Raw genomic sequence first — 117,316 nt, forward strand, 5'->3', positions numbered from 1 at the left:
TGGACATGGAACAACAGACTGGTTCCAAATAGGAAAAGGAGTACGTCAAGGCTGTATGTTGTCACCCTGCTTATTTAACTTCTATGAGAGTACATAATGAGAAACACTGGGCTGGAGGAAGCACAAGCTGGAATCAAGATTGCTGGGAGAAATATCAGTAACCTCAGATATGCAGGTGACACCACCCTTATGGCAGAAAGGGAAGAAGAACTAAAGAGCCTCTTGATGAAAGTGAAAGAGGAGAGTGAAAAAGTTGGCTTAAAGCTCAACATTCAGAAAACTAAGATCATGGCATCCGGTCCCATCACTTCATGGCAAATAGATGGGGAAACATTGGAAACAGTGTCAGACTTTATTTTTCTGGGCTCCAAAATCACTGCTGATAGTGATTACAGCCATGAAATTAAAAGACACTTACTCCTTGGAAGGAAAGTTATGACCAACCTAGATAGCATATTAAAAAGCAGAGACATTACTTTGCCAACAAAAGTCCATCTAGTCAAGGCTATGGTTTTTCCAGTGGTCATGTATGGATGTGAGAGTTGGACTATAAAGAAAGCTGAGAGCCGAAGAATTGATGCTTTTGAACTGCGGTGTGGGAGAAGACTCTTGAGAGTCCCTTGGACTGCAAGGAGATCCAACCAGTCCATCCTAAAGGAGATCAGTCCTGGGTGTTCATTGGAAGGACTGATGTTGAAGCTGAAACTCCAATCCTTTGGCCACCTGATGGGAAGAGCTGACTCCTTGGAAAAGACCCTGATGCTGGGAAGAATTGGGGGCAGCAGGAGAAGGAGGCGACAGAGGATGAGATGGTTGGATGGCATCATCGACTCGATGGACATGGGTTTGGGTGGACTCAGGGAGTTGGTGATGGACTGGGAGGCCTGGCGTGCTGCGGTTCATGGGGTTGCAAATAGTCGGACACAACTGAGCGACTGAACTGAACTGAACTGATGTACTACAATGTTTATCAGGAAGAAATCTCCTTAACATTCTAGGCCGCAGTCACTCAGTTCTCATCCTTGGAGGCCACCAATATTACCAGTTTGTCTCTCTTCCAGAGACATTTCATGCATGTCCAAGCAGATAGACATTTGTATTATAAATTCTTTCCCACCTCCCTCACTTTTATACAAGTAGTAGCATATTACACAAAGCGTTCTGCACAGTTTTATTGCCTTTACAATATCTTGTAAAGACATTATTTAGATAGAGATTTCTCTCTCTCTCTCTCTTTTTTTTTTTGGCAGCTGCAGAGTGTTCCATTGTAGAAACATATAAATGTTTTTAACCCAGTCTACTTTTGAGGCTACTTCCAATCAGTTGCCACTATATACATGATGTTATGAATTACCATGTTCTTAACTTATTTTGTGCCCAAGCACCCCTTTGACAGTCTGGTGAAGCCTATAAATTTCTTCTCACCATGATATTTTCAAGTATATAAAATAAAATCCTTAAGATCAAACTAATTATATGCATGCTAAGTCGCTTCAGTTATATTTGTCTCTTTGTGACCCCACGGACTGTAGCCTGCCAAACTCCTCTACCCATGGGATTCTCCAGTCAAGAATACTGGAGTGGGTTGCCATGCCCCCCTCCAGGGGATCTTCTTGACCTAGGGATCGAACCCATGTCTCTTAAGTCTCTTGCATTTGCAGGAGGGTTCTTTACCACTGATACCACCTGGGAATAATTATCAAAATATTTTTTTTATTTAGAAATATATGTCTTTATTAATTAATGAATTAAATAATAAGATCTAATACTGGGTCTAACTACTCTAATTTCAAGGTATGGATGAACATAAATGATACTTCAAAATATCAGCAGTAACTGTAATATGACATAAAATATCTGACTTCTGTTGGTAACAAAGGCACAGACTGATACATTATGGCTTCCTGCCTACTTTCATAACTAAAGGAAATGATAAATTTCAGTTAGAGTTTAGTGAAACCCAAAACACAAAAATTATTTTTTCCATTCAAGTTGATAAATTCCCTAAATTTTTCTGTGGAGCTCTTGTTAAGAAGTTCTGCCTTGCACACACATTGTTTTCTAAACATTCAGGCATGCTTGTATATACTTGTAAATACCCAGAAGTACTTTCAGTTAGCAATTGCTAATAAATTTTAAATGATTGCATATTGTCAAACATGACTGTCAAACAGTCATTCCTAAAGTATTGAATGAGGATGTGCTAGTAAGCATTTTAATCTTTGCCAAGCTGAAAGGTGAAAAATGGTAGCTTGGTGTAGATTTATTTTGAATTTGCCTTCTTAAAAGCCAATCTGAGCATATTTTCATATATTCAAGAACCATTTTCTCTATGTTCTGTCCTTTGCTTATCTTCCTATTGGTTTGTCAGCAGGTTCGTTGTGTGCTGCAATTCCAGAAGAAATCAGTCACGGAGTCTGTGTTGTAAACAGCACCCCCTGGAGTTAGCAACACAGGAGGCCTAGCTATTGATCCCTAGTGGCTCAGTGGTAAAGAATCTGCGTGCCAATGCAGGAGATGCAGGAGACACAGGTTCAATCCCTAGGTTGAGAGGATCCCCTGGAGGAGGAAATGGCATCCCACTCCAATATTTTTACCTGGGAAATCACACGAACAGAAGAGCCTGGCAGGCTACAGTCCATGGGGTCGCCAAGAGTTGGACATTACTTAGTGACTAAACAACGACAATGAAAGAGTTTAATTGCTATCCTTTGAAATTTTACCTTAGATAACTTTCTTTGCATCATCTGAGTGGAGTAAAATAGAATCTGGAACCCTTAAGTCAGGAGCCTTATTTAGGTAACAATGCTGCTAAGACAAAATCTGGAAGAATTCATGACAAATTGATGACTAAAGTTATCTCTTGCAGGGAAGTGGTACCAGAAGTGTGAGAAAGATTTTTTTTACTTTTTCTAAAAAATATATTATGTATTATCATATGGCATAAATAAATGAAAAGAATGAATACACATGATGAAAATTCAAATAATACAGAGGACTATAAAAGAATCCTTTTATCCAACTTCTTCCCAACCTAAGAATTAAAAAAAAAAAAAAAAGACTGGTTGGTTTCTTGAGCCCATATTGTGGTTTTGAAATAACTTTTCCACTACAGGGAACCAAAGCTTCTTGGGGAAATAACTGATTTCATGTCTAGGGCAGGAAATGTACAAGATGAGTCTGGTACATCTTGTTATATCAGATAGCAAGGAAGTTACCAAAGATGACTAGGGCCATGGAAAAGGACACAGGATTCAACTAGAGGAAGCTGCCAGTGACCAGAGAGAGAGCAATTTGAGTATCAGTAAAGATAATAACACAATGGCTTGAAGTACATCATGAACTCCAGGAGTTCATCATGGTATTAGAGAAAATAAAAGTTAATTGATCATTCTATGAGGATGATGGGGAACCCACTTACTATTCTGAAAGCTGGTAAATCAGGACAGAATCTATCATTTACTCTTTCTTGTCCAAACTGTGTCATTGAGTCGCCAAATAATGGACAAGGGAAAGGTTCTTTTTTTTTAAAAGTAGGCCAGCTGGAACTTCCCTGGTGTCCAGTGATATCCAGTGGCTAAGACTCTGCGCTCCCAACGTAGGGAGCTCAGGCTTGATCCCTAGTCAGGGAACTAGATCCCATATGCTGCAACTAAGAGTTTGCATGTTGCAGCTAAAGATTCCACATGCTGCAATGAAGATGGAAGTTCCATCATGCCACAACTAGGACCTAGAGCAGCCAAATAAATAAATAAGTTTTAAAAATAAAATAAAAGTAGACCAGCTAAGAAATGAAAATGCAACAACAGTATATACCATTTTGTAACTTCTAATGAATATTTATCTAGACATTGATCATTCACAGTGTAGAGCATCACCAAATAGGTGGTTCCTAATGAAAGAATACAATCCCACCTAAAAAGTTGTCTTGTCAAAACAGGGAAAAAAAAGATCTTGCATCTGATGAAGCCTCCAGGTCCAACTACCAATTTGTAGGAAATGTAGTGCATGCTCAGTCATGTCCAACTCTTTGTGACTCCATGGACTGTAGCCCACCAGGCTCCTCTGTCCATGGGATTTTCCGGGCAAGAATACTGGAGTGGGTTGCTGTTTTCCCCTCTAGGGGATCTTCCTGACCCAGGGATCAAACTCGTGTCTCCTGTGTCTCCTGCACTGGCAGGTGTATTCTTTACCACTGCGCCAGCTGGGATGCCCATGCCATGGCTAACTGTTGAAGCTGGCTGAAGGAATCTGCATGGGCCTTATTTTATATTATTCTGTCTTATTTTGTTATGTTTAAAGTAAACAAAATTATTAGAGATCAATTTTTCCTGAATGACAACATTGTGACATGAAAGACTGGAAAATAGCTCATTTCTGTTAGGTTCTATTGCCACATTGTTTAAAAAGAAGAACCTGAATTTTAAAATTCAGATTTGTTATGGATCAGAAATATTCCTATCAGCAGTCCATAGGAGAGAGCAGCTATGTAGCCAGGCAGCCTAGCTATGTGATCAGGAGGCAGCTCTGTGGGCTTGAAGAAGCACCTGCTGAAGATCAGCTTACCTGGAAAACAGACTTGGGGTGGAGATTACCTTGGAGAAGGTTTCTTAGGGAGGGCTTTAGGGAAGTAGCAAGCCACTCCAGTATTCTTGCCTGAAGAATCCCAGGGACAGAGGAGCCTGGCGGGCTACAGTCCATAGGGTTGCAAACAGTCAGACCCAACTGAGTGGCTGAGTACACTGGGATTGTCGCTTATGAGGTTAGTGGAGGACTGGGGAACAGGAGAAACTGAACTATGATGCTGCTCCTGCAGGAACGTCAGCTAATCCCACTGGGAGCCCTCCAAGTAGAATGGCCCTTCTAAGTTGCCTTTATTGAAGCAAGGGTCTATTCCTCCTCCTCAGTCATCAGAAGTGGGTTCCCTCAGGCAGGGCCTTTCCTCAGCCGAGGCAGCTTTGTTAGGCTGGGAGCAATGCCCACAGACATCCTTAGCTGGGGATGGCTGACACGCCTGGCACAGTCTCAGCAGACAGGGAACCAGGGTCTCAGGCCCAAAGAGAATCTGGGCAATGCCCCTAGTGAGTTCATTACATGTCACCACCCTAACTTTCCCGCACACCAACCCCAGGACCATTGCTCTTAAGTGAATAATGTGTAAGACTTAGTCCCAAAGGGCAAGTCTCTACGTCAAATTCCTGATAACAGGCGCCAAACCCATACAACGTGATCAAAGGTTCTGTATTATTCACATTCTTTATATCTATGTAATTCGGTAGTGAGTATCTTACATGACATAGTCCCTAAGTCCCCTGAATTTTCCAAAGTGGCAATAGAGCTGGAATTATTTCCAGTACCATTTTGAAATGAAATCTAACATTAAAAAAATTTTAATTCTTTTCATTTTGAAATAATTTCAGGTTTACTGAAAAGTTGCAAAGATAATGCCAAATACTCGTGTGTAGGCTTTATCTAGATTCACCAATAGTTAACATTTTGCTATCTTCCTTTATTATTTTCTTATATAACTGCCACACAATGTTTAAAATCAAGAAATTCAATATTCATAAGATGTTATTATCTAATCCACAGTCCATATTCAAATTTCGTAATAATGTTCTCAATAACAAGAATTTTCCCCCAGGTCCCAATCCAAGATTGTCCTTTGCGTTTAGTTGCTGTGTGTCCTTAGTTTCCTTCAATCCAGCTTCTTTCATCATTCTTTCCTTACCTTCACTATCTTGACACATTTTAATATTGCAGGCATCTTTGGCAGGAATATTGTAGAAGCGACTGTACTCACTTTCTATCTGGCACAATAAATTACCATAAATTGAGCAGATTAAAACAGCGCACATTTATTATCTCACAGTTTCTATGGGCCAGGACCTTGGGCTCAGTGTAGCTGAGTGCTCTGTGAGGCTGTTTCAAAGTGCAGTCGAGGGCTGAGTTGTCATCTTCTGGTTCTCCTGGGGAAGAACCTGCCTTTGATGTGCAAACTAATCAATCCAAGGCCAGATGTCCCTTATCTGGCCCTGGAGGGCCCAGGAGGCATTTTTCCTCCATCTTCATCATCCCAGGGCCAGGTGCCAGGCAACTAGGGAATACCCTATAGCTTAGAGCCTGCTGATATTATTCAAGCTAGCCAATCCTAGCTTGCTTACCCTGCCTGCCTTGCCTCAACCTTGACTTTCCACCATTGGTGGCCTAGGCCTCTCGCCTCACTCCTGCCTCTTTTGGCTCCTGACCACCCTGGTGTCTCTTTCATGTGCCACTGTATGGTATCTTGTTTCCAGGACTGTGAGTGTAATATATTTTGTTTTCCCAAGCTTCTCTTGTGCCTCCTCTTGTGGCCACACCTGACTGATCATTAAATGCAAGAATACAGAACACAGACCACAAGATAGTCCAGAATCATCTCATATTTTGCTGCTTCAGCCCTGGAATCAGCCATTTCTCCAAAGGGTCTTGGTTCCTTTGATCAGAGAATGGTATTTAGAAACCAATAGGGTTCTTCCCTGATGGCTCAACTGGTAAAGAATCTGCCTGCAATGCAGGAGACCTGGGTTCAGTTCATGGGTCAAGAAGGTCCCCTGGAGAAGGAAATGGCAACCCACCCCAGTATTCTTGCCTGGGAAATCCCATGGACAGAGGAGCCTGATGGGCTACAGTCCATGGGGTTGCAAAAAGTGGGAAATGACTGAGTGATTAACACTCATGCCACCAAGTGGATGTACTGTATAATGTACATCTGGGCTCTAGGTATATTTAACTTAAAATGGTATTAACATTTGTGGCAATACCTTTTATCATCTGAGCAAGCAACCTGGGTTGGAGGCATTGTAGTTGTTAAAAGAGTGGGCTCTGGTTCCAGACTGCCTGAACCCAAATTTTGCCTCTGTGACAAACCGCGATACCTTGGGAGGGTCCCTTGTAAGTGATCGCCTGTGTGATGGTGTTTATAACAGTGCCTACTTTGAAAGATTGCTATGAGAATTCAGTGAGATGTACACGTAAAGCTCTCAGGCTCATGCATGTCACTGCATTACTCAGTAAATATTTATTGAATGAAGGATCCTCATGTTGCTCAGAAACTCTGAGGGAAGAATGAAAATGAGGGGAAAACTCTTATCTACATCCCTTTAGAACCAGATATCCTGGAACGTAAAGTCAAGTGGGCCTTAGGAAGCATCATTATGAACAAAGCTAGTGGAGGTGATGGAATTCCAGTTGAGCTATTTCAAATCCTAAAAGATGATGCTGTGAAAGTGCTGCACTCAATATGCCAGCAAATTTGGAAAACTTAGCAGTGGCCACAGGACTGGAAAATGTCAGTTTTCATTCCAATCCCAAAGAAAGGCAATGCCAAAGAATGCTCAAACTACTGTGCAATTGTACTCATCTCACACGGTAGTAAAGTAATGCTCAAATTTCTCCAAGCCAGGATTTAACAATATGTGAACCGTGAAATTCCAGATGTTCAAGCTGGATTTAGAAAAGGTAGAGGAACCAGAGATCAAATTGTCAACATCCGCTGGATCATCGAAAAAGCAAACGAGTTCCAGAAAACACCTATTTCTGCTTTACTGACCATGCCAAAGCCTTGACTGTGTGGATCACAATAAACTGTGGAAAATTCTGAAAGAGATGAGAATTCCAGAGCACCTGACCTGCCTCTTGAGAAACCTATATGCAGGTCAGGAAGCAACAGTTAGAACTGGACATGGAACAACAGACTGGTTCCAAATAGGAAAAGGAGTACATCAAGGCTGTATATTGTCACCTTGCTTCTTTAACTTACATGCAGAGTACATCATGAGAAACGCTGGGCTGGGTGAAGCACAAGCTGGAATCAACATTGCCAGGAGAAATATCAATAACTTCAGATATGCAGATGACACCACCCTTATGGCAGGAAGTGAAGAAGAACTAAAGAGCCTCTTGATGAAAGTGAAAGAGGAGAGTGAAGAAGTTGGCTTAAAGCTCAACATTCAGAAAACTAAGATCATGGCATCTGGTTCCATCACTTCATGGCAGATACATGTGGAAACAGTGTCAGACTTTATTTTGGGGGGCTCCAAAATCACTGCTGATGGTGATTGCAGCCATGAAATTAAAAGACGTTTACTCCATGGAAGGAAAGTTACAACCAACCTAGACAGCATATTAAAAAGCAGAGACATTACTTTGCCAACAAAGGTCTGTCTAGTCAAGGCTATGGTTTTCCCAATAGTCATGTATGGATGTGAGAGTTGGACTATAAAGAAAGCTGAGCACTGAAGAATTGATGCTTTTGAGCTGTGGTGTTGGAGAAGACTCTTGACAGTCCCTTGGACTGCAAGGAAATCTAACCAGTCCATCCTAAAGGAGATCAGTCCTGAGTGTTCATTGGAAGGACTGATGTTGAAGCTGAAACTCCAATCCTTTGGCCACCTGATGTGAAGAGCTGACTCATTTGAAAAGATCCTGATGCTGGGAAAGACTGAAGGCGGGAGGAGAAGGGGAAGACAGAGGATGAGATGACTGGATGGCATCACTGACTCAATGGACATGGGTTTGGGTGGACTCAGGGAGTTTGTGATGGACAGGGAGGCTTGGTGTGCTGCGATTCATGGAGTCACAAAGAGTTGGACACGACTGAGCGACTGAACTGAACTGAACATCCTTTTTAGAAAATAAATAAAAAGTGAATTTGTCAGGGATCTTCATCCTCTTATGTAAATCTTTTTCTTTAAGAATTCCCCACCATACATTTTATTTATTTATTTATATTTATTTTAGCTGTGCTGGGTCTTGGTTGCTGAGAGCGGGCGTTCTCTAGTTGCGGTTATTGTCGGCTACTCTTTGTTGAGGTTCGTGAGCTTCTTATTGCGGTTCCTACTCCTGGCGCAGAGCATAGGCTCTAGGTGCACAGGCTTCAGTTACTTGCAGCACACGGGCTCAGCAGTCGTGGGGAACGAGCTTAGTTGCTCTGCTGCATGTGAAATCTTCCCAGACCAGAAATTGAACCTGTGTCCCCTCCATTGTCATGAGAATTCTTATCCACTTCACCACTGGGGAAGTCCCCCAGTATAACATTTTTTTTTCTGGTTTTATGCACTTTTAATATTATTTTTTCCTATCCTCTGTGTTCACTAAACAAGATTTAAAATTTTTTATAAAGGTACTTTTCATAACTTTTTGCTTTCCCTTCATATTTATCATGTTTTTGATTTCTTCTCTAGAGGGGAATTCTCTGAACCTGTATCTTCCAATTTGATCCAGTGCCTTTTGAAGCCACTGTGGCCACGAAGAGCCCTGCTGCTGTCTGTGTCTGGGGGTCAGTGAGGTCCTCTTTCCATTCCAGCACTGGGGGGGCGGTGTCTCAAAGGCCACTTCAGATCCACAGCAATCTTTGTGTAGGAGTGTTCCCATCAGGGACAAGTTATCATGGTCAGTGTCTGCGTGTCCTGTAGAAGGGCAGGCCGCTGCCTTCAGCTCCCCAAACTTCTGCCCGTTGTTGTGTGGGAAAGGGGGGCAGGGGTACAAGCGTCCATTGTTATGGTTTGCATAGATGGTTTTGAGGCTCCTCTCTTCACTGACAGTTGTCAGACCTGATGCTGAGAAACACCATAACTTTCAAATTGGTTTTACTACATAGTAAGAAGCTAGAAGTGTGTGTGTTAGTCACTCAGTCACGTCTGACTCTTTGCAACCCCACGAACTGTAAGCCTACCAGGCTCCTCTGTCCATGGAATTCTCCAAGTAAGAATACTGGAGTGGGTTGCCATCCCCTTCTGCATGAAATCTTCCTGACACAAGATCAAACCCTGGTCTTCTGATTGCAGGTGGATTGTTTACTGCTAGAAGAAGCTAGAAGACCACCTATGAAATGTCATATATATGATTCAAAGAAAAAATACTTTCCACTTATTTGCATACATGTTCTTCCTCCTTTGTTTAAAAAAAAAAAGTCAGAAAGGAGCTCACACAAACCTCATGCCAAACCTGTGCTTGAGACTGATTCTTAAAAACATCTAGTCATCACAGAAGACACCAAGACCATTGAGAAGACAGTCAGGGAATTGGAGGAGGAGGCAGTCAAGAAAGACAAGGTCCTGTAATCATGCACCCCTGTGTTCTCATGAGGGGGAGGAGAACAGCCAGACCACTTCTGCAAAGGCAGATGCAAGGAGAGCAGGAATCCCACATCCTGAGCCAGCTTTTAATAACGTCTTCTTGACAACTGGCATCTCTAGCCCAAATTCCTGATTTAATTACTTGGAGAGTCAGCTATCTTGAAGGCTCTCACAAAGGAGCTTATTTGGTTTTTATTAGGCAAGGAGCAAATGCATTAAAAATACTCTAGATGAGGGGGACTTCCCTGATGGTCCAAGGGTTAAGACTTCACCTTTCAGTGCAGGACTTTACAGGTTCAATCCTTGGTCATGAAACTAAAATTCCACATGCTTCATGCCCAAAAAACAAAACATAAACAACAGAAGCAATATCATGACAAATTTAATAAATACATTAAAAATGGTCCACATCAAAAAAAAAATTTTTTTTTAATCTTAAAAAAAGAACTATTCTGGATGATTTTTATCTTTCAATTTGGTATTTCAGTCGCTTTGCAATTCTTACTCAAGTTCTCTTCACCGTTTAAATCTGAAAAAGTAATTTCTGAATCACTGTGAAGGCCTTGTTGAAAAACCATGACTCTATAAAGAATCTTTTAGTCATTTGAAATAGGTCAGGCTAACGGTTTAACTTGAAAATGGAATGAATTTCCCAGCAGGGTTCCCGTGGTACGTGACTGCGTTTTTGTAACGTAAGACAATGAAGGGAGTTGTTACTAGGTGATTCAGCTAATTTAGAATCTCAGCTCCCTTTCTGGGGAGGAAACCTGAGGCGTGGTGTTTGTACTAGATGCTGGGGTAGTGCTAACTCAGACTTCAGTTCTCCTGCACTGGGCCAGATGGAGACTATGAACAGGGAGTTAGAAAGTAAGGTCAGCATTCACTTTGGCCAGAACTGAGCTTTGGATCCAGTGAAGTCTGTCAGGTTTCTTTGAGTCTGTCTGTCTCTCTCTCTCATACACACACACACACACACACCAAGTCTTAACTTATCCCCCTTCTGTATTTCTGTATTGTTGTTCTGAGTAAAATTCCCTAGGGCAAAATCAACAGTAACCCAAGTTTTCAGCTCATTGAGTATCAGTGGGAATTGTGCCATGCTGGCATTTGACTGACTGACAGCTTCAAAACCAGTTTGACTGAGAGTGAAGGCTGTGAGGGTTAGGTGGAGGATTAACTCACCAACTTGGAAAAGTTACTTGGAGAAAGTTCACATTGCCTCTTATTTATGCTCCAGTCTGTCTCAGAGAGTGCTGAAGTCGCAAAAATGACTAAAAACTGAACAACAGGAGGAGTGTTTTTAATTCAGAGTTCAACGACACACACTTACAAGCTCTGCTATCATCAGGGACCCCTGGAAAGTGATGCCTAAAAATCAGCTCAGAGCCAACCTCTCCCTTGGCTTCTCTTGTGTGGTCTTCTATTGCTACCTGACAGAAGCCCCACTGGGCTGAATGTTAAATGACAGGAAAGGAGGGGAGAGAGTTCCACCCCAACCTTTCTGGAAAAGTGAAAGGCAAATATGTAATTTTTTTTTTAATATAAGCTCAAAGGGCCAGTGGGGAAATCCTTTACACGTTAGACCAGGGTTAAGGAAATGAAAACAGGTTTTATTACTTCTCTCCTATATTGAATCTAGAAAAATAAATAAATTATTCTTATTTTTAACTACTGTTATTGCTGTTAAGTAGCTAAGTCGTATCCAACTTTACGACCTCATGAACTGCAGCATGCCAGGCTTTCGGGTCATTCACGGTCTCCTGGAGGTTGCTGAAATTCATGTCCATTGAGTAGATGATGTTATCTAACCATCTCATCCTATGCCACCCTCTTCTCCTTTTTCCTTAAATCTTTCCCAGCATAAGGGTCTTTTCCAGTGAGTCAGCTCTTTGACATCAAGTGGCCAAAGTATTAGAGCTTCAGCTTCAGCATCTGTCCTTCCAGTGAATATTCAGGGTTGATTTCCTTTAGGATTGATTAGCTTGATCTCCTTGCAGTCCAAGGGACTCCTAAGAGTCACCTCCAGCACTACAGTTCAAAAGCATCAATTCTTTGGTGCTCAGCCTTCTTTACGGTCTAACTCTCACATCCATACATGACTACTGGAAAAACCATGGCTTTGACTATATGGACCTTTGTCAGCAAGGTGATGTCTTTGCCTTTAATACATCGTTGAGGTTTGTCACAGGTTTCCTTCCAAGGAGCAAGTATCTTTTAATTTCGTTGTTCACAGAGGTTTTGGAGTACAAGAAAATAAAATCTGTCACTGCTTCTACTTTTCTGCCTTCTTCATGATATGTGCACCACTAATTTTAAACTATTAATGGTCCACATACCTTGATTGTTGATAAACAAAGCCAAGTTCATGAAATACTGGCTGTAACCTTCATTCTATGCTGTCCACCGGGGTTCTGCCCAATGAATCCACATTGGTGGAAAGTCCTCTCATTTGAAAACACCAAGTTAACTTAATTTTAAAATTTTATTTATTTTTAAATTAAGGTCTAATTGATTTACAATGTTGGATTAGTTTCAAATGTATAGCAAAGTGATTTAGCTATACATATATATGTATATGGGTTTCCCAGGTGGCTCTAGTGATATAGAACCCACCTGCCAATGTAGGAGACATAAGAGATGTGGGTTTGATCCCTGGGTTGGGAAGATCCCCTGGAGGAGGGCATGGCAACCCACTCCAGTACTCTTGCCTGGAGAATCCCGTGGACAGAGGAGTCTGATGGGCTACAGTCCATGGGTTCACAAAGAGTCGGCTACGACTGAAATAACTTAACACACACTCATGTATATATGTATATAGCTATATTCTTTTTAAAAATTCTTTTCCATTATAGGTTCTTAAAAGATACCGGATATAGTTCCCTGTGCTATAATCCTTATTGTTTAACTATTTTATATATAGTAGTATGTATCTGTTAATCCCATACTCCTAATTTATTCCCCTTCCAAGTGAACTTTAAAATCATTTATTTAATTCAAGTAGAACCCAAACAATTAATGTCTGGGAATTATGTTATTCAGAAACGCCAAGTAAAAAGCTCTTAAATCTGGTCAACATTTTTCACTGGAAAGGGTGTGGTGAAATAATAGAAAAAAGCCAAGCATGTGGAGGAAAGAGCATGAATGTCTGAGTCATAAACTCCTGAGTAGGAGGAGTCCAGAGTGTGTCACTCACCAGCCTTGTGACCTCAGGCTGCATAGCAACCCTCATGAGTCTCAGTCCTTCCCCTGGACTTAGCTCCCTACTGACTGCTGTAAAGTTCAATTACAGCCTGAGAAGGTGGGCATATGTCTATGTGATATTTAATTGTCCCTCCCTCCTTCCTCTAATGCACAGTAACTGGATAATAGTTTCTGTCATCCTCCCCAAAGGCAACTGGGATCTGGGGAAGAAAAAAAAACCCACAAAGGGAACCGCCTGTTGACCAGGTGCAAAACGAATTCATTCATGTACAAACAGATGAATTCATCACTTTTCACTGTTTAGGGTTTGTTTTTGTTTTAATTATCTATGGCTTTTCTTCTGAACTGAAATTAAACCTTCCGGATCTCGATGGCCTCATTTCTAAAATGACTAGAAAGTTGGGTTGCTTGCATCAGTGGATTTAAACTCGGGCTGTGCGTTAGAATCACTTGGGGAGCTTTCTTACAATGCAGAGTTCTGGCCCCACCTTAAGAGAGTCCTTGTTCTCTTTGGGCTAAATCAGAGTGTTTGGTTTTAGATACCCACAGCCCATTGAGACCCAGATGGTCTTTGAAGTCCCTTACCATCTCACATGGCAGGCTCTATTACAAACCACAAGAAATGACACTCAAATCAGAAAACAAGAGCCCTTTTCCCTAAAAGTTTTTGTGCTCTGGTTTCACAGGCATGCTCTGAACCTTCGGCTCACTCATCCCTCTTCGGAGCAGCCAGCCTCCAAGAAGGAAGAGCCAGATCCACATCTTGGACTTCAGAACATGGATGAGGCATCCCAGGAGGTGTCTTATCTGAAAATGTCTGTGAGGCCAAGGAGATTCCCTGGCTCAATAAGGGGGTAAGATGATGGCTGTGAGATGTTGAACTAAAACTACCAGATGAGCAAGAGGTATTGAGGAGGAAATGGATGAGGGTAAAGGTAAATTCTAGTTTAATCCTGGGCCAAGAAGCTTATTTTTTTTTGCTTGCATTTCCATTTGTTTTATATTTAGATTTCCACAGTGATAACATAGAGTATTTGTCTTTCTGTTTGACTTTTTTCACCAAGTATATTACTCTCTAGGTCCATCCACATCATTGAAAATGGCAGAATTTCACTCTTTTTTACGGCTGAGTTATATTCATATATATATACACATATATATATATATATACATATGTATACATGTGTGTCTGTGTGTGTGTGAATACATCTTTATCCATTCATCTATTGATGAACACTTAGACTGCTTCCATATCTTGGCAATTTTAAATAATGCTGCTATAAACATGGGGTGCATGGATCTTTTTTAATTAGTGTTTTCATTTTCTTCAGATATATACCTAGGAGTGGAATTGTTGGATCATATAGTAATTCCACTTTTAATTTTTTGAGGGACTGCCATACAGTTTTCCATAGTTTATAATCCCATCAGGGTACAAAGGTTCCCTTTTCTCCACATCCTCGTCCAAGATGGCTTACCACTGCTCCCTCTCTCTGCCTTCCTCTTATTGTGGTTGTATACCCTGATTACAGTTTCAAGTAGAGAACAGCTCCTGGCTTCTCCACCTGCTCCAATGCTCACCTTTTCCTGAGGATGCCTGCTCCTCCATCAACATGATTGCAGAGATGGCTCCTGGCAGCCACATTATTCAGGCCCTCCAGCCGTGGGCACGTGTCCCAGTCCAGTCTTGTCCAATGCAGCTGCTCCCTTCCCTTAGAACCTGGGGTTGGGAGAGGTATCTTGAACAGAGGAAAAAATGTAAACTTGTGCATTGTCAGTAGCCATACTTTTTCATGTGACAGAGAAAAAAATTCTTTTCTTTCATTACAAAGAATAAACTTATAAACAGAAGAGTCAAAGACATAAGATGGAGAGTAAGAAGGACATTCTGGATTTGGTTTGGTTCTCCTTGTCCATAGTTTCATCATCCTAGCTGCATCCCTACCTTTGAATTCACAACTGATGTCCCTTTAGTTAAAGAAGCTGGAACTGGCTTCTGTTACTCATTATCAAAAAAGCTCTAGAGACTTCCCTGGTGGTGCAGTGGCTAAGACTCTGTGCTCCCAATGCAGAGATTCTAGGTTTGACCCCTAACCCAGGGAACTAGCTTCCACATACTGCAACTAAAGATCCCACATGCTGCAATGAAGATCAAATATCCCACATGCTGCAACTAAGACCCAGAGCAGGTCAAATAAATAAATATTAAAAAAAAAAAAGTGGCAGGGGAGGCAAAACCCTCAGAAATAAAACAACTCTGAGTATGGTTACTATGTATGAATGGCTATGTTTCTCAAGTATCAAATGAGTGAGAAACCAGTGCTTTCCCAACAAGAAAGGCAAAATACATGTGGCAGAAAGCAACCAAGAGGTAAAAGATCTGAGTTCAAATCTTCCTCTTAGAATCCCATAACCACATAGAATCACAGACCACTGACATTAGCTCTTAAACATAACTCCTTTCTATTGCCCACTAGTTGGATGACATTGGGAAGAATCTTGTGGATTTAATTATAAAATTTAACCTTTGTGGATTTAATTATAAAATGACCATAAAGATTCGGTGACAGGGTGGAAGTTGAACCATTCACTCTATCGAGACTTCTTCCAACATTACAACCTATGCTTCCATTGCTATTATCTTGATATAATCAAAAGCCATTTTCCCTGGAATTATTCTTGAAGGCACATTACACACATCAAATGGTTAGGAGAGCTCACTGTAAGAGGCACATGACAACTGCTCATGTGCATGACGGGCAAAAAAGAAATTTGAGAAGTTTAAATATAACAAATGCCAATTTTGCCCAACTTTTCATATGACCTTTGGGCATTGCTTAAAAGCAAATCATCTTAGAACTGAGTGTATGCAACTTGTCTGTGTACTTGAACAAAATTCAGCAAATCTTTATTGGGACCCAACTAAATACCTGACTGTGCTAGCTGTTGTGCCCTCAAAGAAGAAAAGATAGCCTGCTCTCTGGGACCCCAGTGAAGCTAGGCAGGCTGGTGACAATGTGCATTAGTGTACTGTGGTCTGATTGGTACTCAATGGGGGTGTGTTCAAGGACAAAGTAGGAGTGATGAGCCGGTCTGGGAGGCAGGCAGGGATGTGATGGGAGGTGTCACGGAAAAGTGATGACTTCACTAGCTTTGTCTAGGGAACAAAGCTGAGGGGGATGGACCGGGGCAGGATGCAGAACAGGGCCTTTCTGGCAGTACATAAGACGTGAGGTTGAGAACCAGTTCCAGTGTTTGGACACCGGCAGTCCTTGTAGTGCAGTAAAGAAACACTCTTTCCAAAGGTATTCATGGGATGGAGTTGATTCCTGAGGGAATGAGGGAGATAAAAGTGAGCTTTTAATTACTATGGGAACTCTAGTATTTAAAAATTAGTCACAAAAAATAATAAAGGGATCTAGTATATACTGGAGTGATGGAATCCCAGGGACGGAAATATAATGAATCATAAATGGAGTAAAGACATCCTGCCCAGGAGAGTGCATGCATGAGAAGAGTAATAATAAGTAACATTTATGGAGTGGTTGTTAAATGCCAGGTGCTTTGTGCCTTAAACACATTGACTCACTTCACATATGGCAACTCTGTGATGTAGGTTCTCTTATTAACCAGTCTCAGAGGCCCTCTTCCTCACCCAGTCATTCCCCTTGCCTGCACTCATCACCAGAACACAATACATTTTTTTAAGCACTATTTTTTAAATTTGTGTCTCTCCTTCTGATAGATTGCACTCTCCTTAAGAGCAGGAAGTTTTGTTTATTGCCACATCCCCAGCACTTAGAAGACATAGTAATAGCTCAATAAACTCTGGTGAACGAATGAATGACAGAAGATGAGGCACTGAATTGTTGATAACTCACCCCAAATCAAATAGCCAGGCAATGGCAGGCTCAAGGAGCAGTACCGCGGACTCTAAAACTCTGGAGTGAGACTGTGTGCTCAAAGGGAGGCAAAACAGAGTTGAGGGTGGAGGGACTGGAGCACCAGCCTGCTAAGAATAGGCTTGAGAGATCACTGGTTCATTACTTTATTCATTCAGCTTGCAGTAAAAATTTATGGAGCACCTACTGTGCACCAGGCACCGGGGAAGCAATAGTGGACAAGGCAGAAGGGGTTTCACAGTCAGAGGGGACGAGAGGGGAAGAAACAGAAAAGGAAACAAGTGAATACATAGAATAATTTCAAGGGTGACAACAGAACAGGCGTATGTGATATATGCATACATCTGGCCTCTTTGAGGCGATGTATGAGCAGAATCCTACAGCTTGAAGCTCCAAAAGAAGATAAGGCTCAGAACAAGGAAGACAGGAAGGCAGTGGTGGTGGGAGAGCTATGGATAGGGGTTGGAGAGTGGAAAGAAACCCATGACGATAGCAGTTCTGTACAGGAAGCTGAGAGTTCACAGCCAGGAGGAAGGCCAGGGTCATCTCTTGGGCAATGTCTGGCTGGGACCAGAGCCAAGTAGTTGAAGGAATGGTCAAAAAACCATATCTGGTCTTAAACCAAAAATCCAAACCAGAAAAGACCCTGCTTTAGGTTACCCACAGGGGGATAGAAACAGAGGGTGGGCAAGGGAAAGGGACTCCATATTACAAGATAACTTTGTCAGCTTGAGCCTGAAAGTGCCTATAATGAATTGTGACATGTCCCCACAATTCATAAAGGCACTGTCTGGTAGAGCTGAGAAGCCGTTGGAGGTGACAGTGGCCTTAAAAAAAAAAAAAAGTATTGTTGTTCAGTCATGTCTGACTCTCTGTGACCCATGGACTGTAGCCCGCCAGGCTTCTCTGTGGATGGCATTCTCCAGGCAAAAATACTGGTGTGGGTTGCCATGCCCTCCTCCATGGGTTCTTCCCGACACAGGTTAACATTTAACACAAATGATACTTAACCTGGGCTATGGACCGGAGCAGTGATCCTCAAATCTTATGGAGTGAACATAAGTTCCACTTGAAATGTTTGTAAAACATGCAGATGACTGGCCCCAACCCTTGTTGTTATTCAGTTGCTAAGTTGTGGACTCTTTGAACCCCATGGATTGCAGCACATCAGGCTTCCCTGTCTTTCACCATCTCCCGGAGTTTACTCAAACTCATGTCTGTTGAGTCGGTGATGCCATCCAACCATCTCATCCTCTGTCGCCCCCTTCTCCTCCTGTTCTCAATTTTTCCCAGCATCAGGGTCTTTTTCAACAAGTTGGCTCTTTGCACCAGGTGGCCAAAGAATTGGAACTTCAACTTCAGCATCGGTCCTTTGACCCTCACACTGATAAATTACTGTTCAGTATGTCCATCAAGGGACCGGAATATGTGTCTGACATGCAGGTGATCTCTGAACAGGCTACATCTTGAGAAACGTGGGGCAGGAATCCCCAGGAATGGAGTGAAAAATGTGTGTGTGTTAGTCACTCAGTCATGTCTGACTCTTTGCAACCCTTTGTGAAAAATGTGTGTGTTTACATAAATGTATATTTCTTTTTCTGGGGAGAGGTCTTATCATTACAAGACTCAAAAACTTAAGAACCACCAGTTGAGTTCTGCCCTTTATCTTAGAGCACAGGAAACACAGAATCCCAGGAGTATAAGTGACTCTCGTCTGATCCTCAAAGCTGGCAGAGAGCAGAGTTGGGTTGTCACCCCAGATTTTCTCTTTCCAAGCCCCCTGCTCTCCTCTCCTTGCTCTGCTGACTGTAGGGGTTGGGGGAGAAGGAGGAAGGGAATCCAAGCACATGGAGGCAAAGTTATCTAAGGATCGCTCACCTCCTTTGTGGCCACAGATGGGATAGATCTGCAGAGTGGAGAGTTAGAACGATGATGCCTCAGCAAAGGACCCAGTCACTCACCTGTACTACCACCCCATATTCTGACCCCTGTGGAATTCATCCCCAATAGGACCTAGAGCCATGACAGAGGGCATCCATGCCTGGTTGTTGGATACATGGTGGTGATGGAGTGATGTTCTTTTTTTTTTTTTTAATGCTCCTTCTGCTTTATTCATTTATTTAATTTAATTTGGCTGTGCTGGGTTTTCGTTGTGGCATGCAGGCTTCTCTAGCCATCCCGCAGGCTTCATTGCCCCACAACATATGGTATCTTAGTTCCCCGACTGGAGCTCAAACCTGCATCTTCTGCATTGGAAGGTGGATTCTTTAGCCCTGGACCACCAGGGAAGTCCTGTGATGGTCTTATAAAGACCTGCCTCCCTATTCCTGAGCAGGTGGGTGATTCTGGGCTTCCCTGTCTGCACTTGGTTTTCCATCCATCTATTTCTTAGGCCAATCTGAATATTCACCCTTTCTAGTATGCTCAGGCCATGCTTCCTCTTGGATCCTTCTCCCGTCTGGATCCTATGTCATTAACACCAGCTGGCTCCTCAATTTTGACATGTGTTCTGCCCTCTAGATCTGGTCCAAATCCTTTAAACCCTGGCCTCAGCCTGAGCTTCTAGATTCATCAGCTGGGTTCACCTTCCTTTTTTTTATTTAAAAAAAATTATTTATTTGGCTGTACCAGGTCTTAGCTGCAACATGAAGGATCTTTGGTTGCAGCATGTGGGATCCAATTCCCTGACCAGGGATTGAACCGAGGCCCCCTACATTGGGAACATGGAGTCTTAGCCACTGGACCCCCAGGGAAGTTCCTCACTTTCCTCTTTTGAACTAACAAACCCTCATCTTGGCCTTTGGCCTCTATTTTGTATTCGCTATTTTGTCCTGGTGATGGCATCCCTCCAGTCCCGGCCCCACTTAGCCAATCAGTCCTCCCCTTACCTACCTGGCCAGTGCCACCTGCTATTCAACAGCTAGACTTATTCAGAATCCAGTCCCTCCTTCTGTAAGATAATCAGACCAGAAAGTTAGTCTAACATGCTTTCAGGGCTGCAAAAGCTCATCTTGGGATCTGGCTGGCAGACCACCACTTGCCCTGTGCCCTCTTCAACTGGGTACATTTCTCTCAGTAACCCCAGACTCTCTCAATCTTGCTTCCCCACTCCGCTTGCCAAGTCCCTTTCTCTTCTGTTCCTTTGTTTTTCTTTCTTTCTTTCTTCTTCTTTTTTTAAAATTCTTTTCCCAGGCTTTAGGTCTCCCTTGGCCCATGCTGGCATCGCTCTGCCTGACAGCAATACTCAGGAATAAAAAGGTGTCTGAGTCCCTTGTGTTGACTAATGCCACCTTTGTGTTGTTGCCAGATTTGTTTTGGAGGCAGATGTCCAGGAAGGCTGGACAGTAGGCGCGGTCCTGCTGAGCACACCAGAGGCAGAGGAAAGAAGGCAGCCCTGTCATTTTCCCACAGCCTCCTTCAATCTGTGAATCTGGCTCCTACACCCTGTTACAGTCAGGGACGGGAGCTTACAACTCCGGAGACCGCTTCAGGTCTCAGATTAAATCAGCGCAGAGGTGGCCGTGAACACAAAGCCCTCAGCCTGGAAGCCGTCCAGAGGGCTGCGTGGAGCAGACTCGCAGCCTCCCCCAGGGCTGTCACAAGGTGGACGCTTGGCATTTACTGGAAAGTTGAATTAGACTTTCCTGTGGATTTTTTTTTAATCCTGTGAAGGAGTTACACAGTGAATTCCTGTGGAGGATTAATCATCTTCTCTCTTGCCTATAACAGAGGCTGTTTCTCAGGTCCTGCCCCCGGTTTCGTGTCCCAGGGATTTCATTTGGAGGGCAGGACATTCTCTCCGCCCCCCACCCCGAGCCTGCAATCGGGACCAATGAAAACCAAGTACCTCATCCACCGGTGGTGACTAAGAACTCAGAGTATTTAAGAGGTTGCAGGAATGGGCTGAGAACTGTTTTTGCTTTCTCCCGCAGACGGGGCACGCTCTCATCTGATCAGGGCCGTCACCGAGCCAAGCCGACGAGTAAAGGGGGGGAAAATCAACTCCATCACCATGTGTTACGGAAGATGCGCGCGATGCATCGGACATTCGCTGGTGTGGCTCGCCACCCTCTGTATTGTGGCTAATATTTTGCTTTACTTTCCTAATGGGGAAACCAAGTATGCTTCTGATAACCATCTCAGCCGCTTTGTGTGGTTCTTCTCCGGTATCCTGGGAGGGGGCTTGCTGGTAAGTCGTTCGGAAATCATTACAGCCTTGAAAAAAAAATTCTTTCCTGTTAGATGAGATGTTTTCATGAAAAGTTTTCTATAAGGCATGTATGTTTCCAAATCCAGGATTTTTGTTCATTCTTATTTTGAAAACTTATCAAGGAACGTTGAGATAGGTATAGGGTATTCATTTTACTAGAGGTTGGTTTACAAAATCCCATTTCAACTACCTTTTTGCTAAATTCTCTTACTTTACAGCTAGAAACAGAGACTAGCTTTTCAATCAGATTTGAGAACCTCTAGAGTTTCTAGTCCTGGAGCCGGTACTCATTTCACATCCGCTCTGGGAAACGGGGAGGAGTCCTATAGTTCTGTCTAAATCAACAGAGTTTTGGATACAAATTCTTTGCTGTTCTCAAGCATCTGTGACAGCGAAAAATAATGAATTGTGAGAGTGCTGCTATTTAGAAAGGGCTATAAATTTTCTCCTTTATGTAAGCCTGGGGTGTGGCGTTTAGGGAAAATCTTTCGGTTAGCAGCAAACCACGGTCTGAAGCTAATAGTGGAATGTGTTGTTTTTTCCAAGGTTTGTTTTTAAGTGAAGTGAGAGGAATTTGCCTGCCAACCTGGGAGCTGAAAGTATTAGCTTCGACCATAGCCTGGAAAGAATGTGGACAAACTTGGGTTTGCCACTTTGAAATGCTGGGATTGTGAATTTTGAAGAGAAGTTTTATGAAACTGCTAATACCATACAGAATAGTTTTCTTAGTCAAATAAAGGATATTTAAACTTAATACACTAACTCTGGTATGGCAAATCTGCTTTGGATTTAAGCATTACTATCATGCTAACATAATCACTTGTTTTTCTTTCTCCCACTAGTTCTCAGGTCAGTTTTTGTCTTGTTTTGTTTCATTGAGGTATAGTTAATTTCATAATCATTTGTCTTTAATACAATACCTTGCTTGTTTAAACTTCTTTTGATCTTGAACTCAAAGGATTTCAAACTCATTTTAAGAGCTTTATTGTGATGTTACAACCGTGCAATGGTGTCTTCAATGAAGCAGTGCACCTTTACTGAGTTTTCCTCTCTCTTGTTTATAAAAAAATTTTAGTTATTCTCTAAAAGTTTTGTTGTTATCTTCCATGCTTTACAAGGGTAAACCAACCAACCAACCAACAGATTTAAAGACAGGGTTTAATATTTTCAAAACAGTTTGCATCTGGAACTATGTTATGAACTCTTATGGAATTAACACATTTATGGGTTATTATTTCACCCCTCCCATGCTACATCCTGACCCTACCTAACGTGACACACTACATAAAAATAATCAGATATTACACTTTGAAGGTTTTTCTCTTCTCCTCAGAGTTTATGTTCTCTGAGATATTTGGTCAGCCTAACCCAAAGACATTCAGCAATATCAGAAAGAAAAATGTTTTACCAAAAGATGCTTAGATTGATTGACCCTTACGGATCAGGGGAAAGTCAATGATTTCAATTTGCATGCTTTCTAACCAGATGTTCCTGCCAGCATTCACCTTCATTGGGCTGGACCAGGAAGACTGCTGCGGCTGCTGTGGCCATGAAAACTGTGGCAAAAGATGCGCGGTAGGTCTTCCCGCTCTGGTGGAGAAATGGTCCCTAAGGGATAGCTGTGATGTTCTGTGCCTCACTTCTGGTGGTCCTCCCTTCCCTAGATGCTGTCTTCTATACTGGCTGCACTCATTGGAATGGCAGGCTCTGGCTACTGTGTCATTGTGGCTGCGCTGGGCTTAGAGGAAGGACCAAGATGCATGGATGCCAGTGGCCAGTGGAACTATACCTTTGCCAACACAGAGGGAGAGTAAGTGATGGTACCCTATAAGGCTGCAAATTCTTATCCACCATGTGTGTATAGTGGTAAACCCATCAGATTAAAAAAGCATCAACCATTCGTTCATCTATCCTCTTGCCAGATTTATTCTCACTGACTCGGGGACAATTCAGGCAATGGGTATCAGAGGATGGATTCCCAGTCTCTGACCCAGAGAAGCTTTTTAATGGATTCACTGGCTCAGTCCTCTTGATGACATGTGAGTGGACTTCCACTATTGCTCCCATTTTACAGATGAGGGTATGGAGGTCCAGGGAGATCAAGTAACTTATCCAAAGTCACATTACTAAGATGTGACAGTCAGGATTTGAACTCAGGCAGCCTAGGTATAGAGTCTGTGCGTGTATAGTGTGTATACTATACCACAGCAATTGTCTGATTCTACTATTTTATAAGAAAGTTTTATGGAATCCTATATAGCACTGGTGAAAACCATATGCATTTAACCAAAGCCCAGGGTCAATCATACTACCAGCACACACACACTCACATATAACATAGCAATTATGTATAATACACCCTTTATTCAAAGTGGTCAGACTGTATAAGACAGCTCTTATTCATGACTTTAACATTGGGAAAATCCAAGTGGCTCCACTGGTTTATGCTGATACTGTATTTCTTATCTATTATTGAGAAAAGGACAGAAATAGCTGACAGAAATAGATGTACATAATGATAAATGAATGATCTACTGAATTTTGAAAGGTTTAGTCATGAGATTCATGAGTGAAAATAATATGAATCATGAATTTGAATTGCCCGTATACTTTCAAGAATGTTTGTCTCTCATGAATTTTGTGGCATGGAGTGATATCTCAAGATCATGAATACGAAATTAGATAGATCCTGAGTTCAATTCTAGCTCTGTATTTACTGTCTCAGTAACTAGGAGAAGGTGAACTGAGCTCTCTGCGTCTCAGTTATTTTATCTGTAAAATAAAACCAATGGCAGTTGTCAGGAAGATTAGTAAGTTACTATATGTAAAATATTTGTCACAAAAACTGACAGAATGAGCACTGCCATCGTATTACACCTTGCAACAGGTACAGCCCAATGGTAGCCTCTGAAGGAAAACAGTGCTCACTGGAATTTGAAATTTTGGTATTCAAAATTATTGATCATGATTTTTCAGATCACACTTTTCATGCTTTGTTCTGAATATATTGAATGTACTAGTAGAAACTGGTTACTCCTGTATTAAAAAACATGTGATCTACCACACAAACCTACCTCTAAAAACATTATGATTCATCCAAGGAGAGGTGATTCATCAGCTATAAACTTACAAGAAAGTTGATAGCTGATTATTTTATCTCCCCTCTCATGGATCCTATCAACTTCTGCAAGAAATCTCCAGTTTCTGTGTCATTCCTCATTTCAACTTCTTCAGAGATTTCAGTATGGGAAATAACAAACTGAGGTTAGTTGTTTAATAGCCAAGTGGAGCCAAAGAATTTTTTTCCATTGTGTCCTGAAATTATGGATTTTTGTTAAATACAGGGTCAGAAGAACAGAATTTTTTTCATAATCAATCATAATTCCATCAGTCATATTGAATTTCTGATTGGCTCCACTAACCATTCCAAAATGAGGTCTCTAATCCCCAGTCCCTTTGTTCTGTTGTGGTAGGAAGACATTACAAGGAAAGAATTATTCCAGATCTCTCAATGGAATTAAGTCAATCCTAGATTTCCTCATATGATTGAATCCTATTTTATTAAGAATATATATATTCAGATAATGACTCCAGTATGGTTTGCTGAGGCTTCCCTGGTGGCTCAGTGGTAAAGAATCTGCCTACAATGCAGGAGATGTGGGTTGGATCCCCTGGAGAAGAAAATGGCAACCCACTCCAGTATTCTTGCCTGGAGAATCCCATGGACAGAGGAGCCTGGCGGGTTACAGTCCATGGGGTTGAAAAAGAGCTGGACACAACTTAGCGACTAAACAACAACAGCAAATGGTTAGCTAACATTTCACAAAATGACTTCAGATTGCTATTTGTCATTCAGTTCCTTTTCCAATGTGTTGAATACTTACTATGGGCCAGATACTGGTCTAGGGGTTGAATAGACAAGGATGAATAGTTTTAGTTCCTACTTTCATGGAGCTCAGACTTGTGGACTAGATACATAAGCAACTCTTCTCCCTTGCCTAAGTTATGTGTCCTTTCTCTGTGACCCTTTGACACTTAGTTTACCTTATCAGGGTACTGGTTGCATTGAGATTGCCTATCATTTCTTCTCTTAAGAAATGCTTTTCCAGGACAGAGTTCAGGCTATTCTATCCCTAGACTTGACTTGTCTAGATGTCTAACTCACACTGAGTGCTCAACAATTTTTGCTGAATTTTCTATCTATTATTGCAACAAGATCTGGACTAAAATTCCTTATTCTGTGGAAAGACTTGGATTGGAAGCATCTGATATAAGGCATTGAATTAATCTTTTTTTTTTCCTAAATGAAAAAAACATGGCATGAGAAGTATGTTTATGAAACATCCCACTGGGTGTGGCTGTGTGTCAGAAGTTTCTCTTTTTATCCACAGTTACCTTCTGGATAGCTCCACATGGTCCCAATGCATCGAACCCAAGCATATAGTGGAATGGAATGTCTCTCTGTTTTCGATCCTCTTGGCACTTGGTGGGATTGAATTCATCTTGTGTCTCATTCAAGTAATAAACGGAATGCTTGGAGGTGTCTGTGGTTATTGTTCCTCTCGCCAACAGGTAAGAACCTGTGTAAAAATGCACCATTGTTTTCAATCTACTAGTGTTTATTCCATTTTTGTGGAAAAGCATTTGCAGCAGTGGGTTTTTTCTTTAACTTTTTATTTTATACTGGGGGTAGAGCCAATTTACAGTGTTGTGATGGTTTCAGGTGGACAGCAAAGGGACTCAGTCATACATATACATGTATCTATTCTCCGCCAAACTCCCCTCCCACCCAGGTTGCCATATAACACTGAGCAGAGTTCCTTGTGCTATACAGTAGGACCTTGTTGGTTATCCATTTTAAATATAACAGTATGTACATATCGATCCCATACTCCCTAACTATCCCTTCCCCTATTGGGTTTTGCTCTCAATGGTAAGCTTCCTTGAGAGTCACAGTTACTGGGTTATCTTGGTTCTTTGTAGTTGGCTCTGTGTAAATAAGACAATGTCACCCATAGACAAGGTGCTTCTTCAGGATCTAACCCACTCCCCCTTTCGCTACCCCTGCTCTGGCTGCAGAGACACAAAAGAAATGTCCTCTCTCTGCCTGCTCTCACATTCCCAACTAGTATACACAAGTAACTGCTATCACCCATTGCCCTAGGCATCGCGTTAAACCCCTATTCCAGAAGAGCCTATGATACAGAGATTAAGCAATGTTTCTAAGATCACCTAGTCAGGAAGCAACAGGCTTCAAATGCCACAGCTCCTGCTCTTAACCTGTATGCAGGACTTGCTGTTCTGTTGGGTTTTCTACAGTTCCTTCCTAATAAGGAGTCACAAAAATGCCCAAATAGCTAAGCATAGAGAATCACTAGTAGCCTTTGAATAGCAGCTTATTAAAAACCTTTCACTGTGAAAGAAAACCAGGAAGTGCTTGTTTCCTGGGGATGTGATTTGGAAAAGAAATATGCATTTGTTAGTAGCGGGGAAAGTTCTTGTTTCTATATTTTCCTAAAAAAACATATATTACTGAACTGATGGAAGTCCAGCTTTGGTCAAATTTGGGGGAAGGGGAGGGTTGTTTTACATCTTGTTCTGTAAAGCAGGATTAGGAAAACTGAAACTTATTTAATTTGTATTTTCCTAACCATTTACTTCTCTGGTTCAAGGTTTCCTAACTTTCTTTGAAAGTAAGACAAAACCTAATAAAAAATGAAAATCCCATGGCTATCATGAAGATCTTTGCTGTAAATAGATGGAAACTTTCTATAATTTTTGAGGGGAAGTTAAAATAAAAATCTAGATGTCCTTATCAGGCAAATACAGCAAGATTAATAATTGCTTTGGGAGCCTGCCAAATTTCCGAGAAAACAGCAAAGTGGAAAACTTTCAATATGGAATTGTTTCCAGGCAATTTGGTTGGGCAGAGGCAAAGAAGGCTCTTGGGATTACTATAATATAACCTATCTTTAGCCTTGAGTTTCCTACAAGGCAAGAGTTTAAATTGGGTGAGACCCCATTGTACTTCAGCACTGGTGCATTTTAGGGACAGGTATCCACCTGCCAAAGCAGGATCCCTGGCTCAGAAAGATCCCCAGGAGAAGGAAATGGTAACCCACTCTGCTATTCTTGGAGAAGCAAATGGCAACCCACTCTAGTATTCTTGCCTGGAAAATCCCATGGACGGAGAAGCCTGGTAGGCTACAGTCCATGGGGTCGCAAAGAGTCGGACACGACTGAGTGACTTCACTTTCTTCTATTCTTGCCTGGAGAATCCCATGGACAGAGGAGCCTGGCGGGCTACAGTCCCTGGGGTCGCAAAGGGTCAAATACTACTTAGTGATTAAACAACAATATAATGTGTCAGTGACTAAAATTGCTGCAGTGGTTTGGCAGAATGACACTCGTTTCTGGGTTAAGGGAGCCAAGAGTCCTACTGGGTTTCCCAGTCGCTATAGGGGTGGCTTCTTTCCCGACCCTGCAGGTCAGATCTGTTATGTTTGTTTGCAAGACAAAAGACAGTTTCAAAGAGCAAGGTTTTTAGTATAGACTGGTCAACTCTGTATGTAGCATTTAATTCAAAAGTTGCCCACATTGAGTTGTCATCAATGTAAAACTCCCATGACATTATCTCTTAAATCCTTGAGGTTAAAAACTCACCCTGAGCATATAAAAGCCAACCAGGCCTTGTAACCTGCACTTTCCATGGCCTCTTTCTTCAGCTTTTACTTGGGAAGGACAATGGTCCGGTTTGTTTAGGAAACATTTTGTGAGCATTGTCTAAGCTCTTATTGTTTTTGGCCCAACCTCTGCTGAAGCTGAGACTGGTCTGCTTTATGTTTGCTTAAAACAGATTTAAAGCACCGAAATGTCATCATTGTTTGTTTAGCCTGATCAGAACCTGATACTTATTTCATTTTCTTTACAGCAATATGACTGCTAGAAGAATTACCCCAAGACAAACCCGAAATCTTCCTCAATGTCACTGTAATTTATATATTTTACTTGTATTAATTTGTAAAACTGTGTACTAGTGTATCATACACCACATGTTCTACGTTTATAAGTGTGTATAAAGACTGGCATCTTCTCCGGATATCGATGTTTGAACTTAGCAGAGAAGTTCTGTTTTTTTTTTTAAGAGTAAGAAAATAAACCACACTCTGGAGTTAATTTAACAGACTGACAGTTCTCAGCCTACCTGAGATACACTCTGGCTGAAATCATGTTTTTGAGAAACATTACAAGGATAAATATCACATTCCAGTTACTATTCTATATATTTATATGTACATGCATTTATTAAATGAAAGATTTCTAGTTGTTTTTTTTAAGACCATTAAGGAGAAAATCCAACAACCTGAAAAGATATATTTTTTCACTGTTTATATGGTGTTTCCCATTTGTATGCAAACCTCTAACAAGGGGCCTTTTGAACTGATTCATGTTATGAAAGAGACATGTAATTCCCCAGGTTGGGGGTTGGGGGGCAGATTGAGAATACTTGAATCTAAATGAATGAGTCAAAATAGGCAAAGCAGTGAGTTATTAAAAGGACTACCAAATTCTGAATTTTTCTGACACGTGGAAATCTTTTTGGCCTTCCAAGACAAGACTGAGGATCATGGATGTAAAAGGAGAAAGGCATGGACAAGAAGAAAGATGGGAAATGGAATAAAGCAGTTGATCATCATGGGAATATGGGGAAGGAGGGGCGGGGAGGACCATGTGGAAATACCCCCAAATTTACTTGTTTCAATACAACAAATAAAGTATTCACTACCATTTTGTTGTTTGGTTTCATCGCCCTTTATTTCATGTTCCTCCTTTTTTCTTCCTTTTTTTTTCAGTCTGCAGATTGTACGGCCTCCATTGCTAGGGGCTTTGATCACTTTGATCACTTTGATCACTTTCTCTTCTTCATCCTCTTTCTCCTTTTCTATATTCCTCTGCTATCCATGCCTTTGGGCCATCCACCTCATCAGGCAACTTTCCTTTGCCTTGAGTGCTCCAGACAGCAGGCTCCTCCGGAAGGTAACAGACATTTTCTCTTTTGACATCTTGCATCTGTTATATTGTTAGGTTCTTTCAAGTGACAGAGTCCCCTGCCCTACTGGGAACTGTATACAGAAACTGTCTGCATTTGGTGTTTACTGGCCTAGGCAACAGACTAACTAGTTAGTTAATAAAGAAGCCTCACTGGCTGTTAGACAGCAGAGCTCCTCCTGAGACCAAGGTCTCCTGCCTGAAGGGTTCTAATCTTTCTTGTGCCTTGGTCTTTCAGGCTGTCTAGTGAAGGTTATGGACTCATTTGAAGAATACTGTTTAAAATGCAAAAAACAAAGACATAGGATGAGAAAGTCAACCCAGATATTGACTATTTTAACAAAACAATTTTTAAAATCATAAGATAGTTGTCTTGAAAGGCAGCTCCAGCACCTGTAGACAGGAAAGCAATAATCAAGTGTGATCTAGCAGTGGGCTAAAGAGGGGGTCTCTAAGAACTACTGCACTTCTTTTTATTTGTTTATTTGGCTGCATGGGGTCTTCATTTCGGCATGTAGGATCTTTAGTACTGGCATGTAGGATTTTTAGTTGTGACATATAAACCCTTAGTTGAAACATGTGGGACCTAGTTCCCTGATGAGGGAGCAAACCTGGGTCACCCACATTGGGAGCATGGATTCTTAGCCACTGGACTACCAGGGAAGTCCCAGAACTACCGTACTTTTGAAATACAATTCCAGTTGAAATGATATTTTGAGATATATCCAACAATTTTGATGTGATACAAAAAGATGTGTAGTTTTGTATTGTTGTTCAAAGTAGTCAGTATCCTGATTCTGCTGTGACTTCTTCCATGCAGTCACAATAAAAGATATATTAATATTAAATTTTCACTAGAGGTTAATAAAAACAATGATAAAATTTTTTTCCATCCAAGTTTAACAACTTCCCTCACCACAGATAGCAATCTATGGGCCTCTTAGGAGTCCTTAGACACTAGGTTACCCAGGTGACACTAGCAGTAAAGAACCCGCAGACATAAGAGACACAGGTTCGATCACTGGGTTAGGAAGATTCCCCTGGAGGAGAGCATGGCAACCCACTCCAGTATTCTTGCTTGGAGAATCCCTTGGACAGAGGAAACTGACAGGTTACAGCACATAGGGTCGCAAAGAGTTGGACATGATTGAAGCGACTTAGCATGCACACACATAAGAACTCATGCAACAGAAAGAGAAAAACAAGTATCATATATTAACATATGTATATGAAATCTTAAAAAGTGGTAAGATGATCCTATTTGCAAGACAGGAATAGAGATACAGACATAGAGAATGAACATGTGGACACAGAAGGGGAAGGAGAAAGTAGGACAAATTGAGAAAGTAGCATTGACATATATAAACTACCATGTGTAAAACAGATTTATAAAGCAATTATACTCCAACTGAAAAAGATAAATAAATACTTTAAAAAAAGAACCCCTGCAACAGAGGATCCAAAAAAGAGGCAAAATGATCCACTGATTAAGCACTTTTTCCCCCTAAATCTATCCTCAAAGGAAATGACAATAATGATTATTAATCATGATAGTAATAATAGCAGCTCAGCTGAGTTCCTTCAATGTGTTCATTAGTCTACTTAGTTTCTACACGTGTTATTTCACTGAAATCTCTTAACAGAACTCTGAGGTGGCGCATGTCTCCACTTTATAGAGTCGAAGATCAGAGAGGTTGACCAGTCTGCCCCAAGCCACATTTTGCAAGTGAAGAAACTATGCTTAAATCCAGGTCAGTTTAACATGAAAACCCACTCTTTTCCTTGGCCCCCTCCTCTTTCTCTGCTGTCGCTGCCCAGATGCTGGAGTCTTGTCTCTAGAACTCGGACTTTTCCCCACCAAAGGGGGCTTTGGCAGGCTCCTGTGACCCTTTGGCAAAGGGTCTCACTGGAAAATGAAACTCATTGGAAAAGACTCTGATGCTGCAAAAGACTGAAGGTAGAGGAGAAGAGGGCAACAGAGGATGAGATGGTTGGATGGCATTACAGTTCAACGGACATGAACTTGGGAACTTGGGGCAAACTCTGGGAGATGGTAAGGGACAGGGAATCCTGGCATGCTACCATCCATGGGGTCTCGAAGAGTCGGACGCTACTTGGCAACTGAACAACAAAAGTGACCCTTTAGTCATCCCCATCAGAGCCCAGATTTGAGTGAGTCAAAGTTTCTCCTAGCTTGTAGATCCTTTAACAGAAATTGTCCAGAGGAAATAGCTTACACAAATTCCCTTCTACCCTAGTTTATTTCTATTCATAGCTCATATTCTGCATCTGTCATATTCTAAACCCCTCAGTTTGGCTGGGAATTCCCCCAGGAAACGTACTGAAACAGCTTATTATCATCTGGCAACATGAAAACAAAAATTTCTGTAGAAACTGAGTCACCTGAATAGCACATGTGGCTTCAAGGTTAGATGGTTTCCTCTGAAGATCATTTCACTGTTGTTACCAAATTTACGAGCAAACACTTGCATCAAGGAAACCTCTTGAACTGAAATCTAAGGAAATTGATGGGATGTACCTTCACTACAATTTGGTTTTTGTAGGTGTGTGAGAGCTCTTCGATTATGTTTTCTCTGACACTTAATGCTAGTGGGAACGGGTATGGGACTTGGTGCAATTTTTCAGAAAGGTGACAATCTGGAAAGTCTGCCCATCGTTTTTAACCCAATATTTTTGCTTTTAGAAATTCAAGAGGATCATCAAAGATGTTCAGTTTCCAGGGATAATTTTGGGAATATTTATACCTAGAAAACTGACAAGAGCCTTAGTGTCTGACAACAAGGAACTGATTTGATAAAACATAGTCAGCACAGTAAAATATTATGCATATTTATATTTATAGTATATATGTATACATACTAAAAAGTATTTTGGATCAGATTCTCGGTGACTTTTGTTTTGATTCATTTTGCTTATCTATACTTACTGAAATGTCTTCCATAAACACATATCACTTTCAGAAAGAAAACAAAAGAGAAAAGAAAGATTCAGTCCTAAAATTTGGGGAGCAGTCCACAGTCTTTAAAGGACACTCCCCAAGTGTATGAGAAAACCATTGTTCTTGTGGGTGAACAGAGGAGTCACTCCATGGTAAATACTGGAGAAGAATTGTGCCTGCAATTAAGTAGAGGGATGGGCCAGGTGAGACAGCAGTAACCACAGGCTAAAAATATTACAGGGAAGCCGTAATTCCCACTCTGTGTTTGGGAAACGTAAGCATATGGTATCTACTTAGTCTAGCTACTAAATGAGATTTTTCTAATAAATATCAAACATATACCTTTTTTGTTGTTGTTCATTTTAAAAATGAAAGTATTGAAAAAACTCTACTTTGAGCATTTTATCAGGACATTTTGTTGTAGCACAGCCTGAGTTTTTCTCATTTCACTTCTCTGAGATGAGAGGAGGATTAACAACAGCCTAGGTTTAAAGAACTTGGCCCAGCCTGGTTTGTGAAAATGATCCAACATGTCTTAACAAGTAGAGGAGTTGACTCATCTACCCAAGGCTAGTACACCTTGTTCTCCCTTCTCTTTTCGCATGGAATATTTTTGCGTGTATGTATCTTTGTTAATTTAGATACTTATTTCGATTATTGCAGTTACAGAAGTCTACTGGGCCTTTCTGGAGCTGGGTTTCATGTGAACTCTTGGAATTGATTAACCAGTCTCTCTCTCACACTCTTCCTCTCTCTCTCTCTGACACACACACACACACACTTGCCACATACTTGCATATGTTTTCTGGAACTCTGGTGAAGCTTATGGACTCACTTGCATGAAACAAGGACATAGGATGGCAAAATAAACCCTGATATCTGACTATCTTATCAAAATATTTTTTTAAAATTATAAGATAGTTGTCTTTGATAGACAGCTCCTTCACAGCCAATTAGAAGGAACAGACTACTGCTGATGAGACACCGTGGGTGAATCTCATAAATAATGAGAGCAGAAACTTTCTGCACTATCCCCTTACCAAATTTTGTCTACAAGATTCTGGATGTAATCTCTCCTGATGTAGCCAAATCTTTAAAATAGAGGGAGAGGTGGTGAGTCCCCTCATACACTATGTCACATATTAGGTTTTTATAGGAACAACTCTATTAAGTCCCCAAGAGGGGCTGTTTCAAGATGTCAATATCCACAAGTTGCATCCTAGAAGTGGAAGACTCTGTGTCAAGTGTTCCACTTGCTAATTTTCACCACAATCCCCTTTGTAACATGTGTACAAATATCACTAATTCGTGTGCAGGGTTTAGGGTCAATTGCAGTGATCTTTTCTGTCTCAGCTGTAGACAATGCTAGAAGGGTTTGAGAGTAAAACTGAGGTCACCAGGCTGAGATCTCTCTCATACCTGACTCCATGTCATTTAGGGCAAACCTTTGACTAAAGCAATAGCTTTATTTTTTAAATTTTATTTATTTATTTTTAAAATTTATTTTTTTTTTAATTGGAGGATAATTGCTTTACAATATTGTGTTGGTTTCTGTTATACAGAATGGCCATTATCAAAAAATCTACAAGCAATAAATGCTGGAGATGGTGTGGAGAAAAGGGAACCCTCTTGCATTGTTGGTGGAAACGTAAATTGACACAGCCACTATGGAGAACAGCATAGTGCTTAGTTGCTCAGTCATGTCCAACACTTTGAGATCCTTTGGATTGTAACCAGCCAGGCTCCTCTGTCCATGGGATTTTCCCAGCAAGAATACTGGAGTGGGTTGCCATTTCCTCCTCCTGGGGATTCTCCCAGCCCAGGGGATCAAACCAGCATCTCCTGTGTCTCCTGAATTAGCAGGCGCATTTTACCTGCTGAGAACAGTATGGTAAAATTCCTTAGAAAACCTAGGAATAAAACTATCATATTTAAAAAAAAAATTTTTTTGATGTTGACCATTTTTAAAGTCTTTATTGGATTTGTTACAATATTGCTTCTGTTTCACATTTCGGATCTTGGCCCCAAGGCATATGGGATCCTAGCTCCCTGACCAGGGATTGAGCATGCGCCTCCTGCAATGGAAAGCAAAGTCTTAACCACTGGATTACCTAGGAAATCCCCTGAAACAACAGTTTTAAACCTACAGTCAGCTCTCCCCATAATCTCTAACATTTATTATATTTTGAACCTTAAATTTTTTTTATCTTTTTGTTACATGCAGTAAAATAAATGCAAAAATGTACAGCTCAACAAAGTTTTACATGTGTTTATTTATACTCATGTAACCACCAACTATATCAAGATACAGGACATTTCCAGCACCCAGAAAACTCTTTCATGTCCTCTCCCAGGCAATAAGCACTCCTGGAGTAACTACAGCTCTGATTTCCATCAGCATAGATTAGTTTTGCCTGTTCTTGAACTCAGTATAAATTGATTCGTAAAGCATGTTTTTCTGTGTCTGGTTTTCGTCACTAAACGTTATGTTGTTGATTGCTGACTCCCCAAATATTACGAGAACAATCTGTTCATAAGACAAAGCTGTGTGTGTTACTCACTGCCATCAGGGAGAACATCACCTTGAAAGAGCTTTGGTTGGAGCCGGAAGGAAAAAGTTGAATTTGAGATTTTAAATCTGGTTTAAGGTGAGTCTTTTGATGGGAAGGCTTGACTAGGATTAATAAGAATTATGATACCTTTTTAGGATTGATGAGAAGAGCAAGGCAAGGATTTTGAGGTGAGAGGTTCAAAGACTCTTTGAGATGGAAATTGCTGTCATTCACTATTGAAGAGATAATGGGTCTTTCAGGAAGTTCCTGTAATGAATAAAGTTATTTGTCTAGGCAAGAGTAGCCTGGAATAGGGACCTCCATTGTACTCCAGTGGCCAAAACTCTGTGCTCCCAATGCAGGGAGCCTGGGGTTTGATCCCTGGCCAGGGGTCTAGATCCTGCATGCCACAACTAAAGGCCCTGAATGCTGCAACTAAGACCTAGTGAGATCAAATAAATACAAATAAATTTTTTTAAAAAAAGAGTATCTTGGAAGAGTTCAGTTCAGTTCAGTCGCTCAGTCCTGTCCAACTCTTTGAGACCCCATGAACCACAGCATGCCAGGCCTCCCTGTCCATCACCAACTCCCTGAGTCCACCCAAACCCATGTCCATCCAGTCGATGATGCCATCCAGTCATTTCATCCTCTGTCATCCCCTTCTCCTCCTACCCTCAATCTTTCCCAGTATCAGGGTCTTTTCCAATGAGTCAGCTCTTCATATCCGGTGGCCAAAGTATTGGAGTTTCAGCTTCAGCATCAGTCCTTCCAATGAACATCCAGGACTGATCTCCTTTAGAATGGACTGGTTGGATCTCCTTGCAGTCCAAGGGACTCTCAAGAGTCTTCTCCAGCACCACAGTTCAAAAGCATCAATTCTTCGGCACTCAGCTTTCTTTATAGTCCAACTCTCACATCCATACACGACCACTGGAAAAACCATAGCCTTGACTAGACAGACCTTTGTTGGCAAAATAATGTCTCTGCTTTTTAATATGCTATCTAGGTTAGTCATAACTTTCCTTCCAAGGAGTAAGCGTCTTTTAATTTCATGGCTGCAGTCACCATCAGCAGTGATTTTGGAGCCCAGAAAAATAAAGTCTGCCACTGTTTCCACTGTTTCCCCATCTGTCTGCCATGAAGTGATTGGACCGGATGCCATGATCTTAGTTTTCTGAATGTTGAGCTTTAAGCCAACTTTTTCACTCTCCTCTTTCACTTTCATCAAGAGGCTCTTTAGTTCTTCTTCACTTTCTGCCATAAGGGTGGTGTCATCTGCATATCTGAGGTTACTGATATTTCTCCTGGCAGTGTTGATTCCAGCTTGTGCTTCATCCAGCCCAGCGTTTCTCATGATGTACTCTGCATAGAAGTTAAATAAGCAGAGTGACAATATACAGCCTTGATGGACTCCTTTTCCTATTTGGAACCAGTCTGTTGTTCCATGTCCAGTTCTAACTGTTGCTTCCTGATCTGCATACAGGTTTCTCAAGAGGCAGGTCAGGTGGTCTGGTATTCCCATCTCTTTCAGGATTTTCCACAGTTTATTGTGATCCACACAGTCAAAGGCTTTGGCATAATCAATAAAGCAGAAATAGATGTTTTTCTGGTACTCTCTTGCTTTTTCAATGATCCATCGGATGTTGGCAATTTGATCTCTGGTTCCTCTGCCTTTTCTAAAACCAGCTTGAACATCTGGAACTTCACGGTTCACATATTGCTGAAGCCTTGCTTGGAGAATTTTAAGCATTACCTTACTAGCGTGTGAGATGAGTGCAATTGTGCGGTAGTTCGAGCATTCTTTGGCATTGCCTTTCTTTGGGATTGGAATGAAAACTGACCTTTTCCAGTCCTGTGGCCACTGCTGAGTTTTCCATATTTGCTGGCATAGTAAAGCTATGCTAACTAAGACTGTGTGTGTGTGCTTAGTCGCTCAGTCATGTCTGACTTTGTGACCCCATGGACTATAGCCAGCTAGGCTCCTCTGTCCATGGGAATTCTCCAGGCAAGAATACTGGTGTGATTCATGTCAATGTATGCCAAAAACTACTACAATATTGTAAAGTAATTAGCCCCCAACTAAAATAAATAAATTTATTAAAAAAAAAAAAAGAATACTGGTGTGGGTTGTCATGCTCTCTTCCAGGGGATCTTCCCAACTCAGGGATTGAACCCGGGTCTCCTACGTTGCAGTCAGATTCTTTACCACCTGAGCCACCAGGGAAGCCCATGCTAACAAAGACTATGGAATAATAAACTGTGAAGTGGTTTATAATTTCAGTCCTTAGTATCCAAGTTCAGAGTTGGGGATAGATGGTTTGAGTTTGTGATATTTTTGAGATTCATCTGTGTCATCTCACGTAGCAGTAGTTTGTTCATTTCCTTTGTTGTCTAGTACTCCATTGTTTGAATATACTACAGTTCATTTACCCATAAGGAAATATGTTGCTATAATCATTCTTGTACATGTTTTCTGGTGAATATAAGTACTTGTTGATGTAAGTTTATTTTTGTCTTGTTAAGGAGTCAAACTGTCAATGGAGATTCTTTTGTTGGGCTTTAGTTGGCATCTCAGGGGACCCAGAGATTCCCCTTGGCCCAGCAATCCCACAGCTTGCTTCATATCTTCCTGCCAGGGGACTGTCAATCACTTACTGGTTCAATATTTATGGATTGTACACTGTGGGCTCTGTACTGCACAAGGTGCTGAAGACGCAGCTTGGAGATTTTCCAAGCTCTAGGAGACAGAGTCTTTGACTATGTTGCTCACTATTGTATCCCCAGCTCCTAAAACAGTTCACAGCATGCACTAAATGCTTGATGATCAGAGGTCAGCAAGCCATGGCTCATGGGCCAAATCTGGTCTGCTGTCTGTTTCCGTAAATAGTCATGGGGACACAGCCATGCTTCTTTGTTTACATGTTGTCTATGGCTGCTTTCCTGCCACAATGGCAGAATTTAGTAGTTCTGACAGTGAACACATGTCCCAAGAGGCCTGAGATATGTCCTCTAGCCCTTTACAGAAAGAGTTTGTTGATCTCTAGCCTAGCTGCCCATTTGTCTAGCTAGAAGTTGATACTTCTACCCCATGGACTGTAGCCCACAAGGCTCCTCTGTCCATGGAATTCTCCAGGCAAGAATACTGGATTGAGTTGCCATCCCTGTCTCCAGGTAAACTTCCTGACCCAGGGACTGAACCCATGTTTCCCGCATTGCAGGTGGATTCTTTATCATATGAGCCACCTGGGAAGTCCCATTACAATGGAAGTGGAGCACAGTGAGGATTGTTACTTGTAAGCTTATTATAAAATTTCTCAAAAAGTTTACAAAAAGAAGTAGAGAGAGAAAAAAAATGAACCCAATTTACCTGCCATCTAGCTATAAGGATGGATATTAAGGGATGTATTAGTCCCCTGGTGGCTCAGCAGTAAAGAATCTGCCTGCCAAGAAAGAGAGGCGGGTTCAACCCCTGGGTCAGGAAGATCCCCTGGGGAAGGAAATGGCACCCCACTCCAGTATTCTTGCCTGAGAAATCCCACGGACAGAGGAGCCTGGAGGGCTACAGTCCATGGGGTCGCAAAAGAGTTGGACATGGCTTAGAAAATAAACAAAAACTAAACAACAACAATAGTTTCCTAGTTTCCTAGCTGTAACAAACTACCACAACTGGATAGCTTAGAACAACAGGAATTTATTGTCTCACTGTCTGGAGGCCAGAAATCTGATATCAAGGTGTCAGCAAGACCTCAGTCCCTCTGAAGATGCTGTTTCAAGCTTCTCTTAGCTTCTGGTAGCCTCAGGGATTTCTTGGCTTGTAGATAATCATCTTCTCCCTGTGTCTATTCACATCGTCTTTCTTCTCTGTATGTCTATCTCTGTGTCCAAATTTACAAGGACACCAGTTGTGTTGCCTTAGGGCTCACTCTAACCATCTAGTTTCAACTAGATTACCTCTACTAAGACCGTATTTCCATATAAGGTCACACTCTGAGGTGCTGGGTAGTATGACTTCAACATATCTTTTTTGAAGGGGACACAATTCAACCCAGAACAGAGGAAAGGATAGCAGTCTCTGACTGAGACTTTATCAGCATCTTCTAAACCAAACTGATGTCCTATGACATGTCCTTGAAAAGTCTGGGAGGAAAAAAGACAAAAGAAAAAGTCTGGGAAAGAGTGCATACAATATCCAGCTTCCTGAAGATTAATCACATACATTTCCTAAGCACTGAGAAGTCTTATTGAAAAACCTGTTTAACTCAAAACTTCCCAAATTACTTAACTATCAAACCCTACAATTGCAGCTTTGGAAAGAAGTAAATGACAGATGAAAAGAAAAGCACAGATCTGGAAACATGAGAAAATCATTAAGTGATGATAGAGGATACAGATTAGAGGAGTCCTTCCCTGCTGGCTCAGAAGGTAAAGAATCTGCCTACAATGCAGGAGACCTGGGTTCAATCCCTGGTCAGGAAGATGCCCTGTAGAAGGGAATGGCTTCCCACTCCAGTATTCTTGCCTGGTGAATTCCATGGACAGAAGAGTCTGGCAGGCTACACTTCATGGGATCTCAAAGAGTTGCACATGACTGAGCAATAACACACTCAATGACAACAAGGAGTTTAGAATGAAAAGAAAATTTCATATAATTAGCTGCTGCCTGTTCAATGGACAGGAACTCTGATATGTACTCTGTCCATTTCTTCTACTCTTGAATAGATGTGCAGGGTACCACCTTTGCAGATCTTGCTCCAATTCTATAGGAAAATATTATGTGCCCTCTAAGCAATATAGCTCCCTAGGTTTGGGAGGAATCCTGACTCCCAATTTTCTCCAAAAATTGTCACAATTTTGGAGAAAAATTTCTATTGTAGCTATCTTGGTCTCCAAGATGGAGACCTCTTTGAGTGGGAAAGGCAAGAGAATTTCAGAGATGTAATAATCCAGTTGTCAGACATTCCATCCCTCCATAGTTTGGGGTCAAGTCAGTTCTCCTGCGAATTCCATTTCTGAGTCCATATGTTTATCACAAGGTATTCTTGTATTGGGTTGGCCAAAAAGTTCATTTTGGTTTTTCCATACGATGTTACAGAAAAATCCAGATGAATTTTTGCCCAATCCAATATGTGTATAAGGGCAGTGGTATATGTAATCTACAAAGCCCTGCAAAGGTTGAAAAACAACTTCCATCTGCATTTGCCAGTAGTTCCCATTGGGCACTAGTGCAGAGGTATGGGGTTGGGGGGGGGCAGGTATGCGAGAAGGACATTCCAAAGGTGTGTGACAGACAAAACTGGAGGTTTGAAAGAGGCAGAAATGAAATGACATATTAGTAACCAGTTTCTGCAAAGGCAATCTTGGTGATTCAGTCTTCAGCGTCCATGGCCAGAGGGTCAGGGAGCCATGAGTCAGGTAACCTGTGAACTACTGTGTGTTTCTTTGGCTCAGGGAAGCGTCATCCTAGAGGCAATGATGAGTCTCATGCTGTATAATGAGAGAAATATTCATGTCCACATCCTCAGGTTTCCCTCTGTAGGTGAAGACATCAGAGTTTGATGGTTTGTGGAGCTGGCCCAGATGGAAGAATGGGGCTCAGGTATATGTTGAAGCTGAAACTCCAATACTTTTGCCACCTCATGCAAAGAGTTGACTCATTAGAAAAGACCCTGATGCTGGGAAGGATTGGGGGCAGGAGGAGAAGGGGACGACAGAGGATGAGATGGCTGGATGGCATCATTGACTCGATGGACATGAGTTCGGGTAAACTCCGGGAGTTGGTGATGGACAGGGAGGCCTGGCGTGCTGTGATTCATGGGGTCACAAAGAGTCGGACATGACTGAGCGACTGAACTGAACTGAACTGATAGCATGTATAACACCAACAGTGAACCCTAACATAACCAATGGACTTTGAATGATTATAATGTGTCATTGTAGATTCGTCAATTGTAACAAAAGTACACTCCAGTGGAGGAAGTTAATAATGGGGGAGGTTGTATCTTCATAGGGGCACAGGGTATATGGGAACCCGCCATACTTTCTATTCAGTTTTCCTAAAATTGAACCTAAAACTACTCTAAAAAATAAAGTCTGTAGAAAAAAAATTGCTGTAGCTTTTGAGATTTCCAATGTCTAGGCCACACCCCAGATCAATTAAATCAGAGCATACAGGATTGCAATCTAGACATCAATAAAGTTTTCATACAAATTTACATACAATTTTTCATACAACCCGTGTAATCCCAAAGTATGGTCAAGACTGAGATTTACTGCCCTAGGAAGTGATAATCTCACAGCAGTGAATCTCAGATCTGGATGCCTATTAGACTCACCAGCACTTTAAAAATATGTAGATATACTCACTCCCTGAAATTCTGATTCAGTTGGTCTAGGATGAGTCCTGGGCACTACTGTTTTTTAAAAAGCTCTTCAATTGATTCCAATATGCAGCCAAGGTTGATCTGCAGCAAGAAGGGCAACTTCCTGGAACATATGCTTTAAACTCTCCAGTCTCGTCCCCAAGGGAGACATCACCAATCAGTGCCAGTGAGCCCAGACATGGCCTTAGCATCCTTCTCTACTCAGCTCATCAGGCAGTCACCAACGATGGATCAGAATAACCAATGGAATCCCTTTTGGCAGCTCTGTGTGAAAGATTTACTCCCTCTCCAAGGCAGAGTCAACAAGCCATCTCTGGTTTGGAGATCAGAGATGGCTTTGTTGGCTCTGCCTCCCTCAATTCCACCTCCATCTCCATGACTTGGAAAGTCTGACACTTTCATAAAAGAACTCGCTAAGGCTGTGACTCCATGACAGCTGTTTGGGCTTTAGAACAATGTTGTACTTTCTTCATACTGTGCCTATGGTCTTCAGATCTCAAGGACTTTTCTGCAAACATTAACTCATTTGTTTGAAAAGCAGTGGTGCTGTAAAGACTAATGAGATAATGTGTATGAAACACTCCTGTGTTCCCAAGATGAAAGGCAGCATGCTATTCATGTAAAAGACAGATTCAAAGGCCACTGAAAACTCTCCCAGGAATCGGCAGCTTTTTTGCTTTGCTGTGAATATCGTTTAAGGCCAGGAGAGGGGCCACACCACTGTTGTTTGGAGAAGGCTCAGTGATGTGGGAGGGATAACAGCAAGAAGAGCTTGGAAGAATCCTAGGCTTTGTCACCTTCTAGTTTTGTTACCTTAAGCAAGTTTCTTAATGTCTCTTCCCTCATACGTCCAGTGGGAGTGATGATGCCTAATATGTGTGAGAATGCTGGCTTGGACCCTCATGTTAGCTCTTATAAGGAGCTTAGAAGCCTCCTTGGGCTGGTGTGAAAGAGCCGTATGTGCAGTACATTTTCTCATCACAAAGAGGAAATGTACAGGACAGTGCTGAATAAGAATCCAGAGAAAAGGGACTTCCCTGGTGTTCCAGTAGCTAAGACTCCGTGCTCCCAATGCAGAGGGCGTGGGTTCAGTCCCTGGTCAGGGAACGAGATCCCACATGATGTAACTAAGGGTTCCCATGCTACAACTAAAGACCCCATATGCCACAACTAAGATCCAGCATAGCCAAATAAGTAAATGAGAAAGTGAAGGTGTTAGTCACTCAGTCGTGTCTGACTCCTTGTGATCCCATGGACCAGCCCACCAGGCTCCTCTATCCATGGGATTCTCCAGGCAGGAATACTGGAGTGTGGTGCCACTCCCTTCTACAGGGGATCTTCTGGACCCAAGGATCGAATCCATGTCTCCTGCATTGGAGGCAGATTCTTTACTGTCTGAGCCACCAGGGAAGCTCAAATACATAAATATTTTTTTAAAAATCAGAAAAAAACTTTCCCTTGACTAACATGAGAATTGTGAGAATTTATGTCTTTTAGAATTTTCCCATGTAGATCTATAATTAAGAACAAAATCTATGCTGAGCCCAGCTTGGCCCTAGCAATCATACTGATCTCTCTAGTGAAAATAAAACCTCTCAACGGGTGTATACTAAGTAGCTACTCCACAGAAGGCTGAATAATGGGAATGAATAAAAAAGCTTTCATTTCACCAATATATTCAGAGAAACTCCTGCCTTAAAAAAAAGCAGATAACATGTTTTATCAGTTCTAAGATGCACATTTGATTATACTATAACATACCTGAGCTTGAGGCCTATCTTACAAGCGAAGGTAAATCATAATCTAACAGCTATTCTTTCCTTTTCTTCTTTTTTTTTTAAAGAAAATTTTTTTTTTGATGTGGACCATTTTTAAAGTCGTTATTGATTTTGTTACAATACTGCTTCTGTATTATGTTTTGGTTTTTTGGCTGCGAGGTGTGTGGAATCTTAGCTCCCCAACCAGAGATTAAACCCACACCTCCTGCACTGGAAGGCTAAGTCTTAACCACTGGAAGTCCCTCCTTCCTTTCTTAATGGTTCATTGAATAAATGTGGCATCATGAAATCAATCTTAGAACCTAAGATTGAATCACCTAAGGTCAGTGAAATATGACAGTAATAATCCCTCAGGGCTGTTAGAGGCTTAAGTGGGGGTATTATTGGAAAACTCCTGTATTTATTATTAACTGCTGCATTACAGATTACCCCCAAATTTAGTAGCTTAAAGACATAAATATTTTCTTTTCTTCATGGGGGTCAAGAATCCAGGAGCGGGTTAGCTCCAGTTCTAGCTCAGGATCCTTCTTGAGGCTGGGGTTACAATGTCATCTGGGTCCGCTGTCATCCAAGGCTCCAATGGGGGTGGAGAATCCACTTTAGGGATCACATGGCCCTGGGCAGGAAGCTTCAGTCTCTTGCGATGTGGCCCTCTCCACTGAGCTGTTTGCACCAAGGCAACTGGTTTCTCCTAGAATGAGTTATCCGAGAGAAAGAGAGAGCGAGCCCAGGATGGAAAGATGGGAACTGCAGAAGTTACATGCCATCTCTTCTGCCGTATTCTATTGGTCACAGGCCCTCTCTGGTATAAGATACTAGGGGAGAGCATGGAAGGCAGGGATCCCTGGAGCCATCTTGGAGACTGGCTACCACAACAGCCAACACATGAGTGATGAAAAGGAAATAAGAAAAAAATAAGTTAGTTTTTCTCCCTTGTTCAGCATTTTCCTTTTTACTTCATATGAATTTTGTTGGAAGAGATTGAGTCTTCCAATCTCTTGATTGATTGGTACTACTTTAGGTTGTACCACCATCAAACTTATAGTTTCAATTTATTCAGCAGTATAGCTATAGTGGCAAATGGGATGAAGGTGGAAAGATGTTGAAAAGAACATTTTGTGTTTGGTTATTTGGTATAGCTGGAGGTGAGAATCTTTCCTTCTGGCTTCCAGGTGCAAAACGGAGACTCTTAGGATTTCAGTAATCTCTCTTTTGAAAGAAATGTGTCCCACCTCTAGGGGCTAGTCACCCAAGAGAACTTGGCCACCCTAGTTCTTCTGACCTTTGTAGAGCAGTGATTTGACACCAGATGGGAGCTTTAAATACAGTAAGAGCTCACAGGACCTCAGATCGAGGCTCTTCTGGTTGAGCGCAAAGGGATCAGCTAAGCAAATCACCATCCATTGGCATAGTGCAAAGAATAAATATGTGCATTATAAAATTCTGGAGCCATTGAACCCTGATTTTCATAGTATTCTTAGAAAAAAGAAACCTGGTTATTATAAGATGAATTTATGACATCCTTGGATATTACCCCACATATCCTGAGTATATGATTCTCAAAGTGTGGTACTAACCCAGGATCATCAGCATCACTTGGAAATTGGTTTGAAATGCAAAGTCTCAGTCCTCACTCCAGATCTAGTGAACCACAGCCCACATGGAAATGGAGCCCAGTGAACCATCTGTGTTCTACTGAACCCTCTAGGTGATTCTGCTGATGCTCATTTAAGCTTGAGAACCATGCCCTGAAAAGTTTGAAAAGCACTGCCCACTGTAAAACCCTCTTCCTTGGTGTAAGACATATTCTTTCTTCAATACCCCACCCTACTTGCCAAACACACACACACAAAGGCAAAACTAAATTTTAGTATATGGGGATGCACTTGGGTGATAAAACTATAAAGAAAACTAAGAACATGATTACTATAAAGTCAGGATAATGGCTATTTTTAGAGAAGAGGGAAGGACAAGTGGGCTGTGCAGGAAAAGGCACAGGGAGGGCTCCTGATGCGGTGTTACCCATTTGAAGGAGCATGGGAGCACCCATGATGTGTCTAGCTGGGCTTCAGGAAGGCAGACAACACAAACATGATGGCTGGGGATTTGATACACACACATACCTGTTTCCAGCACAGACTAGCTAGGCAGCTCTCCTCATATAACTAGCGTCTCCAGCAAATGAAACCCAGTACATTTTGACAAAATATGGGGTGTTTTTCAACACCAACAATTGGTTTTCCAATTCTCTGGACACCAATTGGGCGTCAAACAATTAAATACAATTCTGATACTAACTCCCTGGAGTTAATTCCACAGATTTAAGGGTTTGGTCTCCTAAGACTGCCCCTACTTCAGATGCCAGGTGCAAGTTCTGGCCACTCACATTTCTGACCAAATGGCTATAGGTTGGAGGTTCTCACCACCCCCTTCTTAAGCTTGATAATTTGTTAAAATAACTCAGAGAACTTGAGGAAACACAGTGTTTGCTAATTTACTATTAAGATATAACTCAGCAACAGCCAAATGAGAGAGATGCTTAGGGCAAGGCCCAGGAAGATGGACACAGAATTTCACTCCATCTCCGGCTGGACCACCCTCCCCAGCACCTTGATGTGCTCACCAGCCTAGAAGCTCGTCACATCTATTGTTCTAGACTTTTTACAAAGCTGCCTCTCCAGCCTTCCTTCCACTTTCCAGAGGCTAGTGGGTGGGGTGGGGCTAAACCTTCTAACCTTCTAATCACTGGGTTTTTCTGGTGACCAGCCCCACCCTGAGGCTCTCTGGGGGAGTCACCCTAAGTCACTGCATCAGCACAAACTCAGGTCTGACCAAAAGGGGTTTAATTATGAATAACAAAAACATTCCTATTACTCAGGAAATTCCAAGGGTTTTAGGAGCTCTGTGCCAGAAACTGGACACAAAGGCCAAATATATTTCTTATTATACAGCACAGAGGAAAAATCCGAAAGGGAAAATATGTTAAATGTGACAGAAACTGGACTGGGTTGTCAATGAGTTCAAGAGACTCCAGGCCTCACCCCGGGCTGTCTACACATGGCGTTCTCTTCCTCTCTTGCATCTTCCATCTCTCCATCACCTGCCGTGCTGCCTTCATTTCTCTTATTGCAGATGACCCTCCTCCATGTGGCAGTGTGAGGGCAGAATGCATAGTGTCACATAAATCCTGAATTAAATGATTTATCATCCCAGCTTAGGGATGCCAGAGGAAAGCATCATCTCTTGCAGTGTCCATAAATAAAATTCCAGGGATGGGCCATATTTGCCTTGCTTGGGCCCCAAAACCAACTTGCTGTGGCCCTGGAGCTTGGGTATTTTGACTGTCTGGTGTAGAAGGAAAATAAAAATGAAGTGAATATTACTAAGAGAACACTCTAAAATAGAGCCAGGAGGCCGTTGAAAAAGTGTGACGTGTACCTGTCTCAGCCTGGATGGAATTTGACCTTTTGACTACGCATTGTCCGACTCCAGATACTTATCAGACACTTACTCTAACATAACTTATGGTAGCCTATCTACTTATCAAACTCCTACCCTAAAATTATTTTCTGACGTGAGTCAGAGTGGATCACAATCTTCACTGGGCAACTATAACCACCTTGTGGGTTTTGTCTTTTTAAGCGTTTGAACTTTTCTTTTTCCCAAAACACTCTTTTGATTTACTTGAATCTGTGTCTTCTGAATTATAATTCTTAAGGCCTCATATAAGGCTCTCTATTCTTTGTGGTCTCAGTACTGGGCATGGATCATACAAGTGGGTGACTAGGGGTGGTTGGGACTAGCCAAACCCACAAGGATCACACGGAATGCTAGAGGGTAGTTCCCCAAGGAAAGAGAAGAGGAATTCCAGGTGGCCAAGACAATCATACATGTTTGCTGTAAGTTTTGATGGAAACCCCACATGGGGGTATTTTGTGCCTGGGAAAGGGAGAGGGACAAAGTAGGGAGGAGAGTCAGGCTATTCTGAAGATAGGCTATAGTTTGAACACATCAGTCCCTGGAAAAAGACATGTGTGTTCAGTGGAGGGATGCAAAAAACTTGAACAGATGCCTTGGGGTCTGCCTTGCCCATCTATCTTGAGTCATTTCCATCTCTCATCAAACATGTAAGAAAATGCTTGGCCTTCCCAGCCTGGGAGTATTCTCCAGAGATGGAGATGTAGTGTTGTGTGGCAGAAAGAGCACTGGACTAGAAGTCAGGGCCCTCAGTCCCTGACTTGAACAAGTTCACTCCCTAATCAATAAACATGTCATTAGACCAGATCAGACTGCATGCTGCAATCCATGGGGTCGCAAAGAGTTGGACACGACTTAGCGACTGAACAACAACAATAAGACCAGATCATAGTTAAGCAGAGTATTGTGAAAACAGGGACAGGTCTGGGACTGGGGAGAAATAGAAGGATGAAACACCACCAAGGGGTTGGATACACTGACTATCACAATGTTATTATATTACAAATCTATAACTTCATTGAAAAATAAAAATGATAGGTAGAAATGTATTTTGTATTATTTTATTTTAGTCCCATTAAAGGAAATGATCTTCTCTTGTATCTCTTCACTTTAGTGAGAAAAGTACAAGCTACTTTTCCCTATGCACCAGGATGAAAAATACCTTGTGGACTCCTGAGGAGAGCTTTCCTTTAAGAGAATACATATTATTTATGCCATAGGAGACACGTAAATGAAGGTGAATAGCCCGGACTGCCTAGGGAAAGGCAATATTGAGAAAGCCTTTATGTTTGGGAAGTTGGGAGTCAGGAGGATGGGTGGAAGAAAATATGCTGCCACCTTCTCCCTTGGCCATCACTGAAGAAAGGTTGGGAGGGAGCTCTGTGAACAATAGAATCTATTTCGACTCAGAGCTTCAGGAGCCAACTCCCGGTGCACAGAAGCTAAAAGAACTTGGTTGAAAGGGCAGCCACGTTGGGGTCCACAGCGGAACTGAGTGCTGAGGGAGGTCACTGACCTCTGTGAAGAGCCCCCGTGGCGCCTTTAGGGACCAGCATCCTAAGGGCTCCTCACAGAGAGGAAGGAGTTTAAGGTGAACCAACTTGTCCTCGACAGCGACACCGTGTGGCCGAGAGAAGTAAAGACAGCACTGGATCAAATGCCTCTTCTCTGAGGTCGAGGCTGCCTGGCCAACCTGGGTCCAAACTTCAATAATTGGAGAGGGTGCGCTTCAAAAGGGAGACAATGACCTCATTTCTAGGCCACAGGGAGCTACAGCGATTTTTTCAGAATTGCTATTTGGAGTTGTTGGAGCAATTCATTTTGGTTGCATATATTCTGAAACAAATGTTATAAATAGACTAACATTTCTGAAAATCTATAACCACATCATTTGACTTTTGCAGGTTCTGCTGGAGTCCTGAGCATCACGCTCCAGGCCACTGGACACAAGCTTTGTTTCACTTCCTCTTTCACCAAATGATATGCTTACTTGTTTTCTGAAAAGGAGGAGCAGGGAAGAGGGGTAGGACTCAGTTTTTTGACTTTCAAATGGGACTCCTCTGGGGTCATTACATTTTCCTCTAAGGTAACTTTAGCTCAAGGGTCTACATACTTAAATGGAACTGTTTAATATTTTAAGAATTTCCTGGGAAAGTTACTCATGCTACTCACTGTAGATTTCCTGTTGAAGAAATGTTTCATTTTTTTTTTTTCTAGCTGAACACCACAGCATTGATTTCTCAAATCACTTATAGATTTATCAGGAATATGTGTTTGTGCTCAGTTGCTTCAGTCATCTCCAGCTCTTTGTGACCCTGTGAACTGTAGCTCGCCAAACTCCTCTGTCCATGGGATTCTCCAGGCAAGAATACTGGAGTGGGTCGCCATGCCTTCCTCCAGGGGGTCTTCCCAACCCAGGGATGGATCCTGTGACTCCTTTATTGCAGGCGGATTCTTTACCCACTGAGTCACCTGGGAAGCCCCCTTATTAGGAATAGGACTGTGTAAATTAGTCAACTGGGTATAGACCACGTGGCTTGGAGTGTCATACATTCGAACAATAGGGAGTGTATGAGCCCCACCATCTATCAGGTGGGGCTGGGCATTGAAGCCCCAAATTGGTACCGAACAAAGCATAGCCTCTCTTGGCTGGAGACAAGCACAGGAAGAGGAGAGAGGAGGAAGATCCCAGTCAGTCTCAGCTGCCACTACTGATTCTGAGAGACAGAGAGAGATGCCAATAACCAAACACAGAACCAGCCCATGAAATCAGTCATTCACATGGTGGGCAGTGTTGTTCTGAAGTTAGGTGTGTCAAGTGCTAGATTTGAATCTCTCAGTTCCACCACTTAGCAGCTGTGTGATCCCGGGCATGTCACTGAGCCCTAAGTACCTCAGTTTCCTCATCTGAGAATTGGAGAAAATACCCACATCTTAGGAGGTTTTAGTCAGATAATACTGGCAAAGTGCAATGCTGAGCAGAAGTGCTCTGTAAATTGAGCTTGATTGTAATAATGATAGTGACTCAAAAATTTGTAGACCAATCAGATCACCCATGTATTTTTGTTGTGTTCAAATCAAGAGTTGATCCATTTAATAAAGAGTTGTGGGTTTAAACCAGATTAGATTCACCATGTTTGTCTAACTCTTCGGATCTTGACCAAATAGAGACTACATATCAGACTCAGTAGGGGAGTTTTGAAACTACAGATGCCCAGATTCCAACTCAGAGTCTGATACTGTTAGTCTGGACTGTGCATTGGGTTTCAGGATTTTCAATCATGAATTAACGTGCAGCCAAACTTGGAACCCACTGGTCTAACTGAATATGAAGAGTGAGCAAATTTGAGTATGAAGAGTGAGCAGATTAGTCCTTTGGTCCCAGGCAACCAGGGAAGTTGCTGATGGTTTTCTCCTTATATATCCACATTTGTGCTAGAAGTTGTCTTGGAAACAAGCAGTGGGAGAAAGCGCTAAAATCTGTCACTAAAAATTGACTGAGGGACCAATAATTCTAACTTCCTGAGACATTCGTGAGTTCTTTCAGTAGTCAGGCATGTGTCTCAGCCAGCAGTTCTGGGATGCCTGGAACAGCTGGAGTTAGAAAGATGGATACCAGGGGCAGCTCTGCTGCAACTCAGCCAAGGGAGAGTGCATGCAAGTCCATCTGCCTATGCCATCTCAGCTTGGTGATCTGTGTGTGTTCATGGAGGTGAAAATGTTCTTCCTGCAAACCTCACAGAGCTGTTCTTAGGTCACCGAAATTATGTCGAGAAAACATTTTGCAAACTGTAAAATGCTATATGAATGAAATCCAATACCCAATAGAGATTAGACATTGCATTTTTTAAACAACAACAAAAAACCCTGCAAATTATGGTTTTTGCTATTTAGAGCTAAGTTTTCCACCGCCTTGTAGCAAAGTTGTGATAGAGACCATTTTACATAGCAAGTCTATATGCAAGGTTTCAAAAAAGCAATACTGCAGTGCACTTTATTTTCTATTCTAATCAGTAACTTGTCATGATAAACCTTCTGCAAAACACTATCTAGGAGGTGGGGGCTTCCCTAATGGCTCAGCTGCAAAGAATCAGTCTGACAATGCAAAAGATGCGGGTTTGATTCCAGGGAGAAGGAAGGATCCCCTTGAGAAGGAAACGGCAAAACACTCCAGTATTCTTGCCTGGGAAATCCCATGGACAGAGGAGCCTGATGGGGTGGCAAAGATTTGGACATGACTGAGTGATTGATCAGGAACATCATTAGGAATTAGGCCTACCTAGTAAAAATGGCTCCCTTTTTTTGCAGAAAAATAATTACTGTAATGAGTTTTTATTATGCAAATATAAAGCACAAAGGTCCATGCAATTTTACTGAGGATGAAAAGTCGCCGGCATTCAAATGAAGGGTTTTAATTTGTTATGTAAATCTAGGGGTTTTTTTGTTTGTTTCGTTTGGGATTTGGGTCTGTTTGTTTGTTTTAGCAGAATTATTTCTGTCCAGGTTATGGTGACTCTTGAAAGCATTTCTTTTGTTAAACAAAATGTAGTGGAATAAATTTTAAAGATCTTATTGGTTCATCAATTCATGAATCTGGCAGTATCCTATCTAGCAGATAGAAAGGAGCTCCAATTAGTTGTACAATTCAAGGTGGGGGTGGTTACAGACCAACATGAGCTGGAACAAGAAAGTTACACTAGGCAAAAGCAGATTGGTTATTGCAAGGCTATTTCCTTACACAGGCAAAGAGAAGCCTTGCTTGGAGCCAGGTCAGGTACCTTGTGCTGAGCAGAACACTGATAAGTTGATGTAAACCTTCCTTTTCTGGGAGACCCCAGCCTAGAAACCTAGGTGAAAGTCCTAATTTCCTGACATGGAAGCAAGCTTCAATGAGGGCCCAATCTGGTTACTTTAACACTTTCCTAAATCTGATTCAGACTGCCTGGCATGTGTACATTATTGTGTATTCTTAAGGGGTTATGTGTGTTGTGTTATGAACATCTAGATGCAGAGGTGGAGCTTGTCTGTAGGGATCATGGAAGACACCTGCTAGCTGATTTCTTTATCTCACACTGCAGAAGAAGGGTTATATGGAAAAGGCAACTGCCCATCTAAGGAAAAGTTAAAGGTATATTGAGAAGCCGGCTAGAGCACAGACTCCATCTAGAGTCGCATTGCCTTGTTTGAATCTCAGTTTCAATTCTTACCAACTGTGTGACTTCAGTCTAAAAATTAACCTCTCTGTGCCTCAGTTTTATTTTTCATTAACTAGAGGTAATGCTGCTGCTGCTAAGTCACTTCAGTCGTGTCCGACTCTGTGCGACCCCATAGACGGCAGCCCACCAGGTTCCGCCGTCCCTGGGATTCTCCAGGCAAGAATACTGGAGTGGGTTGCCATTTCCTTCTCCAGTGCATGAAAGGGAAAAGTGAAAGTGAAGTCGCTCAGTCATGTCCGACTCTTAGAGACCCCATGGGCTGCAGCCTACCAGGCTCCTCCGTCCGTGGGATTTTCCAGGCAAGAGTACTGGAGTGGGGTGCCATTGCCTTCTCCGAACTAGAGATAATAAAAGTACATAAAAGTCATTAACTTGTTATAAGAATTACATTAATTAATATTTATAAAATGCTTAAAACAGCCAGAACATTGTAAGTACCTTATAAGTGTTAAATAAAATTTTTCATAAGAGAAATTTTTTATTTGGGAAATTAACAATGAAATAACCAGTTAGAGAGTCCACATTCCACAGAAGGCTAGAGCTGAGTTTTGTTATGTAAATGTGTACCAGAAGGTGAGCTGTTTGATTTATTGGTAAGAGGAAAATATAGCAAATGATAACAATAAAAAACAAGCAACTTATTGGATAATGGACTTTGCACAATGTCATTTAATTAATACATTCATTCATTCATTTAAAAAAATTTATTAAGAATCAGCTATGCGCCAAGCATAGTGAAAGGCACTAGATATATTACATTTGTCTAGGATGGGTGTGAAGCCTGCCCTGTGGGCTCCAAGAGGAGATGTGACGGATGAGATGGTGCCAGGGAGCCAGGACAGGTAAGGACAGAGCTCCAGCAAAGATAGGACTGGGAGCAGGACACACTTTAGTTTTTATTAGCAGCTGAGAGGCAATTTGGGTGGTTGGATAGTGGAGGCAAGAAGATGGCCAACAGTGGATGATTCTCTGGGCATGTTTCACTTGATGTCTCCAAGGCACTAGATCTATTGAATCTTGACATTGACTCCCCTTGATTTTCATGTTGCTTCTACCTCCTTGGTTTTTTCCCTTCTTATACTGGATTGAATAGTGTCCCCCTTCACCACTGCAAATTAATATTTACCTAGAACCTTAGACTGTGACCTTATTTGGAAATACGATCTTTGCAGATGTGATTGGTTAAGATGGTTAGTTAGATGGATTAGGATAAACCTTAATCCAATGACTAGTGTTCTTATGGGCTTCCCTGATAGCTCAGTTGGTAAAGAATCTGCCCGTAATGCGAGAGACTTGGGTTTGATCCCTGGGTTGGGAAGATCCTCTGGAGAAGGGAAAAGCTACCCACTCCAGTATTCTGGCCTGGAGAACCCTATGGACTGTATAGTCTATGGTGTCACAAAGAGTTGGACGCGATTGATCAACTTTCACTTTCACTTTTCAGTGTTCTTATAAGAAGTCCATGTGAAGACAGACAGAGAGATGAAGGCCATGTGATGACAGAAGCAGAGACTGAAGGGATTCAGCTCAAGCCAAGGAATGCCAGTGATCGCCAGCAACCACCAAAGCTGGGTGATTCAGCATAGAATAGATTCGGCTTCAGAAACTCCAAGAAACCAAACCTGCTGGCACTTTGATTTTGGACCTCTAGCCTCCTAAACTGTAAGACAATAAATTTCTGCTGTTTTAAGCCACCAGTTTGTGGTAATTTGTTATGGCAGCCTTAGGAGACTCATATGCATCTCTTTAACTGTACATTCTCAGTCCTTTTCCTGTTTTCCTCTTCCTGTGCATACTCTTGGTGTGATCCAGGGTTTCCATTCTTTGTTGATCTGCTTTCTTTACACCCTTTCCTTGGCTCTTGTTGACCAACAGCTTTACTACCAACTCATGGTAAATAGGAAAGAAGTCTGGGAGTCAGCTTGGATACTTTCCTCTATTTCAACTCCCACGTTCTGTTGCAGGAAGGGGACAACTCCTTCCAGGGCCTGAAAGTGGGCTCTTGTCTAACACTCAGAAATGAATTGTCCGAGGAGACACATGTGCTGACAGAGCAAGAGATTTTATTGGGAAAGGGTGCCCGGGTGGAGAGCAGTAGGGCAAGGGAACCCAGGAGAACTGCTTTGCCATGTGGCTCGCAGTCTCGGGTTTTATGGTGATGGGATTAGTTTCCGGGTTGTCTTTGGCCAATCACTGTAATTCAGAGTACTTCCTGGTGGTGCACACATTACTCAGCCAAGATGGACGCCAACAAGAAGGATTCTGGGAAGTGGTTGGACACGTGGTGTCACCCTTTGACCTTTCCTGAACTCTTCCAGTTGGTGGTTCCATGTTCCTTACCAGGACCTCCTGTCGTAAAACAACTCATGCAAATGGTAACTATGGTGCCTGGCCAGGATGAACAGTTTCAGTCAGTGTGCTCCCCCTAACAATTCCATTAGTCGTCAAGTACATGTACACTGAACTTTTACAAAAAATTATTTTCAAGAGTAATGGGGAATAACATTTGCATATGATTTTTTAGAATATATGATGAATAGATGATATCTGTTAATCTCATACCCCTAATTTGTCCCACTCTCTGTTCTTCTCCCCTTTGATAACCACAAATTTGCTTTCCCTATATTAGTTTTGTAAATCAACTAGACTTCAATTAAAAGATATATGACTAGATAGACATACAGACCAATGGAACAGGCTAGACATCTCAAAATAAACTCAAGTATATATGGAAATTTAGTAAATTATTAAGGCAGTCACTAGGGAAAGTATTAATATTAACCTTAAAAAATGGTGTAGGCACAACTGAACTACCATTTCAAAAATGATAAAACTAGATATCTATCTTACATCATGAAACTGTGAAAGTGTTAGTTGCTCAGTTCAGTTCAGTTCAGTTGCTCAGTCGTGTCTGACTCTTTGCGACCCCATGGACTGCAGCATGCCAAGCTTCCCTATCCATCACCAACTCCCAGAGCTTACTCAAACTCATGTCCATTGAGTCGGTGATGCCATCCAACCATCTCATCCTCTGTCATCGCCTTCTCCTCCCACCTTCAATCTTTCCCAGCATCAGGGGTTTTTTTTGTATCAGGTGGCCCAAGTATTGGAGCTTCAGCTTCAACATCAGTCCTTCCATTGATCTCCTTTAGGATGGACTGGTTGGATCTCCTTGCAGTCCAAGGAACTCTCAAGAGTCTTCTCCAACACCACAGTTCAAAAGCATCAGTTCTTTGGCACTCAGCTTTCTCTATAGTCTAACTCACATCCATACATGACCTCTGGAAAAACCGTAGCTTTGACTAGATGGACCTTTGTTGGCAAAGTAATGTTTCTGCTTTTAATATGCTGTCTAAGTAGGTCATAACTTTTCTTCCAAGGAGCAAGTATCTTTTAATTTCATGGCTGCAGTCACCAAGACAAATTGACAGCTAATCTTGGACAAATTCCTTAGCCTCTTTGTGCCTCAGTTTTTTCCAGTATAAAAACTGGGTCTAATAAGAGTAACTGCTCTGGGGAAAGATTAGCTGATTTAGTATAGTTAAAGCATTTGGAATGATGACTGGCATACTACTATCATCAACAGCATTATTATTTTACAATATGAAACTCAGTATAATGCATTAAAGAAATTTTGCAATGCCCCTCTGCCAAATCAAACACTAGCAAGACGTGCATTGAAATGTAAATTTCTATTTCACATCTGAGCCTGATCAACCAGTTTTCCTTCCCAGGTACAATTGTTACCAGCTGTGGCATTTATGAATTTATTACCTTTTAGTCCCAAATCCTCCCTTCATTTCTTTGCTTGTGATAATGAAACATCTTTCCCTTGCCAGCTGACACAGAGTTAAACTTTGCCAGTAGAGGACGCTGAGAGACTCTGGAGGACAAATAGCCTTCTTTTCCTGGTTCTAGTGGGCTTTCTGGTCTTGCTCCTGTGGTGTTGAGTTGGTCCCAACAATGGATCTCACCCAGCAAGTTCCGTGGGTACCCCAGCCGGCTTCCCCTGGGCCAGCTCAGAGACACTTCTATAAAACAGCTCCTGGCAGCTTTCCAGTGAGTCTAGTCATGGCCCAGTCAGTTCCCCACCAAGCTCCACAGCTGTTTCCACAAGGCAGTTTCCCATTTAATTTCATCAGCTCTCCCACCCCACCCCCTGGCAAGTGATTTCTTTCCCTCCAGCCTCAGCCTCCAGGTTTCCCAGTTGAGGAATTCCCTGTCAGCCTGGCCTGTGACCTGACCTTGTCAGCCTGGCCTGTGACCTGAAGTTTATCAACTGTGAACCAGTTCAAGCAATCCAGCAATCCAGCAAAATACTCCACCATCAGTGGGGCTGCCCCTTCTCCAAGGAGGTCTGTGTCCAATGTTGAGGAGCTCACTCTTCCAAGTTCATCCCTTTCTTGGGTATCCTTTCTCAGTCCTAGTGTGTGTTAGTGGCACAGTCATGTCTTACTCTTTGTGATCCTATGGACTGTAGCCTGCCAGGCTCCTCTGTCCATGAAATTCTCCAGGCAAGAATACTGGAGTGGGTAGCCATTTCCTTCTCCAGGGGTTCAAACCTGGGTCTCCCGCATTGCAGGCAGATTTTTTCCATCTGAGCCATGTTTTTTTGTTGTTGTTGTTATTAAAGTATAGTTTATTTACAATGTTATATTAGTTTCAGGTATACAACACAGTAACTCCATATTTTTATGGATTATATTCCATTTAAAGTTATTATGGGGACTTCCCTGGTAGTCCAGTGGTTAAGACTTCATGCTCCCAATGCAGGGGGCACAGGTTCAATCCCTGGTTAGGGAACTAAGATCCCACAGGCCACATGGCATGCCCCCCCAAAAAAGTTTTAAAAAGTTATTTTAAAATAATGGTTATATTCCCTGTGCTGTTCATTAATCCTTGTATCTTATTTATTTTATACATAATAGTTTGTGCTTCTTCATCACTTCTGTCTATCTTGCCCCTCCCCAGCTTGTAATCACTAGTTTGTTCTCTACACCCATGGGTCTGTCTGTTTATTACTTGTTATATCCATTTGTTTCTTTTATTTTTTATATTTCACATGTAAGTGAAATATAAAATATTTGTCTTTTTCTGACTTACTTAACTATGCATAATAACTTCCAGATCCATCCATATTTCTGCAAACATCAAAATTTCATTCTTTTTTATAACTGCATAATATTTCACTAATATTTCATGTATATATATATATATATATATATCACATCTTGTCTCTTCATCTGCTGATGGACACTTAGGTTGCTTACATAGTCTGACAGTTGCATATAATGCTGCTATGAACATTGGGGTATATACATTTTTTCAAATTAGTGTTTTCATTTTCTTTGGACATCAACCAAGGAATGGAATTGCTGAATCAAATGGTAGATGAGTTTTTCAGTTTTTTAGGAACTTCTATACTGTTTCATGGTGGCTACACCAATCTACATTCCCACCAACAGTGAACTAGGGTTCCCTTTTCTTCACATCCTCATCAACATTTGTTACTTGTGACCTTTGTAATGATAGCCATTACAACAGAGATGATATCTGATTGTAGATCTGATTTGCATTTCTCTGATCATTAGTGATGTTGAGCATTTTTTCATGTGCCTGCTGGCCATCAGTATGTCTTTTTTTTCACTTTTTATACAGTTCAACCTCATATATATGAGGTTGTCACAGCAAGTATACTGGAGTGGTTTGCCATTTCCTCCAGTGGATCACATTTTGTCAGAACTCTCTGTTATGACCCCTCTGTCTTGGGTGGCCCTCCATGGCTTGGCTCATAGCTTCATTGAGTTATGCAAGCCCCTTCACCCCAACAAGGCAGTGATCCTTGAAGGGGACTAAATATTAAAAAAAAACAAAAACCTAAAATCATGGCATCTGGCCCCATTAATGCATGGCAAATAGAAGGGGAAAATGTGGAAGTAGTGACATATTTCCTCTTCTTGGGCTCCAAAATCACTGCAGATGGTGACTGCAGCCATGAAATCAGATGGTTGCTTCTTGGCCAGAAAGCAATGACAAACCTAGACAATATGCTAAAAAGCAGAGACATTACTCTGCTGACAAAGGTCTGTATAGTCAAAGCTATGGTCTTCCCAGTGGTCACGTATGGTTGTGAGAGCTGAACCATAAAGAAGGCAGAATGCCAAAGAATTGATGCCTTTGAACTGTGGTGCTGAAGAAGACTCCTGAAAGACCCTTGTTGGACAGCTAGGAGATCAAACCAGTCAATCTTAAGGGAGATCAACCCTGAATATTCACTAGACGGACTGATGCTGAAGCTGAAGCTACAGTATTTTGGTCATCTGATGTGAACAGATGATTCACTGGAAAAGCCCCTGATGCTGGGAAAGATTGAGGGCATAAGGAAAAGAGAGTGTCAGAGGATGAGATGGTTGGACGGCATCAGCAATGCAATGAACATGAACTTGGGCAAACTCTGGGAGATGCTGGATGCCATCCAGCTATCTTGTCCTCTGTCGTCCCCTTCTCCTCCTCCCTTCAGTCTTTCCCAGCATCAGGGTCTTTTTCAATGAGTCAGTTCTTCACATCAGGTAGTTTATATATTAACCTCTTATCAGACATATCATTGGCAAATATCTCTTCCAATTCAGTAGGTTGTCTTTCTATTTTGTTTGCAGTTTCCTCAACTCTTGAGAAAGCTTTTAAATTTAATTAAGTCCCATTTGCTTTTCTTTGCTTTTGTTTCCCTTGCCTGAGGTGACAGATCAAAAAACAAACAAACAAAAAAAACATTGCTGCCGTGATCCTAGAGAGTGAAGCCAGCACACCAGGTAGTTTTCCATCTGCTACCGCCATGCTATGAGCACACTTTTCAAGAGTGGAGTCTTGGTTTCTTACAGCCGTAAGGTAAGCTCCACAGCTGTCTTCTCAGTGTTGGAAGCCCTAGAGTTTTCTTCAGAATTCTCTTACATTTAGTAAGTTATTCATCATTTTCCACACTGAAGCTTCACTACTCAAATTATTGTATAATTTCTGTCTCCTGAATGGATCCTGACAGATAAAACAGCTCCTTGTCATGGTCTTCCAGAGATATGCTACACCTATATGGTATATGCAGGTAGATAGGTATCTAGATAGATAGATCATACCTTTTTGTTATATAAATAGTAATGTAACGTACTGTTTTTCTAACTCAGACGTCATTGGATATCAGCACATATAGATTTATCTCACTTTAACAGTTGTATAGTATTCCGTGATTATATAGACTGCCATTATATGGCTTGAATTATGCCATAATTTATTTAACCAGTTTCCTACTAGTAGGGAGTGAGATCATTTCCAGTCCTTTCTCTTTACAAATAGTGTTCTTACTTGATTGGTCCATATGCCCATGTGCAAGCATATCTCACCTGAAAAATCACTCCTTGGAAAAGATCCTACCTTCTTAAATTCTCTCCAAATTATCTCCATGCCCACTTCTGTCACTGTGTTATAGGCATTTTTCTTTTACAAATTAATATTTAGTACTTTTTATTAATTAGACCTAAGAAAGCATTTTGATACATTTTAATTGTTTAAAGAACATAAAATCAGTGAAAAACATATTCCAAGGAAAAGTATCATCAGATGCTTTGAGATAGGCATGGGCTTGCATATTTATACACACAGAAACTTCCTCTGTGTGTTCCCAGAACATAAACTTCTCAAGAATCCATTACATGCTTTTAAAAGTTAGTAACACTTTCCTCAGACTTGTGCCAAATTGGCCACTAAAGTAATAACATAAGAATGGATGAAATTAGTTTAATACATTCTGAAATACTCCTCACTGTAACTCAGTTTAGCATTTCATTCTTGCAGCAGTTAACTGGCTGTATCAGGTGCTGCTTCTTTTATTAGTATTTATGTTTTCTTGACCATTGAAATATATCTTGCTTTTCTTTCCTTTATTCTCTATCCAGTCATTCCTCAAGTCTTATTATTCTTTTTCTCTTTTTTCTTAAAGTGAAGTATGTTGAGATATGATTTCTATATAATGTAGTTCACACTTTATAGGTACACAGCTTTGATAAATGTATTACAACTGTGTAATCTCCACCACAATGAAAATGCTATATAAAGTATTTCTATCACCCAGAAAGTTCTATGTGCCTCTTTATAATCAACTCTTCCTTCCACACCAGCCCCTTTAAAACAATGATCTTATTTCTATACCAATAGCTTTGTATTTTTCAGGATGTCCTATCAATGGAATCATCCAGCATGTAATCTGGCTTCTTTCATCTAACATAATGCTTTTAAGAGTCATCCACGTTGCTGTAGTATCAGTAGTTCACTCCATCTTTATTGTATAGTATTCATTCATGAATGCAAAATTTATTTATTATCTGTTCACCAGCTGATGCTTCCAGGTTTTGGTGGTTATGAAAAAAGCTGCTCTAAACATTCCTAAACATATTTTCACTTTTCTTGAGTAAATATCTCAGAGTGAGATTGTTGGGGTTATATGGCATGTGTACATTTAATTTTGTAAGACACTGCCAAACTGTTTTCCAAAGTGGTTGTACCATTTTGCATTCCCACCAGCAACAAATGAGAATTTCTGCTGCTCTGCATCCTCACCAACATTTGGCCTTCTTTATTTCTGATGAAATTACTGCAGTAGTTTCTGGAATGATCTCTTGGTTCCATGCCTTCCAAACTCTGATCTATCCTTCAAATTGAAACCAGAACCAGTCTCTAAAATGTCCTCCACTCTTTGGTGACTTTGACTTTCTCAGGATGAGTCAAAGGCAGACTGACAACTTTCTCAGGCTCTCCAGACTGACATACAGCTCAGACTTTTCTAGCTCTGAGTTCCTTCTCACCAACCCCCTCCACCAACAACATCCCTTGCGTCCTACCTGGGCAGCTGGACACACCCAAGCTCTACTGACTCCAAGTCACAGTGTGGACCATGCTCTGTCCCGATTCAGTGCTTCTGTGCAGCCTAAGGCAATTGTCTGGGCAGAGCATTTATTCTCTACTTTGTATTCCCAAGATGAAAGTACCCTCTGAATTTTGGGTAGTGTTGGTATTTACTCAACTGTCTACCAGGGAACTATTTTTTCCAACTATTTTTCATGAAAGCTTTCACAAATTCGGAAGGGTTAAAAACCAGTACAATGAACATCTAAATTCAGTTCAACAATTGTCATTTTGTTACATTTGCTTCATTTGTCTGTCTGCATTGCATCCATTCTTCTCCTCCCCCTTCTTCTGCAAAGCCATTTCAGATTTCAGATTTTTGCTAAACCAGTTGCTAAGTATGTTTCAGGTATATCTGTCTCCTAAAAATTAGAACAACCTACTTTATAACTATACCACCACTATCTCCCAAAAAAGCTTAAAACCACTTCTAATATTGTCTAACATTATTTATACTGATATTTTCCCAATTGTCCCCAAAATGTATTTCATCACGTTTGTTTTCCAAACCAAGATCCCATCGAGCTTTGTACACAGCATTTATCCACCAGTGAACATTTATCTTGGACTGGGTCTCGGTTTGCCCTGCTACCTGCTTCTGTTAAGCTAGATGACTCAGTTCTGTCCCTGCCCTTCCAAGGAATCTTCTGTGAACTTCCAGCTCCATTCAGGAAGGTTCCTGTGAATTTTTGTACTTTCCAGAAGCTTATGCTTAAATCTATTGGAGAGCCAAGATTTTGTATTACAAAGGTTTTGTCGAACTTTTCTATTTCTTTTACCAGACTCTGGGCAGAGCATCTTGAGGGCGAGGACTAGTGTACTTTGCCTTGGTAGTCTCCCGGCTGTGTAGTAGTTGCTCAAAACCTATTCAAAGAATAAATGATGGCCTGGGACTTCCCTGGCTGTCCAGTGGTTAAGACTTCACCTTCCAAAACAGAGGACAGGGGTTTGATCCTTGATTGGGGAGCTAAGATCCCACATACCTCACAGCCAAAAAATCAAAACATAAAACAGAAGCAACAAATTGTAACAAATTCGATAAAGACTTTTAAAATGGTCCATTTTTAAAATGGTCTTTAAAAAAGACTTTTTAAAATCTTAAAAAAAAAAAAAAGAACAAATGACAGAGTATGGTTTCTCTTCACTGTGAAGAGCTGGGATAAATAAATGGACTCAGGGCTGGGAGCCAGGGAGAAGAGGGTAAAGGGAAGTACAACAAGGTTCTGAGAGGTCATTCCAAATACAGAATATTGCTTGGGGAGCTGTGGATAAAAATTGTATTAATATATACCTTCCTGTCTCTCAGGAGGCAATATGCTAGATATTTATCATTAGTTGGTGATAAACCTAGAATCTAGCAGCCCTATAGACATTTTGGGTCAGATAATTCTAGAGAAAGAATTATAAACACCAAAATCAAGGGGACTGCATCCCAGTGGTCCATATCTGTTTACACAGCTATTCAACTGCTGCTTTCCTGCTGTGTTTTTAAGGAAATATCCATTCCCAATGGGTCCCTATACTGGACTGGGACCAGAACTTTGTGCCCACGGTGAGTGAGGGAAATCCCAACGCATCTACTCTGAACTCCCAGAATGAACTTTCTTTCTGAATATTAGCTTTTTCTGCAGTTCAGCTTTTACCTTGGTGGCAGATTTTTCTCTATGATAAACTTCTTTCAGATACTTCCTTCTTCTCCACTTCCCACCACCTGTGGGATTAATTCCAGGATCATATATTAACTCTAATTCCAGAGTGACTCAGAGACTGCACACCAAGACTATTTTAGGTGGAGTGTTTCCTCCTGAGTCACCCCATCCCTTCACAGCAGACATCCTGCGGATTTCCTCAGCTCCACTGTTGAGAACAGGAAGCCAAAGCCAAAAGTAGCCAGTAAGCACAGCAAACCAGTGATTCTTCCTGGTTCCTGGAGGACCAGCAAGAAAATCTTGATTTAGGAAGAATTCCTTGGCAAGAAAATTGGGATTTTGAATGAGACACATGGCTTCAGGAAGGTTTTTTGTTTTTTTTTTAAATAAGTCCAGATATTTTTTTTAGGAGACAGGTTAAGAATGAGCTCTCTTAGGAATGAAATTAAATAACTTTTTTAATTGTCCAGGGAGACTTCATTAGATGCTCTCATTAATGAGATAATCAAAGACAAGGAGCATGCTCATCTCCCCTTTCACAATTTTATCAAGTTTTTCGTACCCTCTTCATTCACTTCTGTCACCTTTACTAAACAGTCTTCCAAATGGTGAGGGATCCTTCACCCCCCCCAAAAAATATCTATAGCTATCTGTGACATGGAAGCATCATTAGAGACATCTTTTGGGGCTTGACTAAGACTGGGAAATAGTAGCCAAGCACATTGCTTTTCCCTGACCCCATATCCACAGCAGACATCAGTAATCTATCTAGCCAAACTATCTGGTCTGTATGTTTCTCCCACTGAAACCAATGTGTCTTCAAAATAGCAATGTAGGCAGCCATTATCGAGGAATCCAAATATCCAAACTTGAAACTTATTTGTAGGACTTCCCCGGTGGTTAAGAATCTGCCTGCCAACACAAGGGACATGGATTCCATCCCTGGTCTGGGAAGATTCGACATGCTGTGGGGCAACTAAGCCCTTGCTCCACAACTAATCAGCCCACGTGCCTAGAGCCTGTGCTCTGCAACAAGAAAAACTATCGCAATGAGAAGTTGGCACACCACAACTGGAGAAAGGCTGCACACAGCAACAAAGACCCAGTGCAGCCAAAAATAAATAAATAAACTTAAATAAAATCATTTTTTAAAAAGAAGAAAATAATTTGCAATGAAGAAGTTCAGTTCAGTTCAGTCGCTCAGTCATGTCCGATTCTTTGCGACCCCATGAATCACAGCACACCAGGCCTCCCGGTCCATCACCAACTCCCGGAGTTTATCCAAACCCATGTCCATCGAGTCAGTGATGCCATCCAACCATCTCATCCTCTGTTGTCCCCTTCTCCTCCTGCTCCCAATCCTTCCCAGCATTAGGGTCTTTTCCAATGGGTCAACTCTTCGCATGAGGTGGCCAAAGTATTGGAGTTTCAGCTTCAACATCAGTCCTTCCAATGAACACCCAGGACTGATCTCCTTTAGGATGGACTGATTGGATCTCCTTACAGTCCAAGGGACTCTCAAGAGTCTTCTCCAACACCACAGTTCAAAAGCATCAATTCTTCGGTGCTCAGCTTTCTTCACCGTCCAACTCTCACATCCATACATGACCACTGGAAAAACCATAGCCTTGACTAGATGGACTTTTGTTAGCAAAGTAATGTCTCTGCTTTTAAATATGCTATCTAGGTTGGCCATAACCTTCCTTTCAAGAAGTAAGTGTCTTTTAATTTCATGGCTGCAATCACCATCTGCAGTGATTTTGGAGCCCCCCCAAAAAAGTCTGACATTGTTTCCAATGTTTCCCCATCTATTTCCCATGAAGTGATGGGACCAGATGCCGTGATCTTAGTTTTCTGAACGTTGAGCTTTAAGCCAACTTTTTCACTCTCCTCTTTCACTTTCATCAAGAGGCTCTTTAGTTCTTCTTCACTTTCTGCCATCAGGGCGGTGTCATCTGCATATCTGAGGTTATTGATATTTCTCCTGGCAATCTTGATTCCAGCTTATGTTTCTTCCAGCCCAGCGTTCCTCATGATGTACTCTGCATATAAGTTAAATAAGCAGGGTGACAATATACAGCCTTGATGTACTCCTTTTCCTATTTGGAACCAGTCTGTTATTCCATGTCCAGTTCTAACTGTTGCTTTCTGATCTGCATACAGGTTTCTCAAGAGACAGGTCAGATGGTCTGGTATTCCCATCTCTTTCAGAATTTCCCACAGTTTATTGTGATCCACATAGTCAAAGGCTTTGGCATAGTCAATAAAGCAGAAATAGATGTTTTTCTGGAACTCTCTTGCTTTTTCGATGATCCAGTGGATATTGGCAATTTGATCTCTGGTTCCTCCGCCTTTTTCTAAAACTAGCTTGAACATCTGGAAGTTCATGGTTCACGTATTGCCGAAGCCTGGCTTGGAGAATTTTGAGCATTACTTTACTAGCGTGTGAGATGAGTGTAATTGTGCGGTAGTTTGAGCATTTTTGACATTGCCTTTCTTTGGGATTGGGATGAAAACTGACCTTTTCCAATCCTGTGGCCACTGCTGAGATTTCCAGATTTGCTGGCATATCGAGTGCGGCACTTTCACAGCATCATCCTTTCTTCAATGAAGAAAAGGAGGTTTAATATAAAAAAGTGTATCAGGTCAGGGTGAACATAGTGGAAGAGTCCAAAGATTATGTCTTAAGTCTTGGGCTTAACTTCTAGCTCCTGGGCAAAGTTTTAAAAATTGTTTTTAGAGCCATTGTTTTGCATGCAAAATGGAGTTAAGGCCTTCTCCTTAGTATAAGTGTGAGAATTCATTTTGTGATTGTTTTTAATGTATGTGAAAGTTTTTAGCACAGTGCCTAGGACAAAGATACTCAATGGATGTCAATTTATTATGATAATTTTGATGGGGACTCTGATTGGGAGCTCACTTTGCTGGCACTAAAAATTCCTGGAAGCCACAGCACTGATACAAGGTAGGAACTGCTCAAGGATTCCACTCTCCATAAATTTTATTGAAAGGTCTTCTTAGTCACTCCTCTCCAGTGCAAAATATTGGCAATAAGAACTTTTATGAAGTCTCAACTAAGCCCTCTTAGAGCCTCGCAAATAAGTATGGTAAAACACCATTCTTTCTGGATTTCTTGGTAACCAATTACCCTCCTTAGAGATTATCCTGTTCTCCCCTTCGTGTTCACTGTATTTCAGAGCCTGTTAGAATCTCTATGGCAGAAGTCTCAGGATGAGAAAAACTAAAAACCAAATCAAGCATTTTCAGATTTTTTTAAACATTTTTGCTTAAAAGTTGATGGGAGAGAGACGGTTGACTATTGGCTGGAGAGACTGTAAATTTCAATGCCGGATGATACTGCAGTCTTCTGCCCCACCTCAGTTCACTTCCCATCAAAGTTACTTTCTTTTGTTCCTTGAAGATTTTAGTACCTGGCTCTCCAAGGGCAGTCATTCTCTCCCGGACTGCCGTTGCCATAATCGTTGATTTTAACATTCATTTCAAGGCATTGCTGCAATATCCAACCTTCTCCACTGCTTTCTTCCAATTCTCTTGCTTTGGGTAAAGTAGCCATCCTACTTCAGCTACTCACTCCCATGGTCACACCTTGTATTAGTCTGCTAGAGATGCCATGACAAAATACTACAGAATAGGTGGCTTAAAAAACAGAAGTGTATTTTCTCACAGTAATGGAGACTAGAAGTCCAAGATCAAGATGTGGGCAGGCTTGGTTTCTCCTGAGACCTCACTCCTTGGCTTGCAGATGACTATCCTCTTGCTGAGTCCTCCTATGGTCTTTTCTCTCTGCATAGGCACTTGTGGTATCTCTCTGTGTGTTCAAATTTCTTCTTACAAGGACATTAGTCAGATTGGATTAAGGTCCACCCTACCAGCCTCATTCTAACTAATGCCTTCTCTCCAAATATAGTCACATTTTAAGGTTATGGGGCACCAACATATGAATTTCAAGGGAACACAATTCAACCCAAAATACACCTCTAGACTTTGTCTTCACCAATTACTGAAACATCTTTTTTTTTAATCTTTTTTTTTTTTATGGTAAAAGTCACATAATATAAAACATGCTATTTTAACCATGTCTAGCTATATAATTCAGTAGTAATAAATACATTCCTATTGTTGAATACTGAAACATCTTAATTTCAAATTCCAGCATCTCTTCATCTCAATCACTGCCTTCTGTCTTTTCAGCTCTTTATCTCTTTGCTACCCCAAACCAATAATTCTTCAACTCCACCAGGACACACAAATCCAGCCCTCTTTTTTTTTTTTTTAACTGTTGCTCAGATTCTTTCATGTCCTTACTTCCCTCCTTCCTTGGATTAGATTTCATAGTTGATCACTATAATCACTCTTATATATTTTCTTGATTCCTTTCCCCTGTTTCTCTCTCTCTTTATGATGTTTGCCTGGCAAAGTCCCAATCCTGGCTGATTCCAGCTTTCTGACTACCCTCTGCCCATGCCTTTGCAGTTGCACTGCCCTGGGAAAGGCACTTGACCATGCTTCTAGTCTCACTATAAACTCTTGACCTTAAGTGGGCCCTCCGTGCCTGCTGGCATCTCCCACGTCTCTCTAGACCTTTCACCATCTTGCTTTCCTAAGCGACAGTTTCATATCTTATCCTCTCTCTGAAAACCTGTAATACCCTCGCCCCATCTTCATTCTCAGCCAATAAACCTGCTTCCAGTTTCACTGAAAAATAACAGGAACCCTCAGAAGTTCCCACACTTCCATTCCATGTGCTCTGTCTTCCTTTGGTTACTAAGAAGGAACTACCCGGGCTGCTAGCTAAGGCCAGTTCCTCCATTTGTGCACATAATCCTGCTGCTTCCCATTGACTCAAGAACACTGCTCCAGGGACTTCCCTGGTGGTCTAGTGATGACAAATCTGTCTTGCAGTGCAGGGGACACAGTTCAATCCCTAGTTGGGGAACTAAGATCCTACATGCCGAGGAACAGCTAAGCCCATGCGCCTCAACTACTGAGTCCACTCGCCACATCTGGAGACTCTACACACCTCAGCGAAAGATCTCGCATCAGGCAATGAAGAGCCTGTCTTACATGACTAAGACCTGATGCAGCCAAATAAATAAATTAAAAAAAAATAAACGCCACTCTATAAATTCTCCCATTTTTTCTCTTGCACTTCCCTCCCCTCCACCACTCCCAACAAAAAATTCCTATCAGTATACAAATGTGCTATAATTTTTCCCTTAAAACTTTTCCCCTTGACTCCCACTTTCCCTTTAGCTAAACTCACCAAAAAGTGTTACCTCTTCTCTCTGTTTCCAATTCCTCCTTTCTTATTCCCTCATGAACCCATTCCATTTGGACTCAACGTCTGTCCTACACCGATAAGCTCCTCTTATCAAGCTCATTGATGACCTCCATATTGCTAAATCCAATATCCATTTCTCAGTCCTCCCACATTACTTGCTCTATAGACAGTCTTAACTCTAATTGACTACTTCTTTCTCAACTTAGGAATTCAACTTCCAGGATAAGTTCCTGGTTCTTTTAACTCACTGGCCACTTCTCAGTCTCCTTTGCTGACTCCCCCTTCAGATCCCCAAACTCAATTTTCTGGACTCCCCAGGACCTAGTCCTTGAACCTCTTTTCTAATATACATTCACCCCCAGAGTTTTGTGCCTTTAGATACTATCCATACACTGACAACTCTCATACTCCACCCCCGATCTATTCCTTGAACTTCATGTTTGTGTATCCAACAGCCTGATTGGCATCTTCACTTGGATTCTAAGAAGTGTCTCAAAACTTGAGAAGTCTGAAACTAACCATCTTCTCTTCCACTCTCAAACCTGCTCAACCTGCTGTTTTGCTCATTTCAGTAAATGACAGCTTCATTCTTCCCGTTTCTCTGGCCCCAAACCACATAGTTATCTTTGGCTCTTCTCTCTTCCAGCCTGTGTGTCACCAAGTACTGTTGGATCTATCTTCTAAATATAGAAAGAACCCAGCCTTTTATCACCATCTCTGCTACTACTATCATTGTTTGAGCCACGGTTATTGGTGGGAACACTGGATTGGTGAAATGACTTCAGAATTCATCTCTTTCTTTCACCCACACCCTTTATAACCTAATCACGATGCAACAGCTAGAGTGAACCTTTTAACATGTCAAGCTATTTTTCTATTCAGAACTAATCTCAGAGACCTGGTTAGAGGGTCAGAAATTTCAACTCCACCCTGCAACCTCTGGGGAAGGGAAAGGGGCTGGAGACTGACACATCAAATAATTGCCAATGATTTAATAATGTCTATAGAATAAACATTATTAAATGTTGAAAATCGACAGAGGAGCCTGGTGGGTTACAGTCCATAGGGTTGCAAAGAGTTGGACAAAACTGAAGCAACTTAGCATGGATGCAATTTTGATACTGGGGGCTTCCCTGGTGGCTCAGTGGTAAAGAATCTGCCTGCCAAGCAGGAGACTTGAGTTCTATCCCTGGGTTGGGAAGATCCCCTGGAGAAGGAAATGGAAACTCACTCCAGTATTCTTGCCTGGGAAATCCCATGGACAGAGGAGCCTGGTGGGCTACAGTCCATGGGGTCGTAAAAGAATCAGACATGTTTAGGGAAACAAGAACAACATTATAATTTAAGACAACTAGTTTCTGGGTTTGTTTTGTTTGAATCCAAATGTGGCTCCACGTAGCTCGTTTTTTTTTTTTTAAAGTATAAGTACAGTACAATTGAAAATATTTATATGAACTAAGTTTTTTTCTCTTGAATTAAAAGCAAATATGTTATAGTGTTCAGTTCAGTTCAGTTCAGTTCAGTTGCTCAGTCGTGTCCGACTCTTTGTGGCCCCATGAATCGTAGCATGCCAGGTCTCCCTGTCCATCACCAACTCCCAGAGTTTACCCAAACCCATGTCCATCGAGTCAGTGATGCCATCCAACCATCTCATCCTCTGTCGTCCCCTTCTACTCCTGCCCCCAATCCTTCCCAGCATTAGGGTCTTTTCCAATGAGGCAACTCTTCGCATGAGGTGGCCAAAGTATTGGAGTTTCAGCTTCAACATCAGTCCTTCCAATGAACACCCAGGACTGATCTCCTTTAGGATGGACTGGTTGGATCTCCTTGTAGTCCAAGGGACTCTCAAGAGTCTTCTCCAATACCACAGTCCAAAAGCATCAATTCTTCAGCGCTCAGCTTTCTTTATAGTCCAACTCTCACATCCATACATGACCACTGGAAAAACCATAGCCTTGACTAGACGGACTTTTGTTGGCAAAGTAATGTCTCTGCTTTTAAATATGCTATCTAGGTTGATCATAACCTTCCTTCCAAGGAGTAAGTGTCTTTTAATTTCATGGCTGCAATCACCATCAGCAGCGATTTTGGAGCCCAAAAAAAAAAGTCTGACACTGTTTCCGCTGTTTTCCCATCTACTTCTCATGAAGTGATGGGACCAGATGCCATGATCTTAGTTTTCTGAACGTTGAGCTTTAAGCCAACTTTTTCACTCTCCTCTTTCACTTTCATCAAGAGGCTCTTTAGTTCTTCTTCACTTTCTGCCATCAGGGCGGTGTCATCTGCATATCTGAGGTTATTGATATTTCTCCCAGCAATCTTGATTCCAGCTTGTGTTTCTTCCAGCCCAGCGTTCCTCATGATGTACTCTGCATATAAGTTAAATAAGCAGGGTGACAATATACAGCCTTGATGTACTCCTTTTCCTATTTGGAACCAGTCTGTTGTTCCATGTCCAGTTCTACCTGTTGCTTCCTGACCTGCATACAGGTTTCTCAAGAGACAGGTCAGATGGTCTGGTATTCCCATCTCTTTCAGAATTTCCCACAGTTTATTGTGATCCACACAGTCAAAGGCTTTGGCATAGTCAATAAAGCAGAAATAGATGTTTTTCTGGAACTCTCTTGCTTTTTCAATGATCCAGCAGATATTGGCAATTTGATCTCTGGTTCCTCTGCCTGTTCTAAAATCAGCTTGAACATCTGGAAGTTCACAGTTCATGTATTGCTGAAGCCTGGCTTGGAGAATTTTGAGCATTACTTTACTAGCATGTGAGATGAGTGCAATTGTGCGGTAGTTTGAGCATTCTTTGGCATTGCCTTTCTTTGGGATTGGGATGAAGACTGACCTTTTCCAGTCCTGTGGCCATTGCTGAGTTTTCCAAATTTGCTGGCATATTGAGTACAGCACTTTCACAGCATCATCTTTCAGGATTTGAAATAGCTCACCTGGAATTCCATCACCTCCACTAGCTTTGTTCATAGTGATGCTTTCTAAGGCCCACTTGACTTCACATTCCAGGATGTCTGGCTCTAGGTGAGTGATCACACCATTGTGATTATCTGGGTCATGAAGATCTTTTTTGTACAGTTCTTCTGTGTATTCTTGCCACCTCTTAATATCTTCTGCTTCTGTTAGGTCCATACCATTTCTGTCCTTTATTGAGCCCATCTTTGCATGAAATGTTCCCTTGGTATTGTATAAAGTGTTAATACTTTCCAAAAGATAATAAATTAAACATAATTACTTCTGGGATCAACATTTTAAGGTTTCATGGTACAAGACTCTTTGGGTATCAAGAGAAATAAATAAACAGACTTTACTTCTGATTTCTGTACCATTTTTCCCGTTATGTTGCTGTAACTGCTGTTTTTATTATTAACAATAACTTGCATTTATTGTTTGCTGCCTCTCTATCATCTGACACTGTTTTGCACACATAATCTTATTTAATCCACACATTTATCTTTGTGGGAAAGGTACCATTTTTTAATTCCCATCTCACACATTAGGAAGTTGAGGCTTAAGAAAGTTGTCAAGCAGTGTTCTGAGGTTACCAGTAGAAACAGTGGCCATGAGATCAGGCAACCCTTGAGTTCTTTTGTTTCATTTTGTTTGACTGCACCATGCAGCCTGTGAAATCTTAGTTCCTCAACCAGGGATTGAACCCAAGCCCTTGGCAGAGTCCTAACAATTGGACCACTGGGGAATTCCCAAACCTTGAATTGTATAAACCACTGCCTACATTATATTTAACATATTAGTGCCAAGGTTCCGTCCCATAACCTTCTCCTTATGTCATCAGAATTAGAGGGGTCTGTGGCTCTTTAAATTTAGGGCAATAATTTGGGAGGGAGTATTCCTCAATTCACTTCAGACTTATTACTCATAAAATGATAATCAAATCACCTAACTTTTTTTTACCTCCTTTTCCTAAACAGTAAGAGATATGAATTTATTCCTGTTATTATTTCTCAGAGAAGTAGAGATAAAGATGTGAACTCTTAAGAGGAAAGCTGTTCCAGTCTTCTACCGATAAACTCATCAACTGTGATATCTTGTTTTTTCAGCCACCAGTTTGCCCCCTTCTTTGTCCTTTTTGTGTCCCTGTAGTTTAAACAATGCTTGGTGAATAGTGGGCATAGAGAAACAAAAAGAATACTAAATAAAAGACAGATACATAGAGTCAGAATATTTGAGCAAATTGCACATCCCATGCCAGTATAAGATCCCTTGGTCATTTCCTCGTTAAGCCCTGTCCTTTACTTGGTATGAAACTTGCCAGACTCTATTCCAACCCCCACCCCAACTTCCTTCTGCAAACACACTCCGGGTTCCGTCTTGAGTGCTCTAACTCAGAGGAAAATGACTTATTTTAAAAAGCGGTAAAAGCACTGCATTCCTTTGGCACAGGATGAAGACCAGCTCAGCTCTTCAGGCAGTCGATCTTTGTCTATTGTTCTCCAAACAGTAAACCACTATTTCCACATCGACAAGATCCTGGGCTGCATTTCTGTCCGAGTCCTGGCTCCTCATGAATATGAACTGAAGGGCTCTGACCCAGAAAGTGGTAGGTAATCTTGGGAAAAAAAAAAAAAAAAGACAGGTAGGGGGGAAAACAAAACAGGCTTGATGTAATTCTACACTCTTGAAATCTCCTGCAGGTTCTGAGCAGGGTAAAATGGGGTCTCGGAAATGTGGAAGCTGCCTGAGTAGTTTGCTGATTCCTCTTGCACTTTGGAGTATAATTGTGAACATATTATTGTATTTCCCCAATGGGCAAGCTTCCTATGCATCCAGCAATAAACTCACCAACTACGTCTGGTATTTTGAAGGAATCTGTTTCTCAGGTATCATGGTAAGTGTAACTTTGGAGAACTTGGGATTGCCGAAGGGGAGCTTTTACTAAGAATTAACTTGTTCTAGTGAAAATGATGAATCATGGAAAAATCATTCTACGAGTCCTAGGTTTGGGATTTGGAAGATGGATGGGGATAAAAAGGCAGGAAGTCTGTGAGGACTTGGAGGGTAGCTTTGTTTTCAATAAACCGCTTATTTATATAGCTTCAGCAATGCAGGAAGTTAGTCCTATTAAAAGTTGGTGGGACGTAGAAATAGTATGTCCTCATGAAAGTGGTGGACATAATATTATGTCCTCATGAAAGTTGTATGTGAACTTATGCTATTTAATCTCCAGTAGCATTGCCCTTTTCTAGAATCGATTTTCTATTTACACTCATGATTTCTCTAGCTTGAAGGGGTATTAAGGCAATGGAAAAGGCATAAACTTGAAGATTCAGACAAACTTGAGTTCCAGCATAAGCTCTGTCATTTGTGTCATGAGACTTTAAAGCAAGCTACTCAGTGTCTTTGGGCCTCTGTGTCCGCATTTGAAGAATGTGAATGATGACATTTACTTTTCAGGGAAATTGTGGGGGTTAAATAAAATCTCATGTACGAAGTGGCCAGGATAGAGACTGACATGTTGTAGGTAGCCAGTGACTATTGTGATTATTAATACTGACTGAAGGATGGGCCATACCATCATTAAATTGTCTGACATTATACCCGTAATGACAGTGGGTGTTTTTGAAAACTAAATCAAGGTATCTACAGTAAGAATCCATGAACATTTTCCTGATGACTTTGTGCTGTTTAAAAACAAACATAATAAATCATGTTGGCAATTCAGAGGAAAAGACATTTTTCCTGGTCATATCATTTCTAAAAACTCCCACATTGTCCGCTGTAACTTTCCTATACTAATAATAACAGAAAAGAAAATACATTGTAGTCTATCTCTGCAACTTTGTGGGGGTTTAATTTTGTAATATTTGAATAGATATGTTGAAAAATGGTTTCATTTGGTTACCGCTTTCACATTAAATTAATAAATTTGGAATTATTAATACCCAGTGCTACTGCAGGTGCTATATGCTAGGTATGTAATCGATGTTGATAGTGATACTATAAATAAATGTAAGCCTTTGGGAGAAATTTTTGATATGATATATTAAGATTTATGGAAATGCTTATGTCTTTTGACTCGGTGATCCTAAATCTGAGAATTCATTATGAGGAAATAATCCAAAATAAGGAAAGAAATGTATACAAAGATGTTTGTAGCAGCACTATTTGCATGCGTGTGCTCAGTCACCTCAGTTGTGTCCGACTCTTCAAGACCCCACGCACTGTAGCCTGTCAGCATTATTTATAATAGCAGAAAGCTAGAAGCATCCATAGTATAGACATGGCCAAATAAATTATGGTCTATTAACTTGATAACTGATGAAAGTTATCATGATGAACATGTAACAACATGGACAATGCATATTATTTTGTGTTAAGGAAAACAGATATAACAAAATTGTGAATTATGGCTACAGCTCTGTAAAATACACACATGTGGGAGTGAATAGTTAAAACATGAGAAAGTAGTGGAATTTTTGGTAATTTTCCTCCATTATTCTTGAGCCCTCAGTACTGCAGTTATACTTTACAACAAAAAGAAAAAACAGTTTCTCTTTCAACACAGAACATGCCTGTGTTTCTCCTTGGACACAGGACTCTAGGGTCTAGGTTTAATTATTTCTAACAGTATTGTAATGAAGCTGATTTTGGCACCTAGTTTACTATGTCTTATCTTGCCATTCTTTCTCTCAATATATGATTGTAATAAACAGGAGATTTGCAAGGCATTATTAAAGTTAAACCAGAATCTCTTTGAAACTGTCATAACTAATGGTATTGAAAGGAGGGGAATGTAGGACTAACTTTTGCTTATAGTCTATGTAAAATTTAAAACTGTGAAAAGAACCTATTCTCTATTTTTCACTGTTTAGGACATCTTGAAAAATACTCTTTCAAGAGCAAATCCTTTTAGGAGAAAAGAGAGGAATATAGATAAATAGTTAAATGCATAGGTAAATAAATGATGGGCTGAAGGAATTTGGAAACTGGGAATGCTCACTCCAAGCAGTAAAATAACAATGGGCTAACTCCACTGCAAGATTCAGTACTGAACAGTAGGAGAAAAATACAGGTGGAGAATTTGCCAGAAGCAATTCATGACTCATACTTGGCCAAACCAACAACTGTAATGTAAAGAAATCCACGTTCTTTCTAGAACTTAAATCTTTTGCCTGAGATATCAAGAGAGGGAAGTAGAATACACTGAATTCTCCCAGTTTGTTGATACAGGCAAAACACGTTGGAAAATTTGAATCTGAGATGATCTGAATGTACTTTCCTTTGGATTAAGAAATTTAGTTTCAGATTAACCATACCTTTCACCTGCCTTCTCAGAGGGCAGAAAGTGGAAAGAGGATGGAAAATGCTGAGGTCTGGAGGATGGTTTTCCTTTGTTCTACAACCAAGTCAGTAAGAAGTGTAGGTTTGCTACAGAGAATGGTAATCTCATGTCCATACTATTTATTCCTACTTAATCATTATTTCTTTAAAGTTTTGTTAATTTATTTTTTAAATTTTAGTTATTTATGTTTTACTGTGCTGGATCTTCCTTGCTACGTGCATGCTTTCTCTACTTGTGGCAAGTGGGGGATACTCTCTTGTTGCAGAGCATAGGCTTCTCATAGTAATGGCTTCTCACGTTGACATCCATGGCCTTAGTTGTCCTGGGCCATGTGGAATCTTCCCAGAGCCAGGATAAAACCCATTGGCAGACAGATTCCCAACCATTAGACATCATTAGCCTTTCATAGTTGATAACCGTGATAATAATAGCTAATATTTATCAGTCACTTGTTATAAATCAAGCACTCTATTCAAAATTTTACATGCAATACCTTATAATAGTGGACGTGAGATTTGGACTCTAAAGAAAGCTGAGTGCCAAAGAATTGATGCTTTTGAACTGTGGTGTTGGAGAAGACTCTTGAGAATCCCTTGGACTGCAAGGAGATCCAACCAGTCCATCCTAAAGGAGATCAGTCCTGGGTGTTCATTGGAAGGAATGATGTTGAAGCTGAGACTCCAATACTTTGGCCACCTAATGCGAAGAGCTGACTCACTGGAAAAGATCCTGATGCTGGGAAAGATTGAGGGCAGGAGGAGAAGGGGACGACAGAGGATGAGATAGTTGGATGGCATCACCGACTCAATGGACATGGGTTTAGGTGGACTCCAGGAGTTGGTGATGGACAGGGAGGCCTGGCGTGCTGTGGTTCATGGGGTTGCAAAGAGTCGGACACGACTGAGTGACTGAACTGAACTGAACCTTATAATAATCTAAAGAGGTGAGTTCTCAGTACCATTTTATAAGAAAGGACTCTCGAGTTTACACAGCTATTAAGTGGAAGAGCTGGGATTTGAACCCAGATCTACCAGATCCCAGAATCTATGCTCTGAAACACCGAGTTCTGGTTATGAGTTTGAACGCAAACTAGTATTCCATTTCTTATATTTTTTCTCTTCCTTACTATAGATGCTTGTAGTAGCAACAGTTCTTCTTGTATTGGAGAATGACAACAACTATAAATGTTGCCAGAGTGAAAACTGCAGCAAAAAATACATGGTAAGAACTAATAGTATTTTGAGAATGGTTGAGTGGGCTCTGACTTTCTTTCCTCTCACTCAGAAACACGAAAATACTGACACTATTGTACCCTTTCCATGATCCTTTCATTTCAGAGTCCAAGAGTTTACTTCCACAAAAATTATCTTCCACTTTGCATACAGTTTTCCTCCTCTTTTGTTCTGCTTATATTCTTCTAGAAATTCAAGATTTAAAGATACATGAAATTAGAATATAATACTACCTCTTCCTAACTGGGTTTCTGTGAGTCTATTTTTTCCCTTATCAAGTTTACAGAGGCTAATTTACAAACAGTAAATGGCTTCAATTAAAAGTGCAAAATTCCATGAGTTTTGACAGTTAACTCCACCCATGAAACTACCATCATAGTCAAGAAATGGAACATTTCCATCATCCCCAAAAGATTAATCTTTGATCTGCTTTTTATCATTATAGATTAGTTTGTATTCTATATAAGTGGAATCACAGAGTATTCATCTTCTGTGTCTGGTTCCTTCCAAGCAGCGTGAGATTTATCCCTGTATATATTATGTACATTTTTAAATTGGAACTTTAAAAATAATTAAAATAGAATCAAGAGAGAATAACACAACCACATTTTCTAAGCTTATGCTCAACAAGCAGGTGCTGGGCTCCTGTATTTCCACCATTATCAAACCTCCCCTCCTCATGATCATAATCATTTATTCATATTTGCATAACACCTCACAGTTTGTTCACATTTACTCAGTGAATTATATTATTGCTATTTCTGTTTTATAGATGAGTCACTTGTGACTCAAAGAGAATATGATTCATTAACTAGGAGGAGCTTTACCAGACGTCTTGGAGGCATTCTTTGCAACAGTGGTTCTACACAATGGCTGTACACTGCAATGATCTGAGAGCTTGGTGTTAGAATCCCACCTCCAGAGACCCTGACTTAGTTGGTCCCAGGTGCAATCAAATTTAAATGTGCAGCCAAGATTGTGTAGCTTGCTTTCCTTGTTGCTTTTGAAAGATTGAATTAGTTGTTTAATTTACCACTGTGCCTCTTGTGGGGGACGAGTTAGAAGATTGAAATATGTTCCCTCTGTGTGTCTATTTTCTTAACTAATTGACTCAAACAACCCTCAGTAATTGCTGGTATGATACTGCAGAAAAGTTTTCAAAACTGTTTAGGTGAAGCAATGGATTCAAGTAAATTTTAACTTATGATACTCAGGAAATTTCTAGAAAATAAATGTCTGTACCATTAAGTATCTAATAAAAATCCATGTGTTCAGTTTGCCTTGACTCACTACTAGCATCTCCAGCACAAACTGATCCTAGAAATAGTGTAGAGTTTTGATACTGTCTTATAATTGATATTGCATGAGACGACTGGCATCTCAGTGAGAAGAGCAGTAGGAAGGGAGAAAGAATCCCTTGGATTCCCTGCTTGGTCCTTTCAAAGTATGATCTAGAATAAAGATCCCAACTGATGTACTCCCAGATGTTAAATATTTGATAGCAATGAAATATGTGAGGCTGTAGGCATTACAGCAAATTTTCTATTTAAGGAGGAGAGGGAATTGCTCAGATCCAACCCGTGGCTACCACTACAATATTGGGTAATAAGTCTCAGCTTTCAATAGGAAGTGGAAATACGGAGTTTTTAAGTAACACTTTACAATTATAAAATGTTGGCAATTAATCCTCATTTAATCTTGCAGGCCAAATTTGGGTCTGTACCAGTTTGTAACTTCTGAAGCTCTAGGGTGGAAATTTAGGTCAGCCAAGATCTATTTTGTAGAGGAGAAAGTTTTCCTCAACCCTCTTAGGATCCCTGGTTGGATCTGAGAATTAAACTGATGACAGATTAACATGAGAAAAACATACAAATTATATTGAATTTTTACTTGTATATGGTGATTTTCATAAGAGAATGAAGACTTGAACATGTGACTAGAATAGCAAGCTTCTAAACTTTTTAGACAAAGAAGTAATAAAATTGTGAAGAATGACTAAGAGAGATTTGGGTTAGGATAGAGAAAGGTGAAGAAGTAACTAGGAAGATAAAGGTTTATTAGTACAGATTTCTTGACCCCAAATTTCAGACTCTGATAATAAGAATGTCTTGTTTCCTCCTGGTTCAGGGATGGTACCTCTCACCTGGGTGTTTTATGACTTGTTTCAGGGAAGAGGGGTGAGAGGGTAGGGGAGGTCAGAGTGAGCATTCTGCTTCTGTGGTTTCCTCAAACTCTTCCAGCTTAAGATATTAATGTGCCAAGGTGCCATATTTTGGGGTAGTGTGTCCTCAACCCCATTATTCTTCTGTCTGAAACTTCCCTGAAGAAGTATCACAGTCCAGAAACTGAGGGCATAAATTGTCCAATAACCCAATGAATCAGTCCCTCAGTCCTGGGCATTCGCATGAAAACAAACAAAAAGTTAATGGCTGGAATGAACTATAAACTCAGTTTTTGAGTCCCGAGTGTGGCCAGTTGAGAAGGTTTCTAACTGAGAAGTCTAGTTGTTGAAACTAAAAGTCAGATGGAGTGAGAGCAGGGAAAGGTAATCTGACAGAGTTTTCTGCTTCATAGCTTGAATGTCTCCGGAAAAGTCATCAAGTGTTCTGCTGAACTGAGAGGCTCACAAAGCAGCAAGAACAGATTGTCTAACATAAGCTATTGTGGTGTTTTCTGTAAAATTTGTATCAAGTTGCCTAGGTTTAGCTTGTCCAGTTTCAGAAAAGGGGAAGTTTTAGTTCTTAATGATTCCAAGTCAGAAGAAGGGTGGAAGAAAAAATGGAAACATTAATCTGGGGAATTGTAGCCTGATATCGAAAGAAACTAAAAGGATTTAGGATGCAGTCCAGTGTATAGGTGGATAATGAAAACTCAAAGACAATGAATAAGACTAGAATCTGATATCCACAAAGTGTGTTATGATTTTCCAATGATTTTCCATATTTTTTTCTATACAATCACCCTCATTTCTATCAGAGATAGCCAAAGACTAATTCATTTATGAAATAAATCTAGTTGCATTAAACTTGGCCTGATTATTTACATAAGTTCAGCAGGAATAGTGATGACCATATAGGCTCTTTTAATGTCTTCTTTGCTGGAACTTTTCATAAGGAATCTCAGATGAGACTTTTTCTAATCCTCTCCCCAGGCTAGGAAGACAAGCCAAGGATTGCCATCAGACTTTACGTAAAATTCCCATAGATTTGAGTTAATTTCTTTCTTCTTTAGGTCCCCCAAATATCCTGAGATTACTGCAACTGCCAGGAAGTGACTTTCCTTACCCACCTGGTAAAGCCGCTGGGAATCCTGTAAGCAAGGTACCAGGCCACTTTTTCCAAGGGACTTCATTGGCTCCATAAAGTCAACCTTAGTTCCTTACAGTTGTCTGGTCATGTATAATTCCACGCATATTCTCAAATACGACATTCTAGTCAAAGCCTTGGTAATATAACCAATGTTTCCAATTGTGCATGTTAAAGAAGAGTAGATTCTTATTGAACTTATGCAAATAATTATATTGCCAGAAAAGTAAAAATAATCACTAAGAGTTTTCAAATTTTGGAGGGATCAGGTAGGAAGATAAGTAATTATTTCATCTTTTCTCATAAAGGTATACTTTACAAAATTGCTGTAAGACATAGATAGCTGAAGAGAAAGGAGAAAACAGTTTCCTGAAATATGGAAAGCAAAACATTAAGGAACCAGCAGTGTTTTAAAGAGAAAGTAATAAAGAATTATAACTCATCAGTTCCATGTACTTAATTTTTCTTCTGCGTGATCTTGTGTTAGCCATTTTATGAATCCATCAATTTCTCTATAAGAGTTTTGGAAAGTTTTACTCAGTTCAGTGATATGCTGTTAAAGTTATCACAAATCTGTACTTGTTAGCATTCTTTCTATGCATCTCCTTGAAAATAAACACTTCTGCAAAAGCATCAGAATAAAACAATGACTCTCTGTAAATGACAAAAGACTTTAAAATGGCCATGGTTAAAGACTTGATGAGAGTTTTTGTGTGCTTATTTACTCAGCCATGTCCGACTCTTTGGGACACTTGGGCCTGTAGCCTGCCAGGCTCCTCCATCCGTGGAACTTTTCAGGCAAGAGTACTGGAGTGGGTTCTCATTTTCTCCTTCAGGGAATCTTTCTGGCCAAGGACTGAGCCCAAGTCTCCTGTGTCTCCTGCATTGCAGATGACTTCTTTACCCTTTGAGCCATCGGGGAAGCCCTAATGAGAGTTTAATATAATACAAAAGACAATAAACTTTGATTATTTCTGAGACATACAACATTTTAAGATAATAACTAGAATTATGACTGATAACATTATACTGGGGCTTCCCAGGAGTCACTAGTGGTATAAGAAGACGCCTGCCAATGCAGGAGATTCAGGTTTGATCCCTGGGTTGGGAAGATCCCTTGGAGGAGGAAATGGTTATCCACTGTAGTATTCTTGCCTGGGAAATCCCACGGACAGAGGAGCCTGGCAGGCTAGAGTCCATGGGATCACAAAGAGTCAGACATGACTGAGCACACATACACACAACATTATATTAGGACATACTTTTCTAGGAATGCCATATAATTTGTGGAACATTTACATTAGTAACATGCGCCCTACAAATATAACCTAAAAAGGTTAAAAATCACTTCTTTTTTTTTTAATTAGTTTATTTTCTATTTTTTAACTTTACAATATTGTATTTGTTTTGCCATACATTGACATGAATCCACCGTGGGTGTACATGTTTTCCCCTTCCAGAACCACCTAAAAATCACTTCTTATTTGACAAAGCTTCCCATGTAATTTAATATATCAAGTAAACCTAATTATTCTCTCCCTCTCCTTCTCTCTCTCTTTTTAAGGAAAGAGAAAATATTATAGAGATGTTTTACTGGTCCTCTGGAAAATCCCAAAGTTAGTTGGAGGTCAAAAGGACTTTAGAATTTGATTCGGGGGTAAATTTGTCAAAAATATCAAATATTAATAGGATCACAAATCACTGTGAAACAATACTTGTGATCCATTTCACTAAAGATAAACAATTTCAAAGGTAAATACAGAAAGTTACATAATTGTAGGACAAAATAGACAAACAAGCAAAAACCTTTGACTCTAAGTAATGAAGACTCTACTGTCTTAAATAATCAAAGATGTAGTAAAACAATATGAAGCCCAGGAAATTATTTTGATAAAACACAAAATCTTTGCTTCTGGGTAGATTACACAAAAGGTTAAACACCTTTCATGATTTCTTATCAAGAGGAGACCAACAGTCCAATAAAATTTGTGATAAGACCCCATTCTAGCTTTTCATCCATGTGCTTTTGACATTGGGGGCTTCCCATGTGGCTCACTGGTGAAGAATCTGTCTGCCAAGCAGGAGACACAGGTTCCTGATCTCTGGCTTGGGAAGACCCTTTGGAGAAGGAAATGGCAACCTACTTCAGTATTCTTGCCTGGGAAATCCCATGGACAGGGGAGCCTGTGGGCTACAGTTCGTTGGGTTGCAAAGAGTCAGACACAACTTAGTGAAACAACTTTTCATATTAAAGCCAGATTGACTGCAGAAGATTTCCTCTCTCTCTCTTTTTTCAACTCTCTGTATTCAGCCAATTTGTCGTTTTTTCTCCTCTTCCACTTTCTGAAACAACCAATTATTTTATTTGGAATTACTCTTTTCCCTTAACAAAACTCATCTCTATAACTCATACCTTTAATCAAAAGCACATCCTACTTTCCTTCCGTACAGAGTCATTCCTTTATTACTTCTAGTAACTTTGATTGAATAGGCTCTGGGAGTTGGTGATGGACAGGGAAGCCTGGCGTGTGACAGTCCATAGGGTTGCAAAGAGTTGGACACAACTGAGTGACTGAACCGAACTTTAATTATATATGTTAATTAGAATTCTTAACCTTTAGAAATTTTAATTTCTACTGTAAACTAAGAAGTAAGCAATTATGAACTGTTACATATCAACATTCTATTGATTGGAAAGTTTATGAATATATCATATTATTTCATAATTTCTGGAAGTATACGTTTCCTCATAATATTACTACAATTTCTCAGCGTGGCACAAGACATGTTCACTAACAAGCTCAAATGCTTTTATTTCCACTGTAATAGGAAGAAAAAAGTAAGTAAACTTATGTTCAGTAATTAATGTTTCAGTACCTTATCTTGTTCAGAAATGATCTAGATATCCAATTAATTTCTATCACTTAACTTATAACTTTAAGGTTTCAGGTTAGCAAAAAGATTTAAGAAGTTTTTTGTTTTCTTTTGCTGTATATCTCAGCTGTGACTAATTTACTTTTCAACTGGAAGTTTGTAAGTCTTAATCTCCCTCATCTATTTGGTGAGGAAGCTATTTTAAAGTAGACATTTTATAAAACATAATTAGTGTTGAAAGTTTATTTATAAACTTTTATCATATATTTATTTAATTGACTTGTTCTTAATCATGCTTAGGTTATTCATGAAAACTTTATGAGACACTAGACAAAGGTGGCCATTATCTTGTTATTTTTCTGGTTGACAAATTTTATAATGTATATATATTAAACAAATGTAAGAATCATAAAAACAAAGCACCTAAAAAATTAATCATACAGTTTTTCTCTCTCTTTTGTTAACTACTGTGCTTAGGAAACATTAAATAATTCACTTTTATTATTTGTTTTGGTTTTAGGCTGAATTTATAGTTCTATCATCTTAAACATCTAGTACAGATTAGGATGTTTGTTTCACCGGTAAACCTAAGTAGAAAAATATTGTATGACTGCATCAACCCACTCCAGTATTCTTGCCTGGAGAATCCCAGGGACAGTGGAGCCTGGTGGGCTGCCGGCTATGGGGTCGCACAGAGTCGGACACGACTGAAGCGACTTAGCAGCAGCAGCATTATATTTAATGCTGACAACTCTAAAGATACGCCTTTTTAAAAAATTTTCAACAATTTAAAAGCTAGCTTTATTAATGGGAAGTTGCTATATAACACAGGGAGCTCAACGCAGTACTCTGTGACAACCTAGAGGGGTAGGATGGGGGAAGGGTAGGAGGGAGGTTCAAGAGGGAGAGGATATATGTATACTTAACGGCTGATCCATGTTGTTGTATGGCAGAAACCAACACAACATTGTAAAGCAATTTTCCTCCAGTTAAAAATAAATTTTTAAAAATAGGTAAAAACCAGCTTTATTTACCAGATTATTCCAGATCAAGACTGAAGCTTTGGATCAGTTTTTATATTTTTGAGAGTTTAAGAAAACTTAACTTCTTATCTCTACACTAATTTGAATAGAACTTTGAGAGATTTTACAGATTAATTTGGTGATACCATTGGGAGGTAGGAAAATATTGCACAACTATAACATAAATATATTTTTAAAATTTTTTATTATTTTTGGCCACAGTGGGTCTTATTCACAGTGCATGGGCTCTTTGTTGCTGTGTGAGGGCTTTCTCATTTTTTTCTCTTTTCTTTGTTGTTGCTCATGGGCTCAGTAATTGTAGCGCACTGCCTAGTTGTCCTGCGGCATGTGGGATCTTAGTTGCCAGACCAGGAATTTAACCCATGGCCCCTGCATTGGAAGGTGAATTCTTAACCACTAGACCACTAGAGAAGTCCCTATAACATACATACATTGAAGAAATAAGCATATGGGCATATGTGTGTGCTAAGTCGCTTCAGTCGTGTCTCTTTGTGACCCTATGGACTGTAGCCTGCCAGGCTCCTCTGTCCATGGGGATTCTCCAGGCAAGAATACTGGAGTAGGTTGCCATGCCCTCCTCCAGGAGATCTTCCTGACCCAGGAATGGAATCCATGGCTCTTAAGTCTTCTGGTTTGGCAGGCGGGTTCTCTACCACCAGCTCCACCTGGGAAGCCCAAATAAGCATACAGACAGACACAAATAGAGATCTTATAGCTTTTATTTTTTAAACTTTAGCCGTGTGTCAGGTACCTTAATACAAAACTCATTAGTATACAGAAGAATCCAAATTCTTCTATAATTCTTCAAGTGCAGATAGAACAAGTTATGGTTTTCCATTCTTATATCTAAAGCTTTTTACTGATATCAGTGGAGATGGCTTTTAAGATTTGTACCTGCCTTTGACAAGTAAACTTATGGACACTGTGGGCTAGATTTTGAGTCAGGAAGCTTTCATAATAGCTTGATTTTTTTAGGTCTCTTCCTTTTTTCCCTTCTGTTGGGGTTCTTTAATGGACCAGAACCTGGTGGTCCGGAGTCGACAATAAGAAAGTAGAAGAGAGAAAGAGATTGATATTCCCTGGTTTACGCAGAGAACCAATAACGCCCTTGACACAGGGCTTGCACCGCTCACGAAGGCACAGTGCGCCCTCTCGAGGAGGTCTTGAAAGCCCAGGCAAGAAAGTGAGCTCAGCAGGTTTCCACACTCCAGAGAATTAGCCTGAGGAAGAGAGAGATAGAGAGAGGGAAAGAAAGAGAAAGAAAGACACAGGGACCCAAGCTCTGATGGAACAGAGTGCTTTATTCAACATAGTGTTAGTATATATACTGTGTTGCAAGGTAGCTTTTTCAGCAAAGATAAAGATCAAAAGACCAGACTTACAAATTACCAAGGAAACAAGTCATAAAGCTAGAAGACAATCCATATCATAAAGGAAGAGGGTCATAAAGAATCACTTTCACAGTATGGGAAAGCAAATGGAGGAAATGCATGTATTCCTCAGTCCTGGGAGCAGCTTGCTGCTCCTCTCGCTCCTGCAATCAGGAGCTAATAAGGAACAGAGGATTTATGCAAGACAGAAAACAGCACACAGGAATCCTCCTGTTAAACGTTCCCTGACACCCTTCAACTCAGATGGTTGTGAACCGTGGTTTAGCTGTCTCCTGGGATGTTTACATTTCAATGACATGGTAAGAGTAACCTCTGAGAGACAGAGAAAAGATACAGGTTTTCTCTCAGATGGAGTTTTAGGACATATTTGTCTATTATCAGAGGACTGGGGTAACCCTGCTTAAATTTTTTCTTCTTTTTCTTAAGTGCAGAACTCTTCTGTTTCCAATCTTTTATAATGTCTTTTATAACTGTTTCTGATTTTTTATAATTTCTGCCAACATTTTGTGTTAGAAGAGGTTTGGGGATTGGTAAGGTTTGGTGAACTTTTGGTTTTACAGCTGCATTTCTGGTTTTGTAAAGACTCAGTTTGTAAGATAAGGACAATCGTATTTTCATTCCTTGAAGAACTGAGTTGTAGCCTGCCTGATAGCAAGAGGCTGACCTGCCCATTAGACTACATTATCCTCAAGTTGTTTCCTTATATCAGGGAGAAGATTTCCAGCTATGATGCAAATGGAAATATCTCTATGTTCTAGATTTAGATCTGCGTGTGTTTGGAACATTTTCATAAATCATTCTACAAAGCCTTCCGCATGTTTTCTTTTCCTGTGAGTACAGAGTGTTATTGCCACTTAGGAGAGAAAGCTTTTTTGAAAAAGTTTCTACCAATCTCTTAATATCAACCTCCAATGCAGCCAACTTCTAACCGTACAGCTCTTAAAAAAAATATTTCAAGTATTTAAACCAAAGGTATACTTATCAAGTGACTCAAAGTCAGCACTTAACCATGGGCACAAATGTGAAAGTTGCTCAGTCGTGTCCGACTCTTTGCGACCCCATGAACAATAGCCTGCCAGGCTCCTCAGTCCACGGAATTCTCCAGGTCAGAATACTGCAGTGGGTAACCATTCCCTTGTCCAGGGGATCTTTCCAACCCAGGGATCGAACCCCAGTCTCAAACATTGCAGGCAGATTCTTTACTGTCTAAGCCATCAGGGAAGCCCACAGGCACAAAAGATGTCCCTAAATAGATTATAAGAGATACAGCCTTCTTAAATTCCAAAATCTCTTCCAAAGATAGCTGTTGGGCTACTCCCACAGGCCTACAAGCTTCAAGACAGAGGAAAGCTCCTGGAGTCAGCAACTGAGACATTAGAGATTTAATGGATGGGGGCCCTTACACACTTGAAGCAAGGTCCTAGAGTGACACTCCCCACCCCCACCCCCATCCATGTGCAGTGGATGGCAGGCAGGATATGGTGGCAGTCTTCACTCCCTGGGGTGGTGGGAGGAGATTGCCAGCTATAGTGGAATTTACGTCAGTTGTCTCATTAGTTACCAGGGAAACCATCAGAAGGGCACACCTCTCACTGGTCCTTTAATAAGAACAATCATTAACTGAGGCCTGAGGCAAGTACATAGAAAGGTCAGTCTTGTGAGTAAGGTGTAGGTGAAGCAGGCACTGGTTGATCAGGATACTTACAAAAGAGCGCCATCTTGAGGGGCCTGACTGTACAATAGCCAAAAGAAAAAAGACTTAGACAAGAGCAGTTGGGAGGATGCTAGCCACAAATGGGGCACAATCACATTTCTGTACAGTCATACTTACAGGGCTTACAATCTGACATTTGGCCATCTACAAAAGCAAGAACTGACATTTGCATGCCGCCATGGGCAGAAAGCCAAGCCAAGTTTTGAGGACACAAAACAAGAGACAATCAGGAAAGCAATACCTATTTTGGGGAGGGAAAGGATCAATAACCAATTTGGGGACTTCCCTGTTGGTACAGTGGCTAAGACTTTGAGGTCCCAATGCAGGAAGCCTGGGTTTGATCCCTGGTCGGGGAACTAGATCCCACGTGCTGCAATGAAGACCAAGGATCCCGTGTGCCGCAACTAAAACCCAGCATGGCTAAATAAATAAATAAAAATAAATAGTTTTTAAAAATAACCAATGAATACGCCAAAACCAAATTGTAATCAGAGTCACAATCTCAAAAACTAATTCTTACAAATGCTTTTCTCCTGCCAGTCTGAATCTGGAAAGAAATGGATCTTTATCATCTTCGTCCAACTGGCCCACCCAGGTAGAGATCTAAGAAACTAACTCAGCAAGAATTCTTCTGCCAGCTTATGTCAGAGGTCTAGGGTCTCTGACTGCAACCTCAGGATTGAGCAGGGTGTCCTCAGGAGATGGCACTCCATGGTGGGTGACAGAAACTGTAAGAAAGAAAAGAAGTTTTCCTCCACTTTTTAGGGTCCCTAACTAGGTCTGAAAATTAAACTGACAAAGACAAGTTGAGAAAAGCATACAGATTTTATAGAATATTTCTGTGTTTTGGTGAGACTTCCACAGGAGTCTACACAAAAGAATGAAGACCCAAAGTTAAGACCAGAGTAGGAAGCTTCTGTACCTTTTAGACAAAGAAACAACAATCAACTTGCAAAGAATTGGCAGGTCAGAGGGGTTTGGGCTAGGAGTACTAAATGGTGAAAAAGTAACTTGGAAAGTAAGGTTTAGTTTAACAAGGTTTACGCAGATTTCTTAGCCCCAAATTTCCAGTCTGGTTGTAGGAATGTCTTCCTTCCTCCTGGTGCAGGGAGGGTACTTTTCATATGGGAGTTTTATGACCTGTTTCAACGAAGAAGAGTGAAAAGGTGGGGGAGGTAAGACAGAGTGAACCTCCTGCTTCTGCTGTTTCCTCAAACTCCTTCAGCTTAAGATATTAATATGCCAAGATGCCATACATTGGAGCAGCATGACTTGAACCCCATGAACTTCTTGGTTGCTATCATTTCCTCTGTGGAGTGTCATTTTCTGCCAATATTCTGTGGGTCATTATCTTTGGAAAACAAATCTTGGCCAAATAAGAACACTTGAAATAATAGATAATATTTAGATTATATTGTTCACTTTTCAAATAATTTTTATATGCATTCTATCCTTTAATTTTTGAACTAGCCCTAGGTGCTATAACCATCTGCATCATCTACGTTTTATAGAAAATTAAACTGTGACTCAGAGAGAGTCTTATTCCCACTTTATTTTGAGGCTACTTTGATTGTGCAATTGTATCCTCTCATTAGAGTGTAATCTATACATGTATACATATATATATATATATATATATATATATATATATTATGCTATGGTTGCAACTTCCCCAAATGAGAAAGTTCTCCACTTACCCTTTCAGCAAACTGCTTAAGGCTACATTTGGTAAATAAGGAACTCAGTCTTTTGAAAACATCCTTCTTCCTCTTTCAAAGATGGCTTTGATGAGTAGGTAATATTTTTTTTACAAAGTATAACAGAAATCTACTGCAAAAATAACTATTTATTTCATCTTATGAGGAGGCAAAACTTTATTATAATCAATATGACAAACATAATTTAAAAGAGCTTTCATCCTATGTGAAGCTGCCAATGAGATCACTAATATCAAATAGGGAAACAAAACATAATTGTTCTTTCTTTCTTTCATTTTTAAAATACTTTTTCTTGATTTTCCATAATTATCACATATCAATGTTCAGTTCAGTTCAGTCGCTCAGTCGTGTCTGATTCTGCGATCCCATGGACTGCAGCATGCCAGGCCTCCCTGTCCATCGCCAACTCCCAGAGTTTACCCAAACTCATGTCCATTGAGTCAGTGATGCCATCCAACCATCTCATTCTCTGTCATCCCCTTCTCCTCCTGCCTTCAATCTTTCCCAGCATCAGGGTCTTTTCCAATGAGTCAGCTCTTCACATCAGATGGCCAAAATATTGGAGTTTCAGCTTCAACATCAGTCCTTCCAATGAACACCCAGGACTGATCTCCTTTAAGATGGGCTGGTTGGATCTCCTTGCAGTCCAAGTGACTCTCAAGAGTCTCCTCCAACACCACAGTTCAAAAGCATCAATTCTTCAGCGCTCAGCTTTCTTTATAGTCCAACTCTCACATCCATACATGACTACTGGAAAAACCATAGCCTTGACTAGATGGACCTTTGTTGGCAAAGTAATGTCTCTGTGTTTTAATATGCTGTCTAGGTTGGTCATAACTTTCCTTCCAAGGAGTAAGCGTCTTTTAATTTCATAGCTACAGTCATCATCTGCAGTGATTTTGGAGCCCCCCAAAAATAAAGTCAGCCACTGTTTCCCCATGTATCTGCCATGAAGTGATGGGACCAGATGCCATGATCTTAGTTTTCTGAATGTTGAGCTTTAAGCCAACTTTTTCACTCTCCTCTTTCACTTTCATCAAGAGGCTCTTAAGTTCTTCTTCACTTTCTGCCATAAGGGTAGTGTCATCTGCATAACTGAGGTTATTGATATCAATGTTACATTCATCAAATAATTCTAAACAAAGAAATATAATTTGAGATAAATTTTGTTCCAAAAATCACAGGTTTTTTCTTCTCATTTTTAATGATCTCAGCTTTTGAATTTATCAACTGGCTTCTCTATGTTTTTGTTTGGCCATCTTACTCTCACATGAAATCAACATTTTTAAAACTAAATTAAATTTTCTCCCTAACCAAACTACATTTCTTGGCATCCCAGTTTCTGTCTCTTTTTTATTCAAGTCCCAAACTTTGGAATTTTTTTCATCCCACCTCTAGCTACTCATTGCCTCTTTAATGTCTTTCCATCCAGTGCATGTCTTTGTCAACACGACTTGAAGTTTTCTCCACATAGAATTCTTCTTTGGGGCTCACTCACTTCTGGTTGTTAGGCTACCCTTGTTATAAAAAGTTTCCAAAATAATTTATTGGCTCATGTCACTTCCTTGCCCAAAAGCTAATTCTATGGCTTGTTGGGAAAAGGGCTATTCCAGGTCTATGTGCTAAGTTGCTTCAGTCGTGTCTGACTCTTTGCGACCCCATGATCTATAGCCCACCAAGTTCCTCTGTCCATAGGATTCTCCAGGCAAGAATACTGGAGTGGATAGCCATTCCCTTCTCCAGGGAATCTTCCAAACCCAGGGATCAAACTCACATCTCCTGCAATGGCAGGTGGATTCTTTACCCCTAGTGCCACCTTCCAAGTCTAGGGATAACTTGTGCCAGAAAGCAAGGATATGCTCAAGAATGACAGGCATATGTCCAAGGGCACAGGGATTGACTTGAAGGGATGTTCCCACTGGTCATATGTGGGCCATTTGAGCACCTAAAATAATAACAATTATGAGTATAACACAATGAATTAGAAAATCCACGAGTCCACAATAAAGCAGAAAGAGAGAGGCAGAGAAGAGAAACAAGAAATAGAAGTTCTTCTGTGCAGAAAAATGATAACTTACAAATGTATGAAAAATGATAGAATTAGAAAGCAGGATTGGGCTTCTCTGGTGGCTCAGACGATAAAGAATATGTCTGCAATGTGGGAGACCTGGGTTCGATTCCTGGGTTGGGAAGGTCCCCTGGAGGAGGACATGTTAACCCACTCCAGGATTCTTGCCTGGAAAATCCCCATGGGCAGAGGAGCCTGGTGGGCTCTAGTCCATGTGGTTGCAAAGAGTCAGACAAAACTGAGCGATGAAGCACAGCACATAATACAACCACTGGTTATGATAATTGGCAATCAGTGAGTATGAGGATCAGTAGATGCCAAATCCATCCATTGAAATGTCTTTTGGGAACAAGATATGACAGTATCTAAGTACTAGCTTGCAAATTACTTCCTAATTGCAAAGTAGAAAATATCCATTTATAGATCCAAAGGACACCACTTTAACCAAAAGATCAAATTTAGCATCATCAGTAGCAGTGAGAGGCCCATAATGGACACACACAGATCAAGTGTTCTTGCCAAAATGTTTCATCCAAGTCCAGTTGTGAAGAAACAATCAGAAAATCCCTAAATGTGAGACTTTCTACAAGAAAACTGGCTGGGACTCTTAAAAAATAATTGAATATCCTGAAAGAAAAAAAGTCAGTATGAATAGTATAGATTAAAGGAAATTAAAGAGATGTAGCCTTGTGCATAAACCTTCATTGGCTCCTGTACAAAAAAGTCAAAACCAATTGCAGAGTAATAGAATATATTTTGGAGAAGGCAATGGCACCCCACTCCAGTACTCTTGCCTGGAAAATCCCATGGATGGAGGAGCCTGGTAGGCTACAGTCCATGGGGTCGCTAAGAGTCGGACACGACTGAGTGACTTCACTTTCACTTTTCCCTTTCATGCACTGGAGAAGGAAATGGCAACCCACTCCAGTATTCTTGCCTGGAGAATCCCAGGGACGGCAGAGCCTGGTGGGCTGCCGTCCATGGGGTCGCACAGAGTCGGACACGACTGAAGCGACTTAGCAGCAGCAGCAGCAGCAGCAGAATATATTTATTCTTGGAAGATAAGTACTGGTGTTTAGGGATGAGATATCCCAATACCTGCAACCTATTTTCAAATGGTTAAGCAACAAAAATGTAATAAATGTATATTTAGATAAATAATTGATGTGTGTATAGATGTACATATACCTACAGAGAAGGAGGGAGGAAGAGCAAGCAAAAACGGTAGATGTCACAAGAGGTGAATTTAAGTAAAGGGTAGTATACTTTCAACTTCTGTGTAAACTTGAAAAATTTTTAATGAAAAGTTGTGGGAGGAGAGAAGCCACTTGCCCAGAAGGATGAAGTCTGATCTCCTTGATCCAGCATCCAAGGCTGTCTTTTGCCTGGATCTCTAAGCCGCGTTCACTTTATAAGTTGGATCATGTCCTATTGACCCTGTTTTCTCAGTATCAGCACGATACCCATTTGGTCTTCATAAACTTCTCCCCTCTACTCCTCTGCAGGAATTCCTTCTTATTCTTTTTACTGGAGTATAATTACTTTACAATGTTGTGTTAGTTTCTGCTATACAATGAAGTGAATCAGCTGTATATATACACATATATCCCCACCCTCTTGAGCCTACCTCAGCACCCCCATCCCACCCTCTAGGTTATCACAGAGTACCAAGCTGAGCTCCCTATACTTTATAGTACGTTCCCACTAGCTATCTATTTTATATATGGAATGTTACTCAGCCATAAAAAGGAACAAAATTAGGTCATTTGTAGAGATGTGGAATTCCGTTTTAGATTAGACCAACCTACTTAATCTCACAACTTAGCTTGTATAGATCTATCAGTGAACATTGCTCATTCTTTCTACTCAAATGCAAACACTCTGCTCCCCATCAATCCATTCTCACTTGAGTATAAATATGACCATATAGGCTAACACCTGCTATTTCCCTGCATATTCCTGTATGTGAAGATATTCAATTATGATCTAAAGAGAAATAAAAAGATCATAACTTTTGATTCTTAGAGAATCCACCATACCTAGGAAATAATGTCTTCAATAAAGAAGTATAGATTGATTGATACACATCCCTTCATTGTATTCATGTATGAGTTGATCATTATTTTGATATCAAACTTCCAGAAAAAAAGGAAGAAATTCAGTAAATTGACTAATTTTCTCTGTGACATGCCAAGGAAATTAGGCTAACACCTGCTATTTCCCTGCATAGTACTGTATGTGAAGATATTCAGTTATCATCTTCTTAAGAGAAAAACAAGGATCATAACTTTTGATTCTTAGAGAACCCACCTTACCTAAGAAATAACATGTCTTCAATAAAGAAGTATAGATTGATTGATCACATCTCTTCATTGTATTCATGTATGAATTGATCATTATTTTGATACCAAACTTCCAGAAAAAAAGAAAGGAAGAAATTTGGTAAATTAACTAATTTTCTCTGTGACATGCCAAGGAAAAAAATCATTTAAAAACTTACTTTTCAGATCAAGTGGGTTTGGATTAAATGTTTCTGTTTTTCTGTGGACATCGGTATCGCACAGACTGCAATAGGCTTGGATGAGTAGGGGAAGGTTACCTATCTGACCATTTGCTTACAATATCCTCTTATCTCATTCTATGGCACTAACCTCCTTCTATGTTTAATTTAGACACTGCTGTCGATGATCTTTTCTGCTCTTGGAACTGCTTTCTCTGGATACTGCCTGGTCATATCTGCTCTGGGCCTTCTTCAAGGTCCGTATTGCCGTACCCTTGATGGCTGGGAATATGCCTTTGAAGGCACTGCAGGACGGTAAGGAATAATTCCCTGATTTGGGAGGATATCTGAAAGTCAGAAACACCTGACTTCATGCTCATACTCACTTTCTGTGATCACTTTGTGTTTACCTTAGTCCAGAATTTTCTTAATAGTTTACTGATATTCTGACCAATTTGTTCCTACATAGATCATTGTTTATATATATTTTTTTCTTCCAGTCTTTTAATGCAACATGCATGACAGTACATTAAGGCTGTCATGAGCATTTCCAGATGAAAGCCATGTTTCTGCTCTATTGCAGAACAGCTTCATGGTTATTGTAGTCTGGCAATTGCTGGAGCTTTGGGGATCTAAGTTGTTCTGAGAAGTCAGTCTTGTTTTGTGGCCAAAGCACATTGGACATGTAGACTCTTACAGATGTAAAATGGCTTGGCTGGGAGAGCATCATAGTGCCCTCGAATGGTGCCATCTGGGGCTATACCATCAGGAGCCACACAGAGATAGAACAAGGCAGGATGGGCAGCAAAGTGCAGTCTGAGATCCAAGGACAGAGTAGGTGCAAGAGTTTGTGGAAGCAGTCAGGAGCTTACTGAGTGTGTCCTAAAGAAGAGTCCAAGGGGTGGTCTTGCTCTGAAGGCTGGTAGTTCAGTCAGGTGCTGAGGGACCCAAGCCTGGATTACCGAATGTGGCACACCAGCATTGTACTGGACTCATAGGCCCTTCAGCTCAAGGAGAAGAAGGGCCCAGACAGAGATACAGGAGAGATCCACTGAATCTCTCCCATCTCATTCTGTGCTCAGAATTCTAAAGGAATAAATGAGGGAGAGTCTGTACCTTTCTTTGGGGAATGTACACTTTCTTCTCAATTCCCCATGACTGGCTCTATTGTTCAGCCTCATCCATGGCGCTGCCCTGGTGGTCCAGTGACTAAGAATCCACCTTCCAGTGCAGGAAGAGCCCATAGTTGCTTTTATTCTAAAGCTTCCACAAGATGCCACATGTGTGAGCAGAGCTCTCCTTCAGGTCCGAGAACCTAGAAAATTATTTCAGGTTTTTTCTGAACACTTGGAGGAGACACTCCTTTGGGACTGAAGGGGCTCAGGAAAGAGGGCCTTAATGTAGAATGTCCCACTGGGTACAAAGAGTCATTTTTTATGCTGTCAACCCTTAAACTTTTCCCCACCACCAAACCAAATAAGGCTCCAATTTCAATGCAAAAGTTGCCCAAATCAGTTCTTTTTTTAATATTTATGTTTATTTTATGTATTTTTTGGTTGTGCCAGGTCTTAGTTGTGCCTTGCAGGATCGTTGATCTTCATCGCAGCTTGTGGTATCACTACTGGGCCCCCTGCGTTAGGAGCTTGGAGTCTTAGCCACAGGACCACCAGAGAAGTTCCTCCCCAGATTGGCTATTTATATGTACATTTAGTCAACAAATATTTATTAAGCACCTACTATGTCCAGACCTTGGATTAGGTGCTAGAGAATCAAAAATAAATCACACAGGTTCACTTCCCTCTAGAAACTCACACAAACCTAAGAGAACATTCTGCTGAGATGACAACCTTAAAACGTACATTTCCCTTGGAGCACAGGGCTTCTCCCCATCTCCTACTTACAAACTGTATGGCCTTAGACAAATGTCTGGATATCTCTGAGACTCTGTAAACCAGAGGTAATAATCATTTCACATAATTGAAAATTAAACAGAAGTAAAGCACAAATTAAATGTAATAATCTCTCAATGCATCAAGTTTTATTATTAAAATCATGGCTTTGCATAACCTTCTTTACCACATGATGTCTTCCATCTGCTAAGTGGTGGGAAAGTTCAGCCATTGGTTCAGCCTCTGGCATCCTGACCAGTGAGGGTCCTGAATCAGTCTCATTCAACAAGCATTTGTTGATCTTTGCAATGTGCCAAGCACTGCCTTAGGCCTTAGATGTGCCTGTTCAGAGATGGGTAAATCACTACAGTATTCTCACAGTACACTATTTCGTGAGGAACTAGATACACAGATATAGCTATGGATATATTTATAACACAATGAAGTAAATGCTGTGTTAAACTGTGTATAGAGATTGTGGAGAAAATGAACATCAGGGCAAACCTCTCTGTTGCTTCCCAGACCCTGCTAGTGCACTCATGCCTCATTCTATTTATACAAGGAAAATAAATAGAACCATATCCTAGGATAAAAATAGAAATCTTGCAAGTCATCTTCCTTTAAGGTGTTGGATGATCTGTGCAAAGGATAGACTGGGAACAGTCTAGAGAAAGGATCTTGAAGTGATTATCTTTCCTGGTAACTGAGATTGAACTAGGATTAGGAGGGTGTATGAAGTGGCTCTTGGGAAATGATCACAGGAAATTACATCTGCATCGTGCTTTATAGATTCCAAAGCATTTCTACGTTCCTCTCTTCAAATATTCACAATAACCCTAGGGCTAGGTATTTTATACCCATTGTCCACATCAAAGAGGTAAAATCCCTAGCCCTAGATCCTACAGATCCAGGAATTCTGAGTCCATATTCAGTACTGCTTGCCACTTGAGACATCCATTAGCAATATTAAGAAATTTTAAAGAGTGCCTCTGAATGTCCCAGAACATAGAGAAAAGGAAATGAAGAAAGGGAAGAAGGAAAGTTACGTGCCACTTGGCTAGCACCAAGGTTGCCTGAATTGCTGCTTTGGGAAAAATCATCTTGCTATTAACAAGATATTTACAAACAACTCTGTCCTGTAATTGGACTTGATTGTTTTTCTTCAGGGGATTTTTTAAAAAAATTTTTTGAGGCAATCAGTTTTTATTTCAATTTAGTTCGACAAAGAAAGTGTCACATTTGGAGAAATGCTAATGGCCATAACTGACCTGGAAGTGGGCAAAAGTCAGTCAGGATAATTCAGCATGGTTTTAAGATTACCTTAAAGTGAAGGTGATTTAATCCTCAGAATCCTATGCTTAGCTAGACAAATCAAACCTCTGGGTCTTTTGCATTTTCCCTTCATAATCTCAATCTTCTTAAAAGCTGCAGAACATACAGTGGATGCCAGATCAGCAGCATCACCTGAGAACTTAGAAACACAAAATCTCCAGTCCCATCCAAACCTTCTGAATCTGAAGTTCTGGGCTGGGGCCCAGGAATCTGCATTTTCACAAGCCTTCCAGATAATCAATGTATGATCAAATTTGCACTTTTCCAGTGGCTCAGCAAGAACCTGCCTGTAATGCAGGAGACACAAGAGACTCGGGTTCAATCCCTGGGTTGGAAAGATCCCCTGGAGAAGGAAATGGCATCCACTTCAGTATTCTTGCCTGGGAAATCCCATGGAGAGTGGAGCCTGGCAGGATACAGTCCATGGGGTCGCAAAGAGTCAGACACAACTGAGCACGCATGCATACATGCTCAAATTTAAGAACCACTGTTATAAAGGGCTTTGGGACAGAGTATAGGCATAACTAGCACCATTTCTCTTTGCTGTTTTACTCCCTGTTATTTTATATCCAATGCTAACTCAGCCCTGTCCCTGAGAGCCTGGGCTAACTTCAGGCTCCTAGGAAATGGTCACTCTCTGCCTCTCTTGGTGTTGACATGTGCAACTTCTCATTGCTGTTGAATTCTTCAGTATGCATCTTGCCTCTTAAGTGAATTAGAATTGTCTGAGGCAAGCGTGTTCACAATAAACATAGCCCAGTGCTGTGCATACCACATGTTCAATATTTATCCAAGTCTTTAAGCTTGGCCACACGTCATGTTGACCAACTCCTTCTTCTCTCTCAGTTTTCTTACAGATTCCAGAGAATGGATTCAGTGCCTGGAACCCGCACACGTAGTGGAATGGAACATCATCTTATTTTCTATTCTCATAGCTCTCAGTGGACTTCAAGTGATCATCTGCCTCATTAGAGTGGTCATTCAGTTGTCCAAGACCCTCTGTGGAACCTATTCAGTCATCATCCAGGTAACAGACCCCCACTGGCACCTGTACCTCCTCCTTTACCTCCACTGTCCAGGATTCAATGTGTCTTGCTGGAAGACTTTTTGGAATTGCATCATTTTCCTTCCATTGCTACTGCCCTTATCTTTACTCAGCCTCTAATATCTCAATTTTTTCTTATATTCCAGTGTGTCTGTTGGCTTGTCTAAATGGACTGAACCAAAGGAATAATTGTAAAATCATCTTCTGTGTTCCATGGTGAAAACAACACAAGTGTTTTGAATGAGCAACATTTCTATGTAGCAATAATTCAAAGCTCAAAGAAATCTGACCATTCATTGAGAATGTCCCTGTTGATAAAATTGTTGAAGGCTCACAACCTAATCCCAGTGAAGTAACTTCTCTTTTGAATGCTGTTACATTCAGCTATTCATAATAATCTTTCTTTATTATGGAGTTATTAGTGAGTGGTTTTGAAGAAGGGAAATATGTCTTTATCCTATTGAAATGAGAGTACTTCTGTTTCCTCTGCTAAAATGTTAATGCTAATTTAATTTTGGTTGAAACTGCTAAAACTACTCAGCAAGTTCAGACTAAAGAGAAATCAAGAATGAGACATCTTGCATCTTGTTTAACAACATATAATGGTTAATACCTTTTCTAGCAATTTCAAATAGATATTTTCCTATTCTATCACGTTTAGAATATAAACTATAAGTTTAAGTTGCTACCTGGATTATGGATCATTAATCAAGTCAAGTTTACTCACTTTGTTTTTCTTTATTTTTTACAGCCTGGAATCATTTGAATAAGGACAAGGATGTTTTTCTTTATCAAGATATGCCATCTACCTATGTCTTCTGAATGGACTTGAGAGTCATCTTCAAGTGATGTTTTATTTCCTCTGGATAGTGTTTGCTGTCCTCACTGGAATGCTGTCCTTCCTTTTAAAAATTTTTTCAAAGCTATATGTGTCAGGATCTTCAGAAATGTTCATACCTTTTTGATCAAACAAAATCAAATAAATCCAACTTCAATAAACTTCACTCTGAAAATAAATAAGAATACAAGATAAAACTTTATGCAAACACATATATTGGAACATTATTTAATATTCTGGAAAATTAGAAATACCCAGAAAATCGAACTTTATGGAAAGGATTAAATAAAGCATGGTACATTCTTTGTAATATTATGTAAAATGACGTTTTAAAGATAATGAGTACTAGGGCCTTCCCTGGTGGTCCAGTGGTTAAGACTCCAAGCTCCCAGTGCAGGGGGCAAGGGTTTGATGCCTGGTTGGAGAACTAGGATCCCACACACATTGCATGGGGCAGCCAAAAAAATTAAAAAATTAATAAAGATTATGAGTTGTACTAGTGAAAAAGCAGGTTACAAATTTATATTTACAGTATAAGCATAACTATCAAAAACAAACAAAACCAAACAATCAAAATATAGGATACTAGATTGATTTACACAAAAATGTCAGCTGTGGTTGATTTGGGTCACAGGTGACCCTTCCTACTCTTCTATATTTTCCATGTTTTCTTTATTACTTTTTACTATTAAATACTTTTAAAAAAACATTTTTACTATAAAATTTCTGCTATTTTTCCAAACTTTAAAGGAATATGCTTTTTCCAAATCTTTTCCAGCCCTGGCTATCTGTAAACACCACAGAATAACACTTCAGTCAATGTTCAGTGGGGAAAGTAGTGAGATAGATTAGCCAAAAAAAAAAGTTGTATATAAACTTATACAATCTAACTGAGCCCTTGGCCTTATTTTCTCACTCCTGGTGGTGACTATGGTGGGCTACAAGAGGTAGACTTGAAATGAATGAGCAGTTGAGGACACTCAGTGGTTTAGAGAAAATGACTACTGACCAGTTGATACCTGTGTCATGGGAAGTTACCACTAATGTATTTATTTTTTTTAAGTTTTTTTTTTTTAAAGTAAAACACTTATGAGCATTCTACCTATACTTGGTATAACCTCCTGGAGGACAGCAGTTATGTCTTATATTTTCCCATCATCCATAGGGCCTAGCACAAAGTGGGCACAGGAGATACTTGACTTTGGACAGTCATGCCAGGCTCTTCTGCTCTCTGTGGCTGCTCCACTGAGTATCTGTCTCCATCATGGGCCCACTGGGCCTTAACACTTCTGTCACTTCCCCATTGCCTTTTTCCATCAACACTGTCAATGTTGCTCTACCGATGCCTACTCTATGCCAAAGCTGGGCAATAGTAACCAGCAGTCTGGAGAATGGCTCTTTCCTTGGTGTCTCTTCAACCTATTGTTCGTTGTTCAGTCACCCAGTCATATCTGACTCTTGGAGACACCACGGAAATAGCTATAGCTCAACCTATAGCTTCTTTTAAAGAAGCTGCCCTGTCCACAGCTTTTGCTGAAGCTAGTGAGCATCCTAAAGCAAGCCAAATTGGATACCACATGATCCCCATGCCTGGGACCTAACTAACAGAGCTGGGGCCAGCACCCAAGTCATAGGCAACCTATTGTTACCCTGGTGACAGATGATTTAGACTAAAGACAAACACTGTCCAAATGAGATCGGTGGCTATTCTTCCTTGAAAATTTGAATTGCAAAACCAAATATGAAGCAATGCAGACAACGCCACCAGGAAAATAATCAAAGATGAGGAAGGAAGCCAACATCAGAGAGTTTCTCTGATTACTTTATCATGCCCACAAGCTCATCATATCCAGCAGTATCGTTTTTCAGGTCTCTGAAAGACTCTTCTTATAAGTGAACTTCTATCAGGTCAGCACCACCAGTTTTTTCATTAAGACTCTCTCAGTCGTGTTTAGATTCAGTATGGTACCATACATTGAGTGGACCATGAATCAGCTGAATGACTCCAGTGCAGAATTGGAAATATTCTCTAACAACAAGAAAGAAGAAAGAAAGTAGAAAGTGTTAGTTGCTCAGTCGTGTCCAACCCTTTGCGACCCATTGACTGTAGCCCAACAGGTTCCTCTGTCCATGGGATTTTCCAGGCAAGAATACTGGAGTGGATTGCCATTTCCTCCTCCAGGAGATCTTCCCAACCCAGGGATCAAATCCATGTTTCCTGTGTATCCTGCATTGCAGGCAGATTCTTTACCCGCTGAGCCATCAGGTAAGCCACAAGAAGGGCACAGTCAAATTCAGTACAGTATATCTATCAGTAAATCAAATATTAACCAGCCATCCAAAATTTTTTTTTATTTAAAAGTATATGCTACGAATTCCCTAGTGGTCCAGTGACTAGGATTCCACAGTTTCACTACCTAGCCCGAGTTCAATCCCTGGTCAAAGAACTAAGATCTCCAAGCCAGGCAGTATGGCCAAAAAAGAGTATATGCTGATTCTAAGTATATGCAATTTTAAGTAAAACATCTGTATACAAATCTTTCTATGCAGTTTGAACCCAAATTTTCAAATCACCTTGTAACTACATGTGGACATGTACAAACATTCAGATACATAGGAAAAATACCTAAATTAATAATTAATAATTATCACCTAATGACAAGACTATGGGTTGTATTTCTTTTCTTTATATTGCTCTATATTTCCAAATTTTCCTTTGAAAATGCATTACTTGAAGAATTAGAAAAAATAAATGTCATTTAAAAAACAAGTATCCTCTAATCCTTTCTGAAAAATCCATTTGAGGACCTTAAAATAGGAAAGAGCTGGACATGAAACTGTGTATGATAACCTTTTCCTTACACTTCTAAGAAGGGACTGATTTCATTTTTTACATCTCAGAGAGGTTGAGTATTGCCAATTAATCCTAATGGAGAATGATTTCTATTTTGTTCATTTATGCTCTTATATTTATTCTCTCTCTCTTATTTTCCTTGCTTCTTTCTCATTGTACTTTCTCTGACTTAAATTGAAAGCCTAGTTTATTAATTTTTAATTTTTCTTCTTTTTTTAAGCTTGTAAGCATGTAAGTGGTCCCAGGACTTCTCTGATGATCCACTGGTTAGGAATTCCCCTGCCAATGCAGGGTAAATGGATTCAATCCCTGGTCCAGGAAGATTTTGTGAGGCAACTAAGCCCATGTGCCACAACTATTGAGCCTGTGTGCTGCAAATACTGAAGCCCACATGCTCTAGAGCCCATGGTCTGCAACGAGAGGGCACTGCAGTGAAAAACCTGCATGCTGCAACTAGAGAGTAAGCTCTACTCACCACAACTAGAGAAAGCCTGTGTACAGTAACAAAGACCCAGCACAGTCAAAATAAATTAAAAAAAAAGAAAAGACTATAGTGGTCTCCTCTTATCTGCAGGAGATACACTCTAAGGCTCCCACTGGATGCCTGACACCATGGGTAATACTGAACCTTATACATCCTACCTTTTTTTCCTATACCTATAAACCTATGATAGTTTAATTCACAAATTACATACAGTAAAAAAAAACCAGCAGCAATACTTAATAATAAAGTAGAACAATTATAACAATATATTGTAATAAAAGTTTGTGAATGTGATCTCTCTCAAAATATCTTACTGTATGTACTTAACTTTCTGCTGCTGCTGCTTATAATATGAGAAAATAAAATGACCACGTGATGCGATAAGGTGAATGATGAAGGGATTGTGACATAGAATTAGGCTACTATTGATCTTCTGAAGGAGGATCAACTGTTTCCAGTTATCTGGATAGTTGGGCCATGATAATATCAATAATGATCAGATATGGGGAGTGGATGATGTCAATGGTTGAGGATCTCGAGCAGGACAGAGTAGGACCACATAAGATTTCATCACACTGCTCAGAAGGCATGCAATTTAAAGCATATTTAATTAAATTTTTGAATTTTCCATTTAATATTTTCAGACCACAGTTGAAAATGCAGAAGGTGAAACCATGGGCAAGGGTGGGACTAGTTTATTCATTTTTATTTAAGTACTACTTTGGCTGCATCGCACAAGCTTTGAAATTTTATCTTTAACTTGTTATTAAGTTATAAATATTTTCTCATTTTCTTTATAATTTCTTTCTCAAGCTATGAATGTGCTTTAAAATTCCCAAATATATGAGTTTTTGTTATTTTTTGAGATTTCCACTTTATATGTATTTTGATCATAGAATGTGGCATATATGATTCTGATACTATGAACATTTTAAGGCTTGTTTTCTGGCTGAAATTTATGTGTTCTATGTACTTAAATATTTTGTCTTCTTCAAATACTGAGTATAGGATTCTATAAGTGTCCATCAGGTAAGTGGCTAATTTTGTTGTTCATATCTTCAATATCTTTCCTTTTGTTTTCTTGATCTAGAATTTCTATGAGGATTAAATGAGTATATATATGTGTGTGTGTCTGTGTGTAATAACTTTATCTATTATATATGTATGTTTATATTATATAACATATAAGATATATTTATATATAAATTTATATCATATATATATATATATATATAATGGTGTCTGACACATGGATGAGATTTATAAGTGGCCTAAACATCATGGTTTAAAGATGTACTCTGGAGTCAGATTGCTCAGATTCAAATCTGGGCTCTGCCTTATTTCCTGGGTGACCCTGGTCAAGTTTACTTAACCTCTCTGTGCATCAGGTTCTGAATCTGTAAAACAGGAATAATAATAGAGTTGTTGCAAAGACTGAGTTAGTACATATAAAGCTCTTAGAGCCATGGTGACTTAAACCTGAATCCAAGTGCAGTTAGAGAAGATTTGAAATGGTTGGACTTGGAAATGCCACAAATACGGCAGAAGGGACAGAGAGTAGAAGGAAGTCACAGAGTCATAGGAACAGCACAGGGTGGAGGGTTTGGGGAGAGAACGCAGGTAAAGGTAAGAGAAGGCATTGCTAGGCTAGACAGAGTGCAGGAGAGACCAGCTTTTATCGCCCGCTCTGAGACTGTGAATATAATAGCCATCATACTCAGGTTCCTAAAACCCCAGCCTCTGGCCAATACACTTCCATCTCACTGAAAAACTGTAAGTTTAGTTCAGTTGCTCAGTCATGTCTGACTCTTTGTGACCCTATAGACTGCAGCATGCCAAGGCTTCCCTGTCCATCACCAACTCTCAGAGCTTGCTCAAACTCATATCCATTGAGTTGGCAATGCCATCCAACCATCTCATCCTCTGTCATCCCCTTCTTCTCCTGCCTTCAATCTTTCCCAGCATCAGCATCTTTTCCAATGAGTCAGTTCTCATCAGGTGGCCAAAGTATTGCAGTTTCAGCTTCAGTATGAGTCCGTCCGATGAATATTCAGGACTGATTTCCTTTAGGATTGACTGGTTTTTTCTGCTTGCAGTCCAAGGAACTCTCAAGAGTTTTCTCCAACACCACAATTCAAAAGCATCAATTCTTGGGTGCTCAGCTTTCTTTATGGTCCAACTCACATCCATACATGTGATAGCTTATGGTAAACAATGTTGGATTTGTGATCTCTGAAGAAGAAGATTTAGCTTCGGGACCAGGGACCAGGCTTGATCACTCAAGAGTTTTTGCGTAGCAGAGTTTTATTAAAGTGAAAAAGGGACAGAGAAAGCTTCTGACATAGACATCAGAAGGGGGGTGGAGACTGACCCTCTGCTAGTCTTTAGCTGGATGTTTTATATCTGTTAGAAAGCTATTAATCAGATAAGAGAGACACCTCAAGGCTGACAGAGTTTCACCAGGCCTCTCTCCCACAATATGCATTTTTGAGATAGGATGGCACAAGGTTTGTCATCCCCCAGCCATAAAACAATTGATATGAATACTGGTTTGTTGAGCTATTATCAGTCCAAAGTTTGAGAAAAGTTAAGTTCTGGTGGAACCAGGTGTCATCATGGTTCCACAGAACCATGAATTTTAAGAGAAAAACAGAAAACACAGAATTTTAAGAGACACTTGCAGCCTATTTCCTCCATTTGGAGACCCTTGACCTTCCTGCCTGTTACCCTCTCACATGACTACTGGAGAAACCATAGCTTTATCTAGACAGAATTTTGTTGGCAAAGTAATGTGTCTGCTTTTTAATATGCTGTCTAAATTGGTCATAGCTTTTCTTCCAAGAAGCAAGCATCTTTTAATTTCATGGTTGCAGTCACCATCTGCAGTGATTTTTGAGCCCAAGAAACTAAAGTCTGTCACTGTTTCTCCGTCTATTTGCCATGAAGTGATGGGACCAGATGCCATGATCTTAGTTTTACGAATGTTGAGTTTTATGCCAACTTTTTCACTCTCCTCTTTCACTTTCATCAAGGGGCTCTTTAGTTCTTCTTCACTTTCTGCCATAAGGGTGGTGTCATCTGCATATCTGAAGTTATTGATATTTCTCCTGGCAACCTTGCTTCCAACTTGTGCTTCATCCAGCCTGACATTTTGCATGATATACTCTGCATATAAGTTAAATAAGCAGGGTGACAATATACAACCTTGACCTACTCCTTTAGTCTGTTGTTCCATGTCCAGCTCTAACTGTTGCTTCTTGACCTGCATACAGATTCCTCTGGGGGCAGGTAAGGTAGTCTGGTATTCCCATCTCTGTAAGAATTTTCCACAGTTTGTTGTGATCTACACAGTCAAAGACTTTGGGGTAGTCAATAAAGTAGAAGTATATGTTTTTCTGGAACTCTCTTGCTTTTTCAATGATCCAATGAATGTTGGCAATTTGATCTCTGATTCCTCTGCCTTTTCTACATCCAACTTGAACATCTGGAAGTTCATGGTTCACATACTGTTGAAGCCTGGCTTGGAGAATTTTGAGCATTACTTTGCTAGCATGTGAGATAAGCACAATTGTGCGCTAGTTTGGACATTCTTGGCATTGCTTTTCTTCGGGATTGGAATGAAAACTGATCTTTTCCAGTCCTGTGGTCACTGCTGAATTTTCCAAATTTGCTGGCATGTTGAGTGCAGTACTTTCACAGCATCATCTTTTAGGATTTGAAATAGCTCAACTGGAATTCCATCACCTCCACTAGCTTTGTTCGTAGTGATGCTTCCTAAGGCCCACTTGACTTTGCATTCCAGGATGTCTGGCTCTAGGTGAGTGATCACACCATCGTGGTTATCTGGGTCATGAAGATGTTTTTCGTACAGTTCTTCTGTGTATTCTTGCCACCTCTTCTTAATATCTTCTGCTTCTGTTAGGTCCATATCATTTCTGTCCTTTATTATGCCCATCTTTGCATGAAGTGTTCCCTTGGTATCTCTAATTTTCTTGAAGAGATCTCTAGCCTTTTCCATTCTATTGTTTTCCTCTATTTCTTTGCATTGATCACTGAGGAAGGCTTTCTTATCTCTCCTTGCTATTCTTTGGAACTCTGCATTCAAATGGATATATCTTTCCTTTTCCCCTTTGCCTTTAGCTTCTGTTCTTTTCTTAGCTATCTGTAAGACTTCCTCAGACAACCATTTTGCCTTTTTGTATTTCTTTTTCTTACGGATGGTCTTGATCACTTCCTCCTGTATGATGTCACGAACTTCTGTCCATAGTTCTTCAGGCACTCTGTCTAACAGATCTAATCTCTTGAATCTATTTGACACTTCCACTCTATAGTCGTAAAGGATTTGATTTAGGTCTTACCAAAACGGTCTATTGGTTTTCCCTACCCTCTTCAATTTAAGTCTGAATTTAGCAATTAGGAGTTCATGATCTGAGCCGCAGTCAGCTACCGGTCTTCTTTTTGTTGACTGTATAGAGCTTCTCCATCTTTGGCTGCAAAAAATATAATCAATCTGATTTTGGTTTTGACCATCTGGTGATGTCCATGTGTAGAGGACATCTTCTACAAGATGGTAGCGTAGGATGTGTGCACATCTTCTCATGCAAGAACTCCAAAATTACAACTCACTGCTGAAAAATCATCCACAGGAGATTGTTTGATCCCACCAAGAAAAGATACCATATGTCCAAGGACAAAGGAGAAGCCCCAGCAAGATGGCAGGAGGGGTGAAATCGTGTTTAGAATCAAAGCCCATACCTGCCAGAGACACTCATAGGGCTCAAAGAAAACCTTGTGCACACCAGGAGACCCCACAGAGACTGAGCCAGACCCACCTTTGAGTGTATGAGCATCAGCAGTGGCCTGCCACAGGGAAGGAACTCTGGGTGCAGCAGACCTGGATGTGGCATAAGTCCTCTTGGAGGAAGTCACCATTAACCCCACCATAGAGCTGCCAGAACTTACACAGGACTGGAGAAACAGACTCTTGGAGGGCACAAACAAAACCTTGTGCATATTAGGACCCAGGAGGAAGGAGCAGTGACCCCACAAAAGACTGACCCAGACTGGCCTGTGAGTGTCCAGGAGTCTCTGGCAGAGGCGTGGGTTGGCGGTGGCCTGCTGCAGGGTCCAGGGCAACTGAGTGCGACAGTGCATAAACGGGACCATTTGAGGGAGGTTGCCATTGTCTTCATTACCTCCACCATAGTTTGGTTTCAGGGCAAACAACAGGAAGGGAACACAGCCCCGCCCATCAACAGAAAACTGGATTAAAGATTTACTGAGAATGGTCCCACTTCAGAACAAGCCCCAGTTTCCCCCACAGTCAGTCTCTCCTACCAGGAAGCTTCCATAATCCTCTTATCCTTATCAGAGGGCAGACAGAAGACAACCACAATCACAGAAAACTAATCAAACTGATCACATGGATCACAACCTTGTCTAACTCCATGACACTATGAGCTATGTCATGTAGGGCCATCTAAGATGGACAGGTCATGGTGGAGAGTTCTGACAGAATGTGGTCCAATGGAGAAGGGAATGGCAAACCACTTCAGTATTCTTGCCTTGAGAACCCTATGAACAGTATGAAAAGGCAAAAAGATATGATACTGAAAGATAAATTCCCCAGGTCAGTAGGTGCCCAATATGCTACTGGAGAAGAGTGGAGAAATAACTCCAGAAAGAATGAAGAGACAGAGCCAAAGAAAAATAATGCTTAGTTGTGGATGTGACTGGTGATGGAAGTAAGGGCTGTAAAGAACAATATTGCATAGGGACCTGGAATGTTAGGTCCATGAATCAAGGCAAATTGGAAGTGGTCAAACAGGAGATGGCAAGAGTGAGCGTCAACATTTTAGGAATCAGTAAACTAAAATGGACTGGAATGGGTGAATTTAACTCAGATGACCATTATATCTACTACTGTGGGCAAGAATCCCTTAGAAGAAATGGAGTAGTCCTTATAGTCAACAAAAGAGTCTGAAATGCAGTACTTGGGTGCAATCTCAAAAACGACAGAATGATCTCTGTTTGTTTCCAAGGCAAACCATTCAAATTCACAGTAATACAAGTCTATGCCCCGACCAGTAACACTGAAGAAGCTGAAGTTGAGTGGTTCTATGAAGACCTACAAGACCTTCTAGAACGAACACCCAAAAAAGATATCCTTGTCATTATAGGGGACTGGAATGCAAAAGTAGGAAGTCAAGAGATACCTGGAGTAACAGGCAAATTTGGCCTTGGAGTACAAAATGAATCAGGGCAAAGGCTAACAGAGTTTTGCCAAAAGAACACAATAGTCATAGCAAACACCCTCTTCCAACAAAACAAGAATAACTATAAGGAGTAGAGGCAATTCAAGTTTAGTATTATGAAAAACACTACTTATATTCAGCACGATTCCAGCCAGTTCTGCTTCCTGCTTTGTGACATGAAAATGGGAATTAGGGACAAGATTCCAGTCCTGGCAGGAAACCTAAGCAAAGAGTCAAGCTTGAGGGTGTGTAACAGGGCAGGTGGGGAGGTTTTGCAAACCTGGCCACCCAATTAAGAGCCAAACCATGCCTGACACAAGGAACACAAGCAATTCAAAATAAAAGATTTTTTCTGGGTTAATATGAAAACACACACATGCACACAAGTGCACACATGCACACATACATCTAATTTCATTCCTGCCTAATATTACATTCAGTTCAGTTCAGTCACTCAGTCGTGTCCGACTCTTTGTGACCCCATGAATCACAGCACACCAGGCCTCCCTGTCCATCACCAACTCCTGGAGTTTACCCAAACCGATGTCCATCGAGTCAGTGATGCCATCCAACCATCTCATCCTCTGTCATCCCCTTCTCATCCTGCCCCCAATCCTTCCCAGCATTAGGGTCTTTTCCAGTGAATCAACTCTTTGCATGAGGTGGCCAAAGTATTGGATTTTCAGCTTCAACATCAGTTCTTCCAATGAACACCCAGGACTGATCTCCTTTAGGATGGACTGGTTGGATCTTTTTGCAGTCCAAGGGACTCTCAAGAGTCTTCTCCAACACCACAGTTCAAAAGCATCAATTCTTCGGCATTTAGCTTTCTTCACTGTCCAACTCTCACATCCATACATGACCACTGGAAAAACCATAGCTTTGACTAGACAGACCTTTGTTGGCAAAGTAATGTCTCTGCTTTTAAATTTGCTATCTAGGTTGGTCATAACCCTCCTTCCAAGGAGTAAGCATCTTTTAATTTCATGGCTGCAATCACCATCTGCAGTGATTTTGGAGCCCCCAAAAATAAAGTCTGACACTGTTTCCACTGTTTTCCCATCTATTTCCCATGAAGTGATGGGACCAGATGCCATGATCTTAGTTTTCTGAATGTTGAGCTTTAAGCCAACTTTTAGACTTACAATAAAGAGGTGTGTGTGTGTGTGTTTTTTAAAAGACATAGCCAACAAATATGGGGAAATTATGGGAGGAGACAACAGCAATAAAATTTTTGAAGCTATGAAGCATATTGATGAGATGTAACTGAAAAAAACAACTCAAAAAACACGAAAATTCCAAGCTATCACTGGGGAACCTGAGAAAACCTGACTTATATCTTGAAATCTTCAAAATACTCCCAAGTGGATAGCACCAGATTCCTCTGGAGCTGGGAGTAAAGGAAGACCTCTAAAACAAGAAGGTTTGGTTGCATCCCTATGTTGCCTCTTCTCCCCAAGCCACTGGGAAGGGGCAGACATCTGAAAGTATATTCTCTGGAAATGGTCAAACAGAGGGTCTCTGAACTGGAGAACCAGGTTCACCCAAAATAGGGCTACTACACCAAATCCAGAGGTTAAGGGACTGGTACATCCTGAATGATGAGTATGAATTCACACCCACCTCCAAGCCCTCCCATCCCACTAAGATCTCACAATAGCAGCAGCCAGAATTTTACTTTCCAAGCTGGAGTCTCTTTCCCAGGAGTCTGGCCAGTACAAGAGGAAAAATGTAGATACTTACTGTGATAGACTGAAATAAGTGAAAAGTGAAAGTGTTTGTCGCTCAATCATGTCCAATTATTTGCCACCCCTTGGACTGTAGCCCGCCAACCTCTTCTGTCCATGGGATTCTCCAGGCAAGAATACTGGAGTGGATAGCCATTCCCTTCTCCAGGGGATCTTCCCAACCCAGGGATAGGACTCAAGTCTCCCGCAATGCAGGCAGATTCTTGACCATCTGAGCCACCAGGGAAGCCTGATAGGCTGAATAATACCCCCCACCCCTGCAAATGACCACCTCCTAATCCTTATGCCTATGAACATGGCAATTTTGGGCTTCCCTGGTGGCTCAGGCAGTAAAAAAATTTGTCTGCAATGTGGGAGACCTGGGTTTGATACCTGGGTTGGAAAGATCCCCTGAAGGAGGGCATGGAAACCCACTCCAGTATGCCTGCCTGGAGAATCCCCATGGACAGAGGATCCTAGTGGGCTGCAGTCCATGGGGGTTGCAAAGAATTGGACATGGCTGAGCGACTACACATGCATTTGAATATGTTACCTTGAAATGGACTTTGTGGATGTGATCAAATTAAGAATATTAAAATGGGGAGATTATCCTGGGTTATGCAGATGTGTCCAATGTAGCCACAAGGGAGGCAAGAGTGGCAGATTCAGAAAGAACAGAAATGGGAATCAGAGAGGAGAGAAGCTGCTGCACTGGTGGCTTTGAGGATGGAAGGGGGTCAATCAAAGAATGCAGCCAGCCTGGAGAAGTTGGAAAAGTCAAGGAAATGACTTCTTGCCTAGAGATCCCAGAAGGAATCCAGGTCTGCCGAAGTCTTGATTTTAGTCCAGAGACACTGATTTTGAACTTTCTGCTCTCCAAAACTGTAAGACAGGAAATGTATGTTTTATGTCACAAAGTTCATGGTTATTTGTCACAGTAGCCATAGGACAGTATTTTGTTGGCCCAAAAGTTCATTCGGGTTTTTCCATAAGCTGGTATGGAGAAACCCGAAATAATTTTTGGTGAACTCAATGTTATAATGATATTTGAAATTTCTCAGTAAATGGCTCAACCAGTTCACTCAGAAGTGAAGTTCATAGCCCATAAGCACCCCCACCACCACCACCACACACACACACAACACACACACACACACACACACACATACTCAATTCTAGTCAGCTATTTCCTCCATTCATTGCTGTTAGGAGATAGACAAGGATCCCCAGACATCTGATGAAAGCCTCCTACAGGAAAGATAGAGATCAAAACAAATTTAAATAAACACCAATTTGGAGACAACCAAGTTGCAGAAAAGAACGCTTAAAAAAAATAAAACAAGTTATCCTTCATTCTTCACAAAGATAAGAGAAGATTCTGTGCTCATGGAAAAAAAAAATAAGAAAGCTATTTTAGCAGGAATATTCATAGGACAAAAGAAGAGCTCTGGGGAATTAAAAATAAGATAGCATAAACAAAACCTCAGTAGAAGACTGGGAAAATTAAGTCAAGGTATCACTCAGACATTAGAGTAGAAAGAAAAAAAATATATTTTTAATGGTGTGAAAGCTAAGAAAAATAGAGAACCAGTCATTCTGAGAAGTCAAATACTAAATAACAGGAATTTCTACAACAGAAAAAATGGAGGGCAGAAATCATTATAATTCAAGAAAATTCCATGAAACTGAAGAGCACGAGTATTCAGGTGGAAAGAATAGACCAAATGAAGTTTAAACTACCCTCTCCCCAACTGAAAGAGGATAGTTTATATGCTTCCAGAGAGAAAAGAATAGGTCACATAGAAACATAGAAAATATAGGGAATCATATTGGCTTTAAGCTTCTGAACAGCTCTATTAGATAAAGACTGTGGAGCAATGCCTTTTAAATTCTGAAGGAAATTATTTCTGTGATGTGTGTGTGTTAGTCGTTCAGTCGTGGCTGACTCTTTGCAACCACACAGACTGTAGCCTTCCAGGCTCCTCCATCCATGGAATTCTCCAGGTAAGAATACTGGGTGGGTAGCCATTTCCTTTCCAGGGTATCTTCCCTGACACAAGGATCAAACCGGGGTCTTCTGTATTGCAGGCAGATTCTTTACATCTGAGCCACCAGGGAAGCCCCCCAGAAGAGAATGCACTTCACCAAAATGAAAGAATTATTCTTCCTCCAAGAAGGGGATGAAATAGGGTTCAGGAAACAAGAGACAAAGCATAGCAGAGAGGTCAGGGGAAGCCCCTGAAAGAAGGGAAAGAATGTTCTAGAATAAAACCTGTTCACCACATGTAGAGGAACCAGCCCACTGGAGTGGTGTGCATTGAGAGACAGAAATGCCCAGGACAGTCATCACCAAGAACCCTGATGCCAATATCCTTTCCTTTTGACCTCAGGCCAGTAAGCCTGGCCACAATTTCTATTTGTATTTGGTTTGGCTTAACCATGTGCTGCTGATGTTCCTGCTCTTTCTGTTCTCCATGGTTTGGATTGCCTAAGGGCACTCCACTTCTGAGAGCTGGAGTGGAACCAGACTGTGACCCAGAGACTTTCAGCTTATCTTCTCTCGGGAAAGTAGTGGCACTGTTGCCCTTTCCGAACACAAACAGATTTATGTCTGCTATTATTTTTTCTTCAAAAATAAACAACATATTGTTTAGGGGTAGATATCCTAGTAAAAGGGCTTCCCAGGGGGTGTTATCAGTAAAGAACCCACCCACAAATGCAGGAGATGTAAGAGATGTGGGTTCAAACCGTGGGTTGGGAAGATATCCTAGAGGAGGGCTTGGCAACCTACTCCAGTATTCTTGCCTGGAGAATAACATGGGCTACAGTCCATTGGGCCACACAGATTTGGACATGACTGAAGCAACATCTGGTCCCATCACATCATGGCAAATAGACGGGCAAACAGTGGAAACAGTGGCTGACTTTATTTTTCTGGGCTCCAAAATCACTGCTGATGGTGATTGCAGCAATAAAATTAAAAGACACTTACTCCTTGGAAGGAAAATTATGACAAACCTAGATATCATATTAAAAAGCAGAGACATCACTTTGCTGACAAAGGTCCGTCTAGTCAAGGCTATGGTTTTTCCAGTGGTCATGTATGGATGTGAGAGTTGGACTATAAAGAAAGCTGAGTGCTGAAGAATTTATGCTTTTGAACTGTGGTATTGGAGAAGACTCTTGAGCGTCCCTTGGACTGCAAGGAAATCCAACCAGTCCATCCTAAAGGAGATCAGTCCTGGGTGTTCATTGGAAGGACTGATGTTGAGGCTGAAACTCCAATACTTTGGCCACCTGCTGCGAAGAGCTGACTCATTTGAAAAGACCCTGATGTTGGGAATGATTGAAGGCAGGAGGAGAAGGGGACAACAGAGGATGAGATGGTTGGATGGCATCACCGACTCAATGGACGTGAGTTTGGGTAAACTCCAGGAGTTGGTGATGGACAGGGAGGCCTGGCGTGCTGCGGTTCATGGGGTCGCAAAGAGCTGACACGACTGAGCAACTGAACTAAAGTGAACTGAAGCGACGTAGCATGCATGCATGCATCTTGGTAAAATCTTAAAATGATACAGAATAGAAAAATTTACTTTCCAGGTTATGAGCTGTGTTCACCAAGTTAGATTCTAGTGTCACCTTGGCAACTCCTGGATCTTTACCATTTGTGGCTTTCATACAAAATGTTTCACTGATGGAACTTTCCAGAACGCTCGATGAGAGGCGGAGGAGTGGTGGCTGCTCAAGCTGCACACAGCAACGCACTCTTTCCCTCTCTCCCACACCAGCATCAGCCAGTTCAAATGCCACCCAAGAAGAACTGAAAAAGGCTTAAAGGAAAATGGCCTTGAAGTACCACCCTGATAAGAATCCAAATGAAGGTGAGAAGTTTAAACAGATTTCTCAAGCTTACAAAGTGCTCTCTGATGTAAAGAAAAGGGAATTATATGACAAAGGAGAATAGGCAATTAAAGAAGGTGGAGCAGGTGGTGGTTTTGGCTCCCCCATGGACATCTTTGATATGTTTTTTGGAGGAGGAGGCAGGATGCAGAGAGAGAGGAGAGGTAAAAACGTTGTGCATCATCTTATAGTAACCTTAGAAGATTTATATAATGGTGCAACAAGAAAACTAGCCTTGCAAAAGAATGTGATTTGTGACAAATGTGAAGGCCGAGGTGGTAAGAAAGGAGCGGTAGAATGCTGTCCCAATAGTCGAGGTACTGGAATGCAAATAAGAATTCATCAGATAGGACCTGGAATGGTTCAGCAAATTCAGTCTGTCTGCATGGAGTGCCGGGGCCATGGGGAGTGGATCAGTTCTAAAGACAGATGTAAAAGCTGCAACAGAGGGAAGATAGCTCAAGAAAATGAAATACTAGAAGTTCATATTGACAAAGGCATGAAAGATGGCTAGAAGATAACATTCCATGGTGAAGGAGACCAAGAACCAGGACTGGAGCCATTGTTTTAGATCAGAAGGACCATGCTGTTTTTACTCGAGAAGGAGAAGACCTTTTCATGTGTATGGACATACAGCTGGTTGAGGCATTGTGTGGCTTCCAGAAGCCAATATCTACTCTTGACAACTGAACCATAGTCATCACTTCTCATCCAGGTCAGATTGTCAAGCACGGAGATATCAAGTGTGTGCTAAATGAAAGCATGCCAATTTATCGTAGGCCTTATGAAAAGGGTCGCCTAATCATTGAATTTAAGGTAAACTTTCCTGAGAATGGCTTTCTCTCTCCTGATAAACTCTCTTTGCTGGAAAAACTTCTGCCTGAGAGGAAGGAAGTAGAAGAGACTGATGAAATGGACCAGAAAGAATTAGTGGACTTTGATCCAAATCAGGAAAGATGGCGCCATTACAATGGAAAAGCATATGAGGATGATGAACATCATCCTAGGGGTGGTATTCAGTGTCAGACCTCTTAGTAGGGCATGTGAATAACACTCACTGCTGGTGTTTTATTTGCAGTATTGATTGAGTGAAGTACTATAATCATAATATGCTCACTACTTGCTTTTGTTTTAATATTCAACTATAGTACTGTTTAAAAGTTAAATGAAGACTAAACTCAAATATAAAAGTTCTGACTTTGCCCTGTATGTATGATGACTTCAGTGTGCAAGATAAGTTTAATACTTGTAAAAACAACTTTAAAAAATTTCCCCTAGCGTTTGTTAGGCCATACTTTGTAACTGATTTCAGCTATGTACATGGAATAGCTTAGACTGAAATGCCAGGTATATATGTATTGACTTCAGTGAATGACCCTTAATTGTTAAGCTATGAAATTAAAACTGTATTTAACTGGCAGTCAGACAAAGAACTTAATTTGTAGAGAAGTGTTGGTCTGTATAGTTGTATTAGGTGGGATTCATTGTAATGTTTCTGCATTTATTCTATTGCCACAACTGTTACTTGAAGATGGCCTGCTGTATAATTTAATTTGGCCTGTGATATCAGTGATAGAAGTGATACCTTTCTAAAGAAGGGGTTTATCATAACATGCTGCTTCTTGAGGGCTTGCACTTGTAGAACTGCATTCCCTTCTGCTGTGCCATCTTTTATTAATATATATAGCTATTGGTCCTGGTTACTTCCCTCCCTCCATCCCCCGCCCCCTTCTCTTTGGACGACAGTAAGCCTTAGAGTAGTGACTTCTGGAGCAGGGAAACTTAGAGGTTAGAGTGATGAGAACTTTACATGGAGAAGTAATTTACATATATGAGATAGGAAAGTGTTTTTGTAGATATGTTACAGGCTTACTTTAAACCATTTAACTTATACTCCAGAGTAACTGTAACTTAATGTTGGTAGTATAGCAAATTATGATGAATAGCTTTAATTGTGTGTTTAAAGTCATATGTTCACAAGCTTAAAACTGGTATCAGAACTTAAGCAATTCTTGAAATGTATGAATGTCTCTTTAATATACTGATTGTAAAGCAAAAAAAAAAAAAGTTTCACTGAAAGTCTTGGGAAATTCTAGTTCAAGGAAACCCCCAAGTACAGCATCCAGAGATGCACATTAATATTGAGATCTTTATCTCATATTCTCCAAAATTTGTCAGCCAGCTTCTGTGTAACCCAGATCTAGTCCTATAGTTCTCTCCATGTGGCTTCAGCTATTTGAGCTCTGGTGGTAGTGGAGTTTATAACTTGTCACTCTAGGCACTAGAGTTTATATATTTGAGCAATGCTCTTCCCCCGTGGCTCAGTGGGTAAAGAATCTGCCTGCAATGCAGGAGACACAGGAGACATGGGTTCGATCCCTAAGTTGAGAAGATCCTCTGGAGAAGGAAACAGCAACCCACTCCAGTATTCTTGTCTGAAAAATCCCATGGACAGAGGAACCTGGTGGGTCTTCAGTCCATGGGGTCGCACAGAGTCAGACATGACTGAAACAACTAAATCCACACAGAGACATGTTTGGAGAAACTTATTTTTATCTGTAGACCAACTTGGGGGCCTGCGATCTTCGGAAAGCAACTTCTGAACTCTCGCTCCACCCTTTTATCTTCATGAGACTCTGGTTTTCCACTTGCAGAACCACGGCATCTAACATAGGGTACAGCAGAAAGTACTCATTGAAGTTGGAGATCTTTAAGGCTGGGAGCTGAGGTTTTTTCTGTAGATGAAGAATACAGAAGCCTACTGATTGAATACTACTGAGTTCTCTTGGCCTCGGGGCACATAGAGTTATTATCAAAAGATCGGAGTGGGGGGAGGGAACAAAACTAGAAATAAGCAAGTTAGGACCCTTACCTTCAGGAGGTTACAGGGTTAAGGCTTGCATTAAGTGATTTAAGAGGGTGTGGAAGGAAACAAGGCCTTGCTCTGGATTGAATGCAGTAAGGAAGTAGGGATAATTCTACCATTGGCTGTCTTCATAAATCTTGTCTATGAGGCAAGAGGGTTAAAACCAAAGGTGTAACTGGTAAAGAGGTAGCCGTCAGTTCTGGCCAGAATAAGGGAATGCTTGGTTACTGTAAAGGTTTGGACAATGTTCATGCTCCCTCATGTGTGTTCAGACATGATTATGGAATGGTCCTGTTTTCATCGTGATCTATCCTGATCACCAGTGGTGTTGTCTGATGTTGCTATTCTAGAAATTATGTTCAACAGAACACCAGGCCTATCTGTGAATGCCAGGCCAATTCTGAATGTCAGGGGCTGCTTTTCTCTTTCTCATCGGCCCTCCATATCTTCCCTCTATGACCTTCTGTGCCTTGTTTTGTGGACATCTGGTCCTTCATGGAGTCTAGACCATATTGTGAAAGCTGGCAGCTTCTATAGTCTTAACCCAAAAAGGACACAGGGCTTTATCTCAAGTGCTCCCATTTTCCTGGCTCCTAGCTCTTCTACTTACTGAATTTCCTCTAATATCAATATCCTAGTTGATAGTTAGCCACAGAGTAATCTAGATTACAAGGCAGAACATTTAGTAGTAAGACCATCCACCATTAAGATGGTAAAATTAAGGCCTTCATTTACATTCTAGCAATAATATCAAGTTGGCCAAAAAGTTTGTTCAGAAACATTTTATGGAAAAACCCAAATGAGCTTTTTGGCTAACCCCAAATCTACTTGCTTTGGCAAGTTGTTTAAAGCACTCAAGTTTCAGTTTCCTCCTCTAGAAAAACAGGTTAGTAAACTTCCCTTTCCGGATTGGCTGACATAATTAGAACCAGTGTTTAGAAGGCAGCTAAGGAAAATTTGATGGCCATTTCAATGAACAGTGGTTATTGGTAAAAGTAATAGAAAAAATAGAAATGGGTGTGAAAGTTGCTGGCACATTCCTCTTGTTTTTAAACTCCTCGTCTTGCCCCCACACCATTTATATCCCATCGGTTTGCCTTGTTGGAAGATATGGTTAGGATCATACATTCTGAACAAAACACCATTTGTTGATATTAATAATATAGAAGTATGTGAAAGTGAAAGTCACTCAGTCGTGTCAGACTCTTTGAGACCCCATGGACTATTT

General features: G+C 40.7%; 2 protein-coding genes and 1 pseudogene across 3 annotated transcripts; all 3 read left to right on the forward strand.

The window, feature by feature from the left end:
• Positions 1-13,387: 13,387 nt before the first annotated feature.
• On the forward strand, positions 13,388-29,219 carry TM4SF1 (transmembrane 4 L six family member 1). 2 transcript variants are annotated; one of them, XM_081573909.1, is made up of 7 exons: positions 13,388-13,416; positions 14,006-14,254; positions 21,154-21,410; positions 22,917-23,006; positions 23,096-23,241; positions 25,823-26,003; positions 28,363-29,219. In XM_081573909.1, the coding sequence occupies exons 2-7, from the start codon at positions 14,239-14,241 to the stop codon at positions 28,375-28,377; spliced, it is 705 nt and encodes a 234-aa protein (XP_081430035.1). In that variant the 5' UTR covers positions 13,388-13,416; positions 14,006-14,238; the 3' UTR covers positions 28,378-29,219. The 2 variants fall into 2 exon arrangements, with proteins under 2 accessions (XP_081430035.1, XP_081430036.1); XM_081573910.1 differs by having other exon boundaries at positions 14,006-14,173.
• A 24,938-nt stretch (positions 29,220-54,157) lies between these two features.
• Positions 54,158-98,182, forward strand: TM4SF18 (transmembrane 4 L six family member 18). Its single transcript, XM_081573911.1, has 8 exons — positions 54,158-54,217; positions 58,578-58,727; positions 72,156-72,312; positions 72,407-72,600; positions 76,186-76,275; positions 93,072-93,214; positions 96,967-97,147; positions 97,917-98,182. The coding sequence occupies exons 2-8, from the start codon at positions 58,680-58,682 to the stop codon at positions 97,929-97,931; spliced, it is 828 nt and encodes a 275-aa protein (XP_081430037.1). The 5' UTR covers positions 54,158-54,217; positions 58,578-58,679; the 3' UTR covers positions 97,932-98,182.
• Positions 98,183-113,265: 15,083 nt separating this feature from the next.
• On the forward strand, positions 113,266-114,257 carry LOC145539467 (dnaJ homolog subfamily A member 1 pseudogene; annotated as a pseudogene).
• Positions 114,258-117,316: the final 3,059 nt, after the last annotated feature.

This window comes from Giraffa tippelskirchi, chromosome 2 (genome assembly GCF_054371585.1).
Source record: "Giraffa tippelskirchi isolate mGirTip1 chromosome 2, T2T-mGirTip1v1.2.pri, whole genome shotgun sequence".
Taxonomy (NCBI): Eukaryota; Metazoa; Chordata; class Mammalia; order Artiodactyla; family Giraffidae; genus Giraffa; species Giraffa tippelskirchi.

What these genes read in the sequence shown, in the direction of transcription:
- TM4SF1 (XM_081573909.1), top strand. An exon ending in ACTGTGGCAAAAGATGCGCG is followed by an intron (nt 23,007 to 23,095) that starts GTAGGTCTTCCC and finishes TCCCTTCCCTAG; the next exon opens with ATGCTGTCTTCTATACTGGC. An exon ending in TTTGCCAACACAGAGGGAGA is followed by an intron (nt 23,242 to 25,822) that starts GTAAGTGATGGT and finishes TTTTATCCACAG; the next exon opens with TTACCTTCTGGATAGCTCCA.
- TM4SF18 (XM_081573911.1), top strand. Translation starts at nt 58,680, where the DNA reads ATGAGCACACTTTTCAAGAGTGGAGTCTTGGTTTCTTACAGCCGTAAG. An exon ending in TGGTTTCTTACAGCCGTAAG is followed by an intron (nt 58,728 to 72,155) that starts GTAAGCTCCACA and finishes CCTTTGGCACAG; the next exon opens with GATGAAGACCAGCTCAGCTC. An exon ending in TCTGTTTCTCAGGTATCATG is followed by an intron (nt 72,601 to 76,185) that starts GTAAGTGTAACT and finishes TCCTTACTATAG; the next exon opens with ATGCTTGTAGTAGCAACAGT.